We start from the raw sequence: 144,179 nt of genomic DNA on the forward strand, positions 1-144,179 counted from the left end.
AGAAAGAAAAACAAATGACGCTATTTCCTGTTGGCTCTTATCTGCAGCTCTCCTGCTGTGAAAGCACAAGTCATGTGCTCCAGTACGTCGCCATCGTCAATGGCAGTGGTACAGCATATGATGGCATGGCAGACCTGGTCACAGATGGTACACTTAGGCGCCCCAGAGGCTGCCTGCTGGCAGGACACACACATTACACAAGAAAACACTGTTATGTTCTGCTTCCGCTTCAGACACGCTGACCAAACACCTTCGTTAGGTCCTCGCCTGTACAAATATCACTGATATGCTCTTTGGGTATCTGGCAGATTCTTCATAAAGCTCAGTCTTTCTTTCTTTCTTTTTTTCTTGTGTTGAGAGCAGTGGATATGCAGTGGATTTACAGCAGTTGTGAATGAAGTCTTGCTTTCCCTAATTGTTTTGAACGTGCTAAAATCAGATCTGCAAAACATATGCTGCAGCATGCTGCAAAAAGAAAACAAAATTCTAGCAGTATGCAGTACATTTTAAAAGCTTGACACACAGATGAGTGTATTAGTACTTTCTCATATCCTCAAGATTGAAAATCTTACATTTTTGAATTATGTTGATTTTTCCGAAGAGCTATTTTAAACACAAGCAGAGTTTTATGTAAAATCCAAAGATGTTGATAACCGGTCGCGCGACAGATAATTGCACTCCCTGGTGTTAGTTCTGAGTTCGGGTTCCTAGGTCTGCAGGGAGACGCTGAACAGGCTGCCTTTCTTGCTCTTTTTAAATTGACCTTATTGACTTCATCTCTCTCTTTCTTGTGATAAAGTGCTTTTGGCAGATCTCATTAAAGCTAGACTTTACATCTAAAAGAGGTATATAGCAGATCTCCTCAAGGCTTTGCATCTCTTTAGCAACACTGAAAAGTTGTTGAACTACTCAGAATTTTTAAAGTCCTTCCGTTTCTTTTCCTAACCTCTTCAGTCTTGATATTTAGAGAGTTCAGTGGTGACGCGAGCTCTAAGACGCCAAAAATAAAAATGCAGATGAAAGGCTAAATAAAAGTAAGGCTTGTAAGTTAACTCATTAGCAGAGTGAAAATGACTGTGATTGCTTAGTTTCCTCATTTTTGGGGTTGTTCTATGGATTATAATGGGTCCCAATTAGCACACCTCCTCTCTTTGATTTGGACTGAAAACTCTCATATATTATTGGAAGGATTTGTGTCTTCAGAGTGAAATCTCTTGAGAAGTATGGGATGGATTACCATGAAATTTACATATAAGTCTCCTGTAAAGTCAAATAACAGCAGCTTCGCCAATGCCAAATTCAAATCCAAGTCACATGTTTATTCCTGCACAGCAGTGTGGACTTTGAAAACCTGCAACTATTGTTTTCTTATTTTAGAAACGTATTTCTTTTTTCCCCATCAGTATACAGTAAATGCACATCTGAAGCTTTCATTTGATCATTTAGACGTGTGACAGTAGCTGACACAGTGCTCTGCCATCCATGAAGAAGCTCCAAGAATGGGATGACTGTGAGAGGAGCGTTTGAGAGAGGCACGCAAGAGCAGAGACCGCAAAAGGGATGGAAATATATTTCCTAACAGAGTGTTCAACAAAAGCAGGGCAACTTGGGACGTCCTTTCAAAAACTGTTAAAAATGGAAAGAAAACAAATACATTGAAAAAAGGAGTCTTTTCTTGAAGAGATACAGGAGGGCAATGTGCACTCAAGATTTAATATAGTATTTAACACCCACAGGTTAAAGAAAAATAAAGAAATAAGCAAACAAAAAAATACTGCATTAAAACAGTGGAAGCATATATGTTACCCTGGTCAAATATTTTCACAGCATCACTTTTACTGACTTTTTGCATGCCTTCTCCAGTTTATGCTGACAGTTTCACTGAGAAGAGACCGAGCTGTTTTGTATTTAAGGCAAAATTCTCAGTCTTCAGGTGACCTAAACGACAGGTAGCGATGATGTTTACTCTGCAGATATGCTTTTCTTAAATCCTGGTGATACTTTGCTCATGTACCAAGCTTATTTAGCTGCCACGTTGTCTCTCTTGTGTCTGTTTCTTTTACAGTATAGTTCTTGCTGTGCTTTGTTTTGACCTCCATATTGCTGAGTGGCGCAGTCCTCTCGGATCTCATTTTTAATCGGCTCAGTTGGACAGGCTGAAATCAGAGAAGCTGGTTTGTGAATTCCCTCTCGGTGCTTGCACTGAATAAATGTGTAAACCTAACTGCCTTGATGTGTGATGGTTCAGCGGAAGAGGACCCAAACACGGGACACCAGAGAGAGATAAAAATAGAAAATCCAATTCTTTACTGCCAGCCTTAGGCGTGAGATTTTTAAAATAAGAGCGTTAAATATGTATCTCTATTCTTCACAGAATATTTCTTATTTTCTGCAATAAAATCTCAATTTGTCTTTTTTGTTTCGTGACAGAGTGAAGTCAGTTCATTTTTTCTGGCACATTTTTGTAAGCCTCTGTAAGCCATCACAGAGGATTTTAAATAAGACAGTCAAGATGTGATCGAAGCGCAGACTTTCAGCTTTAATTGAAAATGGTATCGCAAAATTATCTCATTAACTGTTTAGGAATTACAGCCATTTTTATACACAGCTCACACATTTTCAAAGTTTCAAAAGTAAGGCGACAAACTGACATCCTTTTAAATATAAGGGTTACTTTTAATACTCGAACGAAGATCTTTTGCAGTCAAAGACGAAGAACTGTCTGATCGGGTTTGCAGCATTTGACTGAATTTGAGCAGAGACTACAGATGTGTACACTTCACAATTCCTTCTGATACTTCTATTAGCTGTGACATCATCAGTAGACACCAGCGAAATGGCGGTGATACATGCCACCATGTTTAACAGACGATGAGGTATGCTTTTGCAATACTTTTATCTTCCCATCACTCTAGTGCAAGTTAATATTGCATTTTTTTCAGAAATGTCGCCTTCCTCTTCTTCAGTGTAACCAGTTGAGTGCACCTTGATGCAAACCTTTAATATAGAAATTAAAACATCTCTTGGTTATGGACTTTGGCATTGCACATCTATCTACTTAACAGTATCCTTGAGTTGTGATGTTGTTTTTCTTAACCAAGGAAACAATTTTGCAGTCGTCTACTGTAGCTGTTTTCTGTGGTTTTCCCCACCTTTTGATGTTGCTGAGCTGGCCAGTGAATTAGCTTTGAGGATGTGAAAGATTGTAGATTAGGCCACACCTAGCATGTCTAAAGTTTATTTGGCTTTTTAAGCCCAATAATGGGCTGATTCACTTGTGTTAACAGTTCGACACTTTCCCTTTGGTATCTTGTACAGCACTTTCTGCTTAATTTGTCATGGTATAATAAAAGGACAGGCCTTACCATCTATGACCCTTATCGTCTAAACTCTTGATAAGTCACCAGTCACATCTTGTACATCTGATTTAAAGGCTCTGCGTCTATCTGCAAAGGTATAATTACAAAAAATTGTGCCGCTGTCTAGCTGTAAACATTAAAGTACATGGACTCTGGAACTTGAATGTGGATGATGGGGAATGACAGTCAGGTCCCTGGTGTCCCTTAATGGCTAAAGTTCCCTCATATGAATAAAAGTGTCTAGTCTGCAGATGGCGGCACCCTGCACCTGTGATTTTGGCATATCATTGCCAAAACGCATACCAGATGTATCAGTGATAAAAATGCAAAAATATTCATGCTCAACATTTCATGCAAACGTTGAAATCCCGCTGTAGAGCTTCAAACATTCTCCTTAGAACCATTTTATCAAGTGCAGAACTTCTGTCTTACATTGCAGAGACAATGCAGATGACAAACAGTGGAGACATTTTCTCCATGTGTAGAATTGGATCAATGAACTCACCACACGCTACAACAGACTGCGAGCGTGCAATATTCTCAGCACATTTCTATTCCATTTGTTTTGCAATTTTCAAGTAGGGTCATGCTTTAAAATAGCTGTATTAGCTCATGAATGTCCTCTTTTTAGTTTCAAAGAGACATGAGGTACTTCCCAAAGTCTGACCTGCACAGTGTCCTCCTCAGTCATGCTAGTTACCACTACAGGATTGCTGCAAAAGCACCAAACTACAGTGAACCATCAGTAATACGGATGTTTAAGTTTACATCACCAAATGGTATGCATTATTATAACCTAAGCAAAGTGTAATAGCAGAATTCAGCTGTGGGGGAAGGGTGATTTTATTGGGTGGACCTGGACCTCTGAGCCCCGTCCATAATGTTGACACTGGTGTGGAACCAGTTTCAGATCAGATATATTGCTGTGTCACTTTGTGTGACTTTACATCATCCCGATCGGTTTCCTTGTCACACAAAAGTCTTTGTTTTGTTTTTACATTTTTGATTTGGATAGTTTTACAAAGTTTTGCAGAATTTCTTTTTCTCATTTTTTCATTACAAACTGAGAGGCAAACAGTGTTAAATTTGCATATCCGTGAAAAAAAGTAGTTAGCACATCTAGTAATGAAAAACACGATGGAGTTAGCTTGTTACTGCTGTTTTTCTGACCTCCTCGTTTTGGCTAGCTGCAGTGTTTGTGTAGGAAATAAGCCACTGCTGTGAGATGACAGCAACAAATAGGGCATACTAGATTAAAGGACTATCTCCACGAAATAAACAAGCGTGGACTTCCACGAAAAAGTGAGTCCAATTCACACCTCGTTTGCCTTGTTTTTCCTGTTTCTCTCACGCTTTCATTATTCGTGGTTAAATGTCGTGCCATCGCTGTTTGCACAGTATTTAACTACCTGCAGTGAAGTTCCTGCGGAGGTTTTTCACAGGCCTGGGAAATCAGGCATTCATAGTTTTCCCAGTGTGATGTTCATTCAGTCACCTGTTGTCTTTGTGATGATTTATAAAATGTGCAAAAAGGCTTAAAAAAAAGTCCTAATTTATCCATTTATGTTTTGTAAGTTGTGTTTCAGTATGAGTCAGGAGCTTATATAAGAAGTCAGGAAATATTAGTATTTAAAGCTGAACCTTCATCAGTGTACGGTTTGAGTTCTCGTTCAAACTCACTCTCATTTTTATTTTCAGCAGCACAAATGAAAATTCTGAGAAGAAATAAGAAACCTGATGATGATGATGTTAATGTAGTATTGCAAGATATTAGACTTAATATTGTGAGTGCTTTGATTCACTTAATCTGTGACCCACCCTGCTCTCGTGGCCTCTGCTGCTGTGGTGTGACAAAGGCTCCTTTTGCAATGAAACAAAGCGTCTTGTCTGCAGGACATGCTTTCTCATCCGTCCTCTGCCTTCCTAATTGTCTCCTATTTTTCTATATTGTGTGTTGCTCGAGAAAGCGATGAAGTCAGCATACGCCAAAAAGCTGATTGCCAGCAGAGGTGCATTGGAATCAGTCTTATTCATGATGATTTACTCATCTATCTAGCCTGCGCTCACAGTGCCCTTGACTGTCCAGGCCAGAGTACAGTTTGTCTCAGCATCTTAACTCCTCTCTCACCCTCGCTATCTCTGTCTTTCATGCACAGCAGGGCTTTTGAAATGCACTCCAGCAGAGCTCACATTTCAAGATTTTATGCATTTGCAGTGACACACTGTCCTCTCACGTATTAGCAAAATTTGATTGGTGGATTTGATTGATTTTTATTTCAGACGCTGCTGTCACCGAGGAAGCATTGGGGATCTGTGCCTGGGCATGACATGCAGCAATCATGTCAACCAGTCAAACAAACTGGACTTCGCACTCAATCAGTCACTCTTGGGTACCGTACAGGTGGCCTAGTATGAGTACAAACTAAAATGCTGCTTCAGCAACAGAAAACAACCCCCTTCCTTTTTCACCTCAAGCCTTGTGTGTACTTTGGTGCCTTCATTTCCCTTTATCTCTCTCTCCCTCTCATGTGACTCTTTTTTGTTTGTTTGTTTTTTAATGTGGGAAGGTTGCAGATATTCTAGTAAAATTCTTAAAATGTCAGAATATAATTTTTCAAGCAATATAATTGTGTCAGTGGAGGTGGGAAGTAATGAAGTACAACACTTTGCTGCTGAACTTTTTACTTTTACTCCCCACATTTTCTACTTTTTCACACAAATACCTGTACTTCCTACTCCTTACATCTTCAGGCTTGTTACTTTTGGTTTTGGTTATTATTTCTGGTCAGTGCAAGCCTTCAAATATCAAACCAATTTAAGTCTAAACAGAGACACATGAAAGGCAGTCCTGTTTGTGTATTAATCGCCAGGGCATGTAGCTTAAAAACAGATGAAACCTCATGCCATAGTCAGGGGCCTTGTTACTGGCTAAAGGTCCAGCAGCTGTATTTCACAGGGAGAGAACAGAACGAGAGCTAACTTCACTCAGAGATGGAGAAAGATAAGAAAGACAGGGCAGGAGAGGAAGAAGAGAGGTTAGATTTAAAGATAAGAACGGCTCAGTAGGATTTGATAAACTGGAAATGTAAAGGTTAGATGTTCATGTTTTTAAATCAGAGATTGGGTCTGTACATGTGACATTATGTTTTTTATATTGTGAAACATGCTGCAAAACAAACTAAGGTACACTAACTGTGTTATTTAAAGCTTGTATGAAATGCAATGCATGGTGCACAGTGGCTGTGGTTCTTATGGTTGGAGTTAGGTTACATGAAGTGTAGCAGAGATTAATATAGCACACATCAGCTGATCATAGCCTTTATATCAACAAAGTCTCTCTGGAGCTCTTAATAGCAATTATTGTGAGTTGTTTCCCCGTGTTGAGTCACTACAACCGATTTCAGGGTTCCCCCAAATGCTGAATCCCACTTTAACCTCGTTCCCACTCATCTTGCTGTTTAGAGGTAAAGTCACTCCCTACAATGTCGGCAACAGAAAAGAGAGATAATGTTTTCCCGTCTTTTCTTTGCTTGTGTTCTACTTCAGTGATTCAAGCTGATTACAATTAGAATTAAAAATTAGGAATACAAACTTTATTTTAGTCTCTCTACTAATATTATTTTATTATTGCATTAATATAGCACAAGTTCGTTTTTGACTTTCTTTGAGTATATTTCAAAGTACCATCTGTGTGTCGGTATAAATGTGCTGTTTATATGCATTTTACTTAAGATGCATATACAGATTAACCCTGTTCCTTAAAAGGCACTCCAAACTGTGACCAGCAGTAGTAGGGATTATAATGCAAAGAAATTAGACTAGAAAGTTTTTTTCCCCTAAATTTGTTTTCAATTTTTCTGTAGTTACTAACAACAAGTATGTAAAGTGTTAGTTTATGAAGTTCACAGACATCAAGTTGTACATTTCCACATTAATGTACATTTGCAGAAGCAGCATAAAGGCCAGACATCTGAGCCCTTAAGTTTTACAACTGGTATTCTGGAGCGTTGGTGTCAGAACCACTGCTACCCTGAGCCTGACAGCTCAGTGAATTGACAAAGATTTTATTTTCTGGCCTGAAGCACCGACAGTTTGAGGGTTACATGCTGCACAGCAGCAGCCATTTCTCAGACATATGCCAACACATTTGAAATATGGGACACTGATACTTCAGAAGTGCGAGTGCTACTAAAGGACAGTGTGAGAAATAAGAATAGGGAAGACAGCCAGTCTAAGGGCCATTGTAAGCTCTTCTCACTTGCTTATTCGTCAAACAGTCAACAGACAATAAAACCATCACCTTGAATGTTTCAGCAGGTTGTGACAACAAGGTTAAACATTTCATTTTAGGTGGCAAAAGCATTGCCACTTAAGGATCTAGGACAACTAGAGTGTGTAGCTTCATATTTAACACACTGTAATGTGTCATTCAGTGGGCATCACTGGGCGTTTACCTTTATAGAGATAATAAAGATGGTAATGTTGCATCTTTTGCAGATGTTACACCTGTGCAGGGATCCGTGAGGTTGTTAGGATACGATGACGTGTGAACAGACAAGTTTTATTGTTTTCTGTGAACAATCTCTGGCCCAGTACTTAAAAAATATATATAGGGGGACTAATAATTATGTCCTCATCTGTACATCCATAAATACAGTCATTCATTTTCTGTATGAGAATACACCACTGAGACATGTCAGCCTTCCTGCTCCTACACTTTTAAAATATCCATTATGGGTATTAGTGCTTGACATCAGGGGGTGCACAGCAGCAGAGACTGCAGCCCCAGGTGGAGACGAGTGGCTGTGTAACCCAGCAGCCAACTGATGTTCTACATTTATGACACTAATAATTATTTCAATAAACTAGTATTTACTAGAGAAATTCTCTATACTGTGGTGAAATCCCCAAAAAGTATTAAGGTATGAAAAAGGGCCCTGCTAAAGTCAGAAACCCTATACAGCATAAACTTTGCATGCTTAAAATCAATACTGATTCTGTATCATTTATGCCATATACAAGTAATAAGCTCCGTTATAAGAACATTATTAGTATTTTATCCCTGCTGTCATTAGGGATGCTTCTTTGTGACCCAGCACTAATTTGATTTCCTCTTTAGGTAGATTTCATTATTGCTGACATGAACTGGCTGCTCCTGTGTTCATGAAGTTGTACATTGTTAGTAGATTCTTTTGGACCGGCCACTCCTCTCAGCGCTTTTTGTCTTTTTTCTTTTTTTTACGGTAAATTTGCTCTGCTCAGCAAATAAGTCACTCTCACAAACTCACACAGCCGGTGTGTCGTAGTCTTACATAGGAGTAGTGCCTAGACACCTCACTGAACTATTTCATGTGCAGAATTTTAGCATGCTCTTTCTCTGTAATGCATCTGTGAACCTGTTAATTTGACCGGTTAATTTTTTTCATTTATTTTTAAATATTTGTGTTGGATTTTGTACCCAACAGATTTTTTACCTTCTTAAATATATATATAAATATTTTGCCCTCAAAACTGTAGTGTAGCAGTATATGGGCTGTTTCAGTTTTGACCTGTCATTAGCATCACTCACCTCCACCGTACATCTTGATCCAACTCGTTTCTTCTTAACTACAATCCAACATGTGGACTTCAGAGTGTTGAAGATACGTTTATTTCAGCATTTATTTCGGTTGGTCACTCTTCATCATCTCTGGTAAGAATTGCTAAGGATTAGAAATAATGTTGAATAAAATGAGTACCAGTATGCTAATTCTGAATGTTAATGTAGAACTTATAGTATACCCACATGACCATAGGTGGTTTAGTTTGTTTGCCATTTGTTAATTAAGGTATCTCGATGAAATATGTTCGATACATTTATATGGAAGCCCGTTTCCGCCACTAAAAAAAAAAGGATCCATAACTCAAAATTTCGAGTTATTTTCTCAAAATTCCGAGTTACTTTCTCGAAATTTCGAGTTACTTTCTCGAAATTTCAACATATTAACTCGAAATTTCGATTTATTAACTCAAAATTTTGAGAAAAGTAACTCGAAATTTCAAGTTAGCGCTGCCAATCAGTAATCTACGTGAATGACGTCATTTCCTCGTTACCTGGAAGCTGAAGCCGTCAGCTACAAATGCTACAGCTAAGCTACCGGTATTACATCCAGCCGTGAATGCACAGATTGCTGAGTGTTTTCAGCCTGGCTTCACAAATGATGAAATCCCTGTGTTATTAGCTGAATCACATGGTGTTACTATCAGCAAATGTATTCGCGAAAGCGCCAATTTGTTGGGATCCGTTTTTGAGTGCGCGTTCCTCTGCGCCATATGCTTCCAGGTAACAAGAAAGCGACCTCATTCACATATATTTTTGATTGGCAGAGCTAACTCAAAATTTCGAGAAAATAACTCGAAATTTCGAGTTAGGATACTAGCTTTTTTGTTTTTATTTAGTGACGGAAACGGGCTTCCATACATTTAGAACATATATTCGTAAGAATTGTTACTTCTTGCTAACCCTATCTGCTTTTGTAGGTTGCTTAACAGTTAAAAGAACTTCTGTTGCTGTAGCGGTTTAGCTATTAAGTGACTATTTCTAAAGCAAAATTCTTACGACTAAAGAAAATACAAAACTCTTTTGCGGTATTCTTGCCTTGGTGCTTTCAGTTTTTATCCTTTCTTCATGTACTTGCAATCAGTGAATTGGAGTCCTTCAATTTTATGGAGGTTACTAACTTCTAGTACATATCGGACGAAATTCAATAAAACATCTGCAAGATTTGAACACGTTTTCACAAATATTGCAATAGCAAAATACCAGATTGAACCTGGTCTCACAGACTTTTTATGTGACTTACTAGACTTGTCTGAACAGTAAACAGTTTTAGTCCGTTTTTGGTCTTAATCTTTTTATTTTGTTAATTTTATTCATTGTATATTTTATTGCTTATTTTATTGTTTATTCTTTTAAATATTAAAACATTTTACTCATGTTTTAATATTTAATATATATTCATTATTTTCATCTTTTCTTTTTTCATTGTATGTATTTATTTTATTCTTATTTTTATATATATTTCTTTGCTTAATGTATGGTTTCTAACTGTCATCTCTGTTTTTTTTTTTTTATTACTGGAAAGCACTTTGGTCAACGATGTTGTTTTTAAAGTGCCCTCTAAATAAAGTTGGATTGGATTGGATTGAATGCACGCAGTTACATTAAAGCATAGACACAAAAACATTTGAGTGTGCATGCCTGTGGTGTATTTTTGTGAGTTGCTTAGCTCACAAAAAGACATGTATTTAAAGAATATTCCAAAAAAGCAGTACCATGATAACAAATGAAGGATGCCCACTCTAACGCTGTCTCTGTTGTTTGTGGTAGTCTCTCCTCTGAGTTTATCACAGGCTAATCCATGAAAACAGTGTCAGTCTCATTAATTGCTTACAATAAACAGATAATAAGCAAATCCATTTTATGAGCTACTTTGCTTAAATTCACAGTTTAAGAAGTAAGTTTAATAATCCGAGTCACTTCCTAGTGTTTACTAAACCATCTATGGACACCATATACTTTCTTTTACAGTGTTGCCTCTTTAATTAACAACAGGACTATCAAAATGATTGCCATGCTAATAAATCCTTATGTACTGTATCAATCACTTAATGTACCCTGACTGAATGGATTATTTTCATGGATTGATGTGGCCAGTAGTGATACGTCTTCTGTGGTATTGGGTTTTTGTGTAGCTAGTATCTCAACTTATGTTACCTACGTTAAGTTGAGATACTACGGACTTACGTTACGGATGTTATTACTGGTCTATCCCTTTTTTCCTATCAAGTGATGTAAACAGATATCACAGTATGAACAGAAATACACAGAGTTGTCAAGTCATGTCAAGTCTGTGCAAGTTAAACAAACTCCAAAAACCCCCAAAACATGAGGTGTTCTGTCAGGCTTTTTCCACGGGGATTGTATCGAGCAATGCTTTGCTAACCATTTTTGCAAAAGATGATGAAACATGAGTAAAACTTCAGAGAAACAACTGGCCCTAGAAGAGAAATCAGGTCATGTACAAGAGATGGTAGGCTGTGTAAAGAATGACTGGCAGAGATCCCTGGGCACCAGCCAGGGGGAAGGTAATCGACAATTGTATCCGCAAAACAAAAGACGTTTAGAAAAGGAAATATTAGGGCAATAAAGACGTAGAAGCCTCAAGGACCCAATGGAAATCTAAGAAGCTGAAAATTTAAACAGGAGTCAGTGTTACAGCTGGGACGACAGTGTCGAGATGACGTGGGCAAATAGAGACGGTTTTCAGCAAACTGAGTCAGATTCAGGAGTTACATTCAAGGCGATAAAGACAAACTTCAGCTGTCGTTCTTTGTCTCTGATCTTAAAAATACACACACACACCAGCCCATCTATAAGATCATAGCGTGGTAGTGATGTCGGTGGAATGTATGTGGCACCATGTATTCATTCCTTTATCTAATGGTTGGCTGTTGAAATTGAAATCTGATTTTACACAGACCCATTCTCTATTAAAACATATAAAGCATTAGCATAAATTAAAAGATTTGTTTCGTTTTCACTAAATATTCAACTATTAAGAGGTGAAGTGAAAAGATGAGCCGTCTGCTGATCAAAGAGTTTGCTCTCATTCATTTTTTTATAGATCTCTGGGTTCAGCTCAGACTAGCAAAACACAGTGTTGCTCTGTTTTAATTTAATTGGGTAGGTTAATTTGAATATTCATTAATGTCTATAATAAACCCTGGTGTTAAAAGTGCTCAGTTTTGCCTTGAATAGTGGCATCTTTTGTCAGTTCCAAACTTATTTGTCTGTTTCTAATCACAAAAAAGGGAAGTGCACTATTTGTTTTGATGAACTACAGCCCTGTTTCCAGAAAAAAGTTGGGTTATGGTAAAAATTGTCTGTAAAGGTAACACAGCAAAAGTGAGGAACCATATTTTTCTTTGAAACATAAGAAAATTTGAGATCTAATACCAGTAAGCTAGCTTATCTGGTTTTAAATTCAGAGGTGTGTGAAGGCCCACAGATTACAGCCATTTGTTTTAGCATTCATCTTTGTACTCAAACACTAGTTATTTCAGTTTTTGTCTTTTGTTGCTTGTTTTTTATTTTCTTGCTTATTATGTTTAATCCAGTATATGTGTCGATCACTTATTATAATCATGAGTGAGTCTTTAGGTAAAATGACAACTTGTTGCTTTTTCAAGTTTGTAAAAAAATGAAACAAACCTTCAGACTTGCGTCTCAGACAGTGTTGTGTCCCACAAATGATCTCATGTTGCCTCTTTACATCTATCTTCTAAATTAAAGCTATCTTGCGACTGCAGTTATCAGTTGTATGTGGAAGCTCGGTTGACTCGGAGCTATTGGTTTTCATACTTTGTCATTTTCATGGGTATGTTTATATCCCATTAACAGAGGCTTTTTTAGCTCTTTGCACATACACATTGTGGATAAACCTGAGCTGTCTGGCTCGAGGCTGAAGGGTGACTAGCTTGCTTGCTACTCCTGACTCTGCTTTAGTTCTGATCTGTAATTCCTGACGTGTGAAAGCAGAGTAAACGTTAGCAAGTGAACAATCAAATTACTCTAATGTGATTTCTTATCTTTAAAGATATGTTCTGCTATAATTACCTATTATTAGAAAGAGAGACTTTTAAACATGATAGCAACAAAACTCAGACTGTAAAGAAGTAACATCATTACCTAGCCTATCAACTCTAACAGGTGCAGAAATCAGCTTGGTGGACCAGATGGACCAAGTTGAACTAGTATTTTTATTTCCCTGTATACAGTATACTGACTGTTAAGTCTGTTACACATTGCTCAAGACTTCTAATTCAGCTGTGATGGTTTTTTTTTATATTATATGAATACATTTTAATTTTAATTAAGGTGTAGGATTGTTTTTCTGAGCTTACAGAACACCCCTGCTACTAACTTATGACAGTGCTTTAGATTACGATTTATTACCTTAGATTAAAGTGTACACAAAGCAATGTATTAAAAATTAGCTCAAACGTAACCATCTATAGCCATAATAATAACCTAAATAACACTGATGGGGAATCATTTTCTGGAGAATGAGAACCTTTACATTTGATATTTAAAGTTTGCTAGTAATACACAGGAGTCATGTGTTTTCGTAGTGTAGTGTTGCTACTTTTACTAAGGGAACAGTTCTTGAAAAGTCCTCCACCATTGCTCATTGTCATCTAATGGTAAATATTTGATGGCAAGCATGGAGGTAATAACCTTTTTCAGCCAGGCCAGGAAGGAGTGCAGAAAATACTCAAAACTGTCAGGACATATAAAAGACTAGAAGTCATTTATCACATAATCATAAATCTGGACGTTTTGTCTCATCATTAGTGCGTTAAATGTGTGTAGTCAGGGGATGTCTTCTCTCATTAGCGCTCTACAAAAGTCACTGCATGGAACTTATATATATATAGTAAATGTGTGTTTTTTAAAAAAAATTCCTGTAAACCAATTAAACCATTAAAACCATCTGGTAAAACTGTGTATTTCCCTTTCACCCATAACAGCGCTGGCTGGGTGGGATATGAGTACAGGAGCTCTGGGGAAGTCTGGCACCAGGACATTGGCAGTGGATCCTTCGGGTCCTGTGGGATACAAGTGAAGCCTCGATGGATTAATCTTTTACCAGCACATCCCACGGATACTTGATTGGAATGGGAAGTTGGCAATGCGTTGATGAGAGTGCTTCTACTGTGGGAGCCCACAGCAACAACCTTTTGGTGGGTGGTCAGAAACAGAAATGCCATAAGCCAGTGTGTCCCAACATAACATTGTGTTGCAACCAGATGATCAGTAGTATTCAATGTGGCCTATGTATTATTTTACAATGGCTTGCTATTTCCTTGCGCTTCAAACGTGCCTAATAAGCCAACCTAACTACCTTCTCTCTGTAACCTTTCTGTGTATTTTCAGTATGAAGCTGATATATATATTCTTAATAAATCAAATCTGCTTATTTCCAAAATGTAAAAGTATTTCTTTAATTTAAAATACCGTGCGCTGTCTTTACAGTCCTGAACTTCACGAAGTAACTTAGTAAGGTCATGCACTTCTTTATCGTTTCAAATCACCGACCTTATTATCAACCAGACTTAATCACGTTTTCCTTGTTCACAAGGTGGATATTTGTACTGCGTCTAGTACACTCAGTCAATAATGCATTTTTTTCTCAGCATGACTATTACCTGGTCTTTGATCCACAATGAAATGTGGGCTTACATCATTTCTCAGTGTTCTACATTCATAAACTATTCCTTCCCAAGTCTCAGTTCTTGACACCGTTCAGGCTCTGAGGGGATGAGCCCTACACACAGAATAGCTAATACAGCTACCAGCAGCTCAGACAGAGGGGAGTAATACCAGAATCCCCGTCTTGTCATTTCTCACAGGCTTAGTCCCGCTTTCATCTTTGATGTACACTGTATCCTAATGTAATGCAGCATTCATGTATCTTGATCCACTTTGTACTTCGGCTGACTCAGCAATGGGATAAGTGTAATTAAACTGTAGTTTTGCATAAAATAGAAGCTTTAAAGACATTTTCGCATGAAGGTCTCGTAGCCTTGAAAGTAGAGAAGAGTGGAAGATCTGGCGTCAGGGTCAGTCCCTTGGTCACTCAGGGCTGACGTGAATCACCGTGTTTATACTGTGGAAAAGATTTGTAATTAGCCCCTTATTTTCACTGCATCTGCAAGTGGCATTTCCAGATATAAAAACTCTTTTGCAACTTTTATCAGAATAAAATAATTTATATTCTCTTGACAGGAAACAGTTCTTTGTGATTGTCAGACAGACTGTCGGTGGATAAATCGGAATAATCCGTTCGTAGTAATAAGCATTCAACACTATGTCCAAAGAGAATAAAATAGATAAAATGAATGACTTGCAATGATGCCTTTTTTCTTTCTTTCTTTTTTTTTTTTTTTTTGGTAACACCCCCTCTCCGCCTGCTAACCCCCCCCCCCCCCCCCCCCCCCCCCCGAAAAAGAAGATGATTAATAGCAAGTAACTGTGGACACCGACTGAATGAAAAAAAGTACAATCAAGAAGGCAAATTAACAGTCATATTTACTGCAAGGTTTAGACTCAGTGTAATAAAATGCTCTTTTTGGAATAGATGTAAATGTATTTCTTTTTTTTTTATAATTTATTGTAACTCCAAACAAAAATAATTTCTACAAAAAATATTCAAATAATGTCATATAATATCGATACGTGGTTCATATCTTTTCTCTCTCTTTTAGACTTCTGATTAGTTAAATTCTTCTTCCTGAATACTGTGTGAAGATTAAATCTCGCTAAGTGTGGCAACAATCACTCATTCCTATAACAACCATAATAGTGACTAATGTATTATAATTCATAACCCCCTGGATATTATATAATATGTATAATCTCAGCAACTGCTAGTGGGCACATTAGATACAATGACTGAAGATATATATTTTTTTTTTAGAAAAAAAAATGCAGCAGGAATAGAATAAATGTAAAATCAAGTCTCAGATTAAGAGAAAAAAATGAAACCTGGTTAATATACTACGTAGGCCTCAGCAATAGGATCAAACAAGCGACTCTCCGCTCGACCCTTGTCAACATGCCTTGTCCTCACTCTGAGCCCGACCGCACGCCCTCGACGTCAGTTGCAAGTGAGATCCGCAAGTCAACCGAGAAAGAGAAGAAATTTAAAAAAAGAAAAGAAAAGTCTTGTGATAACAACAGCCATTCCCTTTGATGTGAAACAGTGGTGATTAAGTTTTTGTCTATGCTTTTTGGTTTGATGCACATTGCTCCAGCTTAGGAATAAAGGGAACAGTGGTTGGTATGATTTTTCTTCCCCCCCCTGCATCTTTTTTCTGTGAGGTTGCTCATATTTATTCTCTGTTTGTCCTTCGCACACCTGAGTGTACACCCAGTGCCATTACAGTCCTGTGAAGTGCGCATGTGTGTTTGAAACGGGAACGGGAGTCGAGTAGTGATCGGTGAGCGTGTGCGCTTTTAAGAGTGCTGCAGTGTTGGGTCCATTACAGGGACGACCCCTTCCCATTTTGGGTCACCCGTCGCCTCACAAATACGCTCATATACACATGTTTTAGGTGTGAGGCAGGGGGGTGGGCGGAGTTGGGGGGTGAGGAGGATTTTCGTGGCTCAATGGGGCGTTAATGTGGCCAGCAGGTAGGTTAGCAGAGTGCCGAGCAGCAGGGTGGCCGTGGAAGGGTGCGGCAAAGAAGCGCCGCTGCAGTCCTTGCCCGCCTCACAGCGCGAATGTTGGCACAGTACCCCCTTGAACTCTGGAGGACAGATGCACTTCAGGTTCTGGTAGCACGTTCCTCCGTTCTGGCACAGGAGCATTTCCTCGTCACAAACGTTAGCTGCAGAAAAGAAAAGAAAGGTGAGAATAGAAAGTGCAGCATAGGGAGGAAGTGGCGTAGAGGATGGAGGGTGAAGGATTTGCAGAGGTAAGGTGAACGGGAGAGACGAGTTGTGAATAAAGAGCATGCGGGGAAGTGACAGAATGACAGGCGGTAAAAGGATAGTGGGGGAGTAAAGAGCACAAAGACGAAGGAAAGATGTATGGCAAAGAGGGAGACAGGTGGGGGATGATAGAAGGGGCAATGTTAGACAAAACATGATAGGAAACAGAAATGGGGAGGAGGAGAGGAATCCAGGGCAGAAAGAACAAAGTAGAAAAGAAAGAGCAGGAAGGAAAGAGCCGAGATAAATTCTCCAGTCTTTGCCTCGGGGACTACAACAGGTAACACCTGTCTTTTTTTTTTCTTTCGTTATTGCAGCCCTTTTCTTTGACTGTTTTTCTTGAGCATGCACTTTTTCAGGGTGAGGTCAGAATCACTGTATCAAATCCAGCAGAAAATACACAACATGTGTTTTATTTGTTCAGGAGTCTTTTGGAAGAATGAGCATCGTCGGGAACCATAGGTACTTGGGTAACTGTACCACATAACATACTTGACCTAAAAATGTTCTGAGGGGAAACGGGATCCAGCTTCCGTGACAAGAAGTAATTACATGTGCTAACATTTTTTTACTACACCAAAGATAATTGGTTCTGTTGCCTGGGAGTATCTGGAGTAAGATGTCACGGCTAAAACAAACTGCACGGCCTTTTAGTGCAGCATGTTCCATATTGTAATAAAAAACTCACAGACAGATGCATTTGTTTTTGTGTGTGTGTGTGGGTAGTTGGGTCTACTTGAGACTGAGACCAATGGCTCGATGGTAGATGGCATAAGGAAGGCGTTTCCCCATAATAGGGTTAAGGTGCGACAGGGTCATCAATTAAATAAGAGGCTGATGTCACTAATGAGCTACGTGATCTATTCCTCTGTGAGAACGGACAACATCCAGAGCTGCACGAGCTAAATGGATGGTGCACTTGCAAAGGCCCTGGAAAGACTGCAACGTTTCCTCAACTCGAAATTTTTTTAAACCACCAAAAGTCAGTATCCCCATACTCACGGTAACAGCCTTGCTTCCAGTAGTATCCTGGCAGACAGTCGTCACATTTGGCCCCCGTGGCCCCGTCTTTACACTGACAGAAACCTGTGCCGTTACACCGGTCATGAACAGAGCCCATCTGGTTGCAGTTACACTCTGGAAGAAGAGAAGGGTGGAGAAGAAGAACAGAACGAGTCAGTTATAAATGCTTGTCTCATTTCATTTTTTTTCTGCTTTTTGGGTGGGGGCGGGGTTAATCTAGACTTGAAATGAGTTTGGCTCAAAATCTACACATTTGTATTCAGACCACTGAGTTGTGTTTGATGTTCAACATCTTCAGAGCTCTGGTTCTGTGCATGTGAGGTGAAGTTTCTCTAAAGGCGTCCAAGCGTTGAAGACATTCAGGGCTGAATTTGAGGCAATTTTTCAGCCAGAAATATATTAGTGTTTAGCCTGCAGTGTATCACCTTGTTGAACATTCAGTGTAGTTTTTTCTTTACTTTCTTTTTTCATGCAAAACTCCATGATTATGTGATCAATGTAGTCCTGTCTGGGCTACCAAACTGTTATGATTTCAAAGGCATCTCACAGGTAACATTTATTCTAAAACAGCAGAGCACAAATTGAATTTGGAGACAAATTTTCTGATTTGTCTCCAAATTCAATGCATATGCTAACATGCACAGTATATAATTATGAGTATAGAAGGAAAAAACAGAGTTTGTACGATTCTAATGAGACTAAATGTCAACATTTGGTACAGCCGCCTTTACTCTCTAAATAGCCTGAGCTCTCTCTACTTTCTTAGTAGTAGTCTTCAGGAATAGTTCTCCAGGCTTCTTGAAGGACATTCAAAGCTCTCCTTTGGATGTTCGCTGTACTTTTTTTGTGTTCATAATTCCAGCAATTTTGACAAGACCCTCAACATCACTGGCTGAAAAGCAGCCTGAAACCAGGACAGGTCGTCCACTGTGTTTCGCAGGTTGCTGTAGACACTCACTGTTACACCTCTCTTCTCTCCTCTCAATGGTTCTTGTGTAATTACACATGCCTCAGCTTTTTCTCCCTGTTTCTCTTCCTTAAGAATGGCTTCTTAACAGCTTCCACTGAGACCATTTCTGATGAGGCTTCATTGAACAGTAGATGGATGAACTGAGGGGCCAGATGTAGCTCTCAGGTCCTGCGTCAGGTCTTTACTGGATCCCCACCCCCCACTTGTTAGAGACAAGATTTTCAGATATTGTTCATCTGTTATAGATCGTTTTTTTAGGCCTGGCACTTCTACTTCTAGCCTCCACTTGTCCAGTTTCCTCAATTCTTTTTAAAGACACACTGCATACCATGCTGAAAAATGCCAAGTGTTCATCTATTTGCATATTTTTAAAAAAATTATTTTTGGCATTATTTGTAGATTTAACTAAAGTAATGGGAGCAAATGATGGGGTTTTGTGACAGGCTGCTAGTAACAAAGTGCCTAAACATACAATTTAAAATGGTTTCTTTTGGTTCTTTGCTAACTTTTGTGTGTAGACACTACACTGGTTCTTCCCTTGAATTAGGTAACTTTTTAAATGCTCGAATGGGTGAGAAAACCTGGAGAACTAGTGCTGAAGACACCTTTAAGAAATGGTAAATGGCCTGTATTTATATAGCGCTTTACTAGTCCCTAAGGACCCCAAAGCGCTTTACATATCCAGTCATCCACCCATTCACACACACATTCACACACTGGTGATGGCAAGCTACATTGTAGCCACAGCCACCCTGGGGCGCACTGACAGAGGCGAGGCTGCCGGACACTGGCGCCACCGAGCCGTCTGACCACCACCAGTAGGCAACGGGTGAAGTGTCTTGCCCAAGGACACAACGACCGAGACTGTCCAAGCCGAGGCTCGAACCGGCAACCTTCCGATTACAAGGCGAACTCCCAACTCTTGAGCCACGACCGCCCCAGTGAAATACAAGAATGTCTGGCTCCTTGAAAGCAAAATATCAAGAACTGAAGGATGGCACAAGACCCTTGCAGGTAAGCATTTTTCAACAACTTTAGAAGCCTTCTTAAAGTGTGAGTTTTTAACGCGGGGAGCATGGTAGTGTGGTGGTTAGCACCACTGCCTCATAGCTAAAAGGTTCTGGGTTCAAATCTACAGGCTGTGATCCAGCTTCCTCCCATAGTTCAAAGACATGCACATTAAGTTAACTGGTAATTGTAAATTGGCTATAGCTGTTGTGTCTCTCCCTCTGTGGGATAGACTGGCAATCTGTCCGGGGTATAGCCCACCTCTTGCCCTATGACAGCTGGGCTCCAGTCCAGTTATGACCCTGAATTAGATGAACCGAAGAAGATGGATGTATCCCAATGCCATTATCAGGTAGTTTTTAAATTGGGTTACAAACTGCCTGTGCTGGAGAAACAGCTGCAAAGTCACAAAAATACTCCATATACACAGTGTGCTGTGAAGTCTCCCCTGCCTGCTGTAGTTTGGTTAAAACACTCTCAGTTCATTTGTCTATTTAGTGCATTTCACTTGAGCTGATGTGAGAGCTGTCAGTCAGTGCACAGGTGCCCTATATTAATATGTATAGACTAAACATAATACTATTTTTTCTTAATAAATTGCTTTATTTCCACTAGTCATTAGGATTCCAAATCCATATATCCTTGAATAATATTGAGATCAGTGACAGCTGGCAGCAGATAAAAGGCTCACAAACTGCAGAGCTGCGTATTTAGGATACATTTGTCAGTGAGTTGATGATGAACTGATGATTCTATCATAATTTGATGTAAGTCAATAGCTTGTCTTTTGAGAAAACCCGAGATCGCCTTTAGTAATTTATTATAAAATTTAGCATTAAAAATTAATAGAAGTGGGAAAAAGTCTGAGATTAAGACAACCACAGCGCTGTGGTTGGCATTCCTGTGTTTGTGGGTCATGTGCATCAGTATTGGTTGACGTATGGGAGCTTTTATCTGTGAATGTGTGTGGGGAGACTGAGTGCAAACACATTTGTATTTTACAGTGTTTGGCTTCTTGCTCTAGAGATGCTAGTTTGAACTGATTTCTGTTGCCACACTTGGTGTGCCAGTGTGCTGGCAGATAAGCTAATGGGACCTTATTTGTGCTGACTCCAAGGCCTGGCCCTGTGTGTGCCCTGACCGCAGTGAGTTTACCCTCCAACCCCCTGCAGTTCACCTAGAGATGGATCCAAATCAACACCAGATTTTCCGCTCCACAGCTATGCAAACAGAGTGACCTCTTATCAGGACGTGCCCTTAATGTGACTGACTTTAAAACAAACACACATTATCCTGCATATCACTGCAAATAACAATACAAAACTATTCTTTTTTTACAGTACAGTTGTAAAATAATCCCACAGTTTCTGTTCTTCATTGTTTTGGCTTTGCATGGTAGAACAGAAGACATGATATGAGTTTAAAGAGTTGGCTTCTAGCTCAAAGGATGCCTGAGGGTGTTCGCATTAGTACTGGCTGAACAGTGTCTGACTTCTTTTATTCAAACTGTAGTCCGCCAAGCTTTAAGATAGTAGCGAAAAAGCCCTTAGAAACTCACAAAGCTTTGATTTCCAAGCAATAAAAACTTCTTGAGTGGCCACATCAGTCACCTGTGTATACTGTTCCACTTACTTAAGACCGCGCTGAAAGGCAAGAAAGCCCTGAAACAAGCAGAGATTTCATCACAAGTAGTCGTATCATCCTTTGCTTTGTTTGTTCCTATCAATTAGAGTGGCTTTAAGATTTTGTTAGAACTGTATGTTCCCTGCAGTTTGAGAATAAGTGTCTAAAACAAGGCTATTTCTTCACTTTTTCTCTGATATGGATGTAAACGCACACGGCTTGAATCTGACAGCACTATAATCCCGTAATTATCGTGTCCTATCTAAATTCAAAGCAAACATAGGCAAATATGTTTTATAAAAGTGCCGCTGAAAAAACATTTGCATTAAACACTACGCATTAAAATTTCACTGCTACACCACCAAGTGTTGGTAACTTTGTTTTTAACTTAAGATGCATCATCTTGTTGTTTGAAAATTTAAACGCGCCTAATGGATCTTCTTACCTGTTTCACTGTCAGTCACACACACACACACACACACACACACACACACACACACACACCCACTGCTGTCGTACCGATGCCCCCCCTCCACATATTCTCCCCGTTTCCCAGCAGACTCACCGATGCAGACGCTCTCATCATCCAGTTCGGCAGAGGCGTTGCGGTAGAATCCCAGTCTGCAGTGTTGGCAGTTCTGGCCCCTGGTGTTGTGCTTGCAGCTGACGCATGTGACGATGTTCAGGTAGTCGATGTAGCTGCAGCGATTGGAGTGGCCGTAGCACTCGCAGTCTGAAAGAAAAAGTGGTGGATTTCAAATTTCTTCTCAGGTGTAGGAAAAAAAAAGATTCATGAATGAAATGGGATAGAGGGTGGGGGGTGTTGCAGTCTTGGAGGTGTTTTTGGGTGACACAAGGAAATGATAAATGAGCTGAGCTTATATAAAATGTCTGAAAGTTTTACTTTTAGATGTCAGTGGAGAAACAAATGATGCCGTGTGTGTTTTATGGCTTTCCTTTCTCACTCTATATTGGTTCAATAAAGACAGACCACTCCCTCTCCATTACTACACTCACAGGTTTGCTGAGTCTGCTTCACTGCGCTGCACTGATTACTGATGGGAATTGCACTATCCTGGCTATGGGTGTGTGTGTGAGTGTGCACGTGTTTGTGGCTATGTGTGCAGCTGTGTGAATACAAGCATGGTAATTGTCTCTGGGAATTTAATTGTGTTACAGAATGAGCAGATTATAAGCTGTAGAATAGTAACTAAGGGAATTAGTTTGAGGTGAGTGGTACAGTGAGTGTTTGGAGACTGCGCTTGACAATATGAAAATGGTCTGACCCTGGTTAGGCTGATGGAAAACTGGCCTTTGTTCACGCCTCGGCAACGAGTCAATCTGAATAACTATTGGAGCATGTGTAAAATACCAAAAAGTCGTTATAGGAACAGTAAACTTTGTTTCTTTATTTTTAAAATGTGATGATTTTTTTTTAATTTTAACGCAGCGATGTGTAAATTCCCACCAAGGTCAGGTTTGCCCCATGTTGCATCAGGACTGTTTGAATGTAAGATGCCGACTGGTCCCAAGCAGTAGCGGTTTTTGATATGGGCGACACGGGCGGTTGCCCGGGGCGGCATCACGGGCATCGGCAAAAAAAATAAAAATAAAGAATTGCTCGTACTCATGCTGCCCCGACATCAACCAGCGCATATTGGGAATGGCATAAGCACCGATCGGTTTTCTATCGCCCATTTGCTGGGAGTAAGGGTGCCCTTGTTTGCGAGGTGCGCCTGCTGCTTGCGGCGCTGGCAGGAGAGGATTCTCTGGCTAGCTGGAGCAGCATCTAATAACCAACAATATTATGATACAGACTCATAATTTGCACCGATGTTTTTTCAAAATTCTATACGCAAAAAGTGAGCGCGAGAGCCATCGGTGCACCTGCTTGCTGCTGAAGTCAAAGTAAACTTGATTGTCATCTCCGCTACATACAGTCCAGTATATATTGTTTTATCTTGTTGTTGTTTTAATATTGGGCTGTTTTTATTTTATGTTTTATGTGTTTTATTTATTTATTTTTGGTGTTTTCTGTTTTTCTATTGTTTTAACTTATTTTTTGTACAGCACTTTGTTCCTGTGCTGGGTATTTTAAGGTGCTTTATAGATAAAATTGGATTGGATTGGATATAGAGAGACGAGACGACGAGGCTGCAGTTACAGCAGTGCAAGTGAACAAACAATAAATATAAGAACAGTAAGAAAATAAATATACACTTTAGGAGGTAAAGGGATCAATAACAATTTAAAATTTATAATTTACAGTTTGATGATTTAAAGTCTCACACACAAGCCGTCGAAAGGGGAGGGGGGCAGCTGCTTCCAAATAGAGCACATTTCATTCATAATGCTGTAAATCCAAGCCCATTATGTATTCATGATTTGAATCCTGGGTTGTGTGAAATCCCAGAAATAAACCCTTGACAAAGCGAATCTGTGAACTAAGGTGTAGGTGTGTTAGGTTATGTTGTGGTGACCTCGGGTTGGGGGATGGGTGTTCATACTGGAATGCAAAATGAAAACCAATGGAAGATGGACAAGAAAAGTTCAAAGCCATCAGGTCCTCGGTTTAGAAAAAATAGAAAAGAAGAGGAGGAGAAATGAGCAAAAGATACAGGTAAGCAGATGTGTCACTGGATAATGGCAGGTCATCCTGAAACAATCAGAATCAGAATACTTTATTAATCCCTAAGGAAATAACGTGGGTTACAGTTGCTCCAAAAAGAAATGGTAAAAATAGTAACAGTAACAGACTAAACTCCAAACAATATATTATGTTACAGATTTTAATATTAATTTGTCAGTGTCAATTGTTGATTTGTCCTGTTCTCATTGTATGACGAATTATGGCTGTTTGCATACTATGCATATTCTCTCTCTCTTCATATGTGTGTGTGTTTGTGTTTCTCTGGTGAATTTCGACAACAGTCTTATGTTAATGTACAATCCTTAATATGCTTTATGTGTGTGTGTGTGTGTGTGTGTGTGAGGGGGGGGGCAGAGGGAGTGTTAGCCCGGGGCGCCAAACAGGCTGGTCCCAAGCACACTCGGGCAGGAGCAAAACTTAATAATGTGCAAGTGAGTAATTGTTGAGTGTTTGCAGAGGAGTTGCAAGGTTTTCAGTGCAGCACCATGTAGCTCTTTGCAACCAGTTTTACTTTGCAACAACAGTCCCACAACCACTTGCTAACGAGTAGTTAGCAAGTGGTTGTGGGGAACTACTCGTTACAGTACTTTCGCTGTTACCCAGTAAAGGACTTGAAACATACTGTCACTGTAATTACCAGGTAACTACTGAGGACACATATAAGACCTTTCTTTTAGTGTTTATGTACGAGCACAAGACAAAAAGACAAAGCAAAGATGAAAACTGGCACAAAGAGACCTTAAAATGATTGCCATGGTGATTCTACTGTAGAAATGGAGGCAATAACGCTAAAAGCCTGACTGCTCATCACTGTCTTTGTTGCTTGTTAAAGTTCAGGGTCTGGCTGCTGGGCTCGGGTCAAAATGCACTCAACTTTAACATCAATCTGAGTTTTTTGCCAGCTTTGCATTAGGACCCTGTCTGATACTTCTCAGCATATTCCATCTGTTTCTATCCTGCATGCAGTTTGCACTTCAGCAGTAATTATAAAAGTAATGCTGATCTCTCCAATGCTCAAAAGTTGCACACCTCAATGCCAAATTTCCTGCATGTGAACAAAAATTGGGAACAAAACACAAGTTTGTTTGTGCTTTTTTTTTTGTCTTTCCATGTTCCCGGCGTGCAGATAACTTAAGAACCTTTACAACCTGAGTAACAACATAATGTACAACAATCACTGAATTATGTACAGTAACTTGTTACATTACTGCATTACCCAACACTGTAGTAATCAGGTAGTTGACAACTTCTTTCTTTATTTAAATAATCAGGACCTTGCAAAATGTCTGGCTGGCAACAAAGCTTTTATGTTGTTCAGCAATAACTGTGTCCTCACAGGTGTGCAAGTTACCTACCTGCACTACCAGCAGAAAGGTGCTGTCTACAGATTTCAGATCTCTTAATTAAACTTCGAGTTAAGTTTTTTTGTTTTGAATTTGTGTAATTTTTCTAATTGTTCTTCTTAAAAAAATCATATGTTTATATCAATGTGGACACCAGGACAAGCTGTGCATAAATGTGCAGATGCCGTTTCCTCCTTCATTATTCTATATTGTAAATATAAATCAATATAACAAAAAATGTTGTGAGTATTTTTGGTCCTACACTGCAGCCCAGCTTCCTCCTCTTTTCACTGTTGGTTTTTCCATTCACACTGTTTTAAATTCCCTTTTATAAAGTGCTGCGTAATCAGAGATCTTAATTAAAATTTCTCTTTGTAATTCATGAATTATTCGAGCGGATTTGATTTCAGGTTTTTACTCCCTTTGCTTGTACACTTGATAAGTTAAGACTTGTTACAAGTTTTGCACCCTAAAACCAAAACGAAGAAAAAAAGTGATAATGTGGAGAATGGTTTGGATAATTTTTCCACAGAGAGAGAAAAAAAAAAAGCTGGTTATAACCTAGTGTAGGATCTGTGTTGTGCAGAAGGGTGTAAGAGAGGAGAAGTTGCTCGACAGTCTCTTTACGATTATCTTGGCTGAGACTCGTACCTAATTAAGGTTTTATTAAGCTTTAGAAGTTGGCTGCAGTGGTGTGCTGCAAGGCATCACTGTCCTCTAAAGAGGCGTTTACCAGGCATGTTTATGCAAATACACATTTAAATGCACATTAAAAAGTCGGAGTTTAGCTGTTTAATCAGCCGTCACATTATTATTTTATTATTGTTTGGTTGATGATGCCAGCTGAAATATTAATGAGCTGGTTTAAAGGAAGCCAGCGAGAGGAGCACAGTAAAGTGCCTCTCTCAGCACTGAGGGAACCATGCTAGCAGTGGGAGGAAGAACTGCCTAATTAAATATAAATGGCCAATTACTCCACAGACTAGAGAGGCAATGGGACATTGTTCCACAAATGAACGTTATGAGTCAAGATGCTGCTTTATAGGTATTTATCAATTGTGAACCGTTAACATTAAACGACAGTTATATTGCAAGACTGAGAGGAAACAACCTGCATCAAATTGGTGGAATAATGGTGCATTTAAATCCAAATTCTTACCTTGATCATGCACATAAACACAACCACGAAGGAGATGCATAGAGAAAGAATGAGTGAAATGAAAAAAAAAAAAAAGCCCAGACAAAATACAAAGGAGGGAATTCTTCCACAGGTTTTCTACTTGAAAAGCATCATCAACAGTTTAGTGAAATGACAAAGAAACACTTTACAATTCACTGACCCAAAATCCACAGGATTTAATTAAGCTCAGATTTTCTGTCTTGTTCTTCAGACCTTGTGTTTGTGTTGGTCTCTTACCTTTGAAATCATCGTATATGATCCCAAACAACTGTTTGGCCTGGGGCTCTCCTGAGATCAAAAGTTTCAGCAGCCCTTGAGGGATGAAGCAATCTCTCTTCAAAAGTCAGCTCCAGATCATTCACTGTGCTATAGCCATCTACAGCACCATAGCTTCACACAGCAGGAGCTAGTATACCCTAAAGGTCAGTGTCAGTACTATAGAGGTGCTTATTGGAGGAGGTGGCAGGGATTCCCACTAGATCCTACCTTAAAAAAGGGGATTGCTTTGTTCTATAAAGCTGACAAAATCTTTAACTAGTGCAGTGTTTCTTCACTGGTCAGACCGCAGATTTTACAAGCATTTATATGCAGTAAAGAAAGTACAGGTATGCCACACTTGGCTTCAGCTTGGTATAGCTGACTTTTACATGTAATTTTGTTGCATAAGTACAATGCAAAATGTAAAATCTTGTGGAATTGGTCCAACATAAATGCAATTGACTGGATACACTGACTGGATATATTCAGTATATATCAAGCATATTTCCTTATTGTTTAATAACTTGAAATTAAAAAAAACTTTCATTTTAGGTAATCATCTTTTAGTTCTTTTTTTAAAAGCATATTTTTAGCTTTTAAGATTAATATCTGGTCCTGAAACACTGCCAATTAATTATAAACAAATGTGCACAAAAGTTACACAATAAATGATCATATTCAAATTCGCATTATACCAGAGGCTAAAGACAAGCCACTAATCCCACCACAGTGCTGCAGTGAGACTGTGGTGAGACTTTGGTGGTCCAAAGTAAAGAAAGGACAAGGGCGATTTCATACACATTAATATAGAAATTTTAACAGATAACTGGGTAAACTTATGGTAAATATTGTATTAACAAATTTAAAGCTATGCAGAAAATTGGTGACAACCCTGTTTCAGTTACTAGAGGCAGAGAATAAAATCCACAACATTGCGACATATTTAGCAAATCTTGTGTCCAGACAGGGACCGAATGAAACATTGCACATAATTTTATTTTCATATGTAGATAATGAAATCTGTTAGGGAGCTCAAATGAATAAAGTCATTACATTTCACGGGGTATCTTCCATGCTGGCTTTTTATAACGTTTTTATAAATTCAGGACATTGTCCCCTGTTAATCTCATCACGATAAATTTGTCTGACCAGAGATGAATCACTGAGTGATTATTTCACATTTAAAATCCCACCTCGCCTTTTCCCTTTTTGCTTCTCCTCTTCTCTGTCTTCATCCTCCTCACGACCGACTACTTCCCATTCTGCTTTTTCAATGCCATGGTGTGCTACAAATGAGCAACAACTCAGAAATCAATCTATATTGATGCTGCACAGATTATCTCAGGTTTTTGTAAAGAAACAGAGAGACTACAAAAATCAAAAAAAGATTTGTGGAAAAAGCCTTTGCTAATGCAGATTCCATTCATGCATTCTAATGTAATACGATATGTGTTCTTTCTGCATTATAATGTGTTGATCAGACAGAACATGACGGTGTTTAAAATGTGGGAAAAACACAGAAACAGCACTTTCTTTTTTTCAGGAGCATCTTCAGTGTGAAATTCATCTTCCTTTTCTACTCTGCCCATTTATTTCTGTGCCATCCTTTATGCTATTTGCTTTTTCTGTCCAGCCCTTCTGCATCATTCATTGTCTTAGATAAAAAAAAATGATTAAAAAATGGCTCTGCTTTTGCTAACAGACTTAAATTTAGCCTTATGGTTCATGTTGACAGACAGGCCATCATGTAGCTGAAGACATATATTTAGTTATTTTTTCCAGTTTTCATTTTTCACCTTAGGCTGCCAAGGTTAAGTGATGGTGAAAGTTTCTTCTACTGCCTGCATCACAAGTAATATACTCTTTCTAGCTTGTGTAACTCAAGTGAACGTCAAAAGGGCTACATATTAACAAAATGTCTTTTCAAATTTTATTTCGCTATGCTCATTCTCTTGACCGTGGTAAAATTACATTTTTGTTTTTGACCATGAGTCTCGCATACATGTCCCTCAAATTTATGGGAGAGTGAATGACACATCAAGAAAAAATGAGCTACATTTCATGATGAAATTCCTAGCACAACATATAGCACAGATAGCTTTCCTTTCGGCTGTTGTTCATGTGAGGCTGGAGGCTTTGTGGTCACAAGTCTCATGTACATGTTTACTGTTCACAAAATGTAAAGGAACACTTTTTAACCAGAGTGTAGACTCAGCTAAGTAAACTTCTGGGATATTGATCTGGTGAGTTAAGTAGCAGAGGGGGTTGTTAATCAGCTTCAGCTGTTTTGGTTATAATAAAATTAACAACAAGTTCACTAGAGGGGAAACCCAGAGACAACCCAGCAACACAGAAATGGTTTACAGGTGGAGATATTGACATATTTTCCCTCCTTATCTTTTCTGTCTGTTTTCTCATTAGTTTTGCATTTGACTAGGTCAGTGTCACTACTGGTAGCATGAGGCGATAACTGGACCCTACAGAAGTTGCACAGGTAGCTGTTTGCTGTCTCCCAGCACAGTCTGAGGAGCATTCAGGAGATTCCTTGAAGGGGGGGGCATGACTCTAGCAGATAAGGGCCTAGCTATAAGGCCCTTAAACCATCAGTAAGACTAGTATCTACGCCTTTATGCAATGACTACCAGGATGAGCATTGCCGGTGCCCTACAATATGACCCCCAGCAGGCCTTGGTGAAGATGTCAGAAACAGACGTCATGGGTGTCCGACATCATCTAGTGGACCCTGTTCTCACGGGCACAGTGGAGTCTGACAGGGATTTGCCACAGAATTGCAGATTTGGCAATTCCACCGCTAGCGCCCCGTCCCTTTTACGGATAAGAGTAGGTTCACCCTGAGCACATGTGGAAAAACATGAAATGGTCTGGAGAAGCTGTGGAGAACGTTATACTCTGTAACATTGTTCAGCATGAGCGATTTGGGGAGGGATATCCATGGAGTGACGCACAGACCTATACAGGACGGGCAATGGCACTCTGACTGCCAATCCTTCTCAGAGCCTACACTATCGCAGTGGGTCCTGGATTCCTCCTGGTGCACAACAATGCCCGACATAGAATGCAGACAGTTCCTAGAGGAGGAAGGAATTGATACCACTGACTGACTCCCACGTTCACCTGATCTAAATCCAATAGAACATCTCTGGGACATTATGTTATGCATCTGACGTCAGGGTGTCTTTGAATTCAGCCCAGTCCAGTCCATATCAGTATAGATATCCAGAATGATTTTTTTCCCATTGACGTCTCACATGTTTTCAGTGTTCCCTTAACTTTTTGTGCAGTGCACGTCACACATGTGGTTGACAGTCATATCAAAACCAAAAAAGGGATAAGAAAATAGCTCTTTCCTCAACTAACAAAAATACTAATTGAACAATGTCGATCTCTGTTCCTTTACTTGGTCCTACTGCAGTTTCTGTCATCTCAGTTAATATGATGCTGCCATTAGTTTGAATTTTGATACATTTCTTCTGTTTAAAGTTGCCCAATTTTTAATACTTGTCAAGTGATATTGTTAACTTGTAAGAAAAGTTTTCTGCTGTATGTTTTATTATATAACTAACAAACTGACCACCATCAAATACCTTTTCCTTCTCTATGACTTTCTTCCCCCATGCCCGAGGTTGTTAATGTCATGTGCCCATGACTCTCATGAACATGTCCGGCAGACTTGTGGTGGTCTGAAACAGCCGTTGTCACTTTTAATAACTAAAACTTGGAAACATTAAAGTTTATCCATTGCATATTTTACTCACTAGCTACCCAAACACATCTACCACTATATCTAAATTATATACCTTGCCTGGGTGTATGCTCCTCGCCATGCTCAGATGAGGTTCTGTGGCCATGTGTGTGTCCCTCAGAGCTGTGCGAGACTGGCAAAATAATTGTTATCAACATTAGATGCAAACATTTCTACAATTTCCAATATGCAGTAGCAGATTAGCTAAGGTTTCTTTATAGAGAAAGACTGTTAGTACAGGTGTACTACACAAGGAACTATAACTGCAGTAAAACAATCCCAGTCACAGATACCTCTTCTTTCTGTATGCCTCTCTTCCTCCCTTCCATGTCCATGTGTTGTTATGTGGCCATGGGCCTCATGCACATGTCCATGAGACTCGTGGTGGTCTGAAACAGCAGTTGTTATTAACGCAAACAGTTTAACAACTAAAGCTTGGGAACATTCGTCTCACATCTGAGACCCCATTTCTCTCTTTTGACATAAAAAAAAATGTAATTAAAGTATATCTACTGCGTATTTCCATCACATGGGTGATCACTACCACTACCCCTATATCTAAAAAAGATATACCTTGTCTGTCTGTATGTTCCACCTCTCCATGCTCAGATGAAGCTTTGTGGCCATACATGTGTCCCCCAGAGTTGTGTGAGTCTGACAAAATAATTGCCATTGGTATTAGACAAAAACATTTCTGCTGTTTTCAGTATTCAGGTGGAATTTTCTTCTAAGGGTTGCTATGCTTTATTTATGGAGAAAGATCATCTGACAGTACAGGTGTACAATAATATACACTCACCAGCCACTTCATTAGTTACACCCATTGAGTTGTTTGTTAATAATGGAAATATCTGATCAGCCAATCACATGGTAGAAACTCTATGTATTTAAACACATAGACATGATCGAAATGACCTGCTGAAATTCAAACCAAGCGTCAGAATGTGAAAGAAAGTGACAGTTATGTTTGTTGATGCCTGAGTATTTCAGAAACGGCTGGGATTTTGTCACACAATCATCTCTGGATTTTATGGAGAGAATCCAGGAGAATGGTTCCAAAGAAAGCCAAACTATCCAGAGAGCAACAGTTCTCTGGGCTAAAATACATTGTTGGTGAGATCAGAGGAGAATGGCCAGACTGCCCTGGGCTAATAGGAACAGCATTAACTCAAATAACCACTTGTTAAAACCAAGGAAAGCAGAAAAACTTTGAAAGCTTGAAACTGGTTGGCTTCAACAGTAGAAGACCACACAGCAATCAACCGTTGCAAGCTGAAAACAAGAAACTGAGGCTTGATTTTACAAGGGCCCACCAAAACTAGCCAACAGAAGTTTGGAAAAATGTTGCCTGGTCTGATGAGTCTTGATTTCTGCTGCAATGTTCACATGACAGAAACATGAAACCATGCATCCATCCTTCTTAACCAATGGTTCAGGCTGTTCAACCTAATGGTATAGTGGATATTTTCTTGGCACACCTAGGGTTCCAGCAGTTCCAAATGAGTACCATCCATGGACTTGACTATAGTGTACCTATCTTCTGATGGCTGCCTCCAGAAGGAAAACAGTGTCAAGAAGCTCAAATTATCTCTTTCTGGTTTGATAGATAGATATTTTTGGTTGTGACAACACTGCACTGAAATGGCTTCCAAGCTATCACGTCAATAAGAACTAACATCTCTTAGCACTTGGAAAAATTAATACAGTTCTGACAGCAAAATGGAGTTCAATCCAATACTTGCAATGTATACCTAACAAAGTGTCCAATGAGTGTACATTAAACTATTAAATACACTGCTAATCATACCTAATATATCAGATACCTTTTCTTTCTGTATGTCCCCTTTCCTCCCTTCCATGTCTATGTTCAGATGAGGTTGTTATTCTGTGGCCATGAGTTTCATGCACATGTCCCTCAGGCTTGTTGTGTCCATGTTCAGATGCTCTATGGCCATGAGCTTCTTCTACATGTCCCCCATGCTCATGTCCATCATGGTTATGATGTCCATGTTCAGTTGTTGGTTTGTGGCCAATAGCTTCTGCTAAATGTCCCCCACGCACATGGCCCTCAGGCTTGTGATGTCCGTGTTCAGTTGTAGGTTTGTGGTCATGAGCTTCTTCTACATGTCCAACATGCACATGTCTCTCAGGCTTGTGGTCTCCATGTTCAGATGCACTATGGCCATGAGCTTTTTCTACCTGTCCACCATGCACATGCCCCTCAGGCTTGTGATGTCCATGTTCAGATGCACTATGGCCATGAGCTTCTTCTACATGTCCTCCATGCACATGCCCCTCAGGCTTGTGATGTCCATGTTCAGTTGTAGGTTTGTGGTCATGAGCTTCTTCTACATGTCCAACATGCACATGTCTCTCAGGCTTGTGGTCTCCATGTTCAGATGCACTATGGCCATGAGCTTCTTCTACATGTCCTCCATGCACATGTCCCTCAGGCTTGTGATGTCCATGTTCAGATGCACTATGGCCATGAGCTTCTTCTACATGTCCCCCATGCACATGTCCCTCAGGCTTGTGATGTCCATGTTCAGATGCACTATGGCCATGAGCTTCTTCTACATGTCCCCCATGCACATGTCCCTCAGGCTTGTGATGTCCATTTTCAGATGCTCTATGGCCATGAGCTTCTTCTACATGTCCCCCATGCACATGTCCCTCAGGCTTGTGATGCCCATGTTCAGATGCTCTATGGCCATGAGCTTCTTCTACATGTCCACCATGCACATGTCCCTCAGGCTTGTGATGTCCATGTTCAGATGCACTATGGCCATGAGCTTCTTCTACATGTCCCCCATGCACATGTCGCTCAGGCTTGTGATGTCCATGTTCAGATGCAGATCTTTGTCCATGTGCTTCTTCTGCATGTCCACCATGCACATGTCCCTCAGGCTTGTGGTCTCCATGTTCAGATGCTCTATGGCTGTGAGCTTCTTCTACATGTCCCCCATGCACATGTCCCTCAGGCTTGTGGTCTCCATGTTCAGATGCTCTATGGCCATGAGCTTCTTCTACATGTCCTCCATGCACATGTCCCTCAGGCTTGTGATGTCCATGTTCAGATGCTCTATGGCCATGAGCTTCTTCTACATGTCCACCATGCACATGTCCCTCAGGCTTGTGATGTCCATGTTCAGATGCAGATCTTTGGCCATGTGCTTCTTCTGCATGTCCACCATGCACATGTCCCTCAGGCTTGTGATGTCCATGTTCAGATGTTCTATGGCCATGAGCTTCTTCTGCATGTCCACCATGCACATATCCATCAGGGTTGTGGGAGGCTTAAACACCACAACAATTAATAGTAGCTGGGAATTTCAAGTCGGGGGAACAGTCTAGCCATTGTTTAGCAAAAATATAATGCAGAAGATTATTCATATGGTACCTGTAATTTCAGCTGTTCTGTGCTCAGGTGGTATATTGTGGCTCTGGGCCTCATGTATGTGTTCCTCAGACTTGTGTTGGCCTGACAAAACACATTTATATAATCAGGAAACATTTCTGTTGTTTTTTTTCTAATATTCAGATAATGTATTATATCTGAATATACGTTGGTATAATGTATATAATATGTATAATAAATTCATATTAAATTCAGGAGAATAGCTATCTTAACCTAATTGCTGTGAATCCAGCTGCTGAAACATCAAATTGAAATTATTGTGCTCAAATACGGTTTGGTGGCCACGAGTCCCATGCAAGTGTTCCTCATTATGTTGGGAAACTGAAATGCCAATTTAGTTTGTTTTGTATTTTTTTTATGCTGTTATATTTAAAATTTAGCACTATATCTTAAATGAACCAATACACAATCTAACTGCTGAGACATTAAATTCAAATTATTTTTCTTAATACAGTCCTTCCAGGCCCCAATTTTTAGGAGGTTTTTGAGTTTTAAAAAGAAACTTGTTACTACTGTGTATTAAACTGAGAGACTTTCAGCTTTGCTTCCCACATGCTCCTCCTCCCCATGTCCATGTGATGTTTTATGACCATGAGTCCCACATTGGAGCTCAACATACTAACGGGAACTGGCAACCCACAATTGCCTTGAACAGAAGAAAAAAGCAAGTTGCCATATTTATTCTGAAGGAGACTTTTAACTTGTGGTTAAAAGTCACCTTCAGAACAGCTTCGATTCATGATCGGGCTATTGGGTTTGATTTTAGAATAATAAAAACTATAATAAATAAATACAAATACTGCTACTAGTACTAAAATTAAGCTAAAATGCTATATTAAATCTAAAAAAAACCCCTGCTACTACTAGATTTCAACAATACCTTTACCTTCAGGTTTTCTTTCCATATGCTCCTGCTGTCTGTGCTCAGGTGAGGTTGTTGTTGTGTGACCGTGGGCCCCATGTACATGCCCCTCCAATGTGTGGGGGTCTGACACAACACAGTCATTATTGTTAACAAGTTGTATTTCTTCTGTGTGCTGTGTTTCGCGTGACACTACAACATAAAAGATAAAGTACCTGTTGTTTCAGGATGTATTTCATTATTCTCCTCGTGTCTCCATCCATGCACATGCGAGGTTGTTCTGTGGCCATGAGTCTGGTGTGTGTGTTCTCCTGACACAATTTTCAGTCAGAACCAGAAAAAAATCTCACTGGGCAAACATTAATTTCTTCTGCTTTATTTATTAATAAAGCCCATGTTAAATCTATAAAGACTTTGTCTCCACTATGCTCTAAAAATACCTTTACTTTCACTCTCCTCCTCCTTTCTTTCCACCCCATGCTCAGATGAGGTTGTTGGTTTGCGGCTGTGAATCTCGTGTACGTGTTCCACAAAATTGTGGGGAGCTGAAACACCACAATTGTCACTGACATAACAAGCCAAAACTGAGACACATTTCCATGTCTGGCTTCTGTAGTAAATAAATCATGTTTTCATTTATCACCTGCATATTTCCTTACTCGCCTATGCCCACTGCTATATAATTCTACAGTGCATTTGTTTAGCATGAGCAGGAAGAGTGCATTTGTATACCTTTCCCTTCAGCTTTTCTTTCTTCATGCCCGTCGCCATGCTCAGGTGAGGTTGTTGTTTTGTGGCCGTGAGTCTCACGTGTGTGCCCGTCAAACATGTGGGAAACTGTCACAAGACAGGCATGAATGTGTGTTTAAATATAAAAATAAAAATGCATCTCTGCGGTTTTGCGTCAGGACACTACAAGTTTACTACAGTTAGCTACAGAGTTGCCACTACAGTGCATATAGAACTGTCACCTTTCCGTTCTTCTCCTCGTTCTCGATGCACCACCTCATGTGAATTTTCACCGTGCTCAGATGAGGCTGTTGTTTTGTGGCCGTGAGCGTCGTGTTCCTCAAATGCGTGGGAAACTGTTATACCACAGCTTTTATTCACAAAACGTCCCTCAAAAGCCTCTATAACATGTTAGTATTTAACTGTAAAAGTTGCTTAAAAGAAGCTAAAAGTCTTCTGTTTATGATCTCCAAATCGAATTGTGAACACTATGACATCATTTGGACCACTGTGCACAAAACGCAGTACCTTTGCTTTCTGCATGCTTCTCTTCCCCGTGCTGAGATTGGGTTGTGGATGCGTGTCCGTGAGTTTCCTGTACGAGCTCCTCAGACTTGTGAGAGACTGAAACACCACATATTTTTATCAACTTAACGGGAAGATGTGTAACACATGGCGAACACTACTACTATTATACACTTTAACTACAGCTCTGGTTGTCATGTATGTGTCCCTAAGACTGGTGGTGGTCTGAAACGCCACAGCTGTGATTGAAATAATGAGGAGAATTTATGATAAATACTCTGTCATTTCCAATGTATTAGGGGACCTAGGGATTGCCAAGTTTCATTTAAGTCTACAGCACATCTGCACAACAAGTAAAGTAAGGTACATAAATCTACATATGCTGTAGATTTTCGTACTTTCCACCACTAGATACCTGTCTCTTTGGATTTTCTTTCTTCTTCCTCATCTTCCTCCTCCCTTCCTGCTCCGTGTTCAGACAAGGAAGTAGTTTTGTGGCCACGAATCTCATGTGAATGTTTTTCAGACTCATGGGAGACTTAACACATCACAACCACGATTAACATAAGAAACAAAAATTTAAATACAGTTCTACTGTTTACAGTTTTTGTTTTTTGCTTTAAGTTACAAAGTGCAATCTACTTACCATGCACACCACTAACTACACTGAGCTACTAACTACAGTCGCTACACTTCATACACAAGGGATACCTTTTCTTTCCGTTTCTCCTCCTGAATGCTCCTCCGTTTTCTCCCCATGCTCAAACAAAGATGTAGCTTTGTGGCCATGAGTCTCATGCAGCTGTTCCTCTGACTTGTGGGTTTCTGACATAATCCAAAATATTCATTTGCAGAAAAAGCAACAATGCAAGATGTAGTTATTAATTTGATCTATTCCAAATTATCAAATTAACATACATAAAGAGTCACATCTTGATTCAGCCTGTTTCTCTGTTGCCTCTTAAAAGATGAAAGAACTAAAAGAAGAAATGAAGGCATCTGATTGCCCTCGTTTAATTCCACCTGATGAACTTAAAAGTAATCTTCTGGATTTGGTTGGTTGGATTACCGGTTGGGTTACAGATTATGTAAAAGGAAATATAGCTTTCTAGTCTGGAAAGTGAAGCCAACAAACATCAAAACGTCAAGTTATCGACTACAAGAAAAATCTTCAAAACGGGACACAAATAAATAGAGTGACGTCTTCCTAACTATGTCCATCTTTTGTACTGTCCCAGTGTAAAATCAGCCTGAGTTAGTTTTCATTTACTTTTCCAATGGGATTAAGTCCACAGGACCTAATAAAAACACAGTCTTATCTTATCAATCTGTGAAACCTAATCTATATTTCACTTTTGAGAAATCCAACAAAGCTACCTAAATGTTCATTTTAACGACTTTCTTTTATAATTTAAATATAACTACCATACACAAGGTTTTTGGCTGGTTGACCTTTATCAGGTATATAGTTAATGTCCATACTTTCACTAACACCACACACACACACACAAACACACACACACACATCCTCCTGAAATGTTTCAATCATCCAGTCAGAACTTAAAGTGTGATTAGCACATTTCACATGTATGTGCCATTAATCAGAATATTATTTAAAAAAAACCCAAAGCATTAGACTGAAGCTAACCATAAATAACATCTATCCAACCCTTTTCTTACCTGCACAGAAAACATCACCAAAATAGCCTATACTCATTAGCAACAACACCATGGCAAAGATCTTTCACAAATTTACACAGTTTTTTCCCACATATTCAAATATATAAACCGATGAAGACGAAATACAAATATCAAGTAGTACAAATAATTACCAACTTGTTCATAAAGTGACTTCCTACCGAGTTTTAATTAACATGTTGCAGAAGTTTTCCGCCAATGCACCTGCCGTCTATGCTGGTGCGCAGGTATTTTTTAGCTGATTGAAAGAGTTTCACACAATAATCGTCAGAAACCTACCTACAACACTTTTTATTGAATCAGCCTTCTATATTAAATCAAATGCAACCTAAATCTAAACATAATGTAACAAACATGTTCAATTAAATTCAGTTTTATTTATATAACTCGAAAGTACATTACAGTATTTGAATTCTTTGAGCAAATTTAAGCTAGCGCTAGTTAATCTGTTTAATTGCATAATGCATTTGGGTTTAAATTGTGTTTCTTTTTAAGCCTAAAACCAAATAAATGTACTGGAGCCAACATTTTGGATAAGCTTAATGACAGCCTGTCAGCGAGAAGCGACATTTAGATATATTTCTGCTTCAGTTAAGAATCATGAGCTGTCACATTTCTATCACAAAACCGAACACTCAAAGAAATCGAGTAATTTACTCCACTTAGTTAAAGAAATACCCGTCTTTTCAAGTATTCTCTCTGTTTCCTCCTCCTCTTCCTCCCTTTTCTGCCCATGCTCAGAGGACGTTGTTGCTTTGTGTCTCATGGAAAGACTTGTGGGAGACTGGCACGCCGCAAACACAGTTACCTCACAGGATGCCCATTCTTGTTAAGCTATTTTACAGGCACCTATCCTCGACAACCTGAACAATAAGAGCTTTATAATTAGGCTGATACTGCAGTGGGTAAAGATTTCTGATATCGTCTGCCTGCTTTCCCCTCTTCCTCCGAGACCTTGTTTTCCTCTTCTCTGCCTTTCTCTCTGTCAGATAGCGGATTGGCCCATCAGGGGCCTCAGCCCTGGGCTTGGGAAAAAGCTGTGAGAGTCAGAGAGGCTTGAGAAACTCCTTCATCACTACATTTTCACTCTGGGTGTGAAAGAAATGACATGCACTTCCTTTTATCTGAATGTCATGAAATGTTCTGACTGCTTTTGCACTCGTTCACTTTGTTCCCTCGCATAATGGAGGAGGATGATCCACCTCTGCTCTTGTTGTCTTTTTATCATATTAAACTAGAACTATGAATATTCATGAGACGCTATGGATATCGGAGCAAATTCTTCTTATGGGTGGATTTCCTTGGTTTTTAGATCTAACGTGCTCTCTGTTGCCACAGTCACACAAAACATCTCAAATCAATACCAGAGACACATTCCACTTTTGCTGCATTTATAATTGTCACTCGCTCCTGCTTTTCCTTTTTCGAGCATTTTCCTTTGTATATTCCACTTTCCCAGAGGGGTTTATGCCATACCCAGAATCCTTTGCTTCAAGTTCTTAGGGCTAGAGAAGAGAGATGTAAAACTAGTTCAGTTTGTGGATCAAACCACCTCCAGCTTACACCTTTTCCGTTAACTGCACCACAGAGCGGCACAGTTCAATAAATTAAAAAAAATAAAAATAAATCCACCACAGAGATGGTTAAAAATACAGATAGCCAATCCCATAATGTGACCACACCGTGCACGTCATCGAGGGACTAATGATCACTAGACCGCTAGAGAATACATTTCTCCTGCATGCCTCCATCTGTGTTCTCCCCCTTGAGGTGTTTTTCATGCAAGCAATGTACGTCTCCAGTTGTTCTTGCCCAGAGAGAGGGGCATCCTGCAAGCGTCCCCCGCTCCCCTGCGGAGCATCCCCCTTCAGGCAATCTCCCGCCCACATCGCTCCTCCTCTTCATCCCTCCCTCTCCCAAGGGCCTCCAGGGAGACGGGACGCCAGCAGCTGTTCTCAGAGCACCCGGGATCGTTTCACACAACTGGCACTGCGCCATCATTACATCTCATCATAGTAACCCCTGCCTACCTCTACTCGTGTCCTACTCTGGCCCCACATCTGTCACAGCTGTGTGAGTGAGTGAGAGAGAGCGCACACACCGGCTGATGAACTCTCTTGTGGGAAAGCAGGATTCTGAATCACAGTTGTTTCAACTGGCTGATGTAGCACAGCGGTGAGCATAAACGCATTTAATCTCAGTAACCCGCGCTGCCTTGGGGGGGTAGGAGTGATCCGAACCATTCTTGGCATTAATCTCAATCAGCTCAGTTCGAACCATCTGACAGGAGACGCTGGCAGCCGGAGCCTTCGGTGTTCCCCCTTTGCTCCGCGCTGACTGAAAGAAGGGCATGTGTAAGAGTCAGTTGGGCTTAGTAAACCATGACAGTGATGGAGCTCTTCATTTGCTTCCTCACCGGCAGGTTGACGCTGTGCCAAAACCAGCAGAAAATGACCCCAAACGACACGGGATCGTTTTCATCTCGGCACTACGCACAATGCTTCCGGCAGTCTTTTTAAAGAAAAATGTGCTGCAGTGAGTTCACATAAATTTGGGCTCAGTCTCCGATCCTCTGATGCTCTGCAGTTCTCTCTGTGACTTTAAATGATGCAAAGACGATGTCGGCCGAACTAATCCAACTTTCTGTTTCTTTCTGTAGCTTCTCACACGCTCATTCACCCACATTAAGTGGATTTCACTGTCAGCACCTAAACTGAGCAAGGCTTCAGACATATGATATAATGGTGAGCGTAAAAGTGATGGTAGCTTGTGTATAAAAGCATGTTAGGCCTGAAAATTGCCCATTTTAAAAGACTTTGACACCCTGTAAACCCCATCACGCTGGCTGTAAAACGATCTCATTCTAAATTAGATTACTCTCATTTCTGTGGGCCTCCATTCTACTCTGTATCTACTGCTATCTATGTCTTACTGTGCCTTAGCTCTGAGCATTTATCCCCAGTTTTAACACAGCTCGTGTGATGGTGTGTCAGCAGATGGACATCGGGCTCCTCTGTGATCTTTTGTCGGTGGTGGCGCTGATGTTGATCGACCGCTGAGCCATGTGCAGAGTTCTTCAGGACTGGATGCGACAGATGCAAGTGTTCGGGGATTGTTTCTGAAGGCGTAAACTCCTCTGGTGTCAGGGGAACTCTGCGCTGCTCTGGCAGAGAGGATGGTGATGGAGGGTGAACCTTTGTTGTAATATGAAGTGTGTCAGATTCTCCCGTGGGTATCAGTAGAGGCTTAGGCGCAGCGCTGGTGGGTAACACATTGTGTGTTAGCGGGGCTGAGCTCTCTGTAACTCGGGTTTCTGCTGGTGGAGCTCTGCTGTCTGTTGCATCAGTTGCATGAGGACGGAGAATGTAAATGCAATGAGGAATGTGCAGGCTATGGCATTAGCATAAGAGATGCTGCCTCAGATTGTTTATCCAAAGAAAGCCTAGCGCTCCCCCCCCTTTTTTCCCTTCAAATGAGCACATATACGCGCACACACACACTCACACACAAGTATGCGCACGTTCACACACGAACGGAAGTGAGAACCCGCAATGAAAGTGTGATTTCACACTGCTGAGACAGGCTAAACTCAAAAAGCTGTTCCACAAACCCTTTCTGTGCTGAAAATTGTGTCCTTTCTGGAAAACGCTGTGACTGCTAAAAGGTGTGACTATTGTTAATGCGGTTGTAAAATGAAATCACACAGTGTTTGTCAAAGTGTATTACGCCGTTTTCTTTGCACTTACATGGATGTGTCCGTATGTGTTTGCACACACTCAGCTTTGTCGTCAGACAAAAACAATGACAAATAATGGCAACGCTTATCTCTCACCTTCAAAACAGCTACAAATCAGTTGCTGGATCACTATAAATGTAACACAGCTGCACAGAGGTGCACCAGATTGCCACATAATCTAATTATACGAAACTGCTTTGAAACCGCGGAAATGTCCGGGTTGATCGTCATGCTATTTTCCACTTAAGTGAATCATCAGTAAGCAGTTAATGAGAGAGAATAACTGAGTGGTAATACTAGCTGCGCGGTTCCTCTACACTTCACTTTATTGCATCGTTAATATATTTATTTTGCAGTTGGTTTATTTATAATAATTTAATTAAGACATATATTGTGTATGTTTCCATTGAGCCATCCATCCATCCATTCATTTTCTCCGCTTATCCAGTTAAGGGTCATGTGGGGGGTGGGTGGGGATTGGAGCCTATCCCAGCTACCACGGGGCAAGAGGCGGATACACCCCTGGACAGGTCACCAGTCTGTCTCTGGGCTTATTGTGTGTTTGTAGAATGTAATACATGTAAATACAGGATTATTCCCCTTACAGATCCAGAACAGTCAGATACTTTAAACTTCCTGTATGATGAGAACAAGATCAAAGCTTCTTTGTAAGATGTTTGGTGAAAAGTACATCATAAAACTCATTCTACATTCTACAACAATGTAACAAATCTATTTCTGGAAGGACAGTAGGCTGTCCAGTTCCACAGAGAGGTTTGAAAGCAGAACCGGGAAAGGAATGGAGAAGAGGAATCTGGTAGGTTTTAAACTCGGGCCAGCAGTGGATTTTGAGTATGAGGGTTTTGAAAACTCTGAATCAGATGTAAAGGAAGGCATTTTAACCATCGCACTCATAGCTATCAATCCTAATATCACTCTACTGCAATCGAAACTAAACTACATTAAGTGAGTCTCACACGGCGCCTACCTTCACTTGTATTGAAATAATGGGGGGTTTAGAGAGCTGAAATGTGATTTTCCGACCCCAGAAACAGAGCTGTGGAATGTAATAGACTCTGTATATACAGAAAAAGGGTTAAAAAATAAAAAAATAAGTCTTTGTATCATTTCCAGCCATGCAACAGTGCCACCACTCTCACACATAATGCATTGGCAGTCTAAGCTGATTCATTTTTAAATCCCTTAATATGTGCCTGTCTGTCTGCGCAAATGGACTCACTAACTGTCCCATGACACACTCTTCCATGCACACACCTCGCCTCAGCGCGCGTGCTGAAGCGAGCATGTAGTGTCTGCTGGCGCGCACTGGCATTTTTATGCATTTGCATGTAATGAGATCATTTGTCACTTCAATTAATGTAGCCCGGGAAAAAAGTATAACAATAATTTTTAATGCCACCTGTCAGTCTTAGCATTCTCATCATTTATTACCGGAGTGTTAAACATTGATTTAGAGTCACACTAATGAATACATTGGGATTCATAGGCGGTTAACATTTTGCCCGAACACCTGACGGTGGCAGAGCGCATGGATGTTATTAATATGTCACATGATTTTCCAGACATGATCCAATCTCTCCAAGACCAAGGCCAAGTTCAATCTTTTCAAAAAATGCAAGTAATTCAGTAGAGTAATGCATCATCAGTGTGTGTGTGCACACATGGTCATCTGCATGTGCGGTTCAGCATGTGACAGGTTATGCTTGTATGGCTCTTTTTCAGCCCAGAGGATCTGGTTTTGGATAAACGATGAAGTCATGGGTCACGAGGGGTCATGCGTCTGGATAGGTAGATGTACGACAGGGTTTGGGGATTTTGGTTTCTCCCACCAGCCCTCCCCACTCACCAAACACCCATCTGTCCAGCTGACCAATAGGCAACGGGCTCATTGGATCAGAGCCTCTTGCCAATGCATCGCTAATCCTTATCTGAGCATGCTCACTGACTTAACTGGGGCAGAGGCACGACAAAGGCTGCGACTACTATAACATCCTGTCCAAGCATAAGCTGCTGTAATGTTTTTTAAAAGGTACATCTGCTCGGGAAGCACAGAACATATTAAAAATACAACTTATCATTGTTTGATTTTACATCAAAATCAATGAATAACTAAGCCTGGATTTTCATTTTTATATTCCTGGAAACGGTAATAGTATTGAAAATATTGTTTATATAACCGGCTTTTTATGTGGATATAAAAAAAATCAAGCATTATAAGTGGGAAAAAGTTAAAGTATGTATTGTTACTTCTAACCTGGAGGTTTTAAAAAGGTTCTTAAGATACACTTAAATAAGATAAATGAAATAACAGTTTATGCTGTATTATTCAAGACTAATGGTGTTATTTGATCTAGATATTAAAGTCAGGACCTTCAGTTACATGATATGATAAAACCTGTGTGTGTGTGAGTGTGTGTGTGTGTGTGTGTGTGTGTGTGTGTGTGTGTGTGTGTGTGTGCGTGTGCATCAGTGTGTGCATGTACAAACAGTAGTGGCGAACACTCTGTGAGAATGGAACCTAAGACCTGAGATCCCTGGGAGGTGAAGGAGGGGATGAAGATGATTTATGGGTTTTACTGAACTGCACCATATGCTCGCCATAAATCTAAACACACCTGCTCACAAACACACATTCACATGCACTTACACACACGCACACACACACAGATAACAGAGGTTTGCTCACATCGGGGTCAGATTCAAGCCAAATACATTTCTCTAAAGCTGAGATTAAAAATAGGCAAGAATACAATTCTACAATAGGATGATCTTTCACGTTGGTCTACCAGAAGTGTAACAGAGCAGTGTTGTATATTTTTTAATATTGCTGCATATTGTACATTTATATCTGGTATGTACAGATAGAAGTCAAGCAGAAACAACTTTTATGTATTAAAACTTGAGCCACTCCTCAGTTCTTGATATTCGGAACTTTTTCAGGATTGTTTTGCATGGTGAATCACAAGCTGAAAGTATTTTTTTGCATTCATAATTCCATCATTATTGACAAGATCTTCAACACCTCTGATTTCACCGCAGCCCCAAACCATGACACAGCCTCCACCGTGTATTACATCACATTTTATGTTCTTGCAACAGGCTGCTACAAACAAAGTCCGTAAAACAACACACTGATAACACTGGTTCAATCCCTCAGTTCCGTGTTTTTTTTTGCAAAACATTTCTCCAATTGTTAATTCAGTATTTTGCGTTTTGTCTGATTAATGAAAGAAAAAGAATGAAGTAAATGATAATAAAAGAAGCTGTAGGTTGAGGCCCCATTGGGAATGCATTGTATTGCTTTATTGTAGCATTATGACTAAATTTAAAAGTCTACGTGAGATATTCTGTAAAGTTTGTGTCCTTCAAACAGGACTTTAAAAGGCTCTCTGAGGGTTGTAGTCCTGTTTATGTAATGTTAAAGCTCCTGTCAGGCTCACCTAAATCAAAGCAAATGAGTGGGTTCTTTGAGTTCCTGTCGTCAGCCAAACAACAAAACTGCTGCGCTGTTCAAAACATGCTCTTAATGGATTTCCTTAAGACCAAAAAAAACTATCACAGCTCCTCCCACTTTCTAAGTGCTTTCCTGGTACAACATGAGAGGTCTGCTGCTTACCAAAATAGCAGGATTTAATTTAGTATGAAAGCAAGCCGCGCTTTACAGGCCACTTTACCGTACAGTATATCGAGGCGGCTGACCGAAATGTTCACATCTATCCCGGACTGCTCAAAAATCATTCAATCTGAATGAATAAACTCTGAATGACCTTGATGACCTTGCTCTCAAGATAAGACAACCAGCTTTTAACATTACCATTAGAGACAGGCCGAGCATTAACACCACAGAGGCACGTTGCTCATCAGAACTGCTTTTGCATCATATTGAGGACATACTGAAAAAGTATAAAGCATCAACTTTCAATCTACCTATTCCTAATCTACTTTGTCGCACCTTCCTGAAGTGGTTTGTGGGTAACAGCGGGAGACCGTTCAGCTTCAGAGATGGTTGTGGTTGTTTCCACGTCGCCCTCGGGCCCGCCCTCACCTTCAGTTTCACCCTTAGTTTCAACTCCAGCTTTCACCTCTGTCCCGTCATCAGCTTTGGGAGCGGTAAACGTCCTAGATGAAGTTTCTGTTGTGGCTATTTGGCAACAACAAGTACAGATCTTCATTAATAAACAGAAGCTAAATGTGTGGGTAGGCTGAAACTGGAAAACCGAACCCGTAATCATCCCATTAGCTAGAATCATTATTTTCTTTGATAAATAACACCAATTTTTTTCTTTTCATTCTCTAACTAACCAGACAGTTGTGTCTAACTGTCAGAGGAGACCATTTAAAAAAGAAGGCTTCTGCAGTGCAGTCCAATTGCTCAGTCTATCCATGCATCAGCCTTTACTGTTGGGCCATGTGGAGAAAAGCCCAGTGCTGTCAGGGTTGATGTTGCCACTTTGCCGATCGTTTCTGTCTAACAGCTCGGAGGCTGCGAGTCTCTCCACAGAGAGAATCCCTAATCAAATTCCCTTTTATTCCTGCCTCCCCACGCTCCTCACCCGGAATCACACTGCATTACAACACACTAACATATGCCCACATCCTTCTCTCCCTTTTCGTTCTCTCTCTCCCTCGCTCAGCTCCCTTTTCTGCTCCATCCACCCGCCGTTCTCTCACTCAGCCCTCTCTCATCGCCCCTTTTCTTCAATCCATCAACAGAACTGTCTTTAGTCTAAATAAAAAAAACAGCAGAACTGTGGAAGAAATCCTCCTGTGCAGGTTAGTGTGATGTGTTGGGATGAAAGGACATGGGCGACAGAGAGGCCTATTAATAATGAAGCACGCGGGGCTTCAGCTGGAGCAAGTGAGGAGAGGAGATGCAGAGGGGGGGAAGAGGAATGACTGAGTCGAGAGCCAGCTGAACATCACAAAGAGAGAGCAGGGTGGGGTTTAGGAGATCCAGATGGCGAGGTGTGGGGTTAAAACAATGCAACAAAAAGGGGACCGAGACGAGACAGGGAGAGAAGCAGAGTAGAATAGCACTTCTTCTGCTTCGCTTTGCATTATTACTTACTAGAACCAGAGGGGGAACCAGCAATTGTACCTGAAAGAGAATAAGAAAAGGGAAGAGGATATGAGATGAGAGCTTGTTTATTTATGCATTCAGTTTGCCTAAAGACTTGACTCTGCCTCATTCATCAGACTCAGGTGGCAGAGAGAGCTAAAGAGCTGCTCTGCAAAAATAAAGGCTTGTTTTGGACTACCTCTCAAAGTCCTGAAGTAATTACTGAACCCGCCTCCTCCATTCTTCCTAATTTTATCTTGCTGCTCTCTCTCTAATCCCCATATTCACGGGCGCTCATCACATATGGATGTTTTAAGAGAGCACTACCACTTTGCTACACTCGCATCAAAACTTTCGCCTCTCTTGCATATTTTTTTTTCCCCGAGATTGTACTAACAGTTAGCCTAGCCCGAGCATGCATAATGCAATCTGTAGAGGCTCTTTCGTGAGCCGTGGCCGTTTTGTGTAGCATTTCGACGGAGCGAGCTGCAAACATTTGAATTTTTAAAATTCCACTAATGGGATTCAGTTTAAAAAAAAAAGAAAAAATGGGCGGTGGGCTCGGGAGTTGCGTCGGTACCATTAGAACTGGGTCGGAAATGTCAGGCAGATTTAAAACAAAAGGCTAACAATAGAGCCATTCTCTGCAGTGTGTTTGTGTGTGTGTGTGAGTGCACAAGTACAGGTGTGCAGTTGCGGGTTTCTGTGTGCATCTCTTGTGCTCCTAAGTGTCTCAGTGTCTGTTTGGAAGGAGAAAGGCTAGGGAGGGGCTGCCCTAGATTATTATTTTATCATATCTAGCTACTGTAGCTGGCTACTGAGAGGATTTCCTCCCCACACACTCCCACGTCATGACACGGCTCTGATGTGCTCTCTGCACAGAGGTGACAACAACTCAGCCTCTTCACCCTTTTCTTTCTTTTCCAGCCTGCTTTTATGCAGGACGTCAGAGTGATAGAAAACCTCTTTCATAAGTCGGCAACGATGGAAGCCACGGTTCAGATTGCTTCCGCAAAAAGTAGTCTTACAGTTGTGCAGCTCTATTATAATAAAGAAGGCTGATAGGTGTTATTAAAAAGAGTCAGTGATGTTATTTCTAACTTACACGTGTTGGGGGTTCCGTTGGGTGCCGGCAGGTAGGAACCTGCTTTCCAGGACTTGGCTTTGAAGCCCTTCTTGCAGCGCTGGCAGTCCTGGCCTGTGGTGTTGTGTTCACACTGGCACTGGAGGTTCCCGCCATCCTCATCTGGCAGGCACTGGGAGGCGTGGAGGTTACACTTACACCTTAAACAGAAATAGAACGGACGCCCGTAAGACAAAATGTTCATGCGATGTGTGAGAGCTGACTGTGTATAAAGCTGCGGGAATAAGCTGTAATCACACCCAGGTTACAGTTACAGTGTTAATCATACTCTGTATTTTCCATGTTCACCAAAGTGCAGCTGTGGACTGCTGAGTTCCCTGTGCACAGACATGCCGCACACTTCTTGTTCTTGTGTTTAATTCTTTAGCGAATACTCTAAATCAGCGGTCCCCAACCCCCGGGCCTCGGACTGGTACCGGTCCGTGAGTTGTTTGGTACCGGGCCGCGAGAGATGAGGCTCAGGTGTGAAATGTATAGTTTTCAGGGTTTTTATCGTTTTTCAGCGTTATTTTGTTATCGTTTTTAACTCGGTTTTCCTGGGTCTTTTCACGTGTGTTATGAATAAATCTTCTGTTTTTCGGTACCGGTACTGGTTTTATTTTGTAGTATTTATCCGCGACACCTTAAAGGCCGGTCCGGGAAAATATTGCCGGGCATAAACCGGTCCGTGGCGCAAAAAAGGTTGGAGACCGCTGCTCTAAATTACAGCACGTCACAAAGAGTCAACTAAGTGTGGCCTCGCCGGCGCACTTGTACCAAGCAAACGAGACGAGCAGAATCATAGTTAAAAAATCGCGATGCCCTTGAGACTTGTCACTGTGATAGGTTTATTACTTAACTCTGTTTTTGCTCTCAAATGTATTCAGTGCTTTCTCAGAAAGTACTGGCAGAACTTCAGCGCCCATTTCTATTTTGATGTTTGCTGGTAAAGTTTGTACAGTTGCCAGTCCATCTGATTCTGTTTTTTTGTATTTTACTGGCAGCTGTACTCACACTGACAGTCTAAAGTGACAGCAATGAATTAAACTGCTTAAAAAAAACCTTGCCGGGTAACAAAAGTCCCAACTGAGTCAAAAACACTTAATTCATCAGTTTGTCAGGTGATAGAAAATAAATCAGCAGCTATTTTGATAATCTTATCAGAACATTATTTCAAATTTTTTGGGTGCAAGAAGTCATAGGTGAGGTTTTTCTTTTAATCACATATAATATTAAACTAAATATATTTGGCTTGTGGGGCAACTTAAAAAGGTCGATCTGTACTCCTGGAAATTTTATTAGCCCTTTGTCACACATTGTACAATATTTAGTACTACCACTTTATAGGACATCTGAACATTAATATGATTATAATAGCCAGTAGTATAATAGTATATGAAATAGAGAAGTAACTGACAGTAGAACACATGAGATATGAGTAATAAATACTCATATGATTTTTTTTTACATTTTATTTATTTGACTCGTGATTTTTTTTTCCACATTTAAACATATCAATGAACAGTGATCGTAGTAGTATTTTTAATATGTTGGTAACAATGGGATAATCTGCCAGCACATCAGTGTAATAGCTGGACTAACTAACTAATCCCTTTTTAAAAATTTTGTGATTACTCTCAGTATAACTGTGTATGTTGGAACAGGGTAAAGGTCCTTTACCATAATAATAACATGAAATGAAATAGAAACTGGTAGCGTTTAGCAGCCCGCAGTCATCAGAACTTTTACTGAAATTTACAAGGGTCTTCAGGTAGCAAACACACAAATCACAACAACAAACATAACATTTTTTACTGTATTGTCTTGAAACAAGGGAGCCCTGTATGGAACATAATGCCTGAAGGTATTTCAGTATTAATTACCGGTGATATAGTGTTAGAGCACACCTAGATAAAATACAGATCACCTCAGTTTGGTCTATTAAGGACCCCCGTACACCACACCTGATATCTGCACAAAACCGCTGCCAGGCAATTTAAAAAAATGAACAAACAAAGAAAAAAGCAGTGGGACTGTACTGCTATTTAAATGAATTCCAGTACAGAGTGATGCATCACTGATAGTAATCTGATATGCAGCAGTAGTCTGTAGCCAGTAGTCTGACATGGATCACTGGTGCATATCAAACTACTGGTGAGACCTAGGTGAATGTTAGTATGGCATCTATGTCGATTTATTTTATTGTTACTAATATTTTCATTGGGAATTTGAACATAATTTACAATTTTAATGTTATTTAGAAGTTATTTGGAGTGTGTGGATCTTCACTTCATGACATCATTCGTGTTAGTAATGGCCCTCTATATTAGACTGCTAGTAGCCCATGACGTTTGTAAAATGAACATATAGTACCCCCTTTTAATTTAAATAATGCACTCATGAAATTATTTAATCAAAAGTATGTTACCATATTTTTAATATCTTTCAAAACATATTGTAAAGATATTACTACGCTGCGATCATTACACAAATTATTATTGCCAATATTAATATGTAACTATAGTAACAGTGGAATCAGCTGATTAGTTTAATCATAAATTAATTAAAATCAAAAACAATGACTGAATTCAGTTTAATTCAATGTTATTTGCAACAACATTTGTTTACAATACTAGAAAGGAAAACCCAACGACAAGACAACTCCCTATGAGCAAGCACTTTGTGACAGTGGGAAGGAAAAACTCCCTTTAACAGGAAGAAACGTCAGACTCAGGGAAGAGCAGCCATCTGCCACAGCCGAAGTCAAACTGGGAGCTGGTTCCATAAAACACAGCTAAAGAACCACAAGCAAGCCTGCAGTCCGAGAGTGGCGTACTCTATTTGAGTGATATGGTACTATGAGATCTGCATAGTGTAATTTTATCAGCTTATTTATTTGTGAGTCAAAGTATATGTTAATGTTGTTCTTCCCTTCTCAACCCCCCCCCCCCCCCCCCCCCCCCCAACTAAGTCTGGACTTTAAAGAGAAAACAAATCAGAGTACACTGAAGGTGCCACAACTGTTGATAATCTATTTATCCACTTGCTTTCTGACACCGTCATTTCTGAGCAAATTATTGTTTGCAATTAGTGCCGGTGAAATTCAAGCATCTGAGCGTAGGTGCTTCTGTGGTTGTGTGTGTGTGTGCGCACCTTTGGGCAATTGACCTCAGCAGAGGACAGGGCCCAGGTGGGCTGATCCAGAGGCTGAAGTTCTGCCAAAAAAAGGAAATGAGGATCTTAAGGACACTCGGCAGCTACGACTTTAAATTACAGCCTTTTCCAGATGAGCGACTGGACTCCAATCTAGTTTGTTCCACTGGAGTGAACACCTATCCGTCTGCATCAAATATTCAAAGAATGGCCTCTGTATTCTGACGAGATGACTACTTCAATCTTCCTTTTGCATCCTTTTTTTTTTTTTTTTGGGGTGGGGGGGACTTTCAAAAATATGAATTATGATGACTAAAACTTAAAACGGAAAGAAATCGAGACAGTTGATCTGCACCATGAGTCTTACACAGAGTCGCGCAGATTACCTCAGTTTCTCTCCGATCACTGGAGGAGTTGACAGGATGTGCCACAGAGAATCCATCCACCAACAAGGCCTTGTTTACTGCCTGCTTCCTGAAGGACACGAGCTGTCCACTTAGCAAAGACTGAAATTGAACATCTCTTTTTCATGGAGAGAACGGTGCGTGCGCGAGAGCGAACGTGTTTCAAATGAGACGAGTGTGTGCGTGCGCGTTTGTGTGTGTGTTTCTGCTTCGTGTGATGCATTTGCCTGCGAGCGTCGATGACAGACAACAGATCAGAGAAGCTGAGGCGCGGTGACTAATGCCGGCACTGAGTGACTGACAGCGCCGAACATATCACTACTTCTCATCTCCTGTATCTTCAGTGATAAATCTCATCTGTCTCATCTTGAAAATGTAAGCGGGCTGAGTCCAAAACCTAGAAGCTGGAGATTAAACACAATGCTGAGGAAGAGCGAGCGGTTTCTAGGTATGCTGCTGTGCATTTTCAGGCTCACGGGCTTCATGCCATCAGAAATGGCCTTCTTTCTGTCACTTAGCTGGAGAGCACAAAAACCTGCGTGTGTGTTTGTGTGGGTCTGTGTTTCGAGTTGTGAAATATCACTTGCTTTCTCATCTTAACAAAATTCTCTGTTAATTAACTCGCGTTCAGGAAGCCTCAGAGTCTCACAGGCTGAAACTTTTTCTCGGACGCTTCATCTCCTTGACCTCCTTTTCTGACTCCTTCCACACAGGACAACCCAGGAAGACTCGGAGTACATCTAGCCTTGCACTCTTTCCGCATGAATGATGTTGACACTCTTGACTTTTCAAGTGCAGTGTTCCTGTAGCTCTCTCTGTCTCTCTTTCGGATGACAGCTTGCACTGGGATTTTTCCCGATCCCTGTCTCCAGTCCCCCCGCACACAAATAATACATGGGCACAATCATATGTTAATGTGCAAGATGTCTGCCTTCGCTGCAAAGTCATCAAAGTGGGAGAATCAGCTCTGAGCTGAAGGAAGTTAAGATGGGACAGCTGGATCCATCACAACAGTCTATTTGCTTGGAGTGGGAGAGACAGGGGAGACGAAATTAGAGAAGGTGAGCGGAGGAGGAGAGTGGGAAGGGCAAGAGAAAGCAGGGTAATAAGAGTGTCTAGGAACAGGGGAAAAATAAAGAATGCAAATGAATTCCGGTCTATACAAGAAACCATACATTTAATTAGCTGCTATGATATCTAAGGATATTTTGCCTTAAAGGTAGTCTTGGTTTCTTTGATGCTTATGTGATCCCTTGCATGTTTGTTCTTCTCTCTCACACATGCATCGACACGAGTGACATAATGCATATTTCTGCCAATAATTTTACACAACTCTGCTGACCTACATGAGGCCATAATGCACCAGTTAGGCAGCAGTGTGCCAGCTAAAGCAGAAAGTAGACGACTGCCTACTAATGAACATGAACAAACACACTTTTTTTTAGACTTCTCTTGTGTTTGGTGAGAATACAGGATATAAACAAAATTGGTGTTATGTTAAGTGAAGTTCACTGACTGCTGCAGGATGTTAACACACCGTGAGCAGAAAATGTATTGCCCAACAAACCATGGGCTGTGTGACACTGTTTTTAGTTAAGAAAATGCTTGATGAACTAGCTGTGACTTCTTCTGCACCACCTGAAGTGCACGATGCACTAGCTTTCCAAATTAGCGTGCTTTGATTCCTGCAAATTGGTGCTTTACAGTTTGAATTGTTAGTGACAAACTCATCCAATTTATATACATTAAGCTCTGCAGTATAAAATAATTACAGCAGACTTTAAGCTTTTGATTCATATGTGTCCACTTATTTGTCCAGACTTTCCCTTTTATAAATATATCTCCAAAGTTCCAAATAACACAACCTAACTACATCCTGGCCATGAAAACAGGAAATGAAAATCTATTTAGTTGGATTTAAACGTATTTTGTAGAATTGCGGTTATTAAATATCAGCTAATGTCATATCATGGGAGCGATCTACATACACTCCATTAACCTACACTACCATGAGGCGATACCTGGACCCTACAGAGGTTGCACATGTTGTCCAACACCTCCGGGATGGCATGTGTGCCATTGCCAGCTGTGTCTCCCAGCACAGAGAATGGAGGAGATTCTGGAGAGCTGGACAGGACCGTAGAAGGTCATTAACCCATCAGCAAGACCACTGTCTGCGCTTTTGTGTAAGGATAAACAGGATGAGCACTGCCAGAGCTACAAAGTGACCAGCAGGGAATGTCTCTGACCAAACAATCAAAGGCAGACTTCATGATGTTGTCCTCAGCACCGTGGAGCTGGTGGAATACGAGTATTGGCAGGGTCTGGAGAAGACCAACAGTCTTCTCATTAGGACCATGTCCTGACGTTGTCAGACATGCATACGAGCACGTGGGGGCTGTAAAAACTATAACATTTCGTAAAATGGACTAACCTGCCGCATCAGTGGGTTGCTAATTTTCATTTCCATCAAACGACGTGGCATCCTTTGGTTCCTAACACATTACCCAGTCCATATCAGTGTCGATATCCAACATGTTTCTTTTCCCATTGAGATCTGATGTGCCTTTAATTTTTTTGAGCAGGGTATTTTCAGGTTACCCTGAAACAATTTTCAGACATATTGCAGATTGGTGGTTATTATAGGGCATATAATTATTATATCTCTCTATGTGCATCTGTGTCCAGCCCTGTCTGCCTTTGTCTTTGTCCATTCTCCCCGCAGCGTGTCTGTCTGAAGTCATGTCGGCCATGTGTATTTAATGATATGAAGACTGCCTGTTTTAGACAGCAGAGACGCAGCAATTAGGGGAATAAATAAGACGAAAGATAAACAAACATCAAGGGGGAGTCATGTGGTGGCAGAGCCTGAGAAAGCAGCTGGAAGCAGCAGTTAATGGGGCTTTATCTGTCTCTTTACTTTAGTTGAAGCATATTCCTCTATTCCTCTCTAGGGACACTGCTATCACTCCCTCTCTCCTATTTTCCGTTTTGCACTCTTCTCCCACTGTATCTGTTGCTACCCCCCCCCCCTCCCCCCTCCAAAAAAAAAAAAAAATCCATCTCCTCCACCCTTTCCTTTGGCTCTTGATCTCTGTTTTCTCATTTTATCCTCCATCTCTTTCCCCCTTCTGTCAGTTTACGTATGTTCCCCTTTTAGCCAGTCGCATCAGTGTTCACCGAAGAGTGCATTGACTAAATTGGGTTGCGGACATGTGTTTGAGAGGAGTGGGTTGAGGAGAAAATAGAGGGGATTTAGACCATGTGGGGGGCTGAGCAGTCAGTACAGCAGGGAGTAGGGCAGTTGTGTCAAAGCCCTGACAGTCTGCCTGCCTCTCCGACTACAGCGGTGAGAGTTGGAGGAGGAGTAGAGGGAGGGTCTGCATTGACGTGCTCTAACCTGTGATGACAGACCGCATTGATGCGGCTCTGACCCAGCAGGAGGACTCCCTCCTTCTCCACTCTCTGTTCGATCAACCGTCACTGAGAAGGCCCACTCGACACTTGCAACTATTCCCTCTCTGGAAACCGGAAAACTCACAACTGGCTAAACAACCTGCTGTAGTAATAGTAGAGAGAGAGGCTAATAGGCATTGTGTGTCAGGGCCTGTTTGCCAGAGACAGAAAGCCTTAACATGACTGCTTTATGAATCTGTTTATTTCTATACCACACAGGAATGAGGTAGATGGATATACATAATGTGTGGCTGTATTAAGTATTATAATAAATTACATTTGTATTATGATTGTGGTTTTAGCTAAATTGTAGAAAGAAAAGCACATTTCAGTAACCTCAAGCAAGTGTTTTATGTGCTGTGCCCATAAAACAGTGTAATTATACTACGTGGTACACTTATGCTACTGTTCAAACTGTGTTTGTATTGCAGTGTTGGATATTTTGGCATCCAACAAATGAAACACATTTTCAGTGAACTGATAGTTTGCAGCTCGCCAGATTTCCTCATTATGTTGATTAAAAAGTGTAATCCTGATATTACATAAACACAATTTCTGTGACAGGGCTGATAAAAGAGGCAGAGAAGTGCACTATAATCATAACGAATGCAATAGTCCAGCAGTTTGTTTACAATGCCAGATTTTGTACAGATTCGATTTAGTTTCTGTGGTTTTGAGCTCGTAGTTTGGTCCAGAAACTTTTTGTAATTTATATTTTGTCAATTGTGTCTAAATATTTGACCTTCTCTGTGCAGAATGATGCATATTTGATGGGTTTGAGTCTACAAATTGTTTTTTCTGTGCCCCTTGAATCAGAATTCAAAACATGTTCTGAATATATTTTTTTTTGTTAGATCACAAATAGTTTGGAAGACCGATTGGATTGAGTATAAAAACGGAAGAGTGAAGGGCATCTTCAGTCTAACTTAGAAATTAAAGAAAAACAATGAAATCATTGAAATGTTAATTTATAGGCAGAGGTAATAGATGTACCTTCAAATTTTAACTGGCTAATTCAACTTTCTATGCAAGAACCTTATCAAATGTAAATTCATAGCACATCACACATTTTTTAGTTCTCTAAACAGTTCTTATCATGATCACATGCATAAAAGTGTGCTTTTTCTAAACTGTTTGCATTCACACGGGCAGATAAGGGCAGTATTTTCACTTTTTTTCTGTGTTACAGTTTGTTTCCTTTAAGTTATTCAGTGGTTCAGGTATTCATTTCCTGTTACATTTTCAAGCCTTCTGTCCCTTGTATCTTGTCTCCAGTGTTACTTCCTGTTGGTTGTTTTCTTGATTGTACTCAGCTGTGTTTATCTCTAAATACCAATGACTTTGTGGAAAACCGTATTTGCATACACGTCGTATACGTCCTTCCCCTGGCTAGACGATGACAGCTGCAGGAAAGTCCTACGGCACAGTGCATCCCAAGCATACGAGAAAGCAACCGAGTATGAAGTGGGAGTTCCATGAAGCGTAGATCATTGATCAACAGCACGCCTTATTGGCTTCTGCTGAAGTCTTTATCACCACGTCCCCTCCCACTTCCTCCCCTGCCTCGGCTTGTAAATTCAGAGCAGCTAATTGGACATGACTCCGTTTATGTTCCAGCTTCATAAATTTCTTTCTCTGAAGGGAGAGGATCGATTTTCCTCGAGTGCAACCTTCCGTAGCAGCACGAGCTTCTTCAAACGTTCCCTCTCCTCTCTACCACACCTTATCTTTTTTTTCCCTCCCGCTCAGCTATCCATCCATCCACTCACGTGTACTCCCACTTTCGCTCCAGACTAAACAGGTAATCTATAACTGACCACCCCTGCTATTGGATGGTGAGCAGGAATTACAGTTTGCCTCTTTTCACAACCACAGCAGTTCTTTCACATGTTTTCTCTCAGTCCCTCCCACTCTTTCACATTAATAGCAGAGCTGATGATATCTTTTTAAACAAATCATTCCTCCCAAGCACTTTATCGGTCATTATCTAATGTAAACTGTTGACAGCAGAAAAAACACAGATGCTTTAGATATATTTTCGGAATCAATCCTTCCTTCCCTGCCTTCCATTTTTTTAGTTTGAACTTTTTGCTTTGTTCTTGGGTTTTTTTTGTAGAAAGGTTTTTAAAAAGAACATCTACTCGAACAAGGGGAAGGCCTCGGGAACTATGTGTTTATGGGCTACCATTCGTTGTAACACACACACACACACACACACACACACGCACACGCACACGCACACGCACACGCACACGCACACGCGCACACACACACACACACACACACACACACACACCACTTTCTAAATATGTTCACTGTTGAGGGGTCACTGCATGTTTTCGGCACTGGGAAAAAACTGAAGTGAACAGTCCGGCAAAAATTCAAATTCAAAGGAATGACCTTGGTTGTCTTTGCAATCCACACCCTGTGTGAATTTGTACACTGTGTGTTTGTGTGTGTTTCTGCAGTGGAGTGTTTTGGGACGTGTGACCTCCTTGGTGCGTTTGTGGGGTGATTCATTATTTTAGCACAGTTTGCTCTAAATTTTAAAAAAACAAAAAACAAGTGATTATGCACTAGACAGTGGGATAGTTAGACAGGGAGAGATTGCTTGGGAATAGGCCTGCATGTAAATTATTAACACAGCATACAGTAAATAGCTATTGCATGCATCCCTAGCTGGTGCTCGGACCTGAGAGCAGCCCTGCAGTTGGTCAGGTTTGGCCATGTAAAGTACAGCAGTCTAACTCCAGCTCCACTTTGAGGTACCTGCTCTCTGAAGTATGTACTATATGCACAGCATCAAACATCTAAATAAGGGAGCCTTAGCACATCCTGTTCTCCAGTCGGGACCTGCCAGGAGTGACAGAGATATACATTGGAACAATTCAGGTTCCAATGTTTACCATTTTAGCTGGCCTTTCACTCCGCAGAGGTAATTAATATGCTGCTTTTTATTTCCTTTGCTGTTTCCTGTGATACTTTATGTGGTCACAATTTGTAAATGACTTTCTTACTCAGTTAAACACTGAATATATAACTTGCTTTAAGAGTTGGTTCCAGGAGGAGATTGTCTGGTTTCTTAAAATTTGTGGTCTGTAAGAAAATCATTTACGCTGCCAATGTTCAGTTCCCCTCTTTAACATGCAGTTTGCTTTAATGGGCATGTAAGCAATACTCATTATACTGTACATCTATAAACTGTACAGGCTCTTAGTTGTTACCCTGGCAACCCCCTGTAATCGTTTCGGGTTTTTGATTTTGCGTATTAGAAAAAAAAAAGTGTTAGTAAAGCCATGAATATAGCAGACCCTAGACTACATCCATAGCTCCAAAACAGGAGCAGGGTCCCCATGGAGCCTCTACAAGTGGGATGTAGATATCCAGGGGAAGGATATGGAGTAAAGAGCAAGTGAGGAAACAAATTAAATTTGCTGATGCTGGTGTGCTGGTTTTTCTTCTTCTTCTTCTTCTTCGTCTTTTCAAAATTTCATTTAAATTAAACTTTGGCCCTTTTTTTATTAACAAATGAAGAAAATTGTGTGGTGAAGGGAAAAGAAGATAAAATAATAATTGGTTTTGGTTTTTCTTGCTATATTCATGATCATTTCTGGCATTTTTGACACCTTCATGTTTTGCCTGCCTCTGCCCTAAATACATCAGTCATTCACCAGGCATCAAATACTGCCACTTTGTCAAATCTGCCAGCGTCTTGCAGATGTTTTCATAGGCACTGGTATCATGACACACCTTGAAACCTTATAATGGCAACACCGAGATAAATCTATCTCCTAACACATCTGACATCAGATTTAAATGCACTGGTATACGTGAGCTTCCTTTCAGTCATGTAGGGTTAATGTTGTGGACAGAAATGTCTTAACTCAAGCAACAGTCTTTTCCTAAACCTCACAAAGCACCCGAACAAGAGAAAACAAAAGCAGAATCAGAAGTGAACCAAAGTTTTAAAATGCAAAGCTCCCAACAGGAACTGCAGTGTCATGGCTGATGAAGTTGTCACTCCACTGCCACCCCTTACACTGCTTAATTGAATTCAGTTCAGTTCAATTTCTACAACACCAAATCACAAGAGGAGTTGCCTTAAGGCCTTTTATATAATAATAGAGAGGAAACCTCAACAATCAACCAAGGACTTGCTGACGGCGGAAAGGAAAAACTCCCTTTTAACAGAAAGAAACCTCCAGACTCATAGAGAGGCAGACACCTGCCGTGACCAGTTGGGCCAGTGGGTGACGGCACTGATGAAAAGGAAAACCTTGTGTTTTTTAGTGCAGCGCCATGGGACGTGTGACCGAACAGTAAAGCCAGACACACTGAGATGAGAACCATCAACCAACCGTGCTGACTGATCAACCCCTTTAGACAATGAATCAAAATGATAACATTAAAAAAAGCTTAAAATATGTGACATCATTAAAAGTCATTAATAGCATTTGTATTTGAAGCTGCTGAGTAGAATCTTAGATTTTTTGATTCTGCATCAAAAACAATTAGAAAACCTCTCATGCAGCCAGAAACTGTCATTCATTCTTTATGCGCTTTAGTTACAGTTAAACTAATCTCTGTGTTTAGTATAGAGACAGAAATGAGAAAGCCCCACATCGATGTTTTTGCTTGGGCGATCGTGGCTCAAGAGTTGGGAGTTCGCCTTGTAATCGGAAGCTTGCCAGTTCGAGCCCCGGCTTGGACAGTCTCGGTCGTTGTGTCCTTGGGCAAGACACTTCACCCGTTGCCTACTGGTGGTGGTCAGAGGGCCCGGTGGCACCAGTGTTCGGCAGCCTCGCCTCTGTCAGTGCACCCCAGGGTGGCTGTGGCTACAATGTAGCTTGCCATCACCAGTGTGTGTGAATGGGTGAGTGACTGGTTGTGTAAAGCGCTTTGGGGTCCTTAGGGACTAGTAAAGCGCTATACAAATACAGACCATTTACTTTCTTTTTTGTTTTGTTTTCTTTGTTTGGTCGTCTCTACATGATTCTGATGAAAAGTTATTGCACTATAAATAACATATGCTGAATGTTATCACCCATGAATAGATGCACCCTCAAAAGTCAGTGACCACTGTGATGGGTGACCCTTATTAATTCGTACACACAAGACATATTTTACTGGCATTTGGCACTTGGCAGGTGGTAATTTAAGAGCCTGCATGCCAGCATTGTAATATTCATGATGCATGATGCAGCATGAATGATGCAGGCTGGCTGACACTGTCGTACTGAGGCAGACATGTCACTGCATCTTAAGCCCTCTTTCACTAAAGAGAGAGTCCAGCCTTTTGCTCCAGCCGGCCCCCGGTTGTCTTGAGCTCACCGTGTGACTGTGCTGGATATTAGAGTGCAGCCTCCCTGCAGAGTCCTTACTGCTGCTGAATGTGTTTTAATGAACACTACAGCAAAGACTAACACCTGGGGAGAGAGGAAATTGGGTGTGAGTTGGAGGGAGGGAGTCGTTATACATCCTCCTTTATTTAAGATATAAACAAGGAAGATGGCCTAATAGATGAAGGGAGGCAGCTGGGTGTGTGTACGTTCGTGGGGAGGCTGGGGGGTGAAAAAGTGATGAAGAAATAGAAACTCCGGGACAATATGCAAGGTTCTTCCTGTTGTGTGGTCCCCCGCAGAGTCCTGAAACCCCCAAGGGCGATATAGATCTTTGCAGGATCTTTAAGTTGTTTTTTAGGCTTTTTAAGCTGTTGCGTATATCACAAAACTCATATGTGGATCTCTTCTCTCTGATGGCATATACCCGCTGTATGAACTTGAAATTTGAACCATGAATGCACTTACAAATCTGTTTTCAGAAATTAGCATTGTGCAAACACATTTGCAAACCTACACCCGCAGGCTTTTACCCGTGTTTAGCCACTCATCTAATTACTTTACTATACATGCTTTCTTTTTGTTAGGTGCATGTCCTTTCATTTAAGCAGAAAAAAAACTAGTTTGTAAAAAGTCTCCCAAAAGTCACTAAAACTTGAACATGTGCATTCACACCAGACGCAAACATACACGCGCGAATGCAAACAGTTTTTGTATTACAGCGCAATTTGTGTTTCTGTGCGTGCGTGTGTGTGTGCGTATGTGTTAAAGTCTAATTCCGGAGAGACCGTAGAGGGGAGAATGCCTGGGGAAGAGGAGCTGAGCTGGGATCATCCAGAGGACAAGGGTTAATATAATTATCCTGCTAAAACCTTGAGACTGAAAGAACATCATTAGTCATAGCAAGAGGAGAGCTACCCAAGCCGCAGGCCAGAGGAGATGAGGAGAGAGGAACAGAGGAGGAGAAAGGGGAAATAGGAAAGCAGAGCTTCAAAACCCCACCAGTGCAGTTAGCAAGACAATTAGCACAAAGAGTAAAACTTGGGGGTCCTTGTTAAAAAAAGAAGAAGAAAGGACAGTGTTTAATAGCACTCTAAGCAGTGGCTGAAACTGTGTCGCTTATTCAGTAATTGTTATATTCTGCTTAATAATCTCTCTATAAATGAATTACTGGAGGAAAAAAATGAATTGAATGAAATTACAGTCATATTTAAACTATATACATAATGATGCTCTTTTGAGGCAAATTCTCAGCATAATTTTGCAATAAATGGAATGAACTCTGCTTTAAGGAGGTTTAACATGAAGCCGTTTTTATCGAAGGGCACAGTATTTTCTATTCATAAGCATAATAAAGACCTCAAAGATTCACTTGGAGCAGGTGAATTCACTGATCAGTCCTCCTCTTGTCACTTCAGGTGAAATATGTGAGGATGGTGGGCATAACTTGTGTGGTGGGGGTGACTTTGTATGAAATATTGAAAGGGATGGGGAGCAGCGTACAAACTACAGGGGAGCCCGCGTGGGTTGTCTTAATAAGACCCAAGCACCTCTGAAAACATGATTTGTTAAAGTTCAGGGAGAAGGAGTCACGTTTGCTGTTACGACTCTTTCAACAAACAACGACTCTTTGACCGACCTTGCAACTCTCCGTGAGTTTGTAGCGCTGAAAGATGCACAGGTGACTTGTTCCTATTATTAATGCAAAAAAAAAAAAAAGAAAAGAAACCCCACCCTAAACCCTACTGGCGAAGTTAAGGTTTTGCTAGCCCACTGTATGTAGCCAAATGACAGAAACTGGGTTGTTTATGAACACATAACATAACAGAATGATATATATGGGTGGCGATAATCACCAGAAACCTTTCAATTCAATTTGATATATACAGGCCCAAATCCAAATAGTAGTCTCTAAAGGTGTTTATATTGTAAAGATGCTACAATAATGCAGAGAAAACCCCAACAACCAGACAATTCCCTGTCAGGAAGAATTTGGCAACAGTGGGGAGGAAAAACTCTCTTTTAACAGGAAATAACTTCTAGCAAAACCAGGCTTAGGGAGGGCAGTCATCTGCCACGACCGGTTGGATGTGAGTGGAGGGGGACGGATTATAAGACTCTGTGGAAGAGAGCCAGAAATGAATGCATACACTTCCTACAATCATTATAATAAGATTCTTATTAATAGAGATAATGATTAGAAATAAACCATATCAAGTGCTTTATGAATGCTGTACATTTTTCTAGCCACGCAAAAAAGTGGCATGATTTTTTTTAATGCTTGAAAAATAAGCATGGCTGTCAATTACAACAATTGTCTAATCTATTACTTTAATCTTTTAAAATTTAATCTGTTAAATGTTGCTTTTAAACTTAAGCTGTTATTTACTAGGGGTGCAACGATACACAAAATTCACGGTTCGGTTCGGTTCGATACTTTGGTGTCACGGTTCGATATTTTTTCAATACAAAAAAAATGTTCATGCCTTTTTAATTTGTCATTTATTAAAATTATAAAAATATATTTTAACTCAAAAGTACAGTTTTTAAATTTAACGTTGCTGAAACAACAAAGTAATAAAAAAAAATCTATCTGATCGAGAAATCACTCGTCTTTGGAAAAGAGAGTTTATTACAGAGAAATGGCTCTTTCCAAAATAAAGCTATACTTTACGCTTCTTCTGGGCTATATTCTCAGCAGCATATTAAACATATCAGGTCCCCATAAGGAGAATCATGTGCTAACGGCTGTCTAAATGACTCGGGTAAAGTTTGTAGCATGCTTGTTGTTTTTGTCTGCCTCCACTTGTCTTTGCACTAGGGTGATGTCGGCGTAAATGTGCAGTCATATTCGTTGTGTTCCCACTAGTGCTGTCAGCGTTAATCTGAAATGACGTTAACGCCACAACACGGCAAATCTCTGTTAACGAGCTACCGCGAAAGATTCCTTAACTGAGTATGGGAAGACTCCTTGGTACTGTTGCGTCAGGAAGAGAATTTGGTGTAAAACTCTTGGCCAAATCGAGAGAGTAGCTGAAAGAAGCTTGTGTTTATTTGTTACTTTTAGTACAAATTGCATTAATTAACCCTAATACACTATGCAGCATATATAACTTTGTTAATATTCTCTCATTTATTTTTGGAGACTTAATATCAGATTGCTGGTTAGCTGAGAAACACAAAAGTACACAGCCAACTAAACTGACGTTATGATTAATAATTTAGCTTTTTCATAATGTGATAAATGAAAAAAAGGTGTTAATTCTTTATTCTTCGTGTATTTAGCAGCTAATTAAAACTTACAAGGAATATAGGAGAAACTGGTCAGTAAACTGAGCTATTTACTAAACTGTACTCCTTCACTACCATAGCAGGAAGTTGCAGCAAGTTCTTGACCTTGAAAAGCACAGTTGACAGAACAATATCTTGTTATAGAGTTCTTGGCTGGGCTACATCAGCAGATAAAGATGAGTCTTCAGCAGATGACAAAAAAGTCAGAAAAGTGCTGAGAATTATTGAGAAGGCGAAAACTTGCAGACTGCAGTACAGCTGAAAGGTCCGGAGGTAGCGGTTTAGAGCCATTTCAGGTCTATTTCTATACAATGGATTTCCCCAAACCCTGCACTAGACAACCTGTCCAGCATGTGTGTCCCCTCCTTTCAGCCTGTAACAACTGAGACCGGCTCCATCCTCCCCTGGAGACCCTGAACTGAATAAGCAATTAAGAAAATGAATGGATGTTCTCACTTAATCACTTAATGTGATCAACAGTATTGGCCTGACGGTTGTGGAAGGTGTTAATTATCATTAATAGCTGTAACAACTCAATATTTTTCTTATTCGCTAGTCTCTTTTTTTCTGCTGCCTTGTTTTGCTGGTTTGAAAACTTTGAGACTCCACGGCACATGATGGGACGATGCGGCTGTAAGAGCGAAAGTCTCCGACATCAAACGGCGGCTGATCACAGTGTGAGCCGTTGTGTTCCTCGCAGACAAACACACATTGTCTCTCACGTTGAGGCGCCAGTTGACGAGTTGTTTACCTGTCTACATGTTAGTAATGACAGACGCCTTCCAGGAGCGAAGATGCTGTGTGCTTTTGAGCACGCCTGTAATAATGCGATGCTAATTAATGTGGCCGACTGAGAACAAGCCATCTTTCCAAGGACACCCTCCCTCTACCTCATGTTCTCCCACTTACAATTCCCAGCATGCTTTTCAGCTTTAAAGCACGCTTGCGGTATCAAGAGATTCCCCCCTCACCAGATGCTGGGTAGGGCGTGATGCTGGCGCATGGTGGGGAGTATTCTTTATTGTATTTGTGAATTTAAAAGGATGGTTATGGGATGAGTTGGCGAGCGCGGGCGAGGGCGTTTAAGAAGAAAAGAGAAATCAATCGAAGAGGGCGGGGATTAAAGAAAAAAAATTAATCTGTGAAACAAAACAAAAAAAGACGTGGAATAAAGGGAAAACAGGCAAAATCGCTGACTATAACTTTCTTCCCTTTGGAGGGGAAATAAACTGTGATTATCAAATCAGTTACAACCATTGTGTCATAAATCATCGCATATGAGGGGAGCAATGACACATTCCTCATTCCGGTCCCTCAGCTTTCTGCATGCCTTTCTTTTCTGGGGGAGTGCTCATGAATGATTTAAAAAGTGATCCGTTTCGGAGCCTCGGCTGCCTCGGAGGGAGATAACTCGGAGGGGAGGAGTCTGGGCGAAGGAAGGGTGGGCCACGCATGAAGGTTCCCCGAACATACGAGCCACCACCTTTATGTTCTCCTCATCGCACATCAAGCACAGACTGTGTATTTCATTCATGAAGGGTGGTGAAAGGTGGCAGTATTCAAGCACAAAGCAGTTTTCCTCATCAAACAGAATAAATGCGGAAGTTTTCAACTGTAGTTGGGAAATGCGGCGAGTATGTGGCGAGACTGTGACACTATGCGAGACTATGATGTGCACCGCGGCGGTGGCTGTGTGTGAACTAGAGAATAATATTTACAGAGCATCGCACCTCGCATCATTCATCACAGAATCACACACCCCAGCTAGTCCCATGAAACTAGGAGTTAATCCATCATCTGCCTCCCTCTTTTCTCCCTCTCCCCTCTCCCCCACCTGATCCAGGCTTATACCTCCCATCCTCTCACCTTCACTCTTGCAAAGGACACGAAAGGAAACTTTGGTGTGATTCAAAAATAGCGTGACAGTCTCCAAAGTCAAAGTCACCCTTGGAAGATAATCAAGACATGAAAAAGACCGGAGGCTCCAAAAAAGACAGAGCAGAGCAGAGGCATCTGCTCTCCGGTGAGGGAAACGGACACACGCCGAGGCCTCCGAGATCTCCCGCTACCTGCCCCGTCATCCTCATTCATGTTTCTACTATAACGATAGAGCTTTGTAACAATTGGATTAAGCACTGAGAGCCTTTCGGGGTCTAATTAGTCCTTCCTGTAGGATGGAGTGCAACTGCAGGGTTACTTAATCAGGGTTACTTAAGGATCGTGACTTCCAGGTTTTAATGAGTTACAACTTCTTAGCATTGTAATTCACGTCACTGTCAGAGCTGCTAAAAAAAGCAACAATAAAGGATTAAATTAAAACAACTTTTCTTTGAAGCAGTCCTCCATAAAATGCAATTTTATTTAAAAAAAACAACATAAAAACAACATTTAAACTTTAGATCAATAAAAGGAGCTGCAGTCTGTTGTATTCAAAGGTACCAAAGAGAAATTAAAGTGGGGCATTAAAGTGACAGATTAACTGATTTTAAGGTTTAATGGATGGAGAAGTGCTCTTTATTGTTAATTAATTTTTTTGTTCATTCTGCAACCCCTCAGATATTATACAATCCTCCGAGGAAAGGGAGCCCAGATAGGAGCCTCTGCTCCAGACAGCGCGGACTCGTTCACAATGTGTGTTGCCCATGTCGTGTTTCGTTTTGGGTTTTGCGGTGTTATTTAATTAGATTCGATTAAAACGTCTTCATAAAGAATCTAAAGATTTGGCACCAGAAATGTCCCCCCTTCACGTCACTGACTGATGGCATTAACACACTAGCTGCCTGTGGATATCCCATCAGTACAATGGAAATCTGTCAGTGCAAAGTGTAAACACACACACACTGATTTTGAATGTTGGACTCTGGTAGAATCAGCACGTTTCCTCGTAGGTGATGAATAGCGTACCTAACGAGGCGCAATAAAATAATTTACATTAAAAAACTAACGTTCCTAAAAAAAAGTCTTTAAATTTCCTCTATTTTTTTTCTCAAAGTTGAAACACATCTCATTATAGATAATATTCACGACTACAGCATTTTACTTAACAGAAGTAAAGCCATTTGTTGGAGAATTACAAAGGACTTCTGCTGCAACGGCTGTTTTGATAAAACCACAAAAGAAGAAGATGTACGAGTACATGAAAGAATTCACACAAAACTCCTTTTACTGCTCTTTCCCTCTGCAACATGTTAACAAACACCAGGAAAGTTTTCTGTGCCAGCTTGTTCCAGTCTGTGAGGAGATGGAGAGCTTAAACCTCTCAGCACATTAGCTGTCAGCATGGGGCCGGCACTGAGACAAACACAAACACACGACGGATAAATGAGTCGAGCAGACATGAAACGGCATGACCGTGTAAAAACACTCTGAATATCATTAGCATTCATGTGCCTTGTTTCCTGCCTGGTCAGCTCTTAACTCATTTTCACTATTGGAGAATAATTAGTTGTTGGTAAAAGATGGGCCTTTCAGACAAGACTGGGCCTACCAGCTGTAATTAGTGTTTAAAGCCCAGAGAACGTTCTTTGTGTTCCTCTGCCTGCAGATGTATTTTCAGTGGTATTGATATTAATACTCTTTACATATTTTAGCTGCCCAAGGGCCTCCTTATTTGAGATAAAAGGCTGTTAACATATTGCTAATTATTAAACAATTAGTAGTTGACAGTATTTGACAAAATGATGTTTCAAACTTTGTTTGGCCTTTGTCTAGTTGATTACTCTTTTGTGTTAAAATGAATATAATAAATAATAATGAACACGCAGTCTCTGCAATCGCCACCAGGGGGCAACTTCTCTGGTTGCAGAAACAAGTTTGTCTATGAGGAAATTACACCTCTACTCCCTTGATTTATTAGTTCAATAAACATTTCCCAGATTACTTTTTGGTCCCAACTGCAAGTTTATTGCAATTCTTTTTTTTTTTTTAATAATATGATGTTTATTTGTAAATAATGACCAGTAACACAGGGTAAGCATTAACACATAGCTGCCTTGTGGCTGTGGACTCACTAAACTGTATAAGTGTGGAGCTTCCCTTTGTTTCCCAGGTGGATTTACCTCTCACTGAGACCCACTATCTGACTAGGTGATGTCATGGTGGCTAAGGTCATCTTTTGGATACAGTCTATGACTGTGACACGTCTCCCCTCACCATTTGTTCTGTAGTTTGCAGAAGCCTATAGATTTTAAAAAAATACCGATTGAATAAAAATGATAGAGGTGTCAGTGATGGGTTTATTTTACAAACATTGATACAAATTATGTGCACACAAATATTTAAAATCTGAATTTATATCCCCAGCTGCATACCAGGATCATTAATGTTTTCTAGAAACATAATCAGTGCTGTAATGTACCTGCGCAAATCGCACCCATTACTCAGCTCACTGACAATGAGAAGTAAGAGACACTCAGACTACTTGGCTTCTCTTAAATGTCATCTTCTTCCATAAGCCAATCAAATCAAATTGAGAAGTTAGGCAGAAGCGAACTCGACGCTGCAGCGATTATGAGCGAGGGGAGAGAAACGCTGCAGACTCCTCATCCTGCTCCATCTCCTCCTCTCTGTCTTGGCCCCTAATCCACTTAGTTGCCTCTTTCCTGAGCTTAGAGCCTTTCCCTTATTCCATTATAAAGACCCACTGTACGACCTGCTGCTTATTTCATTAAAAAGGCCCTATCCATGACCCTATGTCTAATCCATAATGTAGACTACGGGCCAGGCACGGCCTGCTATAGTCCACGCCACGTTCCAGCTGACAGATGGAACACCGGGAACAGGGATGGAGAGAAGGAGGCCCAATGAATGAGGGAGAATTTGAGAGCTCCGCTTATGAGTGAAGCTTCCCGGTGAATGTGATTTCAATGATGTAAATGATGATAGAGCTGAGGCTGTGCTACTCTGCCTTTGATGGTTGGAGATGGCTTTCACATGGCCCATCAATGATATGGAAATGGCCAGATCTGGGGTTTGAATATAGCCTGCAAAATGAACATACAGCCCAGGGCTTTTAAAACCCCAAACACCTTGGCTTAGAGTTTCAATTGTAGTCAGTACTTTTGCTCATTACAGTTAACCTTGGGAGAACTTTGCAACACAAAGTGAGTGACGCTGAATCCTATGATAATATTCTATCAACCCGATCCAATTTAACTTTCCCCACGCTGCCTCTGTTTGACCTTCTCTCCACTCTGCCCACTTCAAAACCCCCCGCCCCACCTCTGGCTGTCCTCTACCCCAGACGCCCTCTCGCCGCTCGCCCGAGATCCGGTTTGCTGAGTGTTTTCATCGCGTCCACAAATCTAAATTTACAACCTCACTCTCATCAAATCCAACTTGCCTGTGTTTGCACTTAATGGCCTATCAGGTTACCTATTTATTGATAAAGCAGCAACATTTGCCCCCATCCTCCCCCAAGTACCTGACTTCCCGCATACCTGTGCCAGCTTTTTAGAGCCTGACCAGTCACTCTGACAATGCAGCGTCAGATAAAAGTGAAACGCTTTCCACAGAGGTAACATCTTACACCGTTTGATGGGAAAACAGCTTGCTCTGCTGTCTCTGTCCGCGGTCAGTTTGGGTTTTTAAAAAGAGTTAACCAATAATAATTACTTTTAACTGGGTTCAGTCAGAGAGCCACAGCTAGAGGCCCGGGGACATACAATACGGTCAGGAAGTGACTACAAGCCTCTCTCCATCGATAACACCAGCATATCTCATTACTGCTGCGACCTGTGGTACACTGCCACTCGGGCTTGATCATATAAAACCCATTTCAGCGCGCTGTCCCCGGCGGAGCTCCAGCAGAGTGGAATATTCATTATTCAAATTTTAAGCATTGGAAATCCTAATATGTTACTAAGGCCAGATGAGATGAGATGGAATGGCTTAGCCTTTTGTCCAGGGAACATTGACTAATCGTCTCGCTCCCCTAAAATCAATTTCCCAGCCGTAAGCATCAGACACTCCTGATTGTACTGTACTGTTGAGGACCCCCCACCACTATCACCTAATACTCCTCCTGGCTGCCCAGAATAACTTATTGATTACTGATTATGTTACGGGAGGTGTGGGTGGCCAGGGCGGAAGACGGACTGGCCTCAGTCATCTCCACAGAGCTAAATTTGGCTCCTCTGTCACCAGATCCAACACACGCTGACACTATCACCAGCTGCCACTGGCCAGGCTCTGAGGATGAGGAGAGAAGTTAAGAGACGTACACAAAGAGAAATTTCCCCCGAGCTAACAGTGTAAGTGTAGCTGTTTCAAGCAGAGTGGCACAGCGGGGACTTCATGTGTGATGATGAATTCTTAGATGCTGCGCGCTTGTAGGCCACTAAATAAAGCGTTTGCTCGAATATATCAAAGCCAGAAATGGTTGATTGTTACATTTTCGGAGTTTGGTTGCGGCTCTGGTTTGGCGAGGGACTGTTGCAGCCAGGGGTCGATCCCTTGCTCTCTCTGATGCTATGCTGAGCCTGAAAAGTGGCTGTGATCAATACCTGCAGGCCCTTTCACCACTGCCAGAGGGCTGTTTGTGTTTGTGTGCGTGTGCTGTGTCAGCATCCACTCAGGACTTTATCAGACATCCCACCCCCCACCCCCATACCTTGACTCAACACACACACGCACAAACACACAAACACGCACACACAAAGGCCCCATTGGTCAACGCCTCACTCAAACAGTAGCTCATTTTCACTTTCCCCATCTCACTCTCAACCCCTGTCTGCTTCTCTCTCTCTCTCTCTCTCTCTCTCTCTCACACATACACACACACACACACACACACACGCACAAATTATGCCTTCTTCTTCTGAGTCCATGCCATCCCAACAAGGATGTTAAATACCATTCAAATGTCAGCCTGCTGTATTGATTGGAATAATAATTCTGGAAGAATTCTGAAAGGCAGGAAAGATGGCTTGTTGATGCTAAGCAGCAGCATGACGGCCCGGGCATCATTCACTGTCACAAAGTTGCCATGTAAGGGTTCCCGGCTCCTCTGGCAGAATGTGGATGGCGGTTTACGTTCGACCACCGAGGCCACGTGTTTCTGTCATTAATCATTGTCTTCACAGGCCAGTGACAGCCAGACCAGGACTCAGGCTGAGAGAGAGTATGTGTGGAGGTGTGGGGATTGGTGGGGGGGTGTCATTTGAAATGCCCTCAGATCACAGTAGCTGTGTGTGAAAGTGTGTGGCTGAATGTCAGAACAGAGGGTACATTCACTGGCAGGTGAACATACCTTATCTGTCATGTCTGAGTGCAGGAAAAGTAATACTGAACTACAAGCATAAATATGATCAGTTCCATATTGGATCTGGTCTGCGAAGATTCACTAATCTCATATTAAACAGCGTACGCATGTAAAATTAACACTTTCACTTTTATAGCTGGTGCTGGATGTTGCATTCTGTGGCTGCAGTGCCAGTTAATTCTGTATCAGCTACCCTGAAAAACTGGTCTATCGGTCCAAGCGGCTTCTCTCCAAGCCGTTGACTGTACTCTGCCAAATAGTGTGAGTACAGAGAAACATCCCACTATATCGTCAACGACTGCAAGCGTACAGTGTTTTTTTTTAAAAGTTAAACAGAGTGCTGACTGTTCTGCAGAGAAATGGTCTAGTTGATCGTTACTGTGATGCATACAGAAGGCTCCAGTTAAAATTTTCATACATAAGATCAATATTTTGAACTAATTAACCTCGCCGCTCTGAATCAAGACCTTCATTATTTTGGTCGAGTTGTGTGAATGTAATGTCAATGTGTCCGAACAATCAATGTCAAAAAATACGCCTCTCACTTAAAAAATTTCAAATTTCCACTGAAATTAATAAAAACAAAACATTTTCACTAACAACGAAACTCAAACACGGAAATCATTCTCAAAGCTAAAAAACTAAAACTAAACCGACGAACCTTTAACTTTCATACTTTGTGGCTGAATTGCTGGGGTTCCTAAACATGTTAACTTTGCAATAATACCACCCACTCTTGATTGTTGAACACCTAGAAAGAAATTTCACAAACTTATTTGCAGCAATGGTGGGATCCTATTACACTATGGCGCTTGAATTCACGGCGCTCTTTAGAACAACTCATTCTTTCACAAATGCTTGTAAAGACAAAATGCATGGCTAAGTGCTTCATTTCGTACACCTATAGCAACTGGACTGAAAACATCCAAAGTTTACAGACAACATACAGCTTATAAAGCAACAATTAATTACTAAAAAAATCAAGCAAATACAATAACATTCCCAGCAAGAATCATTTCTAGCTTCTTGTACCAAAATAAAATTATGTAACATCATTCAACTTCATTGAATAAGTTTATATTTCTAGTTTTAGTTACTTAAAAAATACAAAGCTACATTCAAGAATTGATAAAAGATTCAGTGGCATTTGGACCCTTACCAAGTTATATGAAATGGAAAACTGTTACTGATGTAATTGAACTGTTGTGGTTTTGCTTTGGTATTTAATATTTCGATTGGAGACTATGTAAGTCATTGTTAAAATGGTTTTCAATTAAAACAAAGTTTAATATTATTTAAATTATGATATCAATATTTTGCAGCTTACCTTTAGTCATTGCTAGCTACTTCTAGCTAGTTATAGGAAGTAGCTAGAAGTAGCTAGCATACATAAAACATGTCTTCCCTGATGGGTTTGTTTGTTGCTGGCTGTTGAACACAGGATTTTGAACACATTTCTCATTAGCAGCTGGAGGTTGTCAGGTGTTTGCTGACTGGTCTAGGCCTTTAATGTGTTTTACAGAAATTTAGCAGCTGAGCATCTTTGAGATTTCTGCTCCTATCCTCAAACATTTATTTGTGCCCTTGACAAAACCCTTTAACCCTTGTTAAGCTATTCTTATTAAGAGTAATGTTTGATTTTAAAAAGGATGCTGGTATTTTATCAAGATATTATAACTGGATAAACCGAATAAAATGGCTCCCATTTTATAAATATATAAATCTGTCTGAGTTTTAATACTTTGCAAATGTTCCTCTTAGTGAACTTCAGTTTAACACATATGTTTTTAATAGTTTTATTTATTTATTTATTTATTTTTTTGTCCTGTACGGAGTTCTTAATAGTTTCATGTTTTGTATTCTTCTCACCAAAGAATTTCTTATGTTCATAATCAGATTTACATTCAAAGGTGTGAATTTGTATCAAGATGTAGTCAAAAGTGGCTCTCACCTGGCAGGTACCTCGATGTTGGAGATGGCGTAGAAGTACTTGAGTAGGTTGTCTCTCTGGACATAGGTACCTCCGAGGGCAGGCCTGAGCAGCCTCAACCTAAGGTTGGTGAAGGTGAAGAAGTCCTTCAGTCCCTTCATACTTTCCATTCGGGCGTACAGGTTGTCCATGTTCTGTAGCCGAGGTCCAGCAAACACAGCAAATCGTGCCCGCACCTCAAACTTCACATTCTTTTCAGCCTTGGAGCCAACCCAGCGCGAGTACTGCTCAGTGCAGATGACCCGTGTGATGTTAGCAGGTGAGAGATCGCGCACTTGTTTGGGTGGCATGTTGAATGCATCCAGACAGTCGTCGGCATAGAACTGGTAGGGCTGCCAGGAGCGTCCGTGGTCCATGGACTTATCCAGAGCCATGATCGTAGGGCGGCCATATTCAAAGGAGATCTGGATATCGTCTGTGAGCTCCAGACTCTTGTTCCAGGACATGGTGACGTTGGCCAGCAGGGGCAGTGGGTGGTTTCGCCATGTTACTGTCTGCCAGTAGGTAAGTAGGCCGTTGCGCTCATTGTCCTGCATCAGCTGAGGAGGGTGGGCAAGGTCTGGATTTAAGGCATCGCACTCGTCACTACATAGGTATGGGTTCTCCTAAAAGAGAGATAAAGACAGACAGAAAGGATTTCATTCGGGGTTCGGGAATGACTCTAACAAGAGGAACAGTAATGAATACTTGATAATACAGTGCATATTCCCGAAAATTGCATTTTTATTAGATTACTGCAAATTCACATTGACACTGGGGCCCTTTGAGTCCCTTGGGCAGTTGTCTGCTTTTCTCTTCTGGTCATCCAGCCCTAAATAGGCTCAGCAAATTCTCAATTGACAAGACAACAAAATGTCTTTGCTTTAAAAATGGATTTGTGGTCCCTGCAGTAGCTGCAGCCATCATTACTGCAACGGAAAATTATGTTAAGCTACGGATTTACAAATTCTATTCACAATCATCAGGATGTTCCTTTGTTCCCAGTACAAATGCTGATTCAAAAGATATTTATTTATTCCCACAATATCCACAGCTCAACACCAAAATCTTCCATATTATCCTCCCAAAAAAGACAAAAAGAGACGTGTATGGAGGGCCTTTCCAATGCACCAAGGGACAGAGAGCTTAAAAGTAAACTTGCCAAACAACACAACAGGAAGTGTGAAGGTCAAGAGGATCGTGCATCATCACTGTCTTTGCATAGACAGCAGAGTGCTGCTGCACTTTTAACTCCAGAGAATTGATCCTCCTCTTCTAGTGATGCCAAGACTTTCAAGTTGCTGCCCCTCTACACAACTAAAAGTCAACAGGATTAGTCACGCTGCTCACAGAGAGCTACAAGCCTCTTTACACCTGCAACGAGAAATGCTTCTGTAAGAATATCTCATGCATCTCATCTTCCCTTGATACCAGTAAGACAAATTCATCTTCCACTTGTTTAGGCTTGCAAATTCTGAAACAACCCCCCAAAAAACAAAACATAATGAAAAAAACTCCAACAAAAAACATCAGGTCCATTACTACTTTATATACGTGATACAGCACGGCTTTCTCAGCATTGACAAATGTAATCTTTGGCTGGATTATGTTTGGGATCAGGGTTGAGTGAATGAAGTGCTATATTTAGTGTATGTACTGCAGCACAGTCACAGAGAGGAGGGTAAAGGGTGGGCTGCAGCTCCTGACAAGTGATTCCCATCTCTATGTAGATTTAGGCGACAAGGCTGTGCCTTCAGTTCATTTTGTATCAAGACATTTTATATATTAAACCAGACCACAGTCCTTTCCTAGCCCAATTTCTGACTGTCTACACATAACTATAAAATATATCAGTGCTATAGTCATTACACCAATGTTCTGCATGATCTGATATTCCAGCGAAAAGCAAATAAAATAGCTTGGCTTTAATCATTTTAGTAACTTGCCAAATATGTTAATTAACAAAAAACATGGTGTGATAAATGTAATTTCTAGGAGCCTAAGTTAGCATCAACTAACATTAAGAGTTGTCGCAACTCCACCAACTTTTCAAATAAGTTTTATACATCTTTAATTCCACAGATGCTGGCTCGTCATATTAAAACCACTGCAGAGGTTTCAGTGAAATTGATGCAGCTGACTGTTTTAAGCCAGTTGTCTGACATCCCCATCACCACCCAAGTAAAAATATTTACATAAGGAAATCCCACAGATCCGCAGCCATCTCTCTTGGTGCTTAATTTGCAAAGCTCAGCTCTCGTGCTGTTTGGATTGTTTTACATTCAGAAGGCTAACCATGCCCCCAAGATGCACTAATTAGACTGTTAGAGTTATGATTTTCTACAATATTTAGCTGAAGTCACTAATTGCATCAAATACAAATATCTTTGTATTATTTGATTAAGCATTCACTCTATTGCCCTCATATACTGTCTTCTTTCATTACACATCACTTTACATTTAAAATTCAACATGTCACAAACAATACATGTCAGTGTATTGTATTTATATATTGAATGTGTGTTTAAATTTATGTCAGTATATTTATTTGTTATTTAAGTTTTTATGTACCTTGTGAAAAAGGATTCCCATAACAGCGTTATGTTTGCATAATTACAATAATGAATCTTCAGCTGTGTTTTCATCCTCCTCTCTGGTTTTCTCCACTCGTAGTAACGATTGCAGTTCTACAGCTGATGTCATCCTTATTCTTTTATTTATTCGAAATCTGGCTGTCGTTCTGTGTTTTACTGCTGCGTGCTTAACAAGCTCTTGATGGACTAGAGAGTATAAATATCCCTCTTTTTTTCTTCCACCTCTACCGCCCCTGCTTCTCCGCTGCTTCCTCCCCTTTCTTCTTCTCTTTTTTCATCCTCCCATATTATTTTTACTTTTAGCGTTTGTGCTGTTTCTAATTGTAGTGTTTAAGAATGCACCAGCTCAACTTGAAATGTCATTTGGTAAAATAATAGTAATTAGGCTGAAAATAACTACTACAGGGAGAAAAAAAAACATGTTTAGTTAAATAATTAGTTTGAAGATTTTCAATTATTATGCAGTAAAGATGGGCTGTTGTAAAGCAGACAAAGTTAGCTTTCATATTTACACCATATAGAAAATTCTTCAGCAAGGTACTGATTCTTTAGCATTTGACCTGCAAGTGAGATCCCAAAACTGGTAGGTTTTTAAAAATTATTTCAAATTTTAAGTTGTTGGACAGGTTTTTATGTGAGTTGGCAAACTGTACAAGAGTCTCGGTGCAATAAATGCAAAGGCTCAATTACCTTAAATGACCTTTAGTCGTTTTTAGGTGAAAATGGGGCCAATGAGAGAAGTTGTTGACAAAATGACCTCAGGGACCCAGAGGCAAAATATGGATTGAAATTAATAGAGTTGATCCACAGGGAGGCTTGAAAGACAACCTATAACCTTTTTAAAATTAATTTTGTATTTAGCCAGGACAGCCAAGCCAAAACAGAAGTGACATGTTATCTTTTATTTGTACCAGTTAGAGTCCAGCTGTGAGGTGATAAAGCTGTGGATTTATGTTTCCATATCCTTTAGAGCCTAAACCAGCTCTAATTAAGTGATGCTTCTCAATTAGTGAAAGCTGAGTTTGCTGATTTGATTAATAAAGGAACTTTCCATAGAAACACCAAGATTTTCAACCAGGAGCACCAGGTGTGTTTGTTAAGATATTTGTGGAGTTTGATGGACCAAACTCAATAGTTTTGGTTTTGGTATCATTTAGTTGAAGGAGGGTCCACAATTTGAGACAAAGACTTTTTTCACTGAGAAGATATTTTCAAGTGTGGCAAGTAGATAAAGTTCAGTATCATCCAGGTATAAGGGAATATTGTGTTTCTGAAAGCTAGAGCATGTATACTGAGAAGAGAAGAGGACCTGATATGGGTCCCTGGGGGTTGTTGCGTTTAGTGGAAGGTGGGGAAGAAGAACAGTTTCCTACTTGGACCTGTAACATCACATATCATGAGCCTTAACAACCAATGAGATGTTTTAACAATTTATCACAAGGATCTGCCATATTGTTTATTCTTGTATTAATTAGACCAAAAGAAAGAAAGAAAAAAAACATTTTTCTCTTGATAATACCAATTTCTTGGTCCTGGCTAAAATTCAATGCACATATAATGTGTGTTGTTAAAATATTGTCAAAATGTAATGAATTTATTTATGCAAATATAGTAGTCATTCGATCAATTGAGATCTAATTACTTTTGGTGTAGCCATTTATCAAATTGTAGTCATGGCTACATGTTGAACTGAAAAAGTGTATTACACCATGGATAGAAGCCTTAATGTAGAGTAATGTAATGGTGCTGCTGCTTAAATTTTAACAAGGCTAAATTTGGTCGCCTGATGATTTCACCACAAATTTGTGTTTCGACGATCAAACACTGACCCTGCAGGGTTTAAAAGTTGGTTGTATAGAATTTGAAGGGGCGCTTGAACATCAAGATGACACAGCTGCTAACAAGCTTGACAGAGTTGGGTCTGAGGTGCAAACGTTTCATGGATATCTGAGTATTTGTAATATATTGAGAATACAGATGGAGAGTAGGAGAAGCGGTCAGAGAAGCTCCTTTGGTTCCCCCCCCCCCCCCCCTACTAAAAAGAAATCAAGCTTTCTACAGCCACCTTTCAGTTCCATAAAGATTTTGGGTGGAGTATCACATGAAACAGCAGTTTCTTCTTTCTGTGAAAGCAGTACTGCACAATATTGATGAACCTTGCAAGTGCGTATCACGTGTCGCTGCTTCTTTGCATCTATTGCCAAGCCCTCTTGAATAAAGTCATTGGACTGCGCTACAGAAAAGTGAGCAGTCACTCAAGCTCACTCTAGTGGCCTGATAACAAAAGCAAAAGTTACAATCCTGCGAGGCTGAGATTATAAATCATCTGATTTATGGTGACAGTGCAGAGTGGGGAAAACTCCAAACATAAGCAAACGCTGAGCTGGTGCTGAGAGAAGCTGTATGGCACAAAAGACACTGTGCGGGATCATAATGCATGTGAAGACACAGCAGTGGTATCTTTATACCAGAAACTGCAGATAATCTATCTCTCTGCTCACTGGAGCAACATAGCAGCATTGTTCCCCATCTGATAACCCAATTATCTCTCTTTGCACTGACTCACATCGAGATCGCTGTCAGCGCAAACACACTTAAGATGATCATCTACAATGCTCATAAACAACTGCAACCAGAAAAAGTAATTAGGATCAGATGAAGAGGGTTATAGCGAGCCTCGGAGTGAGAGTAGCAGCTCCGTGGTGGATCAGCTGCTTCTGTGACCTTCAATCCAGACCCGTCCACACACGTGTTTACACACACTCAAAGTAAGATTAGTACGCCTGTTGTTCTGAGGATGACCCTTGACCTACAAATCCGATTGAAAATGATCGCACTGTCACACAGTCCCAGATAGAGCACATATAGGTTAGCGCCTGAAGTGTACCGGTGATAGCATTTCCTGTTTTGTCTGACACAGAAAGCATGTGAGTACCAGACAACATGAGGGAGTCATTACAGTATTTTACAGCATCAGGTCGAAAGCGTTCGCCAACCTCCTCCGACCTCAGCCGGCCCTTTAGGATTAACTAGTCTGGAGGTGATATGTACTGTAATAAGCTGGAAGATTTTATCCCCCGTGAGAGACTTACATGAGGTTATGTTTAAGCCCTTTGTCTGCCCGTGTCCTCCTTATTCCACCTCCTTATTCCCCAGCCAGGCTCAACATACATACATACACATATATATATATATATATATATATATATATATATATATATATATATATATATATATATCATTATATTCCAGGATACACACACACACACCAGCAAACACAATCTTTTCCCTCACAGAAGCACACAGACACACAGATCCCAGCCAAATGCTGCGGCAGGTGGCCCGCACTGCTAAGCCCCTCCAGCAATTATCCTCACCGGGATCCCGTCTCCACGACAACAGCCGCCATGATGCCCCTGCCGTCAGTGGCTTTCTTGTTTTCACTCACAGGAATACAGTGAGATCCTAAATGATCATTAGAAATACCTCAAGTGCTAAAAATGTGGCTCATGCTACGGCTGTGTGCCTTGTTTTTGAACACATCAGGAGCGATGAAACAACTCTTGTTCTGTAAAGAAAAAGAAAAAGTCCACCATCCATTCACAAAGAAGTATGCAAAAAATTTTCCTTTACATTTCTGTCCCTTCCTTTGCTCTTATGACTAGTTGTGTTCCCAAGAAATATTTTCTGTTGCCACCTTTCTCTATCACGCTGTCTGCTTTATTTCTACCTCCACTTATAGAGGTTTCCACAATACATTGCTAGCGAGGGGAATAGAGGTACCGACCCTCACTCAGAGAACGCAATTTATTTTATTTTGGAGAAACATCAAATGAAATGGCCCTCCCCATTAAAAAGGGCACAGAGGGGAAGAGAAAGAGATATTGCTTTTTCACTTATAACGTAATCTTTTATTTTGTTGGAAGCTTTTCCATCATGCTGCAAGTTCTTGTTACCCTGGATGGAGACAGTACATCAGTATGTGTGTGTGTGTGTTGCCAGCGAGCGTACGTAACTGTGTATTTGTACATGTAAAGGATTACAAACCTTTTACTTTACCTGAAAAAGTGATTATCCGCTTGCTGGAAAATGTCTTGCTGGGTGCAAAACAGCAGTTGGCAAGTGTAAAAGTGTCTTAGGTGTGTGTTTGTGTGGGCGGGTGTTGTTTATGTCTGTGTGCGTGTATTCGTGTGCATGTGTGTGCGCAGGCAGGAAAAAGTAAATGTTTACTGTAGGCATGTGTGATTGTGCATGAGGAGGAGGAGAGAATAAGAAGGACCAAGCGGCGACACCACGCTGATCTGAAGCAGCAGCAGAGCTTTTCCTGTTCAAATTACCGCAGTTGAACCAGCACGAGTTTTATTAGCAACTTATCTTAGAATTCAGGCAGTGCTTATAGCAGATCCAAAATATCTGGCAGAGTTACTGTTGTCTCCAAGTGTAGCGATTAGATGGATTCAGGGTCCGTTGTAAAATCTAAACCAATGGTAGTTGAGATGTAGGTAAGGTAAGGCAGAAGAGATGAGATGTGAACTGTGCAACAGAGATCTTTATATCATTTTCTTTACCTTTCTGTATTTTTTAAATATTGCACTAACAGTTTATCTCAAATGCAGTCTGCAAACACAGCTGAATTCACAGTTGACAATTTAAGAAAAGCATTAAAACTCATATAACAGAATCAGACATATCATGTCCAGTGTTGGTCAAGTTACTTGAAAAAAGTAATCAGTAACTAATTACTGATTACTTCCCCCAAAAAGTAATCCCGTTACTTTACTGATTACTTATTTTCAAAAGTAATTAATTACTTAGTTACTTAGTTACTTTTTAAAAACACGATTTACAACCTGAAGAGGTGATAAAGCGATAGATCTTTCAGCCCAATTCTACTTTTTCTACATAATCCATCATACAAAATGTAATCAAATGGAAAAGTATCTTTTTAAAACTTGTTTTATCAGTTTTAATCTTTTAACTTTATGCATCAAGCAAAAATTTAATTATATGCAACATTGTCGGACTTGAATAAATTAGTTTAACATTTAAACCTATTTTCTACACATTCCAGCACATAAAATAAAATTTTTTTTGTGTTTACACTCACTCTTTCAAATAGATGGAAGTAAAACACAGCAGAAAATAAATAAAGTCAAAGACTAGCGGTCCTATTGCTCTATTTTCACCTGTAAAGCAGGACTGCGGTAGGCGGAGGTTTACCCTGGTGCAGGTGTGCCGTGGTCAGTTGAAGAATCCGCGAGTTTCTCTGTGAATTTCCCATTATGTCGTTGCGCACTCGGTGCTTGCTTGGAAGTTTAGGGAGGTTTTTTCGCTGTAAAAAAAAGTTACTTGTAACGCGTTACTGCCCATCTCTGATCATGTCTAACTTGCCTACACTGACAGCTATGAGTTGAGAGTTGGCGCACCGGTTATGCTAATGGTGGCTAACCTCAAGTGGGGATGAGGGGTGGGATATAGAAGTGTGGCAAGCTTTTATGTCACACCTCCAAGTATTTTGTCATGACAGCTTTACAATCTTTGGCCCACTGCAACTGACACTGACGGATCACTTGAGGTAGGTCCCCGCTTCTTTCTCGGATCCCTCTTAAGCTGCATGAAGTTTTATTTTAAAGATGCAGACAGTTGTTTGTAGATTTTGTTTAAAAGACAAAGATAATATTGTACTTGCACTTGTATGCTTTGTTAGGAACTGAGAATGAATCCATTAAAAATACATTGTATTGTAGATGATGGGGCAACAAACTACAGAGGCTGATATAGAAAATGCAATTCTGTCTGATTGTGTTTTATGTCTGTGGCTAGAGATCGGCCACATTTGTAGTATGCCAAAAAGTGGAGGAAAATTTTAATTACACATTAAAATTGGACATGCAACCCTGCTATTTCTGGACAGATGACAACGCGCCAACTAAACAACAACAGCTGGTTATAAGCTAACATTACGCCAGCTAACGTTAGGCTTGAGTGTCCTAAGAATCACACTCTCACTCCGATGCACAGTTTGAATAATTTCTCATCTTTTATGAGAATTCGTTCTCTAAGTGTCTGAGTCCAACAAAGTTTCATTAGCGCAGCAAAAACAGCACCGCTTACCAGCATAAAATTCAAGACATCCTCACCCCTCACCTCAATATCAATGTCATTGGAGAGTATTGGACTGCTTTCACAAAGTTTCTTCTTCTCTTCCAGGGTAAATAGACATGGATGTTTTCACCCACGATATTGACAAGTAAACTTTGTGAGGTAAACAGCCTGACAGCATAGCCAGAATGCAAAAAACTCAGATCAAGTCTGAACTTACTTTGCTATCTCGGTTCTACAGATGAAAAGCAGCCAGAGTTTTCGAGAAGACTTGAGGGTAAAAACTGAAAATATAGCAAAGTATTTAATTGACACATATCCATTTTTAAAATATAATGTTTAGAAAAATTGTTTTTTTACACAAACAGTAATATAGTGAATCTATCTGTTATGGGATGGAATCAAAATTAAATGTTTCTTATCTCGCTTGCTTGCCTAAAACATGTTTGTCCTACAGCAGCCACTGTAGCTAGAATGATACACTTGAATTGAAATCTACTGACAACTGGTGGTCGAATTTTACAAACTGTACCTTTAAGTCCTTTAAACTGACTTTTACACCTAATTTAAAGTTGGCTTATCCCTCCTTCTTCTTGTGCACATCTGCACTGCTTCCTTGTTACTATATTTAAATCACTTCCTGGAACTCGTTGCTGTTGTTGATGTTATGTTTTTTTAAAAATTCATGGGTCGTTCTTTGTGAAGTCAACCCCGAGAGTCAGACTGTCAAGACTAATGTAGGCATCTGACAGAGAACATTAGGCAGAAGCGACCTGAACTGCATGTGCCATCCTTCCATCAAATCTTTTAGGCAGCAGTAACATAAAGTTTGCTCACCACCAATCCTATGTCCTGTGACTTTAAAGACAACCTTTTTGACACACTGGAGTGATCTAAAAATAGAAAACAGTGAACTGCTACCCAAGAAGACTGCCTTGAAGGGGACATCAGCCAGATTTAAAAAATGTCTGTTTTTTTTTTAAATCTTTTTGAGCAGAACTGTGCATCTTTTTCTTCTGCACACTTTTTGAACTGAGGAGCTGCGCTAAGAGAAATAAATGTCAAACTCTGGTATTTGTAAGCCTGGGCGTCCTCATACTTTCAATCTTTGCTTTTGAAAACACTTTAGTCACTACTTCTCCCTTATAGATTTTTTGGTAAACCAAGATGATCCGTGTTCACAGCTTCACTGAAAACCTTAATCTGAAAACTTCTTATATGCACCTCAAGTCATCCTGAAAGTTAGCACAGGAAGTATGCTCGTGTGCAAGTGCGGGAAAGCGATGCAGGAGAGTGGAGGGTTGCTTTTGATTTTAAAGGCTTTTAGAAAGTTGACATCAAACTATTTGTTTGTTTTTTTTTTGGGGGGGGGGGGGGTGCTTTGCCTTAGTGTAAGAACATGTGGATTGTAGTGAGAGCCGGGGGGCCAAAAACTCTTCAAATCAAAGGAAATCATACCAAGTACTTGTCAATAGGCTGTTCCAGGGGATATCTGTATTTTCTCTGTCTGTTCTGATAGATTCTGATACACTGAAGCGTTTGGACAGCTGCAGGATGCTGCATCCTTGCCCTTGTTTGAATTTTCTAACCCAGACTTTTAAAGGATCCTCCTTACACTGTTGCCACTCAATCTCTTGTACACTGGACGGATACATGAAAGCTTCTTGCATTCGTAGTAGTATCCCCACTCAACACATCCCTCAGTACTAAGCATTACTCCTCTCCACACATCCTGATAGGTTAAACAAGGTGTTTTGCTAAGTTCACCTCAGACTGTCTAAGCCCTGCAGCCAATCCCTCTTAGTTTCACCTCAGTCAGGGATAAATCTCACTTATAACTATCCTCCCGTTCTGCCAACACATCTAAACACTCTCTGATCACTTTCAACTGTGTCCTAATGGGGGAAGCAAGCCATGCCATTACATCACCGCACCCTCCCCCTCCTGCCTTGTTTGTATAGTCACACTCTGTCATTCTCTTTAGCTGTCCGCTCCCTTCTCTCTCTCTTTTCCCTTCGATAATTATGCCCCTGCGCTGTCAAAGCTGCTCATGCTGTGCCCAAATTCACCTCCATGGGTGTATTATTAGGACAGTGGCCACCTGAGCTATCTTTCACCCCCAGGGAGGCTGACTGACGATGGCCCACTGCTGGATGTGGGTGGCCCTTTTGCGCAGCCTTGAAGTCCCGCTGCTGGGCAGGGCAAGCCAGCCGGGCCTGGCATGGCTACACTGGGCAGGGAGTATGAAGTATGGCCATAGGCCCAGTCTGGGATGCACTGATCCACGCTACCAGCTGCCATCTTCCTCCCCTTCCTGCATGCTCCCTTTCCGCTGCTGCGCGGCTTCTCTCTCTTATCATGTCTATTTTTAGAGCTGGCAGATTTCTACCTTCTAAAATGGGCAAATGTGTTTTGAAACAGGAAGGTGTGTGTGCGTCTGTGCGCGCATGTTTTTTGTGTGTGTCTTTCTTAGACATACTAGTGTGCACTGTTGGCCAACTCGTGCACGTTTCATGCAGCCCTGCTGGTTCACTGTACATTCCAGTACACATGCACGCTACCCATTTGCATTCAGCTGCTCTATGTTCTCCGCCCCGAGGGAGAGCGTTGATTGAAGGTTTTGGTTCAAAACCGAGAGACAAAATAACAAACAACAGTACGGTGAGACCTCTTTGAATGCTACATTGTTTTTTAATATATATCAACACCGTGTGCATTTAGTGTTGATTTCATCTATCTGCTTAGCTAAGCTTGGATCATTATTACTTCTTCTTCATTATTACCTATCCACCAGTACACCGTTCTGCCTCAAATCTCCTTAGACCATCGCCCCTCGACTGCAAGCTACAACTCCATAGCAGCTGCCGTACAGAGAAGCTACAAAGAGACTACTGAAGCTCCTAACACAGCACTAGTGACAGTAGCATCTTTGTCAAAGTGCTTGGAAGCCCGTCATGTTGAAAGAAGCCAACATGCTGGCCTGTTTGGCGAAGGAGAAAGGATGCTGCATTCCCAGGGAACAAGAGAGATAAATAGAGTAGAAAAAATGCATCCCTGTGGAGATGGAGGGAGCAAAAAAAAACTACTGTAAACCAATGTGAGCGGGAGGGGGTGGACGGAGCTACAGCATGCCTCCACATCAAAACCCCAAAAGTAAATTCTCCCCCAGCTTTTTTTTTTTTTACTACGACTGCTACATAGCAGTCGTAGAGTGAGAGAAGTGGAGGGGGGAAAAATTATTTTACATCTTCCACAGTATGTCTGTAGTCTTATTAAGAGTGAGCAGCTCTGCGCTTTGGGTGATGCTTTTTCTTTTTTTTTCCAGAGTGCCCTGACTTTCTCTTGACTTGTGGGACTGCTGAATGAGTGAATGTAAATGTACACCAATTAGATAAGAAACTGGCTTTTCTGTAAAGCTGCCAAATCTGTAAGGGTGGGAGGGGAGAAAGAGGAAGAGGAAGAGGAAGAGGGGGAAGAAAAATATAGCACTTGCTTGAAAATAAATGATCTGTATCCTAATATCACTCAACCAATACCTGTTTGGCATGTGCAGCAGAAAGAAGCACAATATGATATCCCCGTGTTGGTGCTGTTCCTGGATTATTAAAATTAAGGTTCAGCATTGCAAGCGACCAATCACATTGTTGTGATGTCATTGTTTTGTGATGTGGAAACACCATCACGCCAGACCCTAACCCCTTAACTAAAGCCCTGTAAGCCTAACCCTAACCACGATCGCATCCTGACCTCAGTGCTCAGTGATTCTGTAGCGAAAATGAACAGATTTCATGGGTCATTACAAATCAGAATGAGGACTTAAAGTGATGACAAGAATATAGTCACGGTACAGAATTAAACCCGCTGTTCTGACATCCCTTGCTTCTTAAGTAAACTTTTATCTGACAGCTTCCCCACTCACTAAATCCCCATCTAATGCACTTAGAGGGGAGCGCTGCTTCTAAATCCCCCCACAACCACCGACAACCTGAGAAGAACAAGAACTTTCTGCTCTAAAGACCCAATCCGATGTGAAACTGCTGACTAAGGCCAGACTCCTTCCTGTCCCGCCCTCCATTCCTCTTTCTCTTTCTGTCTCATCTACCAAGCAACACCACTCTGGATCCCCGAGAACGAGAGACGCTGGCCAGTCCTTGTAAGGAAGCCCATTAAGGCGTCCATCAATATTTCATCATTGCTCACTCAGAAACATAGTTATAGAAGTTTCCAGGCTGAGGCCATTAGGGGGCAGACGTCAATACGTTATGGCAGCGAGCAGTTCTCCTGACTTCTCTCTTTCCCCCCCCCGCCACACTCTTTCCACTAGCTATGTCCATCTCCCCTCTCAGGATAAGTCACATGAGAGGCTTCTCTCAAGACAACAGTGGTTTCCGCTGTTAAACAAATCATTAACCATTAGGTATCCGAAAACCACAGTATCCTCTGCTGCTCCTGTCAAATGACCCCTCCACCCCCCAAATGCCAGCCTATGTGGGAGGAAGGGAGGCAGACAAGAGTGGAGGGCTGTTTGCAAAATCGTCTTAACAACTAACAAGTCTCCAGTCACTCAGAATATAAACACCTAATTAACAGCATGACATGATTTTATAATGTGTTGTCGGCCGACCAACGCTCTGCGGAGACACTTGTTGTGAGATTGACTCAGGGCTGTTGAGACGGGTCTGGCACCCCCGGTACTGGCCCTGCCAGTGAGTGGACACTCAGCGACAGCAGGGCTGATCATCAAGAGGGTGAACTTGTCTCACACACGCACTCAATACACACACACACACACACACACACACACATACATACACGTGCTGTGAGTCAAATCATGAGTCAAACCTCAGATATAAAACTTTCCACGGAAGAGGCGGGAGGAAGCTTAATTTCATTCGTACGATTTTATAACCCTTATTTCTAATTATTACACCTACATTAGTTGGGAGTAGCCTCCAGGCTAAAGTGTGTTAAATACTGCTGTAGCAGACATTTTAACGAGTTTTCCTGCAGCTCACCCTTTAGTGTCCTTGGAACTAAAAGGTCCCAGTGTATGCATTTTACCACAGGAAATGCGAGCCCCTCTAGAAGCCCTAAATTAAACCGGACACCGGGCTGGCAAGTCCATACTAATGTAAACAACACCTTTAGGTCAGTCCCCAGTCATTGCACTTGTGTCGTTCCTTTCGGGTCCCTGGGGCTTTTACAGTGTGAATCCTGCTCTGACCTTAGTTAGAAATGCCTGTCATTACTCTTTTACGCTTCAGCCCTGTGAGCTGGTGATTTCCAAACTAATAGTTTCAACTTTTATTTCAACACTTTTAGGTGCATTTCATTCAAGACCAAGGCTACTGTGCATGTGGCCCATGTGTTCCTGGTCACTATTTTTTTTACCACTTTGAAACATTATTATTACGATATCCTACATTTTAAAGTCACTAATAAAAGTGAAACATATATGATACAAGCCCTGACATGGACTCACCAGAGTGCAGAACCTCTCCGGTGGCCTTCCACATGTGATCCCAGGCGGATCCACCTTGATCCGCATAAAGTCTTTCATGGACCTAGGTTTTGGCTGGCAGGCGTAATGCTCCCACACCGAGCCCTCGTCCGTGCTCACCAGGGATTTGCACAGTTCGTACTGGCCCAGAGTGGAGGCCAAGCAGCGCAGCAGCAGCAGCAACACAGCCTGAAGGAGCATGGCAGGCTGGGGGGGTATTTGGAGAGGGGTCCGGCACAGGGTGAGGGGGCCACGGAGCTCAGAGGACAGGTTACGAGCATGGAGCGATAATCATAGGGAACGAGTGCACATCCCTACCACCATACTGCTGTGTTTGGAATGGAGAGGTCAGGGTAAATTGACATCACCTGCCTCCAGGTTTATTAATTCCCCAAAACGAAACACTGAATCGGCAGCTTTCTCTCAGCGTTTCTCGTCAGTTATTGGCAGCCCCAAAGAGGAAAGGAAAGCAGGACACTTCACTGTTTTGATGGCTGATTTCCTGAGGAAGATGGGCAGTGGGCGTGGGGGTGGATAATGTTACGGAGAGGAGTCTCGGCATGCACTCTAACCATAGTGTTGCAGGGAGTTGGGTGGGAGATGTTTGCGCGGATCCATGTCTCACAGAGCGGTGTCCTTCAGGGAAACGGCGGAGCTAGTTGGAGAGGATGGAGGAGAAGTTGATGCGTCTCCAGATGTATCCATTGGACATTTCAGATTTGTTGAGCTCTTCCGATTGTCCTGGAGGTGAAATGGGGGGCATAAATAATAGGTTAATACCTGTGTCCGCAATTTTTCGCATTCTTAATTTCACTGCAAATAAATACACGTGGCATTTGACAGGACTATGCTCGATAAAACTTAAGTGCCCGTCTTCGAAATGTCATTTTTATAGTAACGTTGAGCTTTTAATTCGCGGTGTCAGATTAAAAATGCAACAAATCCCACTGATTTACTCTGGAAAACATCACAACTGCCCCCAAACTATGAAAACATTTAAAGTGAATATATGCCACGAACAGTTAGTTACAAGGAGTTTGTTTTACATACAGCCCGAATATCTGAGTGTTAAAATAAAAGAAAGAACAGAAAAAAAACGCCACACCGCGTGGATAACCTTATGCGTAAAAACACGTGCTGCTGCCGGGTGCCGCCTGTGCGTGTGTGTTTTTTTGTATGTGTGTAAGAGTTGTTTTTGCTCCAATACCGGCGACAGAGAGTGGACTATACAGATGGTAATAACTGCACTGCAAGAAATATCCGTCGGCAAGAGGTATTTAATAGCCCAATATAATCTGTTTACTTTATGACCCGGCAAATGGTGCAAAAAATAAAGAGTGACTCATCCACAGTCTAGTTCAAGAACGTTCTTCAGCGTAGTGTCATTTCATTTATACTTCATCAACCTCGGGCCTATCCAAAATTCAGCTTTGCTTCAGCACATCAGTAACTGGTGTGATAATAAAGTTCCGGAGAAACAAACTGCTAATTGAGTTATTCGCTAATATAAATAAATAAACTAATATTATTTGTATTAACTATGTTTCCATTTTAGGCCGAGTAAATGAATAGCTACTCATGATGATTTCCCCCCCTTTTTGCAGCGTGGACTCACTGCTTATAATCCGCCCGTCATCCCACACCAAAGGAAGTCTGGTGCTTAAACAGCCTATCCCATGCACACCCGGTGACTTACTTCACTTGTCAAGTGAAGTCGCCAAAGCTGTTTCCCGGCCCGGCACTGGCAGTCTCGCAGGGGTGTGTCAGTTTCTACAGTAGTGCATCCTTCCGTGGAGCATCACTCCAATTTTACATATATATGTATGTGTGCGGGCTATAATGCACGCTCAAGAATGAATGCATCAGCGCGTTTGTCTAAAGCAGAATGAATTATGCTGCCAGTCCCCCCGAACATCCTGAAGTGCTCCGGATATTGTGGAGGCTACAACTCATCAGCAGCTCTCCGGTGCTTGTCTGACTTCGCAGAGCTTTCGCAACAAACGCATCCCGCTGTGAAATGCTTTAATCAGATAAAACACTTACTTCTGACATGCATCTGTCGGGCAGGTCAGCACTTTGCTCGGAGTGCGTGCACGTCCACCCCCCCTGTTTGGCCAAAAAAAAAAAAAAAATCCCCTTTACCATCCAGTGTACTCGTCCCCCGCCGCGGTCCTCACTGTACTCCCGTTATCAGCCGGCTCGCTGTTTGTTTGGTTTCTTTTTCTGTTTTATTTCTTTTTTTCCCCTTTTTTTGCCGTCCGACGGATACTTTTTGATCACAGCGTAGATGGCTGCGCACGGTAGATCGGTGTCCTAGATCTGGAAACGGCTGCGAAAACAGGACTGAAATCCAGCGTCAAGGAGTATCAAAAGTATAAAATATTGAGTTTGTGAAAAAAAGGCTTGTGCCCGCCCTTCTTCCCCTCCTCTCCACTTCCTTTTCCCACTTTTACAAAGCTCGGGTTTACCCGGGATGCTCAAGGGCAGAAAGAAAGAGAGGAGGAAAAAAAAGGCTTTATGGAAAATATCTCCCTCCCTCCTCTCTCTCTCTCTCCCTCTCTCTCCCTCGGTTAATGCCTGGGCTAAATCCTTTTACCATCACTTTCAATCACTATCTGAGCTTTTATCTGCTCCAGCCCTGCTGCCTGAACCGGGGCGGTGCAACTTCTCCTATCCGCTCCAGCTCCAAACTGTTCCCCGTCAGCTCTGATCAGCACTCCGCTCGGCTTTAAAGGAGCAGCCGGAGAGAGAGGTGGGGGTCCCGGTGGTACCGTAGCCTTTACCTCCGACCTTATCCGTCCAGATTTGTGAAGATAACGTCATCTATTCTTCTGCCCGCGCTGTTTATCAGTTTATTCAAAATAATCTCCCCCTTCCCTTCAAAAATAGGTATTCCCGCAGTACTCCTGACGGGACTTGTAGTGCCGGAGAACGTTGTGACCCTATCCCACTTTGTTGAATTATTTATCATTATTCCTGAACCGCAAAATCGCCTTAAATTTACTTGTGAGGTTCAGTAACAGCAATTTTAATTTTAATGTTTTGCAAAGATATTAGGATGACTTTTGCATGTGTCTGCAGTAACTGCAGCATGTGGTGCCTGTGTGCACTGCATCGAAGTACTTTGATAAACGTGAGGTACATGTAGTTAGTTTCCTTACACTGCTGCGCGTGTGTGCGCGCCCGCGCAGTGATGTGTAGTGCTTTTGTCCTGTCCATGGTCCTACTGTGAAACAGACTCTTTAACTTTTCAAGCAGTGAATGTGTTTTTTTGACTCAAGGTTGTGTGACTTTCACCTGATGTATGCTGTTAGACTTGAGTCAATCAACAGTATAGAAAAAAAAACACATCAGTACAGAAACAAAACGAATCCAGTTCTCATAATCATAACTGTGCACCCACTTACACAGCATGGCATCCATTAAAGGAGCAATGTGTTTTTTTTTTTCTTCAAAGCAGTTTAAAACATTTGAAAGTTGACTAAAAAAAATATCATCAGAATGTGAAGAACAACTATGGTGCTACACTAATTATCAAAAGTATTTCCTTGTTTTTTCTAAACACCAAGTCTCTGTGGCTTTTAAACCCCAAAACACGCTGCGCCAAAAATCGGTCCACCCCAAGGATCGGGTCCCCCGACACAAACAGAGTAACATAGTGTACGCTGTTAAGTGCCAGGAGGATTGCCAGGATTTATACATCGGGGAAACCAAACAACCTCTGGCGAAACGGACGGCACAACACAGAAGAGCCACCTCATCAGGCCAGGACTGCAGTCTATTTACACCTACAGGCCAGTGGACACTCTTTCAAGGATGAGGATGTACACATCCTGGACAGGGAGGAACGCTGGTTTGAGCGCGGAGTCAAGGAAGTCATTTATGTGAAAAGGGAAAGACCATCTCTGAATTGAGGAGGGGCTTTGATCAGTCATTATGCAAATGTACTGTTTATAAGATTGGGGAAACCTGCAGTCAGCTGAGACTGAAGAAGTCACTTGGATGAGTGACGAAACGTTTCTCCCACAAAACGCTACGTCCAGATGAACAGAATCAACTTTCTGGAGATTTACTTTCCTGGATGATTGAGAATGCATCAAGACACCATTACAAAGGCGTTTTATCGGGTTGTGGTCAGGACTTTTTTTTGTTGTTGACCTAATTTTGAGCGTGCTTCTCTTATTAAAAACGTGTTATTCCTAGGCAGTGTTGGTCAAGTTACTTGAAAAAAGTAATCAGTAACTAATTACTGATTACTCCCCCAAAAAAGTAATCCCGTTACTTTACTGATTACTTATTTTCAAAAGTAATTAATTACTTAGTTACTTAGTTACTTTTTAAAAACACGATTTACAACCTGAAGAGGTGATAAAGTGATAGATCTTTCAGCCCAATTCTACTTTTTCTACATAATCCATCATACAAAATGTAATCAAATGGAAAAGTCTCTTTTTTTAACTTGTTTTATCAGTTTTAATCTTTTAACTTTATGCATCAAGCAAAACATTTAATTATATGCAACATTTTCTGACTTGAATAAATTTGTTTAATATTTAAACCTATTTTCTACACATTCCAGCACATAAAATAAAATATTTTTTGTGTTTTCACTCACTCTTTCAAACAGATGCAAGTAAAACACAGCAGAAAATAAATAAAGTCAAAGACTCAGCGGTCCTTTTGCTCTATTTTCACCTGTAAAGCAGGAGCAGGGTAGGCGGAGGGTTACCCTGGTGTAGGTGTGCTGCGGTCAGTTGAAGAATCTGCGCGAGTGTCTCTGTGAGTTTCCCATCACGTCGTAGCTACTCGGTGCTTGCTCGGAAGTTTAGGGGTTTTTTTCGCTGTAAAAAGAAGTTTTCTTCCCACACTTTAAACGCTGCACGCTCATACTCTCTCCCGCACTCGATATATTATCCATTGTTGATCTGCACACAGCTGCTGTCACCAACGTCGCACTTGCTTACGTCACTGTCATGAGACATTCTCGCAAAAAAAATCACGGTTTTAGTAACGCAGTAACGCAGCGTTCCTACGGGAAAGTAACGGTAATCTAATTACCGATTTTGCAATAGTAATCCCTTACTTTACTCGTTACTTGAAAAAAGTAATCAGATTACATAACGCGTTACTGCCCATCTCTGTTCCTAGGTTACAAAATCTGTCATCTTCAGGGTTAGACATAAACAACTTGCTTATCAGTGAAAGCGATTATCAGCTTCTCCTGCTAGCGCTGATTGCCAAGCTCAGAATGTTTATATCTTGGCAAGATGTGAAAGTTCAAGAGTGGTCACACCCAGCATCAGTAGTTTATTTATTTTTTATTCAAGTGGGTTTACAGGTCAGAAACACTCTGACCGTGGATAGCAGAAGTGCAACCAAAAGCCTCTGACTTTAAGAAAGTTGAAACTGGACTGGGAGATTAGGCCAAAAAATGTCAAGAGCAGTGAAACTTGGGGAGCTGGTGTGTAACAGAGGCAAATACTGTGATGTGACATATTCAAATCTCAAACAGAGACACTGCTGTTGGGACAGGTTTGCTGTGGTGCCATTTTTAGCTCACGTAGCATTTCTCCATATTTTACACAGCACAGCAGTGCCAAATGTAGCAAAACAGAACCCTCCACTAAGGTGATTTAGTGACTTTTCTTTGGTCTTATTCCACTCAGAGTGTTGTTTGATAGATCGGGATGTACCTCATAATTTATTCTAACATATGCAAACGGTTTATTTGGCATAAGCCTAAAGGTCCGTGCATCTGGAAACCACAAACATCAACGTGATATCATGATATAATGTTTTAGATCCACACATTTAAACTTCTTGTGTGATGCATTGGAGGTAATGTCTTGATGCATGCTCAATCATGACTGCAGGTTTCCCCAATCTTATAAACAGTACATTTGCATAATGAGTGAAACCAGCCCACTGAAGGAACAATGGGCTGGGAGGTCAGATCCTTAATCTTAATTATGCAAATTCTCATGACCATTGATCAAAGCCCACTGATCACTGGCCATGAGTACCATTCACAGAGAGCTGGGGAATGGCAGCTATCACAGCATTGTAAGATGGTGACAGATGTACCCTTAGGCCCCCTCCTCGATCCAGAGATGGTCTTTCCCTTTTCACGTAAATGGCCTCCTTGACTCCACGCTCAAACCAGCGTTCCTCCCTGTCCAGGATGTGTTCATCCTCATCCTTGAAAGAGTGTCCACTGGCCTGTAGGTGTAAACAGACTGCAGAGTCCTGGTCTGATGAGGTGGCTCTTCTGTGTTGTGCCATCCATTTAGCCAGAGGTTGTTTGGTTTCCCCGATGTATAAATCCTGGCAATCCTCCTGGCACTTAACAGCGTACACTATGTTACTCTGTTTGTGTCGGGGGACCCGATCCTTGGGGTGGACCAGTTTTTGGCGCAGCGTGTTTTGAAGCCACAGAGACCCGGTGTTTAGAAAAAATGCATCTCAAATGCTCCGATACTCCTGACACGTACGGGATCACTACAGGTTTTCGCTTAGGCAGCGGTTGTCCTTCTCTCCTGGATCGGCTGGAGCTTTCTTTTGGTCACCACATTTACTCTGGGCCTTCTTGATGTGCTGTTCTTCTGCCTCCCTGGCCGCTGTGTCAGTGGGGATGGTGTTCGCTCTGTGTTGTAGCGTCCTGATGACACCCAGTTATGCAAATGTACTCTTTATAAGGTTGGGGGAAACCTGCAGTCAGCTGAGACTGAAGAAGTCACTTGGATGAGTGACGAAACGTTTCTCCCACAAAACGCTACGTCCAGATGAACAGAATCAACTTTTGGAGCCATACAATAATCACTTGTTATAGTACTCAGGTTACTTCTTTGTTTTTTGTTAATTGTGCACTTTGTTATGATTAACATTACCATTGTTTAGAAACTATACTTAAAAACTATACTTAAAAATCTTACTGTCATGCTTCTGAAGCAAATACAACTGTCAGGCAAGCAGCAACCTCCAGGGCTGCAAAATGAGAGCCAACCCAGAAGTGCCAAAAACTTTAGTTCCTCTAGTGGACACTTGGGGCTAGCTCCATGATAAGATGCCCAACTTTATAGCATTAAACGCTTGTTTACTAGATACTAAAATGTTCTTGGCCTTAATGGGTAAGTCCCCAACCTTCATGACAACTCCTCAGCAGGTGAGAAGTTGTCATGCTCCAGTATTCTTTCACCTGAATGCTGGATTTTGGGAATAGCAGATGAAATCCGCTTATTGGAGCAACCAGTATATTTATTTTTGGTGTCTTTCCAAGCATTTTAATGGGCGTTTCTGGCAAATATTATGGCTTGCTTTACACAAAAGTTTGTGCATTTAGTTTTGGTGGATGAAATTCTAGTGATTTTATTAGTCTGTTTACTTGTGCGGATGCAGCTTGCTAACAGAGCTTGCTAACCTCCAAAAAACAATAATGTCTAACTGAAAAAAGGCAACACTGTGACAGCCAAAACACTAAACTAAACACTACATTGAACCTTGAAAATGCAGGTACCTAAGTCAACGGGCTATGTCACGGTGGCTAAACATCTGCCTTCTTTTATGTCAGTGCACTTATGTAGCTCAGTTTGGGGAGACGGCAGAATTAGCATCAGTTTGATTTTGTGGATGTAAAGAACAACGACAATAACAGTGAAATGTAACTGGTGCCAACTACTGGTGGTCCATTCCGTGCAAAATAATCATTTTAACTGATGAGCAAAAAGATTTTTTTTTTAAAGTGTCCTTTTTTGACTTTCCCCCGCAGTTGTTATGCAAAAAGGTAACTGTGATTAACCTAAGTTGTCTGTCCTTGTTCTTTTATCATTTTAACAAATTAAATGGCTTGTGGTTAAAGTTAGGGTTTGCTTCAATTCAATTCAATTCAATATGCATAGCACCAAATCACAACAATAGTCACCTGAATGCACTTTAATGTGCCATTCATGCAGATAAAAAAAAATGACTCCAAAAGCAGAAAAATGACCCTCAATATTGCTTACTAGGGAAAGCAGTGGTTGTTAACCAAGACATGGCCGCAATTACTGCTGTTGCATGCTACAAACCTGCAATCTTGTTCTCTTTTAATGGTAGCTTATAAGATGGTGTAATGGTGGGCGGTAATAACCAGTCCTCATGAAGAACAGTGCTCTTTAATGAATTCAGCACAGACTAACATCCAAGGGATAGCAGTGACACACATCGGCTATCAACTAGTAGTGATGGGTCGTTCGCGAACGAAATGGCTCTTGGAGCCGGTTCTTTGACGTGAACGACGCGAGCCGGCTCCTTATCGTGAGCCGTCACGTGTTTTTTTTTTTTTTTTCCTTTCTCTCAGCCTCTCTCTCGCACTTTTTTTCCGCTTCACTCTGCACGCGAGCCTTGTGCTTTACACTGGGCAGAGGGGGGAGGGGCGGTAGTTACACTCAGTAGCACAGGAACAGAGCCAGAGAGAGAGAAAGAGAGGCAGGGACAACAACATTAGAAAGGTATAGTAATCATCCACAACTATTTTCGGTTGCAGATGATAAAGGATTGAGAAAGTTTATTCATGCAGGTCCATATGACAGAGAATATGCATGTTCTTTTAGTTTTCATATTATAATTTATATTTAATTGTGTTGTAGTTTGCAGGTGTTCTTTTCACTTTAAATTTGTGAAAGGAAAAAGCTGAAAATTTAAATAGTTAAAACTTGAAATGTGAATAGTTGATTTTTGTATTATATGATTTATTTATTACATTTTATGTGGAGTGAATAAATAAAAGTATATTTACGGTGGCCCCTAGAGACAAAGCACATACAAACTTCAAATCACGTACGAACTCTGAAGCATGTACAAACTCCAAAACACGTAAAAACACATACAAACTCCAAAACACGTAAAAACTCCAAAACACGTAAAAACACGTACAAACTCCGAAGCACGTAAAAACTCAGAAGCACATAAAAACTCAAAACACGTACAAAAGAACAACAGAAGTGCTCCAGGATGCTGGGCGCAGTGTTGAGCCTTTGTTATCTTGTGGCTACACAAGCCAGCAAGTACCAACGACCGGATTTGGTGTGTGGTAATAACAGGTAAATGAACTTTTTTTTAAATTATTTGAATATATATATATGAGTGCCTGTGTATAAATACACAAACAATACACACATGCTTTCAATTGTGTAATTTAAGTGATCTAGTAGCTCTGCTTTGGAAGTTCAGTTCATGCTAGAAATGTGTTTTGGAGTTTGTACGTGTTTTGTCTCTAGGGGCCACCGCATATATTTATATATAAACATATATAAATAAAACCACTTGTTTTTACGTTAGTAATTCCTTTTGTGCATAATTTTATATTATTGTTAATAATAAATTAATTAAAGCAACAAAACAACCTGAAGAGCCGGTTCGGAGCCGAAAGAGCCGGCTCTTTTTAGTGAGCCGAACCGAAAGAGCCGGATCTCTAAAAAGAGCCGGAAATCCCATCACTATCAGCTAGCCACCTAACTGTATTCTATCTCTTTCTATTCTCTAAACCTTTTCCGGCTCCGCTTTACCTCTTATTTTGCGACACCACCCTCTAGTGGTGCAATATGATATAAACATTACGGAACACAACATCTCCTCTCTCTTTATAAAACGAGTTCACCAAATAGCATAGTACAGAAATAAAGTAATTCACTGTTTAGCAAACCAAACATACACTGGTGAACTTAAATGTCGCAATAGTTATAACATCAGAATACTACAGCTAGAAAAGCTAAATAAGCCTGACATTGTAAAATGAAAAGAAATTATTCCAGTTTTTCCATTACAATATTTTTCTCTAGTGCATTGGTGACAGGAAATCAGTTCTTAAACCCAAAATAGAACAAGTAATGACATTTCTCTAATGTCCTTTTCAAGCAACCTATTATGGTACAATATAGTCTTTGTGCCAACGAGGCTTGTACTTGACGCGTTGGCAGTCTTCTGGCAGTAGGTGAGCCAGTCTGGGTGTGGTGCAACCTAGCAGTGTCAGCGTTCTTTTCAGTCACTGGGCGACAGCGTGCTAGATGAGTGGCATTCCAAATCTTCCCATCACTCAGCAAGAAGGCATTCGAGCCTTTGGCTTTTGTTACTGTTACAGGAGGGGTAAATCTGGGATGTCCTTTGGGAACATGGTGGGATTTCCTTATCCTCACACTCTCTCCTGGTAGAAAAGAAGGTTTCCGTGCGTGACGCCTACCATCAGTGTAACGTTGCATTTTCAACTGATATTTCTGAACTGAGTGATGTGCAACGTCATCCAGTGGAGACACAGCAGGAGGCAAAGGGAGGACATCCAGTTTAGTACGCATCTTCCTGCCATACAGGAGTTCATAGGGAGAGAGGGAAGTAGTTGCATGCTGTGTTGCACGGTAAACTTGAAGCCAATCCAGCACAGTCGCCTTCCATGGTTTTGACTGCTGGATTGCTGTCTGGATACAGGTGCGGAGGGCACGATGAAACCGTTCGATTGCTCCGTTTGAAGCTGGGTAGTAGACAGATGTTCTGCTGTGGGAGATGCCTCTATTCTGGAGGAATGAGGTGAACATTACAGAGGTGAACTGTGTACCATTGTCAGTCACGATGTTCTCTGGGTTGCCATGACGACTAAAGACAGATGAGAGAAACTGAATGACATCATCAGGAGTAGCAGAAGGTGAAAAGGCAAGCTCAGGCCATTTGGAGTAGTAGTCAGTCAATGTTATGACATATCTACAAGCAGGTATAGCAGTATCAAAAGGCCCAACAATGTCAAGACCAAGTTTTTTCCACGGTCCATCAGGCAGTGGGACGGGTTGGAGAGGAGCAGGGTTAGTATTAGAGATGGCACGATACCACTTTTTTATGTCCGATACCGATATCATAAATTTGGATATCTGCCGATACCGATATGAATCCGATATAGTGTTTTTTAATCAACAAAACTGTTTTTTAAATATCTTGCTGCATTTTGTATAAGTTCATACTCAAGTTTAAAACAACAACTACACTAAAGCTATTCTGTTATACCTGTATGCAAAAAAAAATTTCATAGTTCAGCAATACTGATCAATCTAATAAACTTAAACCTACACCATCCTCCCAGTTCTGGTATTTTAAAGAGTACTTAGCATAAATATTAAGCAACCTAACTAATAGGGTTCCAACTCCCAGCAACAACAAAAATAAATAAATAAAAAATAGGGAACCACCCCTCACACTCCACCTCATGATGCTTAATCGACGTAATCAACCTTAATTTGATGCATTGTGAAAAAAAATACACAGAAATCAATTCTTTTTCAAGAAATATTAAATAGATTCAACATCTTTCTTCAACAAAATTGCAGACTGCACAGATGGTACCTTCCCAAAGGAAAAAGTACTATAGCTTACTAGGGTATATTAGATTTAACAGTTACTATATACAATAATGGACTTCTATACATTTTACATCAGATTAAAACTTTGGGTGTAAGATTCAGATAAATATTAAATAATTAAAAGCTCGACATTTTAAATGAGAATAAGAAAGAAAAGTATGTCTTTGTGCCCCCTTTTCCCTGTTAATGCCCTATCGGCCCCCCTGGCTAAACTTTGCTAGATCCGCCCCTGCACAGTTACAGCCGTCAGCTGCGTAGAAAAGGATCCTGGTGTAGAAACTAATATTAAATAAATTCTAACAACAGCTGATCAAGCTTAAACGTGCTGCTGTTGTTCAGCCGCTGGTTTCCTCTTTCTGGTGCAAAGTGGGCCAAAAGCAAACAAGAGACACGGACTCGCGACAGAAAAGCCGATCAGCTGATCATTAAGCAGTTTCATGATTGAAGTAGCAGCTGGAGAGCGAGAGGCAGTCGCTCGTTAAGCTTAACGCAGGAATGCTTTACAAACATTCAGAGATGGACTTACACACTTGCTTTACTTCTCTCGGGGATAACTTTGTCGGAGATGAAATGCCGGGTTGCTAGCGAAGCTCCAAATGCTATCCAGACCACTGACAGGTCCCGCATGCCACAGCCGCTCTATCACGTGATGCATACTGCTCCGAGTGCTAACGTTCTGAGGTGAGTTACAGCTTGTTGCAAGTTTTGTGAGGTGCTTTCGTGATATTTAATGGATCGGATTACATTTTTTATTTTTCTCCGATATCCGATCCAGTAATTTAGGTCAGTATCGGACCGATACCGATACGTAATATCGGATCGGTCCATCTCTAGTTAGTATGTGCAGTTTTGTCATTGGACTGACAGAGGAGGCATGAGGTTATGGCAGACTGAACTTGTGAGTCCATTTTTGGCCACCAGTAGAGGTCTCGTAGTCTTTGTTTTGTGCGCACAATCCCTTGATGACTTTCATGTGCCAGTGCAATCAGTTTAAGTCTCACTGAAAGTGGTGCAATGAGCCTTGAGCCTCTGAGAACATAATCACTTGGGGTTGAAAGTTCATTACGGATTTTGTAGTAAGGTGCAAGCGTGACATCAAGTGCTTTGATTGAGGCAGGCCAGCCGCTTTGTATTTGTGAACGCAAAGCAACCAGTTCAGGGCAAGTTGAACAGGCAGAGTCAAAGTCCGCAACAGGAAGAGAGGACATGGCAGCAGAAACTTGGGCTACCATTTCATGATCTGCATCCGATGTAGGATGGGAAGAAACAGGCAGGGGCAGGCGAGAGAGACAGTCAGCTGTATAGTTCTGAGAACCTGGGTGGTAAATAACATCATAGTCAAAACACAGGAGGCGGGCAGACCAGTGGGCGTTGCGCATTCCAGCCCTATTAATCCCTTTGGTGCTCAGCAGTGTTGTCAGAGCTTGGTGGTCTGTCCGCAGAGTAAAACGTCGGCCCCACAAATACGTTCTCCATTTCTCTGCAGCCCACACACAAGCATAAGCTTCTTTTTCAACAGTTGAGTACTTTTGTTCTGTTGCAGACAGTGTGCGGGAAGCAAACGCCACAGGTTTTTCTGTGCCATCAGGTTGCACTTGAGCAAATACAGCACCAAGCCCATAGTCACTTGCATCAGTAGAGATCACGACACGCAAGGCAGGGTCAAACAGTGCCAGTGCAGAACTATTCACCAGGAGTTTTTTTACTTCTTCAAAGCTCGCTTGTGCATCTAAAGTCCATGTGAAGGTGTTCTTGTCGTTAGCACAGGCACGCATAGGGGCCTGCAATGCTGACATTCAGCGCTTCCATCAGATCTCTTCCAAGAAGAGGAGTTCCTTTCCTTACAACAAAGAACACAGCTGAGGCAGATGCATTTCCTCTGCTCACTGTGACTTGCAGGCAGCCTAACACAGGGATTGTTTTCTTTGTGTATGTAACTAGTTGAAGGTCAGGTGGTTTTAGTGGCGTACCACTGAAGTGCTCTTCGTAGATGTGGTTAGGCAGGATAGAAACTGCAGAACCTGTGTCCACAATCAGTTCAATATCCTTAGCTGATGACGTAGGTGTGCTCACATTTATGCTGCATTGCAATCCTTTTGATGCATGAGAAGGATCTGTTAAGTAAAGGACTGTGAGTTTTGGTAAATGGACTTCCCGTACATCTCTTGTCTTGGATGAGCAGCAGACACGAGCAAAATGTCCAATTTTATGACACAGTTTACAAGTAGCTTTGGCAGCAGGACACTGACGAAAGTTGGCTAAATGACTGTTTGAACCACATCTAAAACAGTTCTTAGATGTTTTTGTTGCATGAGATGGCTTTGCAGGGTGAGCATTGTACTTATGTTTCCTCTGCATGGAGTGCGAGTGAGACTGCACAGCTTGGACTGGGGTACTACTGTCTGCAGCTATGGATTTAGCTTGTTGAACTGCAGATTCCATTTGTGTTGCCAGTGTAACAGCTTTATCTAGTGTCAAATCAGGTTCCAGCAAGAGTCTTTCTCTTATGCTGGGGCTAGACACATGTTCAACTAGCTGATCACGGATCATTTCTTCTGTCCTGTCATCAAACTCACATTTAGAAGCAAGGTCACGCAAGCTGGCCACATACTGGATAACAGTCTCATGTGAAGCTTGTGTTCGCTGTCTGAAAGCATGTCTTTCCACAACAACATTTACCTTGGGTGAAAAGTATTGCTCTAGGGCAGTAACAGCAGAGGCGAAAGTGTCACCTGTATTTGGCAGTGAGTAGAAAATCCTTTGTCCCTCAGTTCCTAAGCAGTGAAGTAAAGTAGCTCTTCTTCGTGCTTCAGGCCAAGCATTCCCTGTTGCATTGATCACAAGCAAATAATTGTTGAACATACGCATCCACATGTTGAATGGCAAAGGAGGGTCTCCAGGGCAAGGCAAAAACATCGGTGGCGGATGGACGTTTGCAGTCATGATGACTCGGCAAAAAAACTCAAAGCAGAGAAAAAAAAACACGCAGGGTTACTCGTCGCCAAAATGTAATGGTGGGCGGTAATAACCAGTCCTCATGAAGAACAGTGCTCTTTAATGAATTCAGCACAGACTAACATCCAAGGGATAGCAGTGACACACATCGGCTATCAGCTAGCCACCTAACTGTATTCTATCTCTTTCTATTCTCTAAACCTTTTCCGGCTCCGCTTTACCTCTTATTTTGCGACACCACCCTCTAGTGGTGCAATATGATATAAACATTACGGAACACAACAGATGGGAGCAGGTCTGCGATCACTCACAGTCAGCTACTGTCTCTAAAGAGACTGCAACAAAATGGACATAAAATAGCAATACAAAAAGGAATCAGTCTTTCATAAGTGTGAGATTGTTTGATTTGAGATTGAATGAGGTCAAGTTGGCAATTGCATGAATTCTGTTTGCAGTAGTTTGGCAATGAACTGTGAAAAATCAGCAAAAATTGCAAAATCTGTTGCTACTTGTTGTGAATCTGTTGGCATTTAGACAGAAATTTATATTTAGTACTTACATTCAGAGTTCAGCTGGACCGTCATAGGTCCGACAAAGAAATTCGGCACTCTATATACAGGGAGTGCAGAATTAGTAGGCAAGTTGTATTTTTGAGGAATAATTTTATTATTGAACAACAACCATGTTCTCAATGAACCCAAAAAAACTCATTAATATCAAAGCTGAATGTTTTTGGAAGTAGTTTTTAGTTTGTTTTTAGTTTTAGCTATTTTAGGGGGATATCTGTGTGTGCAGGTGACTATTACTGTGCATAATTATTAGGCAACTTAACAAAGAACAAATATATACCCATTTCAATTATTTATTTTTACCAGTGAAACCAATATAACATCTCCACATTCACAAATATACATTTCTGACATTCAAAAACAAAACAAAAACAAATCAGCGACCAATATAGCCACCTTTCTTTGCAAGGACACTCAAAAGCCTGCCATCCATGGATTCTGTCAGTGTTTTGATCTGTTCACCATCAACATTGCGTGCAGCAGCAACCACAGCCTCCCAGACACTGTTCAGAGAGGTGTACTGTTTTCCCTCCTTGTAAATCTCACATTTGATGATGGACCACAGGTTCTCAATGGGGTTCAGATCAGGTGAACAAGGTGGCCATGTCATTAGTTTTTCTTCTTTTATACCCTTTCTTGCCAGCCACGCTGTGGAGTACTTGGACGCGTGTGATGGAGCATTGTCCTGCATGAAAATCATGTTTTTCTTGAAGGATGCAGACTTCTTCCTGTACCACTGCTTGAAGAAGGTGTCTTCCAGAAACTGGCAGTAGGACTGGGAGTTGAGCTTGACTCCATCCTCAACCCGAAAAGGCCCCACAAGCTCATCTTTGATGATACCAGCCCAAACCAGTACTCCACCTCCACCTTGCTGGCGTCTGAGTCGGACTGGAGCTCTCTGCCCTTTACCAATCCAGCCACGGGCCCATCCATCTGGCCCATCAAGACTCACTCTCATTTCATCAGTCCATAAAACCTTAGAAAAACCAGTCTTGAGATATTTCTTGGCCCAGTCTTGACGTTTCAGCTTGTGTGTCTTGTTCAGTGGTGGTCGTCTTTCAGCCTTTCTTACCTTGGCCATGTCTCTGAGTATTGCACACCTTGTGCTTTTGGGCACTCCAGTGATGTTGCAGCTCTGAAATATAGCCAAACTGGTGGCAAGTGGCATCTTGGCAGCTGCACGCTTGACTTTTCTCAGTTCATGGGCAGTTATTTTGCGCCTTGGTTTTTCCACATGCTTCTTGCGACCCTGTTGACTATTTTGAATGAAATGCTTGATTGTTCGACGATCACGCTTCAGAAGCTTTGCAATTTTGAGACTGCTGCATCCCTCTGCAAGATATCTCACTATTTTTGACTTTTCTGAGCCTGTCAAGTCCTTCTTTTGACCCATTTTGCCAAAGGAAAGGACGTTGCCTAATAATTATGCACACCTGATATAGGGTGTTGATGTCATTAGACCACACCCCTTCTCATTACAGCGATGCACATCACCTAATATGCTTAATTGGTAGTAGGCTTTCGAGCCTATACAGCTTGGAGTAAGACAACATGCATGAAGAGGATGATGTGGACAAAATACTCATTTGCCTAATAATTCTGCACTCCCTGTAGTAATATAAATAGAATATAACCAGCTGGAAACTAGTTGAGTCAAGTCCTCAATTGCAAAGAAACCAACAGGTTGTGCTCATCAGCTCAGACTGACTCCGATTATTTGCGCTGGTTAGAGACTGGTTGTTCCCTCCCGCTGACCTGCGCAATCATCGTGTTGCAATTGGTTGCTGAATGCAAAAAGAAAAATTAAAGACATTTGCCAGACAACCATCTTTTCCTAGTTGCAAGGAGGTTACTATTTTTACACTAGTGTGACTAAGCTGTAACACACAAAATGACTTGGTGTGTCATTCGTGTGCCAGTTCATGACACCAAGCTGCATAAGTAACGCTGTCGTGGTGCCAAAACACAAGAACAGATGTGTAATCAGTTCATACTGGGCCAGAACACTAATTCACACTTAAGAGGTGAACAACAAGCATTTGGGATTACATAATTCACACCTCCGGTCACATTTTAGGACAAACAGAAGTAGAAAGAGGCCAGAAGACGCAGGGGGTGGGACAGAGAAAGAGATGTACAATTGAAAGGAAATTATGAACCTCTGTATGAAACGCCGGCAGTAAACCCAGGAGAGGATCAATACTTTGTCCTTGCCAGGCCTTCCCTCTCTTTTCGTGTCTTTGAGATGAGTTTTAACCCTTTTTTTTTTTAAACTCCCAGAGCATTTTAGAGGCAAAGACCATTTTTCTAACTAGTTTAAGCAGGGCCAAGCTGAAAGACAAATCCCTCCTTCTGCAATCAATAGGGCATCTCAAATATGGCATTCACCGTTATAAGAGGCTATCGATATAGAAAAAACATAGACCTTTAATCGACACTGCACTATAAGAGAAGAAAAAAGGCCCCACTCAATTTATCAAACCGCCTCGGAGTCAAAGATGAAAGACGAACAGTGTAGCATTTGTCAGAGGCTGCGAAAAAACTATGTAGCAGCCTATATTTCACTTTCAGTATTAGACTTCCAAAGGTCATCAGATTTTTACTAGTTTGAATTTGAAACTTTGAGCAACTGACCCTCCTACTTTTTCTTCCGCTCCTCTGTTTTCCTGGTGTGACTGATTTGAAGCCAGAGTTCATCACTGATTCAGCAATGGCCAGAGCGCGTCAGCCGTGCTTGAAATGTGACTTAGTGTGAATACGCTCCAAACATTTATTTCACAAACGGATGCAGATTACGGGTGTAGGCAGTGAAGCCGGTCAGGCAACTGACGTCATTTACCGCTTATCGCTTCTAACAGAAATCCTAATCGTGTTTTTAGCCATTTTCGATATGTACGTTTGATTTTTTCCCCCCCACTTTTCTTAATTCACTTGAATGGGCATCAATAATCTGATCGAAATGTCAACCCTCAATGTGATGAATGACTGATATTGTATTTTGGAATTCAATTATGTCTACCTAAATAGGAGCATCAATAACAATAGCACAGGCTGTCCTGGCTAATAGACTCGCGCACATAACAGCATGTAGCACAGCAAGCGACGCTGCCGTATTCATTTCCTGCAACAATGTTAGTCCATGACCACGCAGTGTTCAAAGGGGTGCTGCTGACATGACATGCCATCCTTTAAAAAAAAAAAAGCACTTAATCTGCAATCGGTTTGGATTGAAATCTGCTGTGTGAACCGCACAAATGAACGGTGTCAAATCATACTCTCCTCCATCCTCTGTTTCTATTTTGTGTCTCCCCAACTTTCTCTACACTCTCCCAGTCTTTCACTCTCACTCCCTCCATATTTGTGTTTTGGCAGAGGATAGGGCTGTGAGAGTAGCCTAGCTGGCAGACCTTGATAAAATATACACCCTTGATCGTGGCAGCCTGTGGAGTTTGGAAAAGGTTCAGGAAAGGCCTCATCTCTCGCTCTGTCGCTCTCTCTCTCTGTAAAAACCTGCTTGTGCAAGACTCACATTTATGCATCCTTGGCAAACTTTAGCAAAGCCCATAATCAGTTTTCGGTCCCTTTGCTACAGGTGCATAAACTCAAGCACCTAACTATGCAGTCTGCTTTTACATCCATTCATGAAAGAATGGGTCGTTCGAGAGTGCTCACTGATTTCAAGTGTGGTGCTGTGATAGAAAGCTAACAATCAGACAGCTTGTCTCTTTACACCTAGATGTTCCATGATCAGCTCTAAGTGGTATTATTGCAAAGCAGGAGCATTTAGGAACCATAGCAACTCAGACCTCGATAAGTTACAGAGTGTTGTCGCCTAACCGGCCAAACCTCCTCTGACATTAACATCAGTACAAACGGTGTGAGCCGCGAGCTTCATACCATGGGTCTCCATAGCCAAGCAACTCCTGTTGGTGAAGGTAGCCCAGTGCTCATGTTCATCTTCTTTTGCTGCTTGTGCATTAGGTTTCTTCAGCTGGCTAATATCTTATAAGATATATAACTACATAACTTATAAGAAGATATTTAAAATCACTAGCACACAGGGACAAACAGTGATAAGAATATAGATGGAGGTTTTTCCCTTAAAGAGACAGTTCACCAATCACATCCATATATTTTGGGTTTTTTTGTTATTGATTACTGAGTTTTTGTCACTGCTTTGATTTTGATGATGTTCTTTCTTGTGTTTGTAATGTTATTATTTTTCCTAGTATTCCCAGTGTTTCCGAGCTTTTTTCTGCCTCTGTTTTGTTAGTACCTCCTGTCTTCCTTGTTTCAACTTCCTGTTTTAAGTTGATAATTGCTTTTCCTTATGTGTTTCCTGTCTTTGGATGTCCTCTGATTTGCTGATTTGCCTTTCCTACCTGTGCCCTGAGCCCACCTGTATTGTTTGTACAGTCAGTCCGCTGTGTCTTGATCTGGTTTGAGTTTGGATCTAACACATTGACTATTTGCCTTCTCCTGGATATAATCTGCCACTCTACACAGCCAAATGTTTAACTAACTGTGTTTTTTGACATTTTTATAAATACTGTTGATTGTTTTGCTCTTCTTTCATGTGTTGTTTAAAAGTTTAGATGAATGTACTTCGTGGCATTTTCACCAGTGAGCCCCATATGTTCTGTCCGACTACAAAACACCTGTCACTATGAACACATTTCCTTCTTCAAGGAAAAAAAAAACAAAAAACAAAAAAAACAGATGGGCCTTCCAGACAATGAATGAAGACATACACACACAAGCATGCACACTTGTGTCGCTCACACACAGACACACACATACACACGCACACACACCAATCATGGTCTCCTAGCAACTCCTAGTTAGTCATCCTACCTTGGGGAAAGATGCTCTTTTCACTTACATCTGGTGTTTGCCCACCAGGGAAACCAGATATAACCTTGGAGTGACCCTGAAATGTATTTCACATCATTCCCAGAAACCACCATATACCGAGGTACTATTAAAGAGGTATCAGCACTACATCTACCTCTTTGTACTATAGCTTTATTTTTATTTCTTTTACTCCTAACATAAACAGTTGTAGATGTAGACCTCTGTGTAATTTAGTCCTAGGAAGTCTGATGAGAGGTAGCGCTTAAAGATGCAAATGAAGCGCTGTGACACACACAGGCGCTCGTCTTTCTACATCACACATCCTCTCTTTGCAACACGCAATGACAAGGTGCTGTGTCTGAGATTAACAGCATTTGTGGAGGGCCCGGTTGGTGTCCTGTCCCACACTGGGCCGACAGCAGACACATTCTGCTGTAGTGAGTGTGTGTTTGGATTTGTGTGTGGAAGGACCTGGTCACTGTCTATTTTTCTGTTTTTTGTGTGTATGCAGCAGTACAGGGGTGTTAAAGCTGTATCCATCTGTGAGACGCACTGCATTTGTGCATTTGTGCAGGTGCTTTACAGTGAGTGGCCTCTTTTCTGCTCGTCAGCTGCAGCTCGACTGAACCTCCTCAGAGCTCCCATATGATCCAGTGATCGATGAGAACTTCTGGAGGTGCCTTTCACACACTCCTCACTCCACTCTTCAACACCGCAAGTGTCTGTCGCCACTCAAGGTTACAGTTACAAAGACGACCTCTCTGTCACCTTTTTTACTCACTGGATTATTCGATTAGTCATTCGCGTCCTCATTCCTCCTTACTCACTTGTTTGCTCGCCTATCTGTCAACAAGGCGACCTCAACAAATGTAGAGGTGTACTGGCTCTTGCCAGGATTTTGCCCTGCTGGTAAATCTCACTGACATGACCAAAGCAGACACTCGAGCAGTGCTCACGTACTCTCTCACACTTTAGGCTGATCTCATTGTTTACTGACTCAGTCACACACTGCTGAGCCTGCCTTGTTGCTGTCATTCTCATGACACTCCCCAATGGATTTGGGTTTCACATATATGAGTGGAAAAGGACACTTTCTTTCTGAAGATTTCAAGGGCCATGTCTGTCCTTTAACTGTGGGAGGAAGCAACAGTACCTGGAGTGAATGCATGGAGACACAGGGAGAGAGTGCAAACTCCACACAGACTGGATTCAAACCCAGGACCTCATTGGTGTGAGGCAAGAACTAAGCACTGTACCACCACGCCACCTGATTAAAACACTTTGGATCTGAAAATGACATAAGCTCATCTGACCAAAGGACTGCTATTACAGTATGAAAATTATAAAACTTACATGCAATGATCATCTAATGAGTCCATCCATCCAATAGTTCCATCCAACCAGCCATTTTTTTCCCGTCTATTTATTTCCGGGTCATGGGAGCACTGGGACCTATCTTAGCTCCACCCAAATTGTACACAAGGTCAAGGTCAGGGTAACATTTATGGACTGTGTGGCAAATGAGCTACTATGTCATTAATGTTCTTGTTGTATATTGATCTGCTGCAAGGGATCTACTGATACACAACACCATGTATTGTATGTAACACAAGTGTTTTCAGGGTGCTTTAAAAAGTAATTCACTTTGAGTTGAGCGCATCACAAAAGACACAAAAATCAAAGTTCGTCAGTCTTTTGCACAGTCATGCATGGCTACAGGAAGTGGGGTGCAGAGGGTGCTGCGGCACCCCCTACTGATAAGGTGTAGCAAAACATGTCAGGAAAATTAAATTAAAAACTGGGGGTGGTAGCTTACAGCAGCAACCTTCAAATACTGATAAAGAAGATGTAAGAATCAAAGGCGTAGTGATTAAAATAAATAAATAAATCAAAAGGACTGGTTAAAGACATGACAACTGCACTGAAGCTGATGAAGCGATACAGTGTTTTCTGTATGATAAACGGACCAGCGAAGCTGTCCTTTCTGTCTGTGTAAAGAAGTTTAACGACAGATTTAATCACTGCAATGTTTAAAAATAACAAAAAGAAGTGCGATTTCAACACTACATCTTAAACGGTAAGAAATAAATGTGTAAAATTCCAGAAAAGATTCTGTTAGCCCTTTGTTTGCCCTATAATTATAAAATGGAAACTCTTTATTTACTGCCATCGGTGAGATCTTGATCAATACAAAAAGCTGTAAAACTTAAAATACAGTTAAAAGTCTACAGTTAAAAGTCCTCCTTCACATTGTCCAAAGCCATTCAGTGGGCCAGATATGATTGACACTCCTGCTTTAACAAGTTTAATATTGCAATTCAAGTCTGGAAAGGCTTGTGAGAGGTAGTAGCATGTGCAGACGCTTTGACATCTGGACCTTTAATTCTCAGTATGATTCATTCTCCAGATTCGCATCTGTCAAATTTGTACATTGAAAAAAAAAAAAGCCTGTCCACCCACAAAACATTATCTTCTTTGTAAATCCACACACCATTTTATAATGCAGGCTTTCATTCTTGAAGCATTGAAAGTTGACATAACCTTGACGCTTTCATCTGGTTAAATTTGTCCTTTCAGAGCTCCTTCGTGGCCTCCTTCAGTGAGTTCTCCTCATATTCAGAATATTTTTGAGGACTTTGATATGTAAAAAAACAGCGTAGTGCCCCTTTAAAGAGGGGCTTCTCATCTTACAGGTTGCGATTCTACTCTCTTGATGTCATGGGAATTACTACCAACTGATTTATTTATGTTTATATTTTCTATTTATATCAGACAAGATTGAGCACTCCTCATTTAACACTGCGATTCCTTATTGAGTTGTTCCTTTTAATGGTGATGGTTATTGATTGATCCTAATGGTTGTTACATCAGCGTTTTATGAAGTGGTTTCGCACTAACAGTGGTTTCTACGTGGCGCTGGAGGTAATGAATGTGCAAATTTCATGTAACCAACGGCGAACAAATTATTTGGCATGCGCTACAGCCGCTCGTGTGCCCACTTCAAATTCATAACTCAGATTTTTATTTTCAGCAAATAGATGCCGGATCTAGAGCAGGACAAAAGATTTACAGTCTGTTCAACAGAATGGTTTGCTAACAGTCTCTCAGCCTACTCACACCATTATATCCTTCACTAAATGAGCTGCAGAAGAAAGACCGAGATTTATCCCGGTGCTCTCAGGGCAAACAGGGTGCAGTCTCCTCTTCATACTGACGCTCCATGTTGACATTGGAGGGGCGTGGGGGATAAATCCAAGCAGGATCAATACCAGCTTCTCGTCTCATTGATTTGCTCACCCAACCTCGCCCTCGTCACACCCGGAGGTTTTTCCTGCCACGCTGACCCCTGATGTCACCTGTGGATGCTCTTCTTCATTCATATAGCTACAAATAGTGCCTATCAATTTCACCAGCAGGAGATGGTGCCTTTGTTTAGTGACAGCAGCTCTTAGAGATCTCACAATATCATCTTTTAAAACAGGAAAGAAACTATCCCTAACAGTGATTGGTGAGATTTAATTTCTGTCTGTTTGTACGTACGATGCAGACGGTGCTGGCAAATCTCTGAGTATGAACAGATTCTCAACAAAGCCACAAACAAAGAAATCCAAAGAAAACTTAGACTCACACTTGTGGACTATTTATGCTAATTGATCCAAAATATTGTACATGATCATTTCTGATTTATGGACACATCAACATAAACATCATTATTCAATGAGGATTTTTATTGCACAAAGGCCAGCTCTCAGCAACAACAATGCCTGTGTTTTGGTATTACCCTACACAAGTCTATTACGTTGAAGGTCTTTCCGATTATGTACAATTACACCAATTAACCGTGTGAGATCTAAGACCTCACTGATGATTACTAAAGGCCTAGACAAAAAGGACTTTTTTGGGGGAGGGTGAAATGTAAGTATGAAAATAAAGCATGTATTTCAATAGCATCAGGGCTAGTTTAGGGTCGGGCTGATCACAGATCAGGACGTAGACCTCAAACAGACATAAAAAACTATAAATGTGACCAGCTGAATGCCTGTAGCATCAGCTTTTGTCCCACGATGACCCACAAAGGTATTATCAACGAGGCTGCCACCGGAGGACCTTTGAGGCTCTGATGTGCTTTTCCTTTTATTTGTTTGTTCTCTGGAATCTCACACGTCTTTCTTCTTTTCTGGTTAAAGTCAGTTTTTGATGTTCTGTGATGGGATTTAGATACACCGTTCAGTGAGATCCTTTTTTCCACTTTGCCGCGTGTAACAGGCCTAATTTCTTATAGCATTTTCACACCTAGTTTGTTTACCATGGTCTGAATTAGATGATGAGTTTGTCAACTTTTAACTTTGTCTGGTGGTTTTATTTGTTTTTAAACAAAGAAAACTCTAAGGGAGCTCTAAATGAGCAAGAAATCAGTGGGAAAATGAAACAGAAATCATTTTAAACAGGTCAGGTGTGAAATTTATTTGGGACTTCTTTAATTGGAAGAACCATATTTACATCTTCCAACTAAACTGGAATTCTTTTTGAGGGACTTTTAAACATGCTAAACTATCAGAGGAAACACATTGTTGAACTTAGGATCGGTGGTTGTTGGCTTTTGTGTGCCTGTATAAATGATTGATGATGAGTGATCCAGTTAATCATTAACCATCATTTATAATATTTCTGTTCAATTTCACAAAAAGTACAAGGACATGTCAAAGTGACTGCTAACCTTTGAGCAGCTGTATAATATTTCCTGAGTTTCAAAATTTTAGTTTTCCACCACTGCTTCAGACAAAGTTGGGGAAAGGCTTGAGCCGTTTGGGGTTTTGGTTCTTTGGTAATTGTCAAAAGAAAGCAAAAGTGACAGAAACAGGAAACTATTAAGTGCATTCCTGCATTAAAGGTGATCGCTTCGTTGACCCATCAACCACCCTGACCTCCTCCCTCTGTGGACTCTAAGAGCAACATCACAAACTTTCTCTTTGTCTTCTAATGTAAAAGCATTCACCATATCATGAGCCTGTATGCCTTTTTAAAGTACTTGTCTTAATTATTACCAATGTTCTACTGATTTGCCGATGTAGCACATGGCACACTGATAGCTGGAACATTGTGCATTTTCACTGCTAATGACGGCTTGTCTATAACCAGTCAGTAACCCATAACTAACACTCTAACATGGCTGTTGTGATAATTAACATGTGTAAATGTTGTTTATGGCTGACATTTTTGTCAGAATTGAGACAGTGTCAGCGACATTGTGTTTCTTTTTTTATGATTGAAAGCCAGTGGGCACTGAACAGGATGTCGGGCATCGTAACCTTTTACTGCAGTGGTGTTTTGTTTCCATCACTCAATCAGTGGTGGTCTTTGTTTATTTCTGTCCTTCCTCGGGGGTAAATAAGACCCCGCTCCGCCAGAGAGGAGTCTGGGTAATGAGGCTTGCGTCTTTGGAAGCTCTACATCTAACAGGTCATGAGGTCAGCAGTGGCGATCCAAGGGAAATGGATATGAGGCTGGAGGAAACTATTTATGCTATATTTCTATGTGTATTTATGCGCTTTCCCACTATGTCCTGCACTGCTACCCACAACCGTTGTCATATTAATCAATGCATCGAAAACACAAAACATTACAAATCAAGAGGCTCAAAAGAGTTAAGACACAACAAGACAAAAAAACAGCAAAACCGATCATGTAAAAAATTTAAATACATTAAAAAAAGTAAAGCAAAGGTAACGTTTTTGCTCGATATTTCCTAAATGTAAGGATTATTTAGAAGTATATATCTATATACCTATCTGAGTAAACAATAATAATAAATGTATATTTAAGATATTTTGGTAACAGATTCATCCCCAAACAATTTCTCGAAGTTGTTGTTGCCTAAGACGAGAAGAATTCGATTAAGAAGAAAAACGTTAGAGGAAATTAGAGGAAAAGCAAGCATAATCAATCCCTCAGTCAAAACAGGATGTAAACAACTCTTCATCTTACTGCAGTTTTACTCTCCAAGCAGCTCATCTAACATTCTCATTTCAGCAGAAACTTTCATGAAAAACTTTGCTGAATTTTCCAACTTTGATGGCTTTGGTTTCAGTTTCAGTGAATTTTAATGTGGCTTATTTTGCTGCTCGCTTATTGGACCTTCTTAGCATATTGCAAACACCAGCCCAAAAGGTATCATATACAATATATCAATCGCTCCATATAATTACTGCACTGCACAATATATTTTTTTCCTCTGTATATCACTCAGGGTCTCCCAGTGCTGTTTGGGTTCTGGGTTGGAAGACCAGCTAATTATCAGTGGATTAAATTAGTGTGTAATGTGAAATGTATCACTCGCAGGGAGAAATGCAGTGAAACTTACCACCCAAACTCCGGAGCTCCTCTCGCCTTTAAAGAGCATTGACAAGTCTTTCAGCTCAGTGTGTGGAGCCTGTGATTTTACTGACTTGGTGTGCTTTAACACAGGAAAAGTGTTTAGTCATTATTAAAGAGTCAGATATTTCACACACAAATTATTGCTCCTCCATGCCTGCTGCATGGCTAAGCATATGATCATTAGCTTGCATGTTAGCCTAATAGGCTTTAAAATATATATCACAGCTGAACATCCATTAAGTCTACCAGAATTCCTTTTAAGCCCATTAAAACCAGTAAAGCTCTGTTTGGTGATTTTTGGACATATGAAACATCTGACTGATCAGATCATTTAGTTGGAAGCTGTGTTTTCACTAACTGGTAACCATGCATCAAACCTCTGACTATTTTATTGGGTGGGGAACTTGTTGCCTTTTTTTTTCTGCATCAAAAGCCCTTTATGTGAGCTACAGCTCATCAGGACCCAGTGCCATCGGATGGAAACTCTGTTAATTACCGTCAGATCCAACGCCCTACAGTAGCTGCACGCTGCGGGGGTTCAGTGTATGCCTTCGCTGCAACCTAAAGTTTTCAGGATTTTAAAGCATTTCTTCCCTCACTCCCTGATGTTTCCCTTATTAGACCGAGACAAAGAACATTGATTCTCGTGCAATTATTTTTTCCGCTCCACCACAACTGGATGATTTCCTTCATGCTTTTAAGCCTGTCTGCTTGGGTCACAGTTTACCAGACTATGTGCTGTAATTTACCTGTGCTTGAATGAGCATGTGTGCAGCACTTCTCCTGCTGTTCTTCTCATGAGTATGGGCTCGTCTTTTTTTCATTCATCTTTCTGTTCTGTCTCTGTGTACGTGTAGCATGTGTACAGTACTGCATGCATGGATTTATCTTTTTCCCACAGCATGCAGATGCGAGGCGATGGTGTTTGTTGGTGTACCTTTCGTGTCCACTTAGTATGGGAATAAAGCAGACAGTGGGTGGAGGTCTGGCCGTAAGATTAGCCCTCCTCGACTGCAGCAAAGGCAGGGCCGGCCTCTCCTCTGCTGCTCCCCACGTAGCCATTAATGTAAACACGATCAATATGTTTGTTGTGAGACCTGCACAGCTAAAAGGAGAGAGTGAAACCACAGAACCATGAGGTCGGAGTCTTCCCTCATTCTCACCATCTTTCTGTAAGCCATCATATTTAAATGTCCTTGTTCTCTTGACTGCACTTGAATGTACTTTGTGTCTCTGACTTACTCGAGGGCTCTGGCTAAAACTACTTTTAGCCAGCTACCTCAAGTGAGTCAGAGTCCTGTCAGGGTTTGGACTTTGCTAGAACCTGCCAGCGGGCAGTTGGATTGTGTGCTGATAACAGACAGCCCTCTTTTTTAACATCTTACCTTTTAAAAATGCATTTCAAACTTCTGTACTGCTAAATCTCTATGGCACAGCTATATTGCTAACTTTCTGAATGTTTGTGAGGCTCCATTGCTGTAGAGTGAATGGCAATGATGTGACTCTTCCAATCAAAGGCTCTGGTTTTAACTTTTAAGTAGCAAAGAGAAATTCTTTTGGAAACTAATAAGTCAGTAACAGAAGTTCAGTCTTCACATTTACCCTAGAGTTACAGTGATGTATGGAATAGTTCATGCAAAAGGTTTTCAAAAAGTTAAAAAATAAAGTTGTACACTTAAACATCACTTGTGCTGCTTTGTGTGGTAGAAAAAACACACCATTATCGTTTTTCCTCTAAAATGTCAGTGAATCAACAGAATGATGATGCCAACTGTTTGGTGGCAGCTATATACTTGAATGAACTGCAACTTCAGAAAGAGCAAACATGTATCTAAGGTATTGTATGAATTATGCACCTAAAACACACATTATCTTGTATCTTTTTCCCTCTTACAACACCAATGACTCCTCTGCTGTCTCTTCTACAGCGCTCTCGGTCATGTTATTGGCTCAACTTCCTTTGTGTTTTATCCTCAGAAACAACAACAGACACGATGGAGTTTTTGCAAGTATAAAGGTTCTCAATCCAAATGTTGTAGCAAAGCATTGTATACTCTACCACATTTTGTACTGGCTGCAAGTGGTTTCATATTCCAACTGTCCTGGCAACACTCTACTGAGAACAGGAATATGTTGCTCTCCTTCTTCATTATTCAGCTTTGTTAGTGTTTAGTCTCCACACTGACTCCATGTAATCCGTAACTCCAAGAGCTGAAAAATTTAAACGTACATTCAATACCAAACCTGTGGAATACTAGTGTTACAGATGTGCCGATGTTTTGTGCAGTCACGGTGTGGTCCGTACCAGTTTTGATGTCATATTTATGATGTTCTTCATCCTTCTGTCTCCCATTAACATTTAATGTGATATTTTAGGACTTCTGGGAAAACAAACGAACAAGCAAACAAAAAAAAACAAAAAAACTGTTAATTTTGTCCAATTTCACATCGGTCTAGAGACTTATACATAACATGAGATTTAACTGGTTGGGTCATTTTATCTCGCTCAGTTATGTTATTAGTGTGAAGTCTGTGATCGAGCCAAGATCTGTAGGTAGCAGCAGGCTGGCTGTTTCACAGCCACATCACACCATTCTGAAGCGTACAGCCAATTGCAACGTTTGTAGTCACTTCAAAGTATATTGACTTTTTTGTGTGTGTGCAAAGCTCAGGACAAGACTCTACCATGGAGTAAACCTGTCAGAAGTCTGAGAATACACACACCCACACACACACACACACACACACACACACACACACACACTCGTGCATGTACTTTTCTGCCTTACAGCTTGTGAGTGTTTGCAGGAACAGAACTGAAAGCACAGACAGTGACCTGAATGCTCAGACTTATAATATCAATCCATCGAGCACAGTTGCATATACACACGACTGTTATGCAGGATTTCAGTGTGCAAAACTCAAATTCAAGCACACCATCAATAATATAGTATTCCATATCAGTGTGGGAATTGTTAAAATGGGAGTCTGTTTGACTGATAGGCATCTTCACCTATATCACTCAGGTTGCTTTCTTTTTTTTTCTTGTTATTTGCCCCAGTCTGTCTTTACACTGTTTTTCTAGCTCCAAACACCTGAATAGATGGCTGCAGGTTGTTGTTCAACCTCCAGCATTTAGATAACTCCCTTCAGAATCCTGTAAGTGATAATGATGTTATCCTCAGCTCGTCTGTACATCTGCTCAAATCTCCACTGTATTTCTGACATGTTATAGCATTTCTTTATTCTTTCAGGATGTGAAAACCTATTTTAAGTGCAGTTATATAAATATCCTTTAAACGTTTCTAAGTTTATGAAATATTTTTTTGTATTAATTATGTGCTATTATTTATTACAGGTTAGGTATTTAACCTTCCACCGTTGAGTTTGGTCATCAACGGAGACTGCAGTTGATATTTCATAAGCATTTAAATTTTGTGTCACTCTGTGCTCTGTGTTCAAGTTCACAGTTTGTTTGTTCTTCTTTTTTTTTTTAAGAAGGTTTTTGAAGGTTAGGAGCCTCTGCAATGTTAGATTTGGTATTATTCAGGAAGTTTCTGTATGAATCTTAATATTCTCTCTCCTTTCAGTGTCAAAAAAGGCAAAAGGATTTTCTGATAAATCTATTCTGGTTTTGTTGACTTTTGACAGCTTTTGAGCCTAGTCATTGTTTTCTGAATAGCACACTGGTAGGTTGAAGCAATTTGCTTTTAAAAATAGAAACTTTCTCACTGATCTGTACCAAAGTGAAATCATTTAGTTATCATGATTCCGGCTTTACTGGTTGTTTTTTTCTGTCTCTGCTGTTCCTCACCTGTCCACCACTTGTCATTCACATCCATAATCAGTTCATCTGCATTTTCCCCCCCAAACATTAATCTTTTTTTTTCAATGTTTATCTTTAATCATACCTGGAAAGACTTTGTGTTTGCACATCTAAAATCCTCCTCAGCTCCTTTTTGAATGATGTGTTGTCTCATCTGCTGTCACTAGAAAAAAACACTACACACTCAGTGAAGTATAGAACCATAAACTATGGATGAATACTGCAGCTCGCAGGCTGTTGTACTAAAGATATAGAAAATATAGATAAACATTGCTCTGTTGTAGGGTCCACCTCTTGAACCTAAACTGAAGACACACTATGATAGAATAAAGACATTTTCAGATCAATTTTAACTGTCTATGAGCAAGCATTTGGCGAGAGTGGAAAGGAAAAACTCCTTTTAAACAGGAAGTCTATATGCATGCATGCATTCATGTTTTTTTGTGTTTAATAGAAAATGTCCTACTTTTCAGCATCTTAGACCCATCAGATCTTCATTTTGGGTTTGTACATCTGGGTTTAAAATAAAATTATCAACATATTGTTAGTTTTATCATTAGTCCTATTATTATTGCTTTTTTAAAGAGTAGTAAAGAAGAAAATGGCAGACCTTTTCCAGACATTTCAAGCTATCACTCATTAGTAAATAATGCATGTAGCTGTTCAGGTATAGTTCAGGTATCCTGATCCTGGTTTGCTGACTATGAAACTGAGTCACCACAACCACAGTCCAACTTAATATTACTTATTATCTATTATTATCAGATGATACTGGACTTGGTGGCTTCATCTATCCACTGATATAAAAGAATGGATACTCAATAGCGACATTATTTATACAGACCTCAGACAAAGGGTCAGTAAGCATTATTAAAAGCTTTACATGATTTAATTTAAAATAAGTCAGTATAGTAATTATTTGTGAATAATAGCAGAGTGCTGAAACTGAACTCTTAAATGGATTGCAGCTATCGTTAATATAAGATTGGCTTGTGGTCTCTCTGCTTTGTCAGAATCTCCGTGGTGAAAACACCTTGTTGATTAACTTTGTAGTCAGAAAACGTGTGGGAGACAAACGATAGGCAAACATGAAAGTTAACTTTAGCTAACACTTAAATCTCAGGAGAATGTTTTAATGCACCTACAGGGAGAATTTTTAAAGGGCTGTGTGGGTGTGTAAATTGTTCACATCCACACAGTTCTTTGTAGATTGTGCTTTATTGACGTCTCTGTAACTAATTTGCCAAATTCTTTTGTAACTCTTAACTCTCTTTACCAGCCTAAATTAATGTTCTTTAGTGATCTCGTATAATCCTGGGTATCAATGAGCAGGACTCTATTCAGTCACTCTAAGTGAAAATAATTCTCACATTGCAAAGGATGATCAATGATAATGCTTTTATGATCGGCCACCTTTTGACTATCGTGTTGCTAAGACGCGTGTTTGAAGTGGCCCTTGGTTACTTGACAATATTCAGTTTTTGTTCATCATGTTCTGTTTAAAATCATCAAGTTCATGACAGTCACCACACTACCCAGTATGTGGATACATTAACTTACAGCTTCTACCCTTCCAGCAAAGTGTAAAGTTAGTGGCATTGCATATTAACAACATTTTCCTGACCTGCCTGGAAATGGTACCAATGCTTCGTTGTCCACTTCGGTTTATTGGCATGTTTGGGGAATTTGAACTGACACTGGAAATTATTTGTAATTTTAATTTGGTGTGTTACAAGATATTTTTTTAGCATCTATCTTCTATGGTTCTAACTAAATTCTTACCACCTTATCACAACTGCAGTTACAGTTACTCTAAAAGTTATGCCCAGTGGCTCAACATTAGGTATCTAGCTTATATGAACTAATTAGTACACTTTGGCAATACTAAGCCTTCTAAACAGCAGCATTAGTGACCCAGCCAAGTCAGGAATACATTAAAATGTATCTTTATTTATTTATTTAGTTTTGCTTTTATTCAAGTATTGGTACAAGGAAGAATTCTCCACGAGATATTTGGAATGCAAAGGGATTTCTGGCAGGGACTTTGCTGTTTTCATTTTACAAGTTCAGCTGCCTTTGGTGTTTTTCTTTTAAGATATTACCAGATGGAATTACATCAGGGATTGGCTCTGAGTCCCTTCTTGTTTGCGGTGGTGATAGACAGGCTGACAGACGAGGTCAGGCAGGAGTCTCTGTGGACTACGTTGTTTGCAGATGACTCTGTGATCTGTAGTGAGAATAGGGAGCAGGTATATGAGAGCCTGGAGAGACTGAGGTATGCTCTGGAGAGAAGAGGAATAAAAGTCATGAGAAGCAAGACTGAATACATGTGAGACAGGTTGTCTACAAGGTGATGGTAGATGAGTTTAAATACCTGGGGTCAACAGACAACTCACAAAAGATTACAAATGAGTACATCAGAGGTACAGCTCAGGCTGATTGTTTTGAAGACAACATTAGAGCAAGGCTGAGAAGTGCAGATGAGACATAGTGGATATATTGGACAAAAGATTTCGAAAGAAGGAAAAAAGGGGAACACCATAGAGAAGATTCATGGATGTAGTGGAGGAGGGCATGCAGAGAGTTTCCATCACAGAATCAGATCCTAGGCATAGCATCCTCTTCTGTGGCGAACCCTAAGAGAAAGGAACAGCCACAGGAAGAAGACAAAGATGATCAAATAGACGTCACAGGCCTGTGCTGCCTTTCTTTGGTGCATTTGGTGTTAGCCCTGATGCAACAGCGCCTTTCCCTTCTGATCCCTGTGTCAGTCTTAGACTGAAAACTATGAATAGCTTGTTGAAGTTTATGCAATATGTTCTTTTGCAGAGAACAGTACTGTTCTGTGTCTTACTCTGCATGATTGCTTGCGCAACTTGAGTTGCCGACCTATAAAAAAATCATGCACTATGACGTCATAGGGCATTACCAAGTGGAAATAATGCAACTGACACATACTGAAGGACTTAACGTGTTGTACTGATCTTTGATAAGTTTTCACAGTGACTTTAAGAGGCTTATCTTTTCTATAGTTTCCTCATTTAAGTGTAGAACCAGTGAGCACATGCCATGACGAGGCATCCATCCATCCAACAACGTCTCAGAATTTACAAGAATTGCTACTCCTCCTATAGCATCAATCAGAATTTAGTCAAACTTTGACACTGATATGGTCATCATCCAATTTTATGTCAAGGTTAAGGTTATATCTGTTATTTTACAGGCACTTACCTATGAATTGTGACAAATCACAAGCCAATGAGCTACCATTACTTCTCTGACATTCTGATTGCTTAAAGGGATGCATGAACAACTATGCCTTAAGTTTGTTCAGAACCGCTAGCAAAGCAGTAGAGTGTGCCACTGCATGTGAACACACTTATCCATGAATCATAGACATAATATTTCATAGATATGAAGTTAAGAGCTATTAATCCACATGATTATACAAGAAAAATGGAGAACGGCTCCACTGTTGCTCCAGTTTTGGACAGAGACATGCTTATAGCTCTAGTTTTTGTTTGCCTCCTTGAAACATCACTCATGTTTTGCTAATTTAAATAGCCATTTTCTACAAAGTGTTCAGTATTCAATGTAATATTTGTTGGCTAAAAAACAATCTAAGTTCGTGGTCATCAAAAAGTGTAGAATATTGTTTTAGTTTAAGGTTTCCATGTCTGGCTTGTCACAACATTCTCATATTTATTCACGTTACACAAGTTGTAAAATCCACAGACTATTTTAATACTATCAGATCTAGTTCATTCAAATTCTTAACCTTTTTTTTTCAGATGGCTCAACTTACCCAGTTAAGTTCTTGAGCTGCAGGTCCTCTTCTTGGGTACCCATAACTTTTTAATCTAACCATAAGCCCATTTTCCTCAAATGTACCATGTTTAAAGCTTTGTTTTTATGTGAAAACTCAAAATGTGTCTGAAAACAGATGAAGATACAATTAATGTTATGGCTCACTGGAACATCTCCAGTAATTCTAATAACTTCCACCTGTTCTTCTCCTTCTGAGCCAGGTGAAAATATATTCTGCCAGTAGATTTCTGGAGTCTCTCACGCTGTACCTTCTAAATGTTGAGTGGCTTATTCGTGATCGTTCTCCTCGGGATCCCGTGGGAATTGTGCTCTAACAATAGAAGCTCAGAGGGATCCGATGGAGCAGTGGCACGGTCCGATCTTTGTTATGTGACATGTGGGCCCTAGAACATTTGTTCTCTTTCATCCCTCGATATGTGTGGGATGAACAGATCCTTCCCAGGAGAGTCCAAACTGTTTGCTTGCTTCAGCTCTCTCCACAGATCTGCTTCATTCTTATTGCCATCCTTTTCTCTTTTTTGCCAGCATTCTTATTGTTTTATATCTGGTTGATCTCTATAATCTTTTGTCTATTTCTATTTTGTTTGAGTTTGCTTTTTCCCCCCTGTTACCCGACTCTCTTTTCACTTCCTGTGATTACAGTAATGTTTGCCAGTAATGCGAGCCGTCTATGTACAGAAACACACGCACGCACAACATAGACATACGCAGAAGTCGCTGCTTTTATGAAGGAGTGTTGAAATCTGTTGAAATCTTCCTTTTTGATCCAGACTGAAATATTAAACTGTTGACTGAATCTCCATTCAATTTTATACACACATTCATGGTCTCAGATAGATGAATCCCTGATTGTGATGGTCCCCTGGCTGTTCCTGTTCATTGGGGTCATTTACGTCATCACTGTGACAACATTCATTGAAGGTCCCTAGAATATAAACTACCACTGACAGATCAGTTGCCACTTGATAAGGTGAAATACCTTGATATCTTCTGGATCCACCCAGCTTTTTGTGCAAATATTCATGGTTCCCAGATGGTATATCGAAATTACTTTCATGATTCACTAACTTAATTTATCCCCATCATCAGTTTAGAGTTAAGATTTTAGTAATAATAGCATAAAACTATTGGCATTATCCAGCAGCTTTAATTTATCAGTAGTCCTGATGAGCTACCCATGGGTTTATGTATAAGATGAACTGACTGCTTAACTACAAAACTAGTTGATTTGAATGATGTGCTTATATGATAAATGTGCCAATAAAATCATTCTTGAGGGTTTACTTTCACAAACGGGGTGATCACATTTCAAATATTACTATTTCCCCCAGATCATGTGTTACACTGATAAGAAGTTAGGAAGAATACATCTTCCTAAGTCCCTAAGTGATACGTACTTTGACCTCATCTTTGGGATTGTTTACTACAGGTTTAAATCCTCAAGTTTGAGATTTTGGAAGTTTACTTCTTCTATAAAAATGAGAATTTTCATATGACTTTACAGAGACTGACGTGCTTTTGGAGCAAGCTTCAAGTGACCATTAAAGGAACTTCAGTTATAGACAGTTGTGCACTCGTTTCCTGTTTCACCCACCGATCCTGCTGTTTCTTGGGATTTACAGAATGTCTCCCTCCATGAATTAAACATTCAGTCATTTTGCTTAGAGTATGATGCAAAAGTCTTGAGTCACCCATCAATAATTTATATTTTGCTGTCAAGTTCTGCAGGCTTTCTGAAGGTCTTTCAATGCTCTTCTTTAGACATTAGCTGCTTTTTCATTTATTTTCAATCCAGTCTTTGTATTGGTCCTTGTTTTAAAAAACAAACAAACAAACAAACAAAAACATTTCCACAGCATTTTTTGTTTGTTAATCCACTTAACACTGCCCTACAGTATGAATCATTAAAGTATGAAAACCTAAAAAGATCAGTAAAAGATCAGTTACTGTTTTCTCTAAAGATAGCAAACAGCAAACAAATTTCCCACATGTGGGACTAATAAAGGTTATCTTATCTTATCTTACATTTTATCTATAAGCACTTTGTTACTTGTCGCAAAACCCAAAATTTCTTTAGTTGATTCCCGTAAAAATCCAAAGATAACGCAGTTTGACAGAAAAAATAAGCATTTTTACATCAACGATTTAGAGAACTATTAGATGAAAACTTGGCAATTCTCAACATGGTGTGCAGTGCATCCTTAAAAACATCGTGAAACCTGAAAAAGTGGTGGACAAGCTTTATAAGACATCTCAGTGGAAACGGTGTCTGTTCAGGAAGGCTGAAGTATCCCAAATTACAACAACTGGCCTGAAAATCAGTGGCTCTTGTGAAGTGATGATTCCAAATTTGAAACTGGGTTGAAATCATCATCAGTTTGTATGCGGAGAGTTCAGAAGGCAGGTACAATAGCGAGGGTCTACAGCCATTTGTAAAACACGACCGAGGCTCTGTCATGGTTTGGGGCTGCATTTCAGCCAGAGGTGTTGAGAATCTTGTCATAATTGGTGGATTTATGAATAATCCCTAAATGCAACAACGTCTTGAAAGGATTTGTTTGGCAGAAAAACACAGAATGAAACTCTATCAGTCATTGATTGGCCTCCCCAGAGCCCAAACCTCAACATTATAGGAGTGTGAGATTGTCTTAACAGAGATTGAAACAAAAGGCAACAAAAATCCAAAGAAGAGCTTTGAATGTTCTTCATGAAGCCCGGAGAACTGCTCCCGAAGACTACTTCAAGAAACTACAAGAAAACTTGCCTAAAAGAGTTCAGGCTGAGGCTGACTTTCAAGCTTGAAATGATAAAACTTGTTGTATTGCCAGGTGTGACCACCGGGAAAAAACTAGCATTGCTATACTGTAAACTTTTGTTAGTTAAAATATTTTATCCTCTTTTTAAATCATTCGAACCCAGTTCATAGTTAATTACCGTCCATACAACAATCCCAACAGCAGTGCAAATATAAAGCTATCCCCAGTCAAAGGTTCCAAGTCCACGTCTTGTCCCCAGTTGCCGTCTAAAACAGAAACACACATACACACTCCTCAGCCCTAAGCCAGCAACTTTCCTGTGTGCAAGAGGTTTCTCTCCAGAGTCACTAGATCACTGTCGGATTAGCCCCCGATTTCCCTGCAGGCTACTGGGGCGCCCCAAGTGTGTCTGTATTTTTCATTGTGTGTGCCTGTGTGTGCGTGTGTGAGAGCAGGCATGCTTGCAAGTGAAATGGCAGGGAACATGGTGATTAACACTGGACTGGATGTGTGGTTGCTCCCGGTGCTGGCACGGTTGTGGGGAAGTGCTGAGCCGTGTAAGCACCTGCTTTATCCCCCCCCACGTCACATAATAAAGACATCAAGTGCACCATTGCACTCCCCTACACATCCGCCCCTCCCCCTTGTCTCACTCACACAGTCCCATACTACATATAAAAAAATATACGCAGGCAAATTTAGTCCCACATATCTATGCGTAGATATTTGTATGGCTGCTGTGTATTTTGGCCTAATTGCTTTTAACATAGAAAACCACACTAAACTCATGTCTCCACCATCTTTCCAAGCGTGACCTCCACAAGTTGGCCAGTTAATCCTGGAACGAAACTGTTGTACCACCTTTAAATGCTCCATTACTCAGATCTGTGGTCAGCTTTGTTCCGGCTCAGTCTTCCATTGGTCCTTGGACTCAGCCACCAGACTTCAGATCACAGTGTCCGAGTCTTTGGCTTGTCTTGTAGAGTCTGGCAGTGTGTTTTAAGAAATAAGAGCAAACAAACAAAACAGGCTGAGAGGAAAGCACAGAAATCCTGTAGGGATGCCTCATACCAAGTATAAAGAAAGAGGTGGAGGAAGAAGAAGGGAGAGCTAGGGGAGAGGAGAGCAGGGGGTGCAGCTGCAGCGGATTCAGTGCCAGTGTTGGTCCTAACCAGCAGCTTGTCTTTATTTTTGCAGAATGTACAACATGGTAATAATTATACTCTCAGATCATTTCCTGTCATGTTTGTTTATTCCCATTATACATATTGCCATCTTAGCTAAAGGGCCCTTTGTCTCTTTCTTGTAGCTGGGACAGAGAGGAGTGTGGGGGCTTCCACAGGTGGGGCTTACTTCAGGGTATCAAAAAAGGAGACTATGGGAATTTGACTCTCTTGGATAATTGGCTTTTTATGTAGTTTCCCTTCAGCTGGGCAGGAGGCCGTTCTGTCTGGAGAAAATATGAGCAAAAACCAAAGCAAAGAGGGGCTCTGAACCAGAGATCTGTGTAGCATACCCATACTTTGCCTAGGAAGGTATCTGTAAAGTCTCAAGTTGTTAGCCCCTCCCCATCCCCAAAATATAGTGTGAGATAAGTTTAACCACATGCTGCTACATACTATCAGCAAAACAGACATGATTTTGATACTGATTCACAGTTGTTGTTAACACAAAAGTCACAATGTTTTCTGACCTAAATCTAACTAAAGTCATCATTTTCTTAACCGCTCCTCAAATTCACTGTCTGTCCCAGCCGATCCCAAAAGGCAACTCAGTGGTCTTTTACTATACTAGACCAAATCTTAGCCAAAGCTTTAAAAAATTGCAATAAGGATTGTAGCTGTTTTGGAAAGTAAATTCTGCAGATAGTGTCACCAAATTAAAAACAAAACAAAAACAAAACTCTCATGTGTGTCGTTCTAGGACTTTCATGGAGAAACAAATTATTTTTGGTTTGTATAATTCATTGGACTTGCAAAATGTGCAGAGGAGATTGAATCATATCTGTGTGTCTTTTTTATCAGCTCTCTCTGGGAAAGAAAAATATCTTTGTCACGCTGTTGTGTATTGATCACAGTTCCTCTGTTTGAAGTCTGATGCTTCCTTTGCTGGTGCATTTCCTCGTAATGGCTGATGACAGGGGTGTGTTTCAAAGCCAATGTGGTGCTGTAGCAACTGTTTCTTTCGTTTTTCTTTTCTTTTTCTTTTTTTTCACTTTTGGCTCGGTCAGACTGTGAACAGTTTAAACTGGTGTAGAGTTTCACAGAGCCACACAAAGGATGGTGAGGACTACATGAGCACAGCTTCCACCTATCACCCACCGCCCCTGATGCTGTTTCAATAATGATACAAAGCATAATGTGGGACACAGTGCTCACTGGTTACCAGCTACACTTTCTGGCAGGTGCCTTGACGCTTATTGCACTGTAGATTAGTAATGTCGTTTGACTTTAAATTGATCATCTCACTGGTTATGCAATATAAACATTTTAAAAGGCTACAGTTTTACCTTTTTTTGTATCCATGCTGATGTTTTTGATCTTAAATCGAATACTTTCAGGATTCATTTTGAAATTCAGGTCTTATAGTAATTTATAAATGCCATTCCCCCGATTCAGTCAGCTTGAGTTTGGGCCTTATTATCTTGCAAGGCCAGTGAATCTGTGGCAGCATCTGGTGCCCGACATTCAAGGTTTTTTAAGGTGGCGGTACAAACAGTAGTATCGACGACATATTATTAAATCTATCAATCTATCTGCTTGTCTTTCTATCGATCACATCAAGCACCATCATCATCAGTTCTTTTTTTTAATGTGAGACTGGATTGCCACAGGTGCGCAAAATGAAGCACCTAGGCATGCAGACTGCTTCTACAAACATTTGTGTGATAGGATGCCAGCTGTCCAGCTAAACCAATCGGAAGATTTTCCCACTACCAAATATTCCACTGTCAGCTGTTAGTGGTATTATAACAAAGTGGTAAAAATTGGGAACAGCAGCAACTCAGTAACAAAGTAGTAAGCCACGTAAAATCACAGTGGGGTCAGAGGGGCATATTGAGCAATGCCCGCCAACTTTCTGCAGAGACCACCAAACTTCATGTGGTCTTCAGATTAGCACAAAAACAGTGCATAGAGAGCTTCATGGGGTGTGTTTCCATGGCAAAGCAGTCACATCCAAGCCTTGCATTACCAAGTACAATGCAAAGTATTGGATGTATTGGTTTAAAGCATACTACCGCTGGACTCTGGAGCAGTAGAGACGTGTTCTCTGGAGTGACAAATCACAGTTCTCCATCTGGTAATCTGATGGATGAGTCCGGGTTTGGCACTTGCCAAGAAAATGGTACTTGTCTGACTGTACTGTGCCAAGTGTAGAGTTTGGTGGTGCTGGGATTATTGTGTGGGGTTGTTTTTCAGGAGTTGGACTCGGCCCCTTGGTTCCAGTGAAAGGAAATCTTAATGCTTCAGTATACCAAGATATTTTGGAAAATTTCACGCTCCCAGCGTTGTGGAAGCACCTTGAAGATGGCCCTTTCCTCTTGCAATATGACTCCACACTAGTGCACGAAAGAAGGTCCATAAAGACACGGATGAGCGAATTTGGGGTGGAAGAACCTGACTGGTCCTGACCTCAACCCGACACAACATCTCTAGGATAAATTAGAGCAGAGAATGCAAGCTAGGGTTTCTCATTCAACATCAGTGTCCGACCTCACAAACGTGATTTTCCCGGAAAAGCTGAAGCAGTTACAGCTACAAAGGGTGGGCTGACATTATATTAAACTGTATGGATTAAGAATGTCACTGTAGTTCATATTCGTGTGAAGGCAGATGAGTGAATACTTTTGGCGATATATTCTTATCTATCTACATGAGCATGCAAAAAAACAAATACACGGTGAACTGCAGGTTATGTGACATGCTGAGCAGTGCTCTATGCAGAAGCGCTGACTGTGACAGGGTCGGGCGGTAATGCCGGGGCACTGGAGGTCTCTCAAGTGTCGCCCAAAGCTATGGCCACAAAATTTGATATAGCTGCAGTGGTGATTATGAAGAAAAAGACAAAGGCAAACTTTCAATTATGCTTCCCTGGGTACTTCTCAAAGGATCGTGTCTCTGGGTAACATTTCTTTGGAGAGCTTTCAAGACCTTCAAGAGTATGTTTATCAGGTTAATTCTACGAGGAACTAGCAGCCCATTTTTTTGATCAACCCTATCCTTTGTGTATCCCCCTCTTCTTTAATCAAACGCAAGACATTTCTCCACCTCAGATCTTCCTTCGTGACATTTCTTCAAGGAGTTAATTTGCTAGCAGCCATCAGCAGGCTTGTCAGTCAGTAGTCAAATGGTCTCCTCTCGCATAGGAACTACACTTAAAATTCACTCCATCTCCCCCGTCAATCACTGGTGGCTGCATCAGATCAGAGTTTTGTCTGAGGCGAGGCTGAGCTTGCTGGAGATCAGTGGTGTCAGAAAATTCCCCTGGCCTCCCTCCATCCCCAGAAGGTCACTTTGCCGCAGGCTCTATTTTCTTTCTTTGGCTCGAAGGGTAGCAGCAAAGCTAATGTACCCGACTAATGAGGGCGAGGCAGAGAGGGGGGAAGAGAGCAAGTAGGGGGACGCAGCCTGCAGATTAGCTTCAGGTTTTGACTTAATATGTTAATCTGTTGTCTAAAGTTGAACTCTGTTTTTTGTTTTTTTACAGTTTATGGGCAGTCCACCCATAGTCTTCCCCTGAACGTGCTGCGCCACTGTCACTGTTTGTCGCTTTTTGAGGATCTTTTGTTTCTGGATCAGCTTTTTTTTTCTCCCTGAAAGCTGATCAAAAGTTGTTTATTTGCCTTTGTATATGGCAGCATCACTGCTGTGCAGATTTCCTCTTCATGTCTGCATGTGAGCATGCTCACTTGTATGTTTGTTTTACGCATTTGCCTGCGCACGCACGCTTGTTTCTCTGTGTCACCACTGGCTTTAATCATCTGTGGAGCGAGGCCACGGGCTGAAGTCAGTGGTGACCCACCCACGCTCATCCTGTGTGTGCGTGTGTGTATTTGTGCATTTTTGTGGGTGTGTACATGTTGCTTTCCTCCTTGTGCTGCAGTCCTGCTCAACTGCTAATGACCCAGCAAAGCACCTTAATGACAAGGAACACATACTCCCTGCTGTTCTGTGAGCCACAGCTAATAAGTTGGTCAGTCAAACACTGAAAGTAGTGTAACCCCTAACACACACACACACACACACACACACACACACACACACACACACACACACAAAAAAAATCAATGAGAAAACAGCAAAGCATGAGCTCCAATGAGCCAGTAAGATTTTACAGCTTTGGCATTGACCAAAAAACACACAAAAACCCCCCAAAACAAACAAACAAAAAATCTTCCATCACTCAGATCTGCTTAGGTCTTTGATGGGCGAGAGAACGATGGAACACTGTAAGACGCGAGTGAATAGTAAAATCAGAATTTGTTTATTTATCTTTTACTGCTAATCCCTCATTAAAACCAGTCAGAGACAGCAGGAGCTCTTTGATAAGAAGCAGCACAGTGTTTGCTTTACTTCTCTAAGCGCTGTCATCTGGTAAGGCCCACTGTGTGAGTTGGCTGCCGACACCAGGAGATTGTGTTGATATATCTTATTTAAAATGTATCATTTTCATAACTGCTTCATTATATTTTTTTTCTTCGCGTGCGGCTGTTTACTCAGTTGTAATCTGTTAAATCAGAGCGCTCGTCGCCGCTCGGGCTTTGTCTCGAGCAAAGACTTCGTTATGAAACGGCACCCTGTCCGCTTCCATCTCTTACACGAAACACAGATCACATAATTGCTCCAATGCTTGGCATGCGCATGTATACGCGTAGGATTGCACAAGCATGTGTGAGTGTGTGTGCGCAGCCCACACTCTAACTCTACATGTGTGTAGCGAGGGCTGAGACGAGGCTGTATTTCATAGGTCATTTCCCTCCGCTCCCCCCCCTCAGAGCACACAACCCCGACTGCGTCCGTCTAAAGCCGTGATTGAGTTCAGCTCATTTTTCAACTCTGCCTCATGTCCAGGTTTTAATAAAGCCAGTCAAAGGGTTGGGAGAATTAAGGGGCTGTTGGGTAGAGGGGGAAGAGGAGGAGGAGGTGTGAAAGGCACTAATTCCAGCATTGCTTGGTGCTGGTTTGGGATCTCATTAGTGCCGTGTTGTACTGTCACACATACACCTCCACTTGCTCAATCATAGCAAGCAAAGACGTGTTTAAATCCAAAATGAGTTCCGGGCTACAAAAACCCTCATGTCCACATATCCAGAGGAGTCTGATTTATGGAGGACCCAACTAGGAAATACCACAGACCTCCATCTCAGAGCCAACATTTGTTATGCTTGTTTCTTTTCTGGTTTGTTGTTATTCCATTATTCTGGACTTCATTGCCTTTCTCTGTCTCTGTGCTGCTTCTTCTCCCTCTGCTCATTTTAGGGTTGATCTTAATTGCCCCCCTTCCCTGCCTGGCAAGTTACTATCTTGCAGCAAATGAGTGAGTAAAAGCAGAAAAAAATAGAATTGCAAGCAATTATAATAGGGTCCAAGCAGCCCCACGCAATTTAGACCCAAGACAAGTACCCCAGGGTATGATAGGGAGGTTGCAGGTAGTTTGACTAGACATCGTTTGCAAAAAAAAATAAAATACAAGTGAAAAAGGCATGGCCTACATCAGCAAAATGTACTCCATTTGAGGTGAATATAAAGCATGTAATTATGGGATGTATGGTTCAAGTAGCTCATTCTGATTCAGTCTTGTCAATTATTGTCGCAATTTCAAAGCTGCTGGCGCGTCTCGGTAACACGCAAGGTGTCCTTCAGCGCCTGTTACGGCTTCAGAGAGACTGGGTCACTCTCAGCTTGTTTTCGTTGCTGTGGTGAAGGGGCAGATTATAATCCCACCCCACACAAGTACCTTTTATCGCCTGAACCCAAAGAGTTAAAACACCTTATGTAAACGTTACGGAATAAGAAAAATTTCCTTGAATTTCTGGTCAGTTGAAAGACCATTTAATCACAAGAACAAACTGTCTGATTTTCAAAAACATCCAAAAAAAAAGCAGCCGATGCTGCTAATCGATATCAGTGGTTCCCAAGATGGAAGGCTGAACCACGTGATGGCTTGTGAGATCAGTCCTCTTACAAAGAAGAACTTTTTAAAATGTAAATGTAATAACAAATTACCAAGTTTTTCTGATCCAAACTGATTAGAAAGGCAGTTTATCTCTAATACTTTGAGTGCTACAAATAAAATTACATTAACCTCCAGTTTTACTGCCTGTGCAGAAGAAGGTACTAAAGACAGTGATCTCAAAATCTGGGAAAAATAATTTTCTAAAATTGTGAACCTGATGTGCTTACTGAACTACAGTAGCAGCATTCAGTAGTCATTTTGAAAGACTACTACTTACCACTGGAAATGCTTACGCATCACATACAGTGTCTTAAAAACAGAAAGCTGTAAGATGCTCTTGAAATTCAACTTCAAGCTCGTCAGTTTGATTTTTAACAAGACAAGGTGGGCTTTTCCTCTCTCACTCCTAACACGATCAGCAGTTCACGCCATGAAAGAGCCTCTTATTTGGCACTCCCTACTGTAACACCGTGTACCTTACAGTATCTCATTTCCCTGTACACCGGTATCCTCCGCACTCTCATTAAGGGGCCTGACTATCCTCTAAATCCACCAGGGTTTGATCATTAGGACGTACGGGAGGAATCAATCCGGCAAGTGAATTCACATCACATACACCTCTCGCTCTCATCAAATGACCTTGACTGCTGCCGCCGCTTGGTTTTAGATGAGAGGCTAAGTATGACGACAAGATGTGTGATGTGGAGATGAAGTGTGCTGTTGCACTTTAGTGGGTTAGAGGAGCTAAATTCGGGCAAGCTAATGAATATGCCACGCTGACTAATTTAAAGTTCAGCTCCTAAGTAAAGGTAATGAGAGCCTCTGTACTAACAACAGCATCTCGCTAAGAGGCCAGGGTTGCTGATTTGAGGTCGGACATCTGCAGTGTGCTCGAGTGGACACGAGGGTGGTGCGGGTTGCCTCGGAGCTAGTTAGCTACGGCCCTGATGACGATTACCTCATTAGGGTGATGTCGCCCTAATCTCCCGCGTCAGCTACTAGAATTCAGCGGCCTCCCCAATGCAAACGTGCTTTCTCCTCACTAGACACACACACATAACACATTGTCACAGTGCGATGCTGCAGGCTCCTGCTCTCAGCAACTCAGTAGGTCAGTTAACATCTGTGTCCGAGCCTACTGTGCTACTCTCGTCACTCCATTCATGTGTAGCAGATGGAGGTTAAACAATATGTAAGCAAATTTTTTTTCTTTTCTTTTAGTGGTTTGGGTTAAGATGTGATAGCCAGCAGTTCTAAAATGCAGGTGGTTAGGAGGTAGAGATGAATGTGCTCCAGACTGGGGGCAAATGTCGCTGTTACACAACTGAAGAGTAATAACCACGTTGAGGGCCAGCTTGTTTTGTTTTTTTCTTTTCTCCCTCCTCTGCTGCGCTGTACAGGAGACTGGGCACAGTTTCAAAGCCTACTCTTTTCTCACTCTGACTCAGTCGGAAGAAAAAAGTGTCCTTCTCCTACATTCATGCTAGAAATTTATCATTCTGGTGTCTGAGTGTAGACTATGAACAAGAGGCCATTGTCTCGTCTTCAGTACGCTGTACCTACCTGCATATCACGGTCACGGTAGGCCACACATGTAGCGTTCAGGTGCACATGAGAACTTTGACTCTCTCTGATGCTTACTGTATCGTCTCCCGGTGAGCCAGTTTTTGCTCACGGTACTCAAAGTACTTGCTTATCTAGGCAAGTACTGTTTCTTAAGTATTCACCTTGTAATTTATGTATCCACACATTTTTCTTTTTGAGTACATGGTCCTGGTTCTAGATTCGAGGAACGTGCGCATGCTGCAGCAAGATGTCGGATTCGTTTTAACTAGGCTCATTAGCTGCAGAAGGCGGCACCAGTTAATTAAAATAATTCCCTGTTATCGCGGCTGCTTTGGTCAGCCAAACGATACTGGGGGACTGCTATGCAGCACAGGCTGCTCCTGCTCAGTGTACGGCGCTTCTCGACCACAGCTAGCACCTAATTAGCGCCGGAGGAGGAATATTTTACTGTGAATTAACATGCCGCGCTTTGGCCTGTGCTCTAATTGACGAAGCTCATCTGAGGGCTGGAGGAAGACTGCGGTTGTACGGAGGCTTAACTTAAGCGCAGCAGAGAAACACGCATAGAATGTTTAACCATTTCACAATTAGTGAGAATCAAAAAAGCTGCTTGTTTAGTGGCCGATCTGAGTCCATTTTTATGGGCGTTGCGTACTCTCTCAGAGTAGGGCCTTCCTGTGTTCCTCCATGACCCCCATTGCACTCACTCCAGCATGAAAGCAGGTGGGGGATGTGACCTGGGTCAAGAGGGCAAAAGTGGCAAATATCCTATAATCCGTGTTCAGATCAAAACTCAAAAGGTCCACGCTAATGAAAGTATTTGGCCGAGCCATAATCCAGAGTAATAGGAAGGGATCCAACAAACACTCCTCTAATCAAGTCACCCTGTTGAATAACATTAAAACCCAAACAACCTTCAAAATACATATTTAAAACCCCGGAGTAAGCTTTAGCACGTGGCTATGCCGACAGGCAGCATTTTAAAAAGAAAATTTAATCACACTAATATTTGATTGGAGTTTCTTGCTGGGCAGTGGGATATTTACAGGCACTTGGTATGACTGCGTAAACACAACTAAAGGACAGGTTTATATCTTTTCAGCTTCTTCCCGTACAGTGCCCCCTCCCCGCATCTGCAGTATATTAATATATGTCTGATACATCGTTGGCTTAAGTTATTTGTTTTCTCAGTGTGGCTCTGAAAATGTTTCTTTCTGATGCAATTCTAGTGTAAAAAATGTATAACAAAATCAACACAACCCATGTTCTGTGAAAACTAACCTGCTGCTGATGCTGGGGGCTTCCCATCATCCCATCGTGTTTCTTCTTCACTCACCTCTTTTCAAGCTCTGTGTGTTTACACATCACTTTGCATTTAATAATTAAAAACAAAACTGCAGCTCACAACAGAAATTTCAGTGGGACTTTTTCTAATTATTTTTTTCCCCACCTGCCAAAATCACACCTTAACCCTTTATCACACCAATAGTGAATACTGTTACAGTACGATTGATGGGAAAAAAATGTCAACCTGTTCTGTCTTTCCAAGGAGTTTATCATACACAAGGTTCCTGTGCTTGGTAATAGTAAATAGAGAAAGGGAGATAATTTAAGTTGACATAAATGGACAGGCTGGCTTCCTGTCCAAAGGGTACTCCGCCTTTTATCCTATGACCCACTGGTTAAAAAAAACTTGATAGATGGATTGTGCAAATTGTACATCAAATGTTTGCCGATCATTAAGTGTTTTTAGCATCCTCTTCAAAGTTTGTCATAGTTTAGGTCGCTTTAAAAAAAAAAAAACAGAAAGCTTTCTCATATTACACTGACTACAAAAGTGAAAGCAAACTTTGGTCAAAGCTGCACAAAGCTGAAGACCATCTCTAATATCACTCATGGACAACCTGGGTAGAGCTGCAGGAAATCATGGCCCAAAATCCTCCTGTCAATAGGTTTTCACAGCTGAAGGTAAAATGCTTTATCAGAATGTGGCTAAGTTAATGTTAACAGGTCATAGTTTTTATCATTTGCTTCGTATAAGCATTGAAAACAAGGCTTTTTTGTGCTATTCTGTAACTATAATGAATCCTGTTTGGCATATCTTTGGTTATTACACTGAGTTATTTAGTTTATGTAAAGACACAGGGCTCAGCACTGATCAGTAAAATGAGGAGTTTTACTGATGAGGGTTTGACCTTTGGTGTGGTGATGGGGCTACTGCTGAGACTAATATTGTTTTTCTGCATTTTTAATTAAAATAACTATGAAAAATACATATATACATGTCATGAATATGTGAAGAAGTATATTTAGTTGTTTAAAGACAGAATTTGACTTAATTCATTTACTAAAATATAAATTTTTTTGGTTTGCTGCCTCGGGCCAACTTTATGCTTTTATTACACTTTTCCTTGGGCAATAATGGTAAAGCCATGCTTTGTCCTTGGGCTGCTTGCTTTAGGTTTTTGGGTGCTTACCTGGTTCAAAACACTTGATTCAAATGGACTGTGACATCAGGCAGAATCAACATTTGATGCTGAGTAAGTCATTTGATTTGTTGGAGCAAGGACCAGGATCACGAGGAGAACCTCTTTATGCAAGCCAACAACTGACATGAAGTTGTACCAAATTACAGGAAATGGGCAAAATCATTGTTTTTATCGGAGGAAAGAATGTGATTGGTCAGTTAGGGTCACTCCCCCTAACAGTAACTTGATGACATACAGGCTAAAACATCACTCACACACACACACACACACACACACACACACACACACACACACACACACACGCACACACACTCTTATTGGTTGTTATTTATCATTGGAATACATTTTTTAGTTTTCTCATGGATCTACTACATGAGTACAGACAGGAAACTGTGACATTTTGGTACCCTTATGGCACATTGTTGTGCCTGAGGCAGCAAACTAATTTCTGGTTAAGGGGGAAGGTGGGGACTGATATATCAACAGGGACACCCCCAAGCTCTCAAAAAGTAGGGTGGGGGTTTTTTTGGAAAGAAAAAGAAAATTCACACTACCGTGCAGGGGTGTCAAACTCATTTTTAAATAATGGGACATAAACAGTGGAAATGAAAGTATTTAATAAAGGCATAAATATGAAAAATTACAGAAAAAGTTCTGGTAGTTCAATGCCCAGACTGTCCTGTACATATAAAGTATATAAAGTTTTTTTGTTTTAGTTTTTTTCATTTTATTCATTTAAACATTTAATCATTAGTAAAGCCTAACGTATCACATTTGGGAAGTGTGTTATCGAGTTTTTGATGTTCAATAAAGATTCTATTTTTAAAAAATTCTAAATTTCTGGCAATTTTTTCATGGTTCAGGCTTTAAAGGGGTTTTACCTGTTTATGTGTTAGTTGATAACTCTGATGTAGTGTGATGGTGATTGGGTGGAGGTCTTTCTCAGTAGGAAAAACTATGAAACCTCAAAATCTATACATTCTTTCATGTTTTCTAAAGCAGTACACTGGGCCAGATTTGAGTCTTTGCAGGGCCAGTTCGGCCCCCAGCTTTATGTTTGACATCCCTGTATAGATGGTTAATTTATAGCCCATTTCAGTACCTGTGTATCACATACAGATGAGAAAACTCCTAACATGTACCCATGATCCGCTGTGATGACATCTGTAATATATCCGAGTTAACTGCTGTGACTCTTCTCAAAACAAAAGATGTCTCTCTTGCTCACCCTCTGCTCTCCCTTTTGTTTCCTTGTTGCAGAGCTGTAACAACATTGTCACATTTTAACATATTGGTTGTGAGAAGAGTGGGTGGGAGCGCTGATTCTTCTTAAGAACTTTTTTTTTTTTATCCATCTATTTGTACGGTGATGTTTCTTCTCAGCGTGCTAATCTAGCAGTCAACAGTGGTAAAGCTGGAGCCGTGTATTCCACAGACCCGGGGATCTTTTGATCAGACCAGCGCTGCCTGCTGAGCCCCCCTTTCGCAACCCTACCGAGACTGGTTTGCAGCTGCACGCAGTGTGTGCACAGGCCGCTGCATCAGTAGATGCTCGCACACAAGGTTTCTCACTGTGTGCTTCTCACACACTCGCACACCTGTGTATTGATATTTCTCACGCACACAAAAAGGAAAACTTCCATATTCTGATTATAAAATATGCCCGGCACGTGCTAAACATACCGCGGTTTAGCTTTACCATGCTTTCTTTGTAGGGTTGACACACAGCTGTGAACACATACACACACATGTGCACACACACACACACATTAGGGCCCACTCACTGACACATGAAAGCAGACACAGAGACGAGCAGCCTCCGTGGGCCTCAGAGAGCTCTAATGGCCTTGTAGAGTGCAGTCAGGGAGAGTGAGGGTGAAGAGCAGAGCAAGGTGAAGACACACACATCCACTTCCAGATTAACACACACACATGCACGTGAACATCTGTGTGCTTAGATGCACTGCACACAAGCGCGGTGGAAAAAGTACAGCGATGAGAGAAAGCGCACAACTAACAAACATGCCACTACAAGCAGAATTCGGCGCATCACATACTCTGTTTCTCTCTCTCTCTCACACACACACACACACACATGCGCACACACACTGCATTGCTACAGTGAAGCAGCCCTGTCCTGATGAAGCTGCTGTTTCTAAAAGGAGCAGAACATGAATTATGCAGGTTCGCCTTCACACGAGGGGTTTTTTCTCCTTCTCCGCCGCATTCCTCTAAGCCAGCTGTTTTCTGTTTCTCCTCCACTCTCTCTTTCGCTCTTTTCAACTCGTCTTCTCATCTGAAACGCTTCTATCTTCTTTTTCCCCCACTTTATATCATGTCTCCTGAAGAAAACTGTAAGTCTCCCCCTCTCTTCTCCTGCGTGCTGCCCCACCACCGCTAACATCACCCCAGCCCCCTCCCTCCCTCCTCGGGCTCCCCACGCTTCTCCTGTTCTGCTCTCTGCTGCACCCACTAACCCTTTTTCCATCTCTTTATCTTTGTCTTGATGTTACACACACGCACACAGACACACACTTCTCTCACTCTTTCTCTGTGTTTGTGCTCACTTTTTCCAGTGGATGGAGTGCTGAGCAGAGGAATGGGGGAGAAAAAAAAGGGGGCCGGTGCTGCTCCAGTGGTATTGGATTCACATAAGTGTGTGAAATAAGAGATGCGGAAGTATTGCTGTTTGTCATCTGCCCCCGCTACTCAAGTTTCCCCCATTAAAGAAGCCTATGACAAATGTCCAGAATAAGCCGTAACAATAAAACTGTGATTTGCGAGAGAGATGGTAGGATGTGATAGATTTTGTGTGTGTTTGTTAAGCCTCTTGGAACATTGAAAAATACATATAAAATTCACTGTCATTAAAACTACTTTGTGTGAAGAAACTTTTCACGATTTTTCACGACATTTGTTGGGATTTTTAGACTAGCGGCAATACTTTTTTCTCCCACTTTGTGTTTAAGGCATAAGAAAACATCATCTGCAATCACAATAATGGACATAACCAAAAATAATGAGTGACTTTAAAAAAAATGGTGACGTGGGAACTGTCGTTTTTCACACTGACAAATTAATCATTGATTATCTTGTTAAATTTTCCCACTTGCTGTTATGGTTTACCAAAATAGGAATTCAAATGCAGAATTATGGACCAAAAGGGATTTAACAGGAAGTTTATTAAACCTACAGAATGATAAAGAGAGGGCAAACTTTATAAGGAAGTGTTCAATCAAACAAGTCCTGGAAAGGTAGGGATGAGGAACATGAGACAGACAGGAAAGGAAAGGAAAGGAAAGTGTTTTTTTGCCCATTCATGCAGAAGAACACTTGTCAGGTCAGACACTGATGTTGGATGGGAGGTGCCTGACTCGCAGTCACCTTTCTAGTTCATCCCAAAGGTTTTGGATGGGGTTTGAGGGTCAGGGCTCTGTGTTGGCCATTCAAGTTCTTCTGTTCCAGCTCGGCTAACTCTGGCTTTATGGACCTTGCATTGTGCGCTGGGATAGAAAAGTGCCAAACTGTTCCCACAAAGTTAGAGCTGTCCAAAGTGGGAGGAACTATGGTGCCCAGGACAAAGCCCAGAAAAATGTTATCCCACCTGCACCGATGTGCCCCATTCCCTATAGGTGACAGCCATTGCCACTGCTCCAGAGCGGCATTGTGTAAACTACTCTGTCCAATGCACTTGGTGATATAAGGCTTACATAAAGCTGTGTGTCCATGGAAACCCATGCCACGACGCACTTGGCGCACAGCTTTTGCACTGATGTTAATCTCAGAAGAGGTTTGGAGTTCTGCTGTCACTGAGTCAGCAGAGTGCTGGCGACTTATATGCATTATGTGCCTCCGCCCTCGATGACCACGCTCTGTAATTCGCTTTGCTGCTGAGTTGCTGTGGTTCCTAAATGCTTCCACTTTGCATTAATACCACTCATAGTTGATCTAGGAGGGGGGGAAACACTTCTCTCCATATAAGGAACCATGTCACCAGAGGAACACTGTGGTAGTCCTTGTTATCTTTGCTGGCTTTTGTTCCGTGTTGCACTTCCAGCCTACCTGTGTCTCATTCCCTAATCAGTCCTCTGTGTGTATTTAGTCTTTCTTTTTGTCTCTGTCAGATAATCTGTTTAACAGCCTCTATTTCCCCTGCTCATGTTATTCCTAGTTTTCCCAGTGCTCCTCATTGTTTTTGGGACTCTTTACATTTCCAGGCTAATCCTGCAATCCTATTAAGTGTGTTTTGCCTGCATTAGGGTCCTCATTTTTTGAACTGCTAACCATACCTATAAGGCGATATTTATATCACTACTTTTTAGACCACGCTGGGTGTCTATGGAGGTAACATCTGTGAGTAGTGGAAATTAATTATCCCTTAATTGCTGTAAGCAGTACAAAACAATGCCCCTTAACTTGACTGTAACGAGTTAGAAATCTCAGAAGCTGCTAGAATCCAGAGACAAACAAGGTCACCTCCCTCTCCTGTAGTGTGCTGGGAAGTCACCTGCAGGCCAGTAACCAAGGCCATTTTCATCTCTCTCTTAAAGCATCTGCTTTGTCCTTGCGGGATCGATCCAGAGTGGCATTGTTCGCTGTGCCACTGTCAGCCGGGAATCCAGACGTTCCTAACAGCAGAACATTTCCCCAACTTCTGTTTAGGGTCCCGTTCCAGGACGCATGTGATCTGGCCCAACTGCCACATCTTCAGCAACAGCAGCACACACGACGGCAGCAGCAAAGTCCCATTGGGTGACAGTGTGGGGATTCACGCAGCCAGGGTTTATGACCTCGTTTGTTCCTCTGGGATGACAGAAGGCTCGTGCACTGGGGAGCTTTTTCATCACCGCTTGCAGCGAATAAGTTTACCCCCTTCGTTCTTCAAGGGCAATATTTGAGTTTAGCTAAGATTGACATTCTGCCTGTGTCGCTCGCGTTGTTGTTTTTACAACACGGAGGTCTTTTGTACGCAGAATGACAACGATGTTGAACAGAGAGCGTCGTGATGATCTGATTTTTGTGCAGCTTTCTTAAGCGGGGAGGGGGTTAAAAGGACAAAGAGATGAAAGACAAGTTAGAGACTGTTAGGATTTCTGCATTGTTAACCACACAGCATTGTAGACGTGCTGCCTTACATTGATTCCCAAAATCTTACCAGACCCACTGGTGCCCCAAGAATGCTCAAGCTCATACATTTCTCTAATGTATTTAGGCACAGGTTTGCAAAGTTATGTGCACGGGTGTAGTGTGGGGTCTGTTTAGCTTTAAGTTTTCAATGTCACCGATATGGCTCTGTTTAAACCTGGCTTATGCTGCATATTTAACCTGCTCCAGAGAAGGTTATGATCAGATCTTTGGATTACAGTGAACGATATACAGCACCAGCGTTAAGTCCTCCTTGATGATATTGTGTTTGAGTGATACAGATTCTTAGCTGCAGTAAGAAGTGTTGAAGTCCACATTAGCAGTGCTATAAAATGAAGCAGTACACGTAAACTAGATGAATAATGTCTGCCAGCGTTCTTTCTCAAACACACCCTTTTGTGAGATTTAGAAATCCTGGCTTAACAATGAAAGTTGATGTTGAACCTTCTTCACAGGACACCCCCTCTAATTTACTGCTATAACCCTGTTTCACTCATCTTTTCCTCTCATTCTCACCCTCTGCTCTCCTCCCGGAGCAAAGCTTGTTGCGCAATGGACCGTAATTTTTTTTTCCAGCTCGTGTTTGGACATCTTTTTGTGTTTAATCGTGGGAGATTGAAAGGATTAAGCAGGAGATTACGTATGGCGGGATTACACTGACCCCGATATCGTGTGGCCTCTGGGACGGGATGAGGGGGAAGGAGTGCAGAAAGGGAATCAGAGCAGCCATGGGACCTGTTGGGTTGGATGAAAGATAAGAACAAGAGAGAGAGATGGGAGGGGAAAAAACGAGAGGTTGAGATTTGGAACATAATGACTGAGAGATGTGCGAGGAATGGAAAAGATGGTGGATTGACGGAGGGAAAGACTTGTAAGACTTGGGTTCATGTGAAAGGAAAAGGAGGAAGATGATACTGTTTTTTGGAGGGGTGACACATGGAGATGGCTAAAGGATAATTTTGGATTATGCTTTTACTTTTATATTTGGAGTTCTGGTCATTAATACTGTCTGTATTAATGACCAGAACTCTGTAAAGTATAAGCAGTATCTCTGCAGCGCATGTTCAAAGATAAAACCCCAGCAGTAGAGAGAGATCCCTGAATATAATTTTTTCTTAATATGATCATTAGTTAATAGAAAATGGAAATTAGAGCTCCTTTACCTTCAGTAATTTGTTCATAAGAGTCAAATGGAAAACGTGGATTGTCTTTTTCTTTTAATTAGCCCTTTACATAAGTCATAGATGGAAACCTGCTTATGGTTTGATGGATGGATTCAGTTTTTTTATAAGTCAATGTTCTTTTAATCGTTAGCCCCAACTGTCATTAGTAGATCTTTTTTGTGAAACATGACAATGTTGTTTGTTTGTTTTTAAGTTTTGTTTGCTTGTTTTTTGTCCAAACCTAATTAAATGATAACCATATTACTTTAAGAGAACTAAATTATATTTTCAAAACAGCGATGTGTGACAGTGGTGGAAGGTGCTGAAAAATGTTGCAGTTCTGCCAATACTGAACTGCTGTTGTTCAATGCCTGATGTTCTTGTTCTATTTTATAATATTTGGCATTTGAGAAAACAGTCACCTTGCGACAGACCTGTCCAGAGTGTACCCCACCTCTCACCCTATGGCAGCTGGGATAGGCTCCAATCCCTCACAGCAATCCCGAGTTGAACTTCTGTAGTAGATTTACTTTATATTTTAGAATCATCAAGTCTATAGTGATGCAGTCTCTGTAAGATATGATAAGATAAGTCTTTATTGTCATTGCACATTCATACTTATAGAATAGTACAACAAAATTGGAAACTGTCCCACTAAACACAAAACATAACATAACACAGTCAACTTTAAAGTGGATAAAACATGCAAAAAGGTATCAATAATAAATTAAAGAATGAATGTTCAGTGCACATTATTATGTAGTCAGACTGGATGACTCCACTCATACAGGCTTAGAGATACAGTTTTTCAGAGGACACTATGCAGTCCTTTGAAAAATTTAGTACATCCTTATTTATGTCACAGCCAGGTGTTGCTAATCAAATGTCCTTGATTAACTGCTCATCAGCAAGTGTGAGCACTCCTATAAAGGGAGTTTGCTAGTCTGGAGCATTCAAGTGTGTTAATACAATGTCACAACATTGCTCAGAGTGGACGTCCCAACAAATTCACCCCAAGGTGTGACCGCACAATGCTTGGAGCAACAACAAAAAACCCAGATTCTGACTCTGCTCGCCTCAGTTAGCATGTTAAACTTTAAAGTTCATGACAGAACAGTTAGAAAAAGACAGAGAAGTGTGGATGTTTGGAAGGGTTGCCAGGAGAAAGCCTCTTCTTTGTAAAAAAGAACATGGCAGCGTGGTTTAGTTATGCAAAGTTGTATCAGAACAAGCCACAAGACTTCTGGAACAATCTCCATTGGACAGACTAAAGCGGAGATGTTTGGTCATAATGCACAGCGTCATGCTTGAAAATCAAAACATAACAGATCAGCACAAACACCTCATACCAACTGTCTCCCCAGGGATGGAGGGGTGATGATTTAGGCTGGTTTTGCAACCACAGGACCCTGGCATCTTGCAGTCAGTGAGCTGACCATGAGGTCATCTATATACAAGAGTATTCTAGAGTCAAGTGTGAGGCCATCTGTCTGACAGCTAAAGCTTGGCTCAGCCTGAGGCATGAATAGGACAATAATCCCAAGCATCGCAGCAAATCTACAACTGGATGGCTGAAAAAGAAAAGAATCAAGGTGTTGCAATGGTCCAGTCAAAGTCCAGACCTCAACCTGCCTGAAATGTTGTGGTAGGACCTCAAGAGAGCGGTGCATAAAACGAACCTCAATGAACTGAAGCAATATTACAAAGAAGAGCGAGCGCAATTCCTCCAGAAAGCTGTGAGACTGATAAAGTCACACAGAACACAATTACTTCAAGTTATTGCTGCTAAAGGGGTTCTACAAGCTACTGAACCATAAGGTGTACTTCAAGTCCTGTGATGATCTTTCATATTCGCCTAACTGTACTTAGACTACTACACTGAATATTCTTTCTTTGCTAGTGCTTCTCATATCTTTATTTCTTCCATCACATTTTCCCAGTCATAATTACATCACACCAAAACACACATTAGAATTAGCAAAATACTTTAAATCATCACATTTCACATTAAAAGTTACACTACAGTCGGCGAACTTTTGCATGCTAACACTTTCCGCTTCTCACATGCACAGGCACTTGCACATGCACACACGAACACATATGCCCATACAGAGTGGTTCATTACAAATATCCCATATTGAGGGATTTATTCATCAGAGTCTGTGTCATCTCCGCTTATCCATGTTTCATTCATTTAGAGCTGCCAGTTTTGGTTTAACTGGAAGTCAGAACAGATTTAACAGCGTGTCATTATAATGTGTGTGAGTACAGAGGGAGAAAGTGAGAGAACGGAAGCAAATGGGTAGACACTACAGTGGTAGTGGATGGAGACCTTGAGCCATCACCATCATTCACTCACATCAACAGTCATTGACGATGAGTAAGAGCATATTCATAAAAGTGGCACTTAAACTATCTATTGTTTCTCTCGTAGGTGGTAGATGGATAACAATTCATGTTAAAGTTTAGTCTTTCATGCAGAAAATAAAACATTTCTTTTACAATCATCTGTCATGTGAAATATGTCGCAGTTATGAAAATGTGAATAAAGAATACAGAAATCCATATGGGCAGGAGTGACAGGCACATCCTTTCCTACTTGTTTACTCTGAAGGCTCTCTTTCGAATTGGCTACAATACCTTGATGTCACCCATCGATTGTCAGCAGTTGGAAAGGCGGCGCAGTGCCCTGATTAGCATACAATTAGGACTGACCTGCTGCCCCTGGGACTGGACGTGGCGAGGGATAGATGGAGGTCTTTCGAGGAAGGGAGGGACAGAGGCAAGAGCAGCCTGACACAGTGACTTCTGTTTCTGCTGACACACACAGGACAGTCGTGGGGTCTCAGAGGGCACCGCGGGCCAAGGTGTGTCAAACCTGTATTGACGTTTGGGAGAGTTGTCTCGGCCTCGCTGACAGACGCGACTATGAGGGCTTAATGACTGTCCCACCCAAGGATGTATAAATGTATGTGTGCCTTTAGCACTCTGCTGTGTGACTCTTAGAGAGAGGAAAAGGAGAAATCCCGCATCATTTTTGGAAACTGTTATTTGGATCTAAAGGTAAATGCGATTTAGGAATGCCTATCAGTTGGTACATCACACTGACACACAGACGTCAAGTCAATAGTCTTGCTGATGGTTAAAT

General features: G+C 41.1%; 1 protein-coding gene across 9 annotated transcripts; it reads right to left on the reverse strand.

The window, feature by feature from the left end:
* Positions 1-15,474: 15,474 nt before the first annotated feature.
* ntng2b (netrin g2b) lies at positions 15,475-89,740 on the reverse strand. 9 transcript variants are annotated; one of them, XM_026173393.2, is made up of 25 exons: positions 89,097-89,740; positions 86,937-87,695; positions 72,741-73,384; positions 47,868-48,046; positions 46,772-46,801; positions 45,656-45,844; positions 36,960-37,073; positions 36,664-36,786; positions 36,252-36,347; positions 35,966-36,079; positions 35,727-35,831; positions 35,435-35,539; positions 35,210-35,305; positions 35,019-35,120; positions 34,115-34,195; positions 32,538-34,010; positions 31,288-31,368; positions 31,008-31,103; positions 30,770-30,847; positions 30,557-30,652; positions 28,145-28,237; positions 26,931-27,005; positions 22,086-22,253; positions 17,899-18,033; positions 15,475-16,793 (listed from the first exon to the last, which is right to left on the reverse strand). In XM_026173393.2, the coding sequence occupies exons 2-25, from the start codon at positions 87,153-87,155 to the stop codon at positions 16,570-16,572; spliced, it is 4,716 nt and encodes a 1,571-aa protein (XP_026029178.2). In that variant the 5' UTR covers positions 87,156-87,695; positions 89,097-89,740; the 3' UTR covers positions 15,475-16,569. The 9 variants fall into 9 exon arrangements, with proteins under 9 accessions (XP_026029178.2, XP_080159706.1, XP_026029180.2 ...); XM_080303580.1 differs by having other exon boundaries at positions 36,664-36,711; positions 88,998-89,740; XM_026173395.2 differs by having other exon boundaries at positions 35,210-35,302; positions 88,998-89,740.
* Positions 89,741-144,179: the final 54,439 nt, after the last annotated feature.

The sequence above is a fragment of the Astatotilapia calliptera genome, chromosome 7 (assembly GCF_964374335.1).
Source record: "Astatotilapia calliptera chromosome 7, fAstCal68.1, whole genome shotgun sequence".
Taxonomy (NCBI): domain Eukaryota; kingdom Metazoa; phylum Chordata; class Actinopteri; order Cichliformes; family Cichlidae; genus Astatotilapia; species Astatotilapia calliptera.

Excerpts from the sequence above, each read along its gene's own strand:
- ntng2b (XM_026173393.2), bottom strand. The coding sequence starts at position 87,155 with ATGCTCCTTCAGGCTGTGTTGCTGCTGCTGCTGCGCTGCTTGGCCTCC. Across the intron at positions 35,306-35,434 it reads GGAGGAGAGTGAAAGTAAAG|GAGAACACACACACCAGACT; the intron begins GTATTTTTAGAG and ends AAATTGTGTCAG. Across the intron at positions 31,369-32,537 it reads GGGACATACAGAAAGAAAAG|ACTCACACAACTCTGGGGGA; the intron begins GTATCTGATATA and ends TTATTTTGTCAG.